Source organism: Myripristis murdjan, chromosome 24, assembly GCF_902150065.1.
Source record: "Myripristis murdjan chromosome 24, fMyrMur1.1, whole genome shotgun sequence".
Taxonomy (NCBI): Eukaryota; Metazoa; Chordata; class Actinopteri; order Holocentriformes; family Holocentridae; genus Myripristis; species Myripristis murdjan.
In genome coordinates this window covers 24,802,514-24,946,692 of record NC_044003.1, presented here as the reverse complement: position 1 = coordinate 24,946,692, position 144,179 = coordinate 24,802,514, and the positions used below count along the sequence as shown (strand labels likewise).

Below are 144,179 nucleotides of genomic sequence, written 5' to 3'. Positions count from 1 at the left end.
CATGATGATATGTTTTTAATGTCCTGCATACTTTTGTTACCCATCAGTGTTTCTCTGGACTCAGTTTGACCTCAGGCTCTTTTCGCTGTATAAAATATCAGCATTTTACACACATTAGTCTCAGCTGTTTTGGATGACACTAAGGAACTATAACATGTCATTGATAATCTATAATCTAATCACTTTGGAGCCCTCACCTAATGTATCCTTGGTTACTATGCACATTGTATTTTGGATTTTTCAGTTGAAGTTTACCATATTAACTGATGTTGCTTCTAAGCTTTGCAGTTGGAATAATTCATAATATTGTTTTGAAATAAGTTAATTATTTCATAAGACGGTAACACTTTACAATAAGAGTACAACAATTAACGTTAGTTAATGCCGTAATAAACATTAAGTAACAGGTAATAAACATTAAGTAACAGTTAACTAACCGTTAACTAATGTGTCTAAGAATCATGTACTAATGCTGTTCATGCTAAGGTATTAATTTATATGTTATTTAAGGGTTATTGTAGATATTATTAACATTAGTAAATGCCATAATAATCATTAACTAACAGTTAATTAACCATTACGGCATTAACTAACGTTAATTGTTGTACTCTTATTGTAAAGTGTTACGCATAAGATTGTTTCAATGTAATTTACAGCACTTTAACTTTTGTTTAATTCATATGTTTATGGTAAACATTTAAGTTAGTATTCACATCCCTTTCATAAGGACAAAGTCATTTCAGTTCCTACCTGTCTTTGTGTTCTGGGGGGACATGTTGGTGAGGGTACCATACAGTGGAGTTCAAGTCTGAGTTGAATCTGACCGTTGGGTGTCCTGTCCTGCCACAGTGGATTAATAAAAGAAAGACTTTGACAAAACTGCGGCGTGTTATCTACCCACGGCCCAAAGTGCACTAGACTTACACTAACATAAGCACACCAGCAGGAAGAACCACTGACAGTTAATGTGACAGGAAGGAAAAACAGGATGAAGGTTATAATGATTTTGTTTTATTCAAAAAGCCATTCAGGTCGTAAACAAGACACATGAAGTGCCTGACACATAAACTCTAGTAACAATTTTCATTATGATCATTTTCTGGAGGTTTAAATCACAGGGGTCACATTGACCCCAACTGATAAAAAAAAAATGTCAGTAAATGTGCAGAAAGCTGGAGGGTTAAAGGAAATCTACACGTATTTTGTATTCCGCAGCTCAGTCGCACCTCTCTGTGTGAATGTATGATTCACAAGTTCCACGAGCCAAGTCCGCAGCTCCTCAGGTCATATGCGGTGAGCACGGGGTCATGAGGGAGCAGCAGAGCGGTTTCTAAATTATGCAAAGAAACTTTGCTCTGCTCCGCTCTTTCAAGTAATTTATATGAGCTGTCAAAGTGCAAAGGTTTGCGACGGCACTAATAAACTAGGCAAGGTGCTGCTGGCTGCTAATTGACACGTTGTGGTCTTCACATGGCTGTTTACGGTGATGTTGTAAGGCGGGGGACAGATAAATCTGTGCGTTAAGCTGATACTGGCTGAGGTGAAACATGGACAAGTCGCTGTTCCAGGTCACATGCCAAGTTACAGTTTAGCCACAGAGCTGTGATCCGAGCAGTTTGAAGGATGAGGAGAAAAACTAGGGCTGGTTAGCTCTTTTTCCCCTCTCTCTTGTGAATTTCGGTGCGTTGATGTATCTGATTAATTTTAACATCAATAGAATGCTTAATGTCTTGGGTAAAAAAAAAACTAACATGTGTATGCTTTATATAGTTTCAAATGATTTCAGCAAGCATTTATTAACCATCAAAGGCACTCTGGTATAAGCCTGTTTTATACCTCTGTGTAGGAGCATGTCCAGGTGAATTTCCCAGCTCTTTTTTTGGTGAGTCAGACCATTTGGCCGAGCTCACCAATAAGAGCCGGCTATTTCAGTTCCTAAATAGGGCTTTGTTATATCACAACAGCATCTTTTTTTTTCAGCCAAAGTTGGAAATATGAGGACATGTAAATGGTGTTTCTGCACATTTAGCCTAAACTGTTCAGAGGAATCTCACACGAACTGATAATTACTGTCATGATGCTGCATCATTGCCAGGCAGCAAACTCTGTACGTGTTTTAGGGCGAGGTGATATATATTTGCAGCCGGATGAGAACAGTAAAGACCATGGGATTACACGGATGGATGTTTAGACGTTGACTCACCTATTTAAGGTGAGGGCAGGATTCTCAGCTTCACCGACTGTGTGTGGCGTCTCCTGTGTTCCCTAACCAACTGTGATGCATGACTGATTTATCTGTAAAAGGGTGAAAACACACAGCGTGGGTTTTGAGTCTGGCCCTCTCCTTTTTAAAATCATATAGACTAATTAGTGTTATCATCAGTGAGAATGTGGCCTAACTCCAGCTAGACTGCAGTTTTGCCAGAACGCTGCATTCACAAAGCAGCACAACAAACACAATTTATATTATTTTTACGGTCGAAAATCCGCCATATGTTGCAGGACAGGAATAGGAGAAGCCGAATGCTAACAAAACAAATGTATTTTGGCTCACTGCCGACAACTGGCAAGTGTGACATTGCAGAGTTTCTTCCAAGCTCCTCAGATAAGCGATTCAGCTCCCAACAATCATCTGAGAGAGTCAATGCAAAGGCAAACGATACAACCCAGTGTGCGCCTAATTGTCCCTTGAAGGTGAATAAAGTTTGTTGATTCGTGGTGTGGCTGGTGGTTTGTGCACGTGCCGCACTCCGAATGAGATCGGAACCACCCGAAATTCAAGCTGCTAACCTCACAGGCTCCCGGCTCCTCTGTCATCCAGCGGATTCGGTGGCTCCTGCAGCGGTTTTGTTCAGACAGACTGTTTCCCCTCGGTGGTTTCGATGTAATTTATGGACCTTGCTCACCGCCGCCATGTAAGGTACAATACTTAAAGTCTGATGACATGCTGTGAACGAGCCATCAAGGTAAACACCCACATGTCTGCACATGCTGCACACAATGTGAAGCACACAGATGTCACAGAGGCATGAGGTAATGCTACTACTAGCCTGACTGTGGGCCTGGTTTTCTCAAGCGGCGTGAAGGGTTTTAACGTTTTTCACATCGTTAAACACAAAAAAGAAAGAGAGAAATTTAAAAAAAATTAACTGAGAAGTTCTTGATACAAGAGACAAAAGCAGTCTTAACTTAATCCTTTGTCTGAGTTTCCCCTAAACCCCCCTTTAAGTGGGGTCATAGGTAGATAAAACATTTCCTCCATATTGTGTAATAATGTCATATATTTATTCTGTATCTGTTGGTTGCTTAATATTGGATGAAATCCCAAACCCAAAGATGCCATTGTTTTATGGCTGCAGCATTACATCAAATAACAAAAATGTCCACACGTCTTGTGCAACATTTTATGCACATTTCTCTGTGGTTGAGATATTTGGTGACTTTGGAAAGCCTGGGATCTTCACTAGAATTTAAAACAAAGTGTGAATTTGAAAAAAAGAAAGAAAAAGAACTCGTCCATGCAGCAATGACGAATCCACCTATGAGAGTGGGGCAGAGGTGAAGAGGCACTAAATCACACTGGATGGAAAAACGCTGCTCCCTGTCTTTCTGTAGGTTGATCTTGTGGTCACACCCAAATCAGTGATGCCATAAAAGATGTTCTCTGCCACCAATGAAGGGTGAAACACCTGCACCGACATTACTGAGTAGGGTGTGGCCGGACGTGCGAACACCCTTGAAGGTTTTAACCCATCGAAACCCATCGACAGCACTTTCACATTCAAGGCTTTTATACTTCCAGGCCTGTGGGATCTAAAGCTTCTCAAGAAAACAGCCAGGATCTGTCACGCTACACCTAGCCTGATGATTTCTGAGGTTGCGTGTGAATGTTTGGTGTGTATGTTTGCTTGGTATCCCCTTCATTCTCATTCCCAGGTCAGCCAGTGCGGCTTGGTTAAGGTCGGGAAAGGTCAGGTTGAGGCAACAACACAGAAACTGGACACAGTCGTGGTTACACATGATTGGTCTCGCTGAAAATGGGAATTGAACTCGGGTCTCATGCGTGAAGGTCCGCCATCCACCACAACCTCCTCCCTTTGCAGATTGTCTTGCTCTTTCTAGCGTGTCACCATCCCCCACGTCACACACTTACGCCAAGGCTGCCTTTGGCTTCTGATGCCTTCACGTCATCATCACATGCCAAGATCAAGCTGCGGTATATATGATGCCCCGGGAATGTGAATGGGCAGGTCGCAAGTAACTAAATACATTTGTTCAGGCAGTGTAACAGAACAGTGTAACAGGGATTTCTACTTTTGTGAGTGTTTTGTTAATGACAGAATTTTCACTTTCACCTAAATAAATGTTTTACTGAAGTATTGTACTTTGCTACATTTTAAATCCCATCCATTACAGAGCACAAGTTTTGTCATTTCTCTATTAGCATCAGAGCTTAAATTAACAGATTGTAGAGCCTTTTACTGTGAACAAAGTAGAAGTGAAAGAAATAATCTGGGTGTACTTTTTTTTTTTTTTTTTTTTTAATTTCCAAATTTCAAATGAAAAGAATCGAGTTTGAATTCTGCATGTTTGTCCTGTTAGCAAGGAACAATGCAAAGTTAAGAACTGAGACTAAACAGAAGAATTTCTTGAGCAATGGCAGAAGTAAAAAAAAAAAAAAAAAAAAGGTATGAGCAAAGGTGAGAACAGTTGGCAGAGAAGAAAGGTAGATGGGTGTAAAGTGTCGAGGAACAGAGCCGGGAGGAGACGCGTTTAAACCACATGGAATGATGGTGGCACGCTGCCACCAGGAGAGTAATGTAAACTGCAGACACTGCAGAGTGATATGCATATGATTACTTTTCATTAGTAATTATATGTCCATTAGTCTCTGCAGCCTCGCTTATAACGCACTAAACAGTGGCAGCATTCGTGGAGGAACTGATAAGAATAAATGTTTAAGCATCTCCAGTGTTCAGCATTTGTGAGACACACCACAGAAACAAGCTGCAGTGCAGATGCTGATGATTTTAATTGGTTGTAATCTTTACATATGGAAAAAAAATGATTGGTTGAGATTGGTTTGATAGGTGGTAGTCAGTAATGTTTCTTAGAGTAAGCACTGGGGAAAAAATAAAAAAAACAAATTAAATAAATAAATAAATGGCTATCCAGGGCACAGAACTGTGTCAGCAGGCAATTCTGTGCCAAGCCTCGAAGAGTTTGAAAACTGGCCAGGATATTATCACTATCTCCAACAAAATATTGACAATTTGGCACCGAAAGGGCGATCATCCGCATGATACTTTTCTGAATAAATCTCTTCTCTATAATCCAGTTATGAACTCACATCAAAACCGTCAGAAATGTAATTTATTTAGCACTGTTTTCCTCAAACATTCATTTTTTTGGGGGGGAAAAAAATGTTGGACTGCAATGTTTTTACTCAAACAGTTTAGCCGTTCCTATTTCATCCAATCAGCTGTAAAAGAGTCAAAGGGCGTGTGTGTGTGTGTGTGCCTGCGTGTGAGGATCCATGGTTTCACAATACAGCTAAAAAACCGAACTTCGTGGAATCTGTTTGTTCAGTCATAAAGCAAAGATGAAAGTCAGAGAATATTTATTTTACACTAAATTATATATAACGCCTGTGTGCTGTTCTCCAACCTTCACTGCCATCAATAACTCTGATATTCATCTTCCAAGGGGGCTTGCATGATTTATGAAACTCTGTGTTTTCTCAGAAAATGAGGTGGAAACACCTGTAATAGTATCGTTCACTGGCAATAACATGGAGGACTGGGTGTAATAATCTGAGATAGTCACACATGGCTACAAGGCTGTCCCATGTGTTAAATACGCACAGCAGCGATGATAAAACAGCCTGAGAGCGAGTCTCTGCACTCGAAGGTCTGCAGCAGCTGAAAGTCCCGCTGGTGAGTCAGCCTGATCCAGACTTTATAGGATTCAAGAGGAAATCCAGCAGTAAACTCTACACTCGTTCTGATGGCCTCAGTGTTTCCTCAGCCCGTCTTGATTTGATCAAGCACGTCACGGTGCAGAGTGGCTGAAGGAATTATGTCTCACCAAGCTCTTTAAATGCAAGCAAATAGACTTGTTACCTATAGCGAGGCCAAGTCCACCGGCTAATGGAGTGCATAAGCAGATTTACTGTACATAAATTAAGGGGATGGTTGACCCATTTTGGAAATTTTGATATTATTGCACATTATTGCACTCGTCCTCCTATCCTGTTATGTAGGACAGTGGCGGTGCTGTCTTCCTCTCATTGTTAATGTCTGATGGAAGAGAGCGAGGCTCTGGTCAGCTCTCAGACTGAAGGAGATCTCAGGAGACGGTGATGTCTGATGCGAAGGATGTTGATTGATGCTCAGCTGTGGAGAGGAGAGTGGGAGCGCTACGAGTGCAAACACAATTCTGAAGGCTGCTCAGTGGCGGGCCTTACTTTAAAGGAGATGTCTTACCTAAGTGTGTTAGAGGTCAACAGCTCTGTGTGTGTGAAGGGTGCCTATCTGCCTGGTGTTGTCTCCCTCTATCTGGCATGCCTCAGACTCGTGGCCTTGGTGGCATGGAGACAGTACATCTTATCAGTGCAGCTCAAAAGAACCCTAATGTGACCCACATCTGCAGAAAAAAAAACTCATAAATGAGTGCTGGATACTGGCTGGATGCTCCAAATGCTAACGTTAGCCTCCTGCCATTGAGGTGGACTTCCCCCCAGCTAACACTCTTATTAAAAATAAGTGCTTTAATCCACTCAAAGAAGGTTTAACATCACTTTCCTAGTGTCAGTGTTTCGCTAAAATCACTGTTTGTCGCATTTTTATCTGGAAAATCTGGAAAGATCCGCTAAATTCTGCGCTTCCCATGTCACTCCGTACCAGGAGGGGCAGTCGGCATCGCAGAGACGGAGGCAGATCGCTGGGATATTTGTTTGAACACATGTACGCATGCTGTAACGGCTTTCTTTGGAGCACTAAAAGATAGCTCGATTGAATCATTTGAGTGATTGATTTGCACTTAATAATCAGCCAGGGATGACACTGCAGCATCACCAGCAGCTCCGTTTGAGCAGCATGCAACAAAAGAGAAATTAGGGCAAGAAACAAAGATTTACATAACAGCACAAGCGCTGAGGACGATACTTAGTGCAGATATCAAGGAGCTTCAGGGGACACTTGATCTGGGCTTGCGCTGCTCATTTAACTTCAGGATTAAGTGGTGCACAAAGGAGCGCTTCAGCCTGACCCTGTTAAGACGCAGAACCCCGTATCTCCGCTCTGGTTGACATATTTCTCTGCTCCGAACATGGCCGGGGCTTCCAGGCGGTGTTATCGGCCAGCCTCGGCGTGTTGTCACGCTGCGCTGATTCATAAAGAGGCTGTCCTACAATCTCTGCACAGATTTTCATTTGGTGAGGCAATTTAGGTTTTAAAGAAGTGGTCAAAGTCTTGCGCCGCGTAGCATTACAACTGTGGAATCACAGAGGCAAAAAATAGTAGAGTAGAATTTCTTTACTAGCACTTTTACTAGATTTTTTTTTTTAATACTTTTTTTTTAACTACTGTCCTATACATAACAGCTGGGGGGAGTGAATTTTTTTTTTTTTTTTATAATGGGTGAACTATGCCTTCAGAGTCCATTTCAGTGGTAAGCTACTTGTGCTTTATTTATATTATTAGACTCTGAATGGAACAGAGGAATTATAAGATTATAGACTCTTAAATACTGCATTACACTTAATATTGATCTGATACAGTTATTTTATTAAAAATGCAAATTATGCTGTAACTTCATGAAAATGCTGTTGTTTTCAGCTACATCAGCGTGCACTGGGACCAGACATCAGAGTGAATATAAACTACTAACCCCGCTAACATAATGTGTGGAGGTTAATGCCTTAACAGCCTCGTTAAAGGAACAGTTCACTCAAAATATATGTAGAAAAAAAAAAAAGATATGTTCCCATTTAGCCCTACTGCAGTATATCCATCCGGATAGTTTCTGTCTGATCTGATGAGGTTTCCAGTCTGCTGTCACGTCCCCTGTCTCCCCTCACCCCGGTGCAACTGGGCTGGATGCGAGGAGCTCAAGCCGTCAAAAATTTATATGTGAAAAACTCAACTGCAACAGCTCTTTCCAAAAACAATGACACAGATATCCGGCATAATGCACAGCCCTCGAGGGAGTTTCGTTTGGAATTATTTTCTGCCGAGGAACACCAGTAAACTACATCTGTCCGCCTCCAACGAGAACAAATTAGAGGTGGATAGAAAGAGTTTGCCTGTGTTTTTTCGGCGAATCAGACAGAAACGACGATGTATGGACAGAATACACAAGGAGTGCGAGGGAAAACGTCTTTATTTGCCTTTTGGGTGACTGTTCCTTCAAGTCAGTTTAAAAGAAAACTTCTCATTTGCATACTGAATACTTTTACACCGGAATATTGAATGAAATCTTGTTGCAAGTGATATTCTAACAGGGTATTTCTACTTTTACTCATTTCTGGTAAGGGGACAGAGTTACGATTGCCAGCAATTATTGGCAGTCACTCAGTTGAGTAGATTTTTCTTTTATTGCTGGTTTTATACTCTTGGCAACGCGGCAGCCAAGGAATCTGCATTTTAGCTTTGTGTGTCAACACAGCCTGCCTTCAGTGATCATGTTTTTAAAAGCTACAAACCTCAAACATTTTCAATTTCTCACTTTCGAAATGACATAGAAAGTATCACAAATCACAAAACCAATATCACAGGATGATTCTACGGGGCCCGCGCCTCACACGGGCCCTCAGACAGTGTTAGAACATCACGCTTTTACTTTTTTATGGCTTTGGCCACTGAAGATCATAATGACCAAACCAGTGCTTAACAAAGTGCACATATCTAAAAACAAATTCAAAATGGTAGTAACTGTAGTTATGGTGATGTGATGTGATGATGAATGGTTTAACGCAGGATGCCGTGTGTGTACCCTGCAGGTTCAGGGCCCTCTTGAGCTTATGAAGTTGGATTTCAAAGATTTAACCAGCGTCTTTGCTGGAAGGAAGGCTCGGCGCTGGGCTCTCGGGACCCAGACCAGTGATAACTGTGTAGGGACAGGAACATTAGACGGAAACAGCCTGAAACTGTTAGAATTCATTCAGCCATGTCCCCCCATTTGAGGTGATGTTACCCTTTTTTTTATCCTGAAAGAAAAAAAGATAAGTGGTGAGGTTAAAAAATATAGTTGAAATAATCACTCACAGTTTTTTTTAATCAGTCTAGTTAATTGAATACGTGTGAATTTGAAGTATTTCGTATTTTACTGGGGGCCCCTGGAGGTCCCTGGATTACAAAATCACAGACTTAAATGTGTCAAAACAACACTGATACATTTAAGTCAGTGTGAAAGATTAGCACATTTCTAATAGAGGGTATCAGAGATGCATTTTTCATGCATGTCTTCATATTAGACATTTTAACGTAGCTCATTTTCAGTAAATGTTGGAGGGAGCTGCAAAGCTGCAGAGGCATTTAAAGCTCTGAAAAGGCTGACTGGGTTCTGGATGAGCGATGACAGGATTGGGGGTGGTGGGGCCTGAGGTGATATCCCTTCATGGGTCACAGGAAGGAACGTCGAGGTGGCGCCCCTGATGATGAGAACATGAGGAAAAGCAATGGTGAGAAAAGCCTACAAATGGACGGTGCGAACAGCAAATAAAGGATTCTTTACCGAGAGACGTTTAGACTGATACTTAAAATAAAAGGAAGTCTTTAAAAGCCTTTAAAAATAAAGGAAGTCAACGGGCTTGATCCATGTGAGCACAAATAACGGACAGGTGATCACGTAACACTTCCTGACGTGGCTTCATACGTTGTTCGTGGTGCGCGTACAGACACTTTGGAGAGGTTTAGGAGTCAAAATCTCCAGTGTTACCATGAAAACTGTGATTCAGTGGCTCGGTGCTGGGTGTGTGGGACTGTCCACCTGCTGCAAGTGCTCGCCTCTTGTTCTCTGGTGCTTTTTATTCAACAAAAGCCCACGGGGATCTATTTTTGTAAGAGTTATATTTGCTTTATTTATTGCTTTTTTTTTCTGTTCTTTTTTGAAAAAACATTTTAACTTCAACTTGAACACCTGACCTGTTGTTCTGTAGCACACGCTCTGTAGACAGGACCTGAACTGACACACTGAAACACGTTATGTCATACAAGTAAAGAGATTCAGCAGACTATTAACATGTGAATAACACTGTAAGCGTGGTCTAAATCGAGTGTGTACTGTCGGCTCGGCTACCACCAGCGCATCCGTGTCCTTAAATCCACGGTGAGCATCAGCGCTGTAGTCCCAGTGAACACAAACACGGTCAAAAATTCAAATTCAGTTCACAGATACAGGAAAATTTCAACCTAAACCACATGAACACTATTGGATTGACAATTTACATAGCTTTTTTGCTGGTATTTTGTTATTGTTGTTGTATGTTTTTGTTATTCTATAGCTAACTACCCAAAAGTTGAACCACTGACCTGCGAGATATTCTCAACACAGCTACAAAGGAGTTTTAACAGGAAAAATTATTTCACTGATCTAAAACCGAAACATGCACTGGCAGGTATAAAATGTTAACCCCTAAAAATAAATGAGCAAGGGTGTGTTTGTAGGCTTGCCAGTTCACAGCGATGGTAAATAAAGGGAGAAATCCAGAAAAGAGGGAGAGCAAACTCCTCTCTTCCATTCAGCTGCACTGTGGCTGCAGCTGCTCTCTGTGTGCATCACGACTGGTGATTTTACTGAGTTTTTAAAGTGTTATAAAGTGTCTTTACACTTTGAAACAAAATGGCTCCAGAAAGGTGATGCAAACCACCAACCCCTGTTTTTAAAGTGTGTTAATGTGCTCTGGGGTGGAATTTTCCTTGAATGCCTTGGCTGCATTTTGACTTGCTTTTGCCTACGGTCTTACTTCTAAGAACTGGCTTTCCAGGAGAAGCTTACAACTTCAGGGAATACTATTTAACCTTTTGAAACCTGGACCGACATCAGGTTTTTTGTGGTTAAGCGTTCAATTTATACTTTATACTTCATTTAATTTATTTTTCACTTGGAACACACCCCTCCACAAAAAAAAAAGAAAAACTGAGGCTGTGTTGTCATCAACATGTAAAATATGAAAGCGCTGCAAAGCCAGTGATTGGGAGGAGGCGGTAAAGGAGAGTCCACCTGGGGAGGGAAAGGGGTAGATTTTATTGCCAGAGAGTGAAGCTTATAAAAACTCAGCCACTCTGTGGAACCACAAAAGCCTCCTTTTGTTGTCTTTGCAGCTGTGATTTTACATTTTAATGACTGCACAGGTTTGTGCTGCTTATGTTTGCAAATATTGATACTGTTTAGTTTCCTCTCTGGTATCCGCAAATTAAAATAAAATTAGATGAAGGGAAATTTATTTATGTAGTGCAATATCATACAAGTCACTGTAGTTAAAAAGGTGCGTTAAAAAAAAAAAATCAGTCATTAAAATATATTTAGATAAAAGCAGAATAAGACAAAAATGCAATACAAAACAACTGATTTTCAAAAAAAATTAGAAACATTGGTAAACATGAATCATCACTGAATAATATTCTTATACCTAATATTGAAGTTTTCAAATCATTAACACCAGGATATAGCATAATCTTTTCAGAGTTGGTCTGGACAGCTTTCTAATCCTGCTCTGAGGAAATTTCCCTGAGATCTGAGATTTAGAAAAATAACTATAACTTGGGCCAATATGACATCACATTTTTAGAAAGTGTTCCAGCATGAGCATTCAAGATCAAAGGAATAACAGGCATTGGTGCAGATAAACTAAAAGAAACAGCATCCAGATGAAGAAAATGAACAAGGTCCCCAGTTCCTGTATAAAGAATGCTTCAATTTAGCACATTGATAAGGCAGCTTCATTCACAAATCTACTGCTTCTTCAAGTGTTTTTCCTTTCTTTCTTTCCTGTAATGTTGTCAAGGTGTTTTGAAGGCCATGCGGATTACGAGCTCTTTGGATATGAGCACAGCTTCTGAAAACTTTATGTTTTCGCTTTATTAGCTCTCAGTAAAGCCCCCAGTAAAAAAAAAAAAAAAAAAAACATACACATATAAACTCTGCATTTCTTTCGCCAAATGTACAGAAATATAGCTTCCAGATCTAAATATTCCGTGTTTAAATAAGTAGGGCTCTAAAATATCTGCATCTGTGATAACTCTATGTTTTATGACGCTATAAACACAACCTCTGGCTTTGTCCATGGGATCTTAAGGAAGGATATACTCTCAAGGCGGACATGGTAAATTGGATCAGAGTAAAATAAAGGAACACAGATGACAAGAAGTAAACAGAATGTGTGATTTTCAACACACCCATGTGTCTAATTTGGAATAACGCGCATTCGCTTTATTTTTAAACACAGCATATGGAAACGATAACTCGCACATACGCTGGCTTTGCACTCTTATAAAGGAACTTTCAACACGTCCACTGTTTGTGATTATGCACGTTTGTGTTACTTTTTAACACATTTCGTAACAGCAAGTGACACAAACAGACTACAAGACAGATGACAGAGGGCCTGGGCTTCATTCAAAAACCAGGACGCCGCAGGTACATGGAGCAAACAGAGCCACTGCATCAGTAGCAGGTATTTCTGCATTGCAATGCTATATAGAGGGAGCTATGCAAACTTGTGCTAATGAATTAACTATTACTTTATAATGCACCATTCATGAACATACTGTAATGAACATCTGGCTGTGAATGCATGGCACATGTGGATTGAACTGCCAGGGCAATAGGTGTAGCATGTGAATTGTGTTTGTGGGGGGGGGGGGGGGGTTCTCCTGTTAATAGTTGATTTTCTCCTTCTCTTTTTCATTCGAGTGGCCTAGATAAACAATCACTTCCAAGAAAGCCTATCCCAAGAAAGTCTCTTGTGTATTGCCTTGATAACAGACAGTGTCATAAACCCACTGAAGATTGTCTTGGGGAAGCGTAGGCAGATGAACACCACGAGCAAAACTGCTGGCCAAATCAAGATCACGTTAACAGCCTTGCTGGAATTCTGTCCTGGACAAGAAGTCTGCGCTTTGCCCTTTGAGAATAGTGTTTCATTTTCACAACAGTATCATATCAAACTGCAGCTGATGCAGTCTGTTCCAGTTTTCTCTTGTTCGTTTTAGTGACGTTTTGGCTGGAAAGTCACAGGAAACAGCACTTATTTATTTCTTGAGTAGACTTGATAACCACAGCGAGGACATAATGTAAAAAAATTACCTATCTCCCAAAGAGTGACTTTTTATCAACACACAGATTACTTATTTTCAGGGGCTAAATGACCGTGCTGTTTGATGCGATAAAGAAAAGCCACCTTCTCTGAAGATGTACAGTTTGGTGTATCAGTGCTGCTCTCGTGGACAAAGGACGCTGGTGATCCAAGGTGATGTATCAGTGTGCAGCGAAGGCTCCATGCAGCCACCGCCAGGCCTAGACGGATTAGCCTGAGAGGGACCTCATGACGGTTGCTTAGTAACCACAAACCTACTCAAATGCTTGACGAACATAAGGGACAGGGCTGTATTTTGACCATGAATAGTCAAAAGTGCTGCTCAATGCTACGTTAATCCAAAAAAACCTATAGACAGCACAACAAACTGGATGCAGATACACAATAAACGCCACTATAATCACCTGACGGTCCTAAAACTACAGCGCTGTGATGGAGTGTAAGTTTGCATATGTGTGTTTTGTGTGTGTGTAGGTGTGTGTGTGTGTATATGTGTGTGTGTGTATGTGTAGCCTACCATAGACATATATATTAAATGACTCTCCAGTGGCCAGTGTACTAGTAGTGGTTGTGGCTGGATCTCTGCCATTCTTAGTGCTCTGCTGCAGGCTCTGTCTGGGCTGTTTTTCCTATTCTGGGATGTCCTTGTATGACCCGTGCTCTCATGCCAAGATCCAAGCTGTGTCTAATGAAAATAAGGTTCCAGCAGTTTATTTCAGAAACAAAATTCCCTGGAAAAAAAAAAAGAGAGAGAATCGGGCCACCAATGTTTCATTAAGCCATACTTGTCAACCCGGCTGTTGAGAAAATGAAAAGTAGCAGTGGCTGTGGGATTGTGGTGGCAGACTGTGAGCCCTTTAAAAAAAAAAAAAAAAAAAAAAGTATGTATTTACACGTTGAGGAGGGATCTTTTGTGGTTTCGCAAGGAAAGTAGGCACTAGGGTTGACTGTGCGTGTCCTTAATGAAGGACATATTAAGGTAACAGCAGCCTGGAAAAACCTTTGAGTTACAATGATCACTTTTTGTTATATGTTATATTTTATAACAATATAATGTAAAGTATATGGACAAAAGTACCGGACCACCTGCACATTATACCTACAGGAGCTTTCATGACATCTCATTCTAAATCCATAGGCATTAATATGGAGTTGTCCCCCCCTTTGCAGCTGTAACAGCTTCCACTCTTCTGGGAAAGTTTTCTACAAGATTTTGGAGTGTGTCTGTGGGAATTTTTACCCGTTCATCCAGAAGAGCATTTGTGAGGTCAGACACTGATGTTGGACCAGAGGGTCTGGCTCGCAATCTCCATTCTAGTTCATCCCAAAGGTGTTGGATGGGGTTGAGGTCAGGGCTCTGTGCAGGCCACTCAGGTTCTTCCACACCAAACTCACCCAACCATGTCTTTATGGAGCTGCTTTGTGCACTGGGGCTCAGTCATGCTGGAACAGAAAAGGGCCTTATCCAAACTATTCCCACAGAGTTGGGAGCGGAGAATTGTCCAAAATGTCTTGGTAAGTTGGAAGTAAGGGGCCGAGGCCAACCCCAGAAAAACAAGCCCATAGCATTATCCCTCCTCCAGCAAACTTTACAGTCGGCACAGTGCAGTCAGGCAGGCAGGCCCGGACTGTACATCGGGAGAACTGGGAGAATTCCCAAAGCGCTGGCCTGTCACTGGCCTGGTGGCCTGCCTGTCTTCTTCTTCTTCGTTTTTTTTTTTTTTTTTTTAGACAGGTCGTTGGCCAGGCAAATCAGCTGTCAGGCCGGTCCGGTCCGGCTGGCCTCGCCAGTCTGACCTTTTATTTTTTTAAGTCAGAGAGACAGGCCAGGCCAATCAGAGGCCAGCTGTGAAGAGATAAAGACATGATTGGTTTGTTTTGATTAACACCCGCCCCAGCAGTCCGAGTCCATTGTAAACACAGGCAGCATGTTGAGGAGGGGGTGTGGAAAAGGAGAAAGGAAAGAAGGCACTCGAGAAAGACACGGTCCCGCAGTGCACCCAACTCGCCCCACACTTCAACTCCCAGCTCCCGGTGCTCAGTTTTTGTGCTGATGTTGATGTCAGCGGAGGTTTGGAGCTCTGCAGGTACTGAGTCAGCAGAGCGTTGGCCACTTTTACGCACTGTGAGCCTCAGCAGTCAGCGACCCCGCTCTGTAACTTTACATGGTCTGTCACCTGGTGGCTGAGTTGCTGTGGTTCCTAAAAACTTGCACTTTGCAATAATCCCACTTACAGCTAATGGTGGAATATCTAGGAGGGAAGAAACTTCACCAGCTGACTTGTTGAAGCGGTGGCTTCCTGTTACGTTACTATTACAGCAACACGCTGAAATTCATTGAGCTCTTTAGAACGAGCCATTCTTTCACAAATGTTCATAAAGGCAGACTGCATGGCCAGGTGTTGGATTTTATACACCTGTGGCAATGGGACTGAATGAAACACCTGAACTCAATGATTAAGACATGTGGCCCGATACTTTTGTCCATACTGTGTATGTTAAAATGCATTACATCCTACATACAGTATTTTATATCCTATATTGCTCATGTTTTCTTTGCTACATGCCATTTATGTGTTGTTGTATTATATTAATGTTGTATTATTTTATATTATATATGTGCTTTGGGAGTTTGATCTGTATTAATGAGCATTAACTAACATGAATGTTATTTGGGTGCAGTAATTGATGTTTTATGAGTCCTTGGTTCACTGGCCCCTCAGTTGACAATAGTGGCAGCAGATTTCCAAAAAAAAAAACAAACAAAAAAAAAAAACTAGTGGAACTAGTGGAATGTGGCAGTGGAAGGTGGCCTGTAATGAATCTAGGAAATAAGACTTGAAATGTTAAGCCAGTGTGCTGTTCATTTCAACACATTTGTAAAGATGAGCTTAAAAGGTATGCAGTGGCTATAGTGTGTGTGTGTGTGTGTGTGTGTGTGTGTGTGTGTGTGTGTGTGTGTGTGTGTGTGTGTGTGTGCGTGCGAGTGAGTGCGTGCGTGCGTGCGTGCGTGCGTCTCTCTGTGCATGTGCTCATGAAGAAACAAGCCATGGCCATAGGGACCCATCTCTTTATTTTTGTATTTAAACTAATGTGTTGCTGTCTGTCACAGAAAATATTTATCAGTCAACAAGGTTAAGAGATTTGGGATGCCTGTCACGGGCCGTAGGAGCCATCGGTCACATGTTGAGGCTAAACCCAAGCTGATCTAAGTAAGGGCTAATGATTCTAAGAAAATAAGACCCAGCCCAACAGAGGCTAGGCGGCGGTGCAGCACGCCAGCACACAATCTTTTTTTCTGCCTTTAGCCTGGTTGTAAACAGCTGAGAGACACCAATGTGTAATCCAGACCATAACACTGCAGTTTGACTGAGCAACTCCTGATTAAACATGCGCCAGACTGAATGGGTTTGACTGGTTTCTCTAACACAAACGAAGCCAAAAAGGCACTGTAGTCTCGATTACTTTTAAGGTAAATGTCATGCTTGGCAGCTGTCCTGTTATCTGTGTTGACAAATTACACAAGTTATCGAGTCCTGGGCTCTGTTGCGCACCACGTGCGTAATTACGCACGAGGCTCACGTCGGATGTCCAAAACCTCAATAAGGATTTCATTAATATTCTAATGTTATCTGATAATAAAGCAGCGCCATACCCGATAAGAAACTATCCTTGGTGCTTCGCGTTCTGCTGTGCTGCGTCGCGTTACTTCGGTTTTCAACCGTTCGCTCTGCGACTTCATAATATATTTATCTGTGAACGCCGTGTATCATGTACCGGCACAAACAACATTTTTACCTTGTGCTGTGCTAATCTATTCAGTGGTTATGCTCGCATATAACAATGACTATCCGCCGTAAAGCAAGTAGGTAATGTGTCGGCTTCTCAGCGCCGGCTCTGTACTAAATGATCGAAATTGATCAAATCACTTAAACATACACCAAGGAGCCGTCTGCAGTAAACACAGTGCACATACACAGAATGTTTTGCCAGCAGCCACGGGTCCACTCAGCGCCGGGATGAAATGAATGTAATCTGCATGCTTACGTACGTGCGACAGAGGGAGAAAAAAACAGTGTGACCTCAGTTGACCGGATTTCGGGATGCTGCCTGTAGGCTGTCGGTGTGCAGACCGGTATCTACAGTATGTATGGGTTGAGCGCCGTCTAGTGAGCTTCTGTGCGCCTCTACACCCGCTCTGCCACAGGCGCTGTAGTGAGATCATTGAGTTCAGAGGGGAAATGAAATAAGGTAAAATGTTTGATCACGACGCTCACGGACTGCCTTGCGTGCCACAACAATTAACAACAACGACATAGCCTCATGTCTGAAAACGGTAAGTGCTTCGTCGACATGTTTTGTTAAAACATAACGGTTAACGTTAGCCTATGTTTTAACTGAACATATGTTATGTTTTAGCCTATGTTTTAACAAAACATAAGCCTATGTTTTAACAAAACAGAAGGCTAATGTTACACGCACACACATAATTGAGGCTGTTTGGTTGAATGGTGGGAGATTTTAATTAATGTTCTATCCATCTTAATAATGATTATATATAGAAAGATAGATAGAATATAGATAGATAGATAGACAGCCAGACAGCAATAGATTTTAGATTTATTTTGAGGACTTACAGTATTGCAGAAACATAACTGATAAACAAGTTTCAATATGACTGAAGACACCAATCTCTCTCTCTCTCTCTCTCTCTCTCTCTCTCTCTCTCTCTCTCTCTCTCTCTCGCTCTCGCTCTCCCTCTGGATCTTTGAAGCCGAGAGTTGACGGGAGGTAATCCCCACCATGTGAGTGGGCGGTGCGGGATCCGGAGGCGTGTTTTTTTCTTTTTTTTTTCTTCATTATTCAAACGTTGCTGTACCTATAAAAAGAGCGGCTAAGAGCGTCAGATAGTTTTCTCCGATGGGGAAAGGTGACTAAATACTAGTTGTCTCTTTAGCCAGCCCAGCCGCATCCCATCGGCAGGGGAAAAGATGATGCACGACTCCGACGGTGTCCAAATGGCGAGGACGCTGAAGCATGCAGCCCTCTGCCTGATGCTGCTGCCCCGTTTCCTCCTGGCCGCTCTAATGCTGTGGCTCCTGGATTTCCTGTGGATTAGGAAAAAAGTGCTGCTGAAAATGGGCGAGCGGCAGGGAAGCCCGGACGACCCACCGGTGTGCGTCTCCGACACAAACAAGATGTTCACCCTGGAGTCTCTCAGGGCCGTGTGGTACGGCCAGAAATTAGACTTTTTCAAATCGGCACACCTTGGACACACTGCGCCTAACACCGAGGTGGTCCTGGTCCAGGAGCGGAGACGGGTCCGGATCCTGGACTGCATGAAAGGGAAGAGACCGCTCATTCTTAACTTTGGGAGCTGCTCCTGACCGCCATTCATGACGCGCTTGGCGGCGTTTCAGCGCGTCGTGAGCCAATACGCGGACATTGCAGACTCTTTACTTGTATATATTGAGGAAGCGCATCCGTCGGACGGCTGGGTGAGCTCGGACGCGCCGTATCAGATCCCTAAACACCGCTGCTTGGAGGACAGGCTGAACGCTGCTCAGCTGATGCTCTCCGAGGTGCCGGGGAGCAATGTTGTGGTGGATAATATGGACAACTCATCTAACGCTGCGTACGGAGCCTACTTCGAGCGACTTTACATTGTTAGGGATGAGAGGGTGGTTTATCAGGGGGGCAGGGGTCCAGAGGGATACCGGATTTCCGAGCTTAGAAATTGGCTGGAGCAATACAGGAACGATCTGATGAATTCCCAAACAGCGGTGCTCCATGTCTAGTTGGAGATGCTGAGCTGCCTGCTGCACGTCCCATTATGCTTAAGTGTCCAGTCACCGTGCAAAAATGTTCAGATGCTGCTATCAACTGTTAACACATGGCACATAATGTTGTTTTTTTTGTTTCGTTTCAAATGCATAAGATAAACAGGACTCTTCAATAATAGCCTACCAAGTCATGTTCAAGCCCGTTTAGGCTAGGCTGTTATTATTGTGCTTTGTCTTGTCCTTGCTTAGGGATATTCTTTGTTTTTATTTCTATTTCTATTTTTTTTTTTTTTTTCGTATGGAGAAGTCTTAAATCATTTGAAACTGTGCGGAATGTCACTTCTCCACCAGTGAAGCAGATTCAGTTAGTGATCACTTTATTTTCTACAGTATTCACGTTGTGTGTGTATGTGCGTGTGCGTGTGCGTGCGTGCGTGCGTGTGTGCGTGCAGGCTAATGTCTTACTCCAGTGATCCCATGAAGTTCGGTTTTTAAAAGGCGAAGCCAGAAAACCGATACTGATGTTATTTACACTAGAGTAGGACGGTATTAGCAGGATGCTCTCCCCAATGACCGATTGCCAAACGTCCTGTAAACAATGTATACATCATTGAATCATTGAACAAATGTTTTTTTTTTTTTTTGTTTGTTTGTTTGTTTTGTTTTTGTTTTTTTGTTTTTGTTTTGTTTTTTTTTTGTAATAAATGTGAAATCACATGTTGATTTACTTTTGACTGTGAAGATGGAAAAAACACCTCAAAGCTCTTCCCTTTTTCCCGTTTGAGATTTCGGTCAGGTTTCATAGTTTATTAATTAATTAATTAATGGGAAATATATGCGTTATTTTATGCTTAGTATGAACTCTCAGGATCATAGGAAATTGCTGTAGCTCCACCAGTAACCACTTACTGAACGTTTGTTTGTTCCTTGTTAGATTGCGACGAAAAAAAAAAGTGTTTCTGATTTCTCAAGTGTTTGCCTCAAAGGATCATGACATCATATTGCTAACTAATGATGCACCTTTATGCTCGCTGTCATCATGGATTGTTTCTTGTTTGTTTTACCTGCTAGAACTTATCTTTGCCTGATTGTTTATCCTCTTGTAACTAAATAGTTTTTTGCTGGGCAACAACATTGTAATAAGGTGACAGTATTGGCTGGCTGAGTGAAACCTGATGTGGAAATTCAACCCTTTATAACAGCTTTGACAGAAGTAAAACAACAGACTTACCTCCTCCTCTGATCTCCCCTGCCACAGTCCAGTCAGTCCTGGTCTGGGGCAACTGTGAGGGAGACGAGGTGAAAGACCCTTAGCACATGGCGAACTAGAGTGAACTGTTTGGCCGCAGTGATTAGCCGATTCATTTGTAATTAACCCAGTTTCAGTCATGAAACACAAAAGATGGTGCTGGGCAGCCCCCTTTTTATGTCAGGTTGAAAGAGAGAGAACACTGTTTAAACATCTTGTTATTGGCAGTTGCAGGATGGCTTGACCTGTCATGTTCAGCAAGTGATAGCGAAAGGTCAGAATTGTCAGAGTTACATTGTTTCACAGAAAGTGATACGAATCAATGCGGTACTGAGAAATCATATCCAATGTTGACATGATGGGAGTTTTATAACAGTTTCCATTTCATTTAATGTCATTACCTCCCATTGCAAGGCAGCTAATTTGAGAGATCAAGTCAATTACTGATGGATGTTTGTAATATGTAACTTGATTGTCTGATTCAGGGGGGAAACTGATCCCCATGAGTGATCACTATAGCCTCATAAACAAACTTGTATTCTGTTTTGGTGGAAATCATTCTCATCAATGATAGTTCAAGTAAATGTGCTTGTTACAAAACATTTGATTTGATAAAATGCCTTTCATTTCGTTAACTATCCAAGCCATGCTATTTTCTTTAGGTAGGTTGACAGCCATTCTGCAGAACTGAAGATGGCTGTGCTGCCTAAAGGTGCTGTGCACCAAGAGATGTGCTTCATATCTTTAATCCATCTATCTTTATCTCATTCTCACATTCTCATTATTTCTGGTATCTCTCTCCCTCTCTCATTTTCACCCTCTCTCTCTTTTTGCCCATCTACCCAACTCTTCCCATCTTTCCACACGCACGCACACACACACACACACACAGAGAAAGAGAGAGAGAGAGAGAGAGAGAGAGAGAGAGAGAGAGAGATACACACTGCCACATATAGTTAGGATTAGCGGGCAATGTGATTAGATCCCACGTGGCCCACAAGTCTCTACTGCGTGGTTTAATATATTCGGGTTTCTTCATATGTCAGTTGATTCTCATTATATCACCATATAACCTGCATGTATGTTTGGTGTGGGTCTGCCTAGAAATGTGTTTGTATGCATTCATTTTGTGTACTGTGGGGGTGAGTCAAGAGCAAAAGCATTGACTCGTCCTCCTCCAAACCCCTTTGCTCTTTCTGCTCTTAAGAGAAAGCCTGTCTCCCTTCAAACCTCCTTTTCAAATCAATTATAGCCCCTGGATAGCAAACACAGTGATAAAATGATAAAAGAGGGTCAGTCAATCAGTGATGTCTGACCAAAGAGCTTTTAAAATTATGGCGTGACCTGAGTGTCTGACTGATAACACTAACCTGGGGAGAAACAAAAGCAGATTCTTACAGCAGAGGAAGGTCAGACCTGGCCCATATCTTGCCCAGTTCATTCAAACCTGCTCGTTGATTTAGGCTGAATGCACTGCATAGGTTGTTTGTCAGAACACAGTGTTCACTGTGTGCAATATAACCAGAGATGTCATTGGGCTGGAGAGCATTGGAACCCCTTTCCGGAAATGAATATAACGACAGAACGTGCATTTTGTGTCTGTATTTTTTGCCCAGTCTCTGAAAATTACAAAGACAGAGCAGAGCTGGTGGTTTTACAGCACTGTGGCCGCTTAAACGACTGCTTCTGTTTGTTTTGAACACCAAAGCCTCACGGTGGGGCGGGGGTTCGCACACTCAGTGGAATTGCAATGCTTAAAAACAGAAAACTCCACCCAGCCGGGAAGCTGGGTGACAATTAACCAACTGCACCCTCGAACGACAAGCGTAGACAGTTAACGCAAGCCACTGAGTTGCAAGGATGTGCTGTGAAAATGTCAGGGAAGAAGTAACTAGATTCTGCCTTGTGTACTGTGCAGCATCAGTACTAAAACAGTGAGTTCATGTGACAGCTGAGTGAGGAAATGTACAGCTATCTATCGTTTGACTGACCACATATTAGTTACATATGTTGCAGTGGTGTATCATGTATTGTCTCTGAGTTCATACAGTCATTTAAAAAGTCTCCTGTACAGCCAGCATTCATATAACTTCCAAATGCTCAGTGCCAAATGAAGGCAGGGGTGTCAGTCTCAGATGAGAGGAGGCAGGCAGCAGAGAGATGATGTAGAAAGTCTAAATAAAGACAAAACTATTGTATTCTTGGGTTTGCTAAAGCTATCATTGGTGCAGTCATGTAAAAGTGGTGGCATTCTGTAATTGGTAGCCTGGTACACAATAATATCATTCTATTTGTGAGCAAGTTTTACGTGTTCCACTGATTTAAAACACTGATATGGACTATTATGTCATAGCCTTGTGATTATCTCAAATTAAGCAACACCCCTCCAGCCAATCAGAGTCCAGTATTCATCCAGGGCATTGTATAATAAAGATTAATGATGATGTTTTGAGAGCAGCCTTTGGTGTCATGTTTCCTCTAGCAGGAGGAGGGTGAACCAGGCCTGTCATCTTGCAAATAAAGACAAAAAAGGACAATCACCTTTTTATCTTTATTTACAGGTGTTAGTGCTAAGTGTGCTGGACATTTTCCATCAAACTAATAGGTAAATAACAATTAAAAAAAAAAAAAAAAAAATCCAGCCAACTATATCATAGAGGCAGACCTATGTTATAAGATTTTAATCAGTTTAAGTGCAGTGATATATGCAAGTGTTTTCTGTGAAATGCTCTATTTGGGGTTATAGGTTCAGTGGTCAAGTTGTCATTTGCCATTATGGACTTTTTGGTTTTAAGATTAATGATGAGAAAGCTCAAGCAGTTAAATTACTGAGATCCCTAATACATATTAAATACTAGATGGGCATTTTTACACATACTGGAAAAAAAATGCATAAAATGCACATTGTAGCAAAAACTTTCTAGAGTCCCAAGACCCTTGCCTTAAATGTCTGTGCCACTTAGAATTAGAAACACCCTTGTCAACAACAGTAATCAAGACTAAAGTGTTTTAGCAATCTGCTGTGCCGAGGATATTCTAGACCATCAGGGGGTTTCCTAGCCTTTACATCAAGTTAAAATTGAAAAATCCTAAAAAATAAATGTGTGCTGCATTTGGCGCTGTTTAGTTGGAAAGGTGCTCTATAAATATTATATTAGAGCACCTCTCAAGCTAAACAGCACAAAGTGCTTTACAAAAGACCCAGCATTAAATGGTAAACAATAACAGAGTGAAAGAATATAAGGATTAAAAACACAAGTCTAAAATAGAAATAAAACAATGTAGAAGATAAGGGCTAAAATGTACGAATGCAGAGAAGGTGAAAAACATGGCAGTGATACACAGTGTATGGGAAGACCAGCCTGTAGAAACAAATGATAAGATTTTAAAGCAGAGACTGATCCAGCAGCTCTGATGTGATCCGAGGCTGTTTCCAAGTCCAGGCGCCATCACATGAAAGCTGCCTATAGATTTCAACCCAAACACTGGGATAACCAGGTAACCTTGGTCAGATGATCCGAGTAGCTTTGCTGTGCCTTATGGGATCAGTAACTCAGCAATGTAACACTGGGCTAATCCATGCAGTGGTTCATATGCGATGAAAATAATTTTTAAAATCAATTCTGAGTTTTACAAGCACTCGCTGGGCAGGCACTGGGGTCATAAGAGACAGTTTTTGTTCAAGGCAAGAATGCAGACAGATTTTTGTGTGAGGCAAGCTAAAGTTTTCTGACTTAGACAAAAAAAAAAAAAAAAAAAGCATCGCAGAAGGGATTTGCAATATGGATAAGATCAAGTATCACAATATCTTTAACTGCATGCCATGAGAATGATACTGTGACAATACTCTCGAGATGACTCTTGGTGCTTTCATAAGACGTTTACACGCGAGAGACATTTGCTAAACAATCATTGGCAATGTGGATACGATGAGCAAGAAGGTAGAGTTAGACATCAGAGCGCCCACAGCAGTTTAAAAGGTTCATAAAATTACATCCCTTTACAGCGATGCAGCCTTTAAAACCAGAAAAACTAATATTACAACAACCAAAATTGCACACAACATCTAGCCTCATGCCAAGATATAGATATAATCCCAATATACTGCCCAGTTCTACATTGCAGTACTCTAGCTGGAAACATCTTAAAATCATTTAAAAGTCACTCTTTGTTCTCAAAAGACAATACTTTATTATCTTCACTGCACCAGCTGTTTGGTGTGATACTGAAAGTTTAGCTTAGGGTCAGTGAACACCCTTAAGCTCCTGGCAATTGATTTAAGGTAGACCCAGAGGACCAAGGCTTGACTAAGAAGCATGAGTCCATACCCCCCTGGGGAGGCGGGTTTCCCTGGTGAATTGTGCTACACCACCGAATATATCAGTTTTCTAAATTCCTTATGTAACGAAACCTGTGCGGCATCCCGTGTGGGTCCTCTTCTTGACCGAACACAATGATTCTGACATTCCTGCAGGTCATTTCTCCTGTTGTTCATTATGGCAGAAATGAAATTCTGATGTAGTCCCTCTTTGTTAATACACTGATTAGCCAGCGAACAGAAGGCTATGTTAAGACAGATCCCCAGTATTTCACAAAAAATATTCACTATGTTATTTGAAACATGGTATTTCTTGAAGGGACATAAAAAAAAATACCTTGTTAAAAGGATATCTCTCCATCTAGCCAATCCCATGACTTTCAATTTAGCTGCAAGCCCTTGGAAACATATGATGCTACAGGGCTAAAAGAAATATAAATCTAGAAAACAAGGTTCGTAACCATGTCACAGCATGTAGCATATGAACGAAGACACTTGCCACCCTCATCAGGTAACTTTTCAGTTTTATCAAGTGAGTTTCTGACTTGGTATGAGATGGTAGGGAGGGATTTGGTTGTTCCCCCAGAGGTTTGTGGTATTTGACAAGTACAGTCAATGTACAGGAATTTGTTTGGCTGGCAGTGGTGCAGGAATATGTTGACAGTTCATATAGCGAAAGGACAACCCAATGTAGTGCAAGAGGACAGAGCAGGGCACACAACAGACAGCAAACTATATCTCTATGTTGACCTTAAAAGAACTCTATCACTGTGTGCATTCAGGCAGCATGGCTTGCGGTGGGTTACAACTGGAAGCAGGAGTCCAGCGGTGCAATTGGACAACAGATCATGACCAACAAAAGAACTCCTGGACTAAATCCTGAGTCATGGAGAGCAGGGCTGCATGCGGCGTAGATTATATTGTGCAGACGATATCGAATGCAAGGTTGTGCAAGCAACAAATACTAACAATAAATGGGAAGGACTAAATAATAATGCAAGGATCACAGTCAGTTCCATAGTCTGTGCAAACAACACGAGCTAAAAGTGTGATGGAATGAAGTGTAGTGAGTACAGTCATTTCCCATAGAAAGGCGTGTGGGACGGGCCAGAGATTTTGTGGTGTTGGTGTTCATCCGTCAAGGCAAGGGTGTAAATTACATAGAGAAAGAGGAGCGTGACCTCACTCCTGGTGTTGTGTACTTGCAATCTATGGAGCTGATGGGGATAGACTTGTTGAAAATAAAAAAGAGAAAGCCGCTGATTGCTCCCCGTGTGCTGGAAGAAAAGCATCAATAGCCTGTACTAGACCAAGAATTTAGTAAACGTTCTACTTACCAGAGAAATGTGTGTCTCTCCAGGCACTGCTAACCTTAGCCCTCCAGCGCTTTACCTCATAGTAACAAATGTCACGTGGTTACTGAGGTAAAGTTTCCTGCCGGCCTCTTCAGATTTCTAGCAGCGGCTTGCAGTGTACAATTTTTAGTATATTGTTTAGTATTGTTGTTTTGAACCACATAAAAACTTGTTTAAAAGTCGCCAAACTGCCTCATTGCAGTCCAGTTTAGGATCAGCTGTCAATTAGGACCCTCAGCCACTCGAGCAGTGATTGGCCAAAGTTTTTTGCTTGACCACAGTAGCCGAGATATATTTGTAAGGATGAGGTAAGGCATCACAGGGCTATGCTGATGTATGCATATGGTGTGACGCAGCTAAACTTGATGCACACAGGGAATCGCCATACATGTGGTGTCCCAAATGTAAAGTGTATCCATTGAAGGCCTATTATTCCGAAACACCAATAGTCCAAAAAATGTCCCATTGGACCTAAAGCCCATTAGTGGAAAAAGCATCTACTCCGTAAAATGCCTCCGTAAAGTTTGGACAGGGTTTCCTCAGGTTACGTTTAGGGTAAACAGGTGAATGGATTTCTCAGCAGGGAGGCAAAACAACCCCAGAGTGTGTATTTTCACAGCAATGGGTGATTGTTTTTTGGGTTAACCGGTCCTCGGTCCAGTGGTCATTTTTCAGACTATTGGGGTTTTGAAATAATGGGCTATCGGACCAATGGCACCGCACCATGTTAACTGCATTGAAAAGCGTGTGATCAAAGCAGCTAGTGCGAGCAGAGCACAGCCAGAGAGATGGGGTGTCTAAATAAACCTAGCAAGCCAGCCATGAAAAGCAGCAAACAGTTTCAAGTTGTGGACTATTGGAGGTTCATGAAATGGTGCTAGCACTCAGGAGCCAACTGACTGAATGAAAGTCTTTCTTGCTGAGGTTCAAGTCTAGAAACGCCAAAATCAGATCACATTTACTGTGGCTAGCTGTGATTATCTTGCTTGTATGATGTAATTATTTGTGTAACACAAGAAATAGTTAACAAATCATAATTTAAGAATTAACTAGGGCTGTACCTGGCTAACAATTTCCACCGTTGACTCAGATGTTAATGTCGGATGTTAATATGGGGTGTGACAATTCACCAATGCATCTAGATCCTGCATGCTTAATTTGTAAGATGTGGTTACATTGATTCACACAGCCTGTGTGAAATGAATCGTGGAAAAAGCGTTGTGGCACTTTGCGTATCAATACATCTCGATGTGATGTGCATAGCCCACATTTTATTTTTGGCATCAACTAACTGTTGTTGTTGTTACTTGTTGTCCCATTGGGTGTGTTTGTTCGCTCTCTCTCTGTGAGTGACATGAAGCCAGCGCCCTTTGCTAAAACAAAACAAGCGCTCCCCCTTCCCTCTTTCCTCTTCATTTCCTCAAACATGTTGACAGACAGCGAAGAAATTGTCATTGCACCACCAAAAGTTCATAAAACGCAGGTGTGGGATAAGTTCGGAGATTCATAAGAAACCTGGGAGCATTGCTGCAAAGCATTTATGCAAAAAGTGCCGAACAGCAATTAAATACACAGAGCCACAAATCCCACATCCAGAGACGGCGTGGAATCACTTTGGGAGAGTGAGCGAAACCACCTGCAGCTTGGTCCCCTGCACCCCACTTCCTCTGCACAGTCAAATTCTATTACCAAAACTACAGCACTCGTCACGTGAGGCACGGTAGCCGATCTTATCAACTTACTGCAAAAATGCATTATAAACAGTTTTGAAGTATTGTGGACAGAGTCTCATTCACGGTGTCTCATTTGCAGATGAGATTCCTAAGATGTTAACAGCACTGCAATGTCGCCTTGTCTCTTTTTCTCTCCTGTCACTGAAGAGAAACAGGAGAGAAAACCATATATTTCAGGTTTCTTCATTAATAATCCATGATAAGTCGTGTCAAATGCCTTTTTTAAATCTAAGAATAACAGGAAAGTATATTCTACATTTTCTATGGCTGTGGATGTTTCCTCTGTCAGTTCCATCATAACCACTGCAGTGGATCAGTCAGATCTAAACCCACACTGATGGTCACTCACTAAGTTGTGTTTTTCTATTAAATGATCAAGTCTTTGAACAAAAAGTTTTTCTATTTTTGTGTGTGTGTGTGTGTTGTTGTTTTAGAACGGAGGAAGGAGAAAGACTGGACTATAGTTTGGGAAAAAAAGTGCCATTTTTGTACATAGGAATGACTTTTATTTTGTTGGGAAATATGCCTGCTTGAAGTGACTGGTAACAGATCTGTGTCAGTAGTTCGACTATTTACTCTATAATATATATTTTTTTACTAATGTCATGTCAGTGTCAGTGTAATCAGTGGATTGCTTATTTTTAAAATTGTATGATGTGTCAGTTGGTTCCTTCTCTTCAGTTCTCCTAAGAAAGATTCAGAAAATGTTGGAAAATATATCAATAATGTCGTCCTTTATGCTTGTTCATTAGTGGGTCCACAGTATCATTTGTTTAACTGTTGTCAACATTCACAAAGTAATCATCACACTCACTGGTAATCTGTTTTGTTTTGATTATGACTGGGTGATTATTTTTAATAAAGTAATTTGGATAATCTACTTTCCTGTAGCCTCTTTAATTATGCTATTAAGCACTTTCGATGTACCTTACGCATCACTTCTGTGCTGTTCCAATAATTTGTTGCAATAATCCGTCTTATTAAGTCTCATTCTTCTTGTCAGTTTATCTCTATATTTATATATATATTTTTTCTGCTTCCTTTATTTGTCATTTTAAAAACTGCTTAGACAGTGAATTTTTCCTTTTACAGGCATTTTCTAGTCCCTCAGTGATCCAGGGCTTGTCTTCATATTTGTGCTTCCTTTGTGTCCATGTAAGACAGTGGTTGTTATTTTATTCTTAGGTTTCTCAACGTTTATTCTTACAGTAACACATTCCATGATATTTCCTGTTGTTGGTGACATGCTTTCTACCACTTTAGCATTTGAAGTTGTTATTCACAAAGAGGGCAACTCCTCCTCCCCTTTCTGCTCCTTCTATTGATAGCATATGTCTCATTTCACATGGTGAAATGTCGCAAATAGTCCTTAGCTTTTGTAAAAGTCCTATCAATACCTCTGCTGAAGTGTATTATTGACAGAGTACCGTCCGTTGTCACATTGCTTTGGAATTGCTCGTCTTTACAATGCTCACAGTTGCAGGTGGTAGGAGTGATTCTCAGGATCAATTTCATTCTCAATGTCATATTTATTTATTTATTTAGAACATGGAAAAGGAAAGGGAACATAAAAACAAGCAGAGAGGAAATGAAATAGTTTCCAACAATGAACAGCTCAGTGCAAACTTCTCCATCGGATTACGATTGATAATTATTCAGCCTCATGTTATTTATACAGACTAGATATTCTTAATTTTGTTTAAATATTAGGTAACTGATCATATTTATCATAGCTATATTTAGTGCTTACTCTTTTCCACACATAAATAAATGATATCATGTAGAATACAATATATGTTTATACCTTATAAATACACCAATATCCAACTATTTACATATTTACAGTTTTTATTTACAGACAGAAATACAGAAATCCCTGTGAACACCTGGTGACTGTTAAAGCCCCTCTTCACCCCTGTACCTTGTCAATATCATGTGTTTGTGCCTCTTTTTAAACTGGGTCATGTTTGAACGTTGCTTTAACTCCATCGCTAATCTATTCCATAATTTCACACCACATATGGAAACACAAAAACCTCTCATGGTTGCACATTTTGTGTTCTGTAAAGTATCAATGAACTACTCAAGTATCCAGTATTTCAAGAAATAGTCTTGTTTCAGCCATTCAAATTATTCCTCACACGGTTCATGCCAGTTTCTGCTGTATATGTTTATCAGCATGAGTGTCTGCAGCAACAGCAACAAATTGTATGTCATCATCTGCGTGGATCCGGGTCTTTTAGCTGTCTTACCACAACCACTTTTGCGGTTTCAGGAGATGCATTCAGCCAAATGTCACTTTGCAATTTCTTGTCCAAGTGGCTTGAATTTTGTTTTGCCTCTGTAAAATGTGTGTGTGCCTGGGCGACGCTTTTGGCGAGGATTCAAAAACGGCATGAGTTGTTGCTCCAGTGTTCATAAGTTCTGAAGGAGCATCCTCACCTTTGTGACCAACGCCGCACCGGCATATGTTTGGTTTTTGGTTATAATCAAGTCTTCCATTCACGTGTCACTGATTCTTTTCTCCAGGTCTTCAGTCTTCTTATCCTCTTCCCTGATAAGCGTTTTAAGGTGTTTTATCTCATCCATTAGTTCAGTTTTTTTGGCTGGTTGTTTGGCGACTTATCTCCTCTGACGTACAGCTCAAGGAGTTCCTGATTTCCTTCATTTCTTCTTCCACCACAGCGCTGTTTTGTTGTTTCGCTGTTTCGTCTTTGGTGGCATGTTTCTTTTGTTTCAGTGCTTTAGACGTTATATTTCATCCATTTCTCAGAGCTTGTTTTCTGCTTGCTGACAGGGCTCCATTTCTTAACCGCTGACTCCGAGGATTCATACATAACCACAAATTAACCTACTTGTTTCATCACATTACATGGTTTGGCCCTCCCTGAGATTTCCCATGAGGCTTGTTAACAGCCGAACAGTAACCCATGTGTCATGTTTTCATGTTGATTATGGGCAGAGTGGCTGCAGCACTGTCCTCCATAATTCTCCAGTTAATTAATCCAATTAATTGGGCATCTACAAGTTCTAAAAAGGATATAAAATTTTAACATTTCTCCAGTCCCTTTTTTAATATATTAACAGTGTATTTTAAAGAGAATTTGTCTTTTTTTATTGTCGTATCGCAATGCCCAGAAACTTTCTGAAAAAAAAAAAAAAAAAGACTGTTAAACTCCACCTTCCAAGTCTATGACTGACAATCTGACTTCCATGGGGCAGCCCTGAAGTTCATGTTACCCACTGACTGCTAGTATGAGATATTAGAAATGTATATCATAACATAGTTCAAGTGCATTGTGATGTAGTTCATAATAAGATACTTATTGCTGTATTGCTTCCATGAGAAATGACAGTATTTTGTCACCTCCTTTGCCAGAGTTTTCTCCCACTCCTTCCAAGTTGCTGATGATGTTGCTTTATCTCCTATGTAAACTATGTGACAGCCAAGATGGTGTCTGCATTACATTTACATTTTTACAAATATATGAAAGACTGGGACAGTTTTTGTCATGTTTTTTTTCTCACCACGCTGCAGTTGAAGAGAGTCTATCTAATGTGAATGCACTACACCAGAGAGGGAGGCACAGGTGTGACCGGGTAATGAAGACAAAGAATTACAATGCTGCGGCAAACAAACACTGCTCAAAAAACTAATGTACAAGCAAGAGTTGTCCACAGAGGTGAGTGACAATTTTTTTTTTTTTTTTTTTTTTTTTTGTGGTGGTCTCCTCAAAGCGCGAGGCAGGGTGAGGTCAGCGGCCAGGCGGGCAGAGGCATTTAAGAAGAGCGGGTGAGAATGCTCGGGCAAAGAAACACGGCTGAAATACACCTTGAAAATGACTTTCTGATCTAGTTAGGCATGCACGCTTTGAGGTTATTGACATGCTATGACAAACACAGTACAGACAGAGACTGCTTTTTGCATGAATACATAATAATGAAGAGGAGGGGTAGGTGTGAAAGCTGCCAGGGTCCTGACAGCCAGTTATTATCATAGGATCGTAGGGAAGTTAAATTGTGGCATAATGTCTTACAGTGTATTCAGAAAATGATAAATATCCACTTTACTTAACTCGTACAAAACCAAATTTCCATTACATGCATCACTGTGTTTTTACAAAATTACAGTGATGCAGTCAGTGGAAATTGGGTGCTTTTGTTAGAGAAGGAGTGGCTTCATACTTTCCACTGCAGCAGCTGGGATATGTAGATACTGTAGATCAGGGTGTTTTGTTATCTCCTATGTCCTGAATTGCTTCGCGGTGACTGACAGTTTGATGAGGCCTGTAATAGTCTGGCTCATCTGATTCATCACAAGTTAAAGGTCTAGGAAACATGATTCAAATGAGCCTTTAAACCTTCAATGTGCTACATGAATGCCTCGGGCCTGTCCAGTTTTTAAGGCAGCCATCACCATTTGCATAAAATTACACATTTTCATGAGATACAAGCTGATGGGGACTGGCTGGGCACGTCATTCACTCAGCAGCATTCACAGCCTACCTGCAACGATATACCCTGATCACTGTAAGGTGGATACTGCAGCCACTGCTTCACTAAACAAACCTTCACTCGTCTAATAAGTCTGCCTTAATATAAGAGAGATGGAGAGAGAGAGAGAGAAAGAAAAGTCTGTGCCAAATTCACTCTGGAGAATACAGAATATAATGCCTCCTATATGACTTCAACATGGGTTGCATTTTAATTTGCGAATTACAGAACATTTCCATATTTTATGGGATGGCTGGGAATCCTAGTCCAATCAAACTAATCAGTTTTAACAGAAGGTTATTCACATTATCAGCACACCTCTGCCCTGCAACCTGGAGCTGGCTTGTTGGAAGCTGGCCATATTTTACCTAATTAAATACAACTGTAGAAACAATTTTACTGGTTATTGGGACTTAGGTACACGTGTCAGCCCCCATCAGAAGAACGTCTGGTAAAAACATGATGTTACTCACTGCTGTTTGTAGTAGGACTCATTGAAAAAAAATCTCCAGGGTCAACTGTGAGTGAAAATATGTGTTAAATTGCTGAAGAAGTCGTAGGTTTTGTTTCCCCAACCTTTTTATGATGGGGAGGTTGAGCAGAGGCTTTGGCCCTGTAGCTATTTTGAGGATGCAAAAACAACAAGCCCATTCATTTTTGGGCATACACACTGTCACATGACACCCCATTCTGAGTGTGCCAGAAGTTGAATGATCTGGAGCCACAACAGGGTTAAACATTAGCCCAAACGTATAGCAGCCCCGTCAAAAAAAACATAAATAGGAGAATAGGCTAGGGTACAAGGCTGTGTACATAGGGGCATTAGAGGCTAAATAAACTACGCATCCCAGAGAGGATTGGACCATCAAAGTCCAAAATCAAATACCTAACACTACAATGATAAGACAAGAAGAACAGGATGCGGTGATTTACTTATTTATTGATTCATTTATTCTAAAAAGGATCGTGATTTTGGCTCCACTTCTCCAGTTCTTATCACAGCAAATGCACAGCCGTCGCCTCCACAGCAGCTCAGTGTTATGCTGGGGGCTTGTTTGCATCTTTCTGGAAAACATGCATACGATCAATACGATCGATTCACGGACCTGTCACGTACCTGACACGCCCACTGAACCTCTAGTGATACCCAGTTTGTTGTGCTGTCACTACGGTCTCTTCAGGTCACAGATGTTTACAGTGTTTGGTGTCATTTCAAACATAGAAGTGACCTTAAAAGAAAGAAAAAAAAAAAAAAAAACGCAATCACACACTAACATAGCTTAAAGTTTTGCAGCTGAGGATCATTAGAGCAACCCTGATTGCCATTTAGAACACTTAAATATGTCCATGATTCTCTGTGGTATGGTGCGATCGCTTTCATTTAAATTAAACACCTGTGAGTTTGGCAGCTGGAGAATCAGTGTATAAAAAGGCGCCCAGAAACAGGCCCACCTAAACTTTGAGAGAGCTATTTTTTTCACCAAACCCTGGGGCATTTCTTTGATCTTGCATTATCATCATCTACAACTACCCTTGATCTGCAAGTGCTAAGCGGTTAAAAAAAAAAAAAAAAAAAAAAAAAAGTCAAACATGTGGCTTGAGGCAAGATAAGTCAGTTTACCTATTTACCTTTGCTATCAGAAATCATTGGGATTATAGTGCAAGTGTGTAATGTGTGGAAACTATCCATCCACCTGTTTTCCATACCAGCTTATTCCTATTCTGGGTGGTGGAGGCTTGGATCCTATCCCATTATGCACTGGGTGGAAGGCAGGGTTCATGGGGTAATTTGGAAGCTTGTACCTCAAGGTCTGGGAAAAAAAAAAAAAAAAAAAAAAAAACATTGCATACATGTGCTTTGTAACTGTTGTCATTGTCAGCTTAATAAGCCAATAACATGACAATAATAGATGATAATTAGAACTGTCCTTCTTTCTCCTTGTCAGGTACGTAATATGTCTCCTGTTATCAGTGTCTATTTTATTTATGAAATAATGTTACGTGGTTTTCCATGAGGAAGTCTCTGGCTTACATTAGTTGAACATAACATCCACATTATCCACGTTGCATCCTAAGCTGGACGGCAAAGCACAAAGTAACACACAAATCCGTGAGATTTTGTTTTATTCATTTGTTCTGTTGTCGTTTTTATTCAAAGTTGTATAGTAAAAGCTTTAGCAAGCTACACCGTATCTGTGTGTTTTTAAATGTGAGCAAACTTTTACCTCAATTTGCAGCCGTTATTCTTCTAGGTATGTGATTTTAGCTGATTTCAAAAAATTTGAACTTATGTCAATAATTGGGTAACAGGTATGGTTGTCAGCATGCGTATTTTCAATGGTTAAACAGGCCAAAAAGCTGATCAATCTACTTTGCTTGTGTATGTTTTCATTTCATTTCACACACAAATTAAAGAAATTATGTTCGGGTTCAGGTTTGGTCACACCGGTGTTATTTAATGAAAAATTATGGACCTCCTGTCTGTCCTGGTCAACTTCCCGTGAAGAGCTGGAGTTTACGTGATGACACTGAAGGTGGTAAATGTAACCAAGCGATGGAGGAGAAGCAAAAGCTCGGGTTGGGCTCTGTTACACTTTAATTTCCCCTACACTGGTCATGATCATACATGATGACAATATCCAAAACTGTCCGATCAGTGAGGTGCCTGACAGTATGCAAAAACAAATAAATAAATAAATAAAACAATTACATGCAAACATGAACCAGAGCCCAACTACAATACAACTATTGTTTTTTTCTTTTGGACGATAATTTCTGATCATATGTGATAGCTCCAATAGAAGTATACCTTGTGTATGGATCCTTTGCAGAGGCACAACACTGAAGTGCAGAAACAATGTGTCTATCTCAACCAGGACAGCAACACAAGTGTCAAGGAGGTCTCGGTTTGTAACAGCATTTTACTGTAAGCGCTCAGTATTAACATGCAATGTTGTCTTTATTTCATCATGATCTTTTTTTTCACCATTAGAGAGACAACAGTAAGGAGGCTAAGAGAGAGATCACACACACCACGATGGGGATTTATGTGATCCGCCAAGAAGGTGCTGATGAAGAAGACAAGCCCAAGGATGCTGGAGCGGGGATCGAGGGTGTGGAGTTGCTAAGCAGCCTGAGGAGCATCTCCTTTGGATTCGCCGTGCTGTTTGGACTCATTTACACACTCAGCTGGAGGAAAACAGCAGCAGGAGCTTTTTGCAGCTGTCTCCTTCGTCTTGCTTCGCTAATGAACTCTGACTGTTGTCTTCACTTTGTCTTAAGGTAAAACAAATCACTTCCTGTGCGCCAGTGCGGGAAGGTCCACGGACAACACTCGACTCAAAACACTGCCACAGACACAACTAACTGACTTTAAAGGACGACACAATATCATGTTGTTTTACTGTGTTTACACTGGACCCCGGCTCTTCTCTAGGTCCAAACAATATTCACTGACCCTCATTTGATGCTCATATGTTTTTTTTTTGTTTGTTTGTATTACCACTGCATCAATATTATAAATATTACATTGCTGAGACTGAAATTCTAACACAGTTGCACCTTTAAGATCAGTTTTACTCAATGTGCTGAAAAGCCTTTGGCCTTTACGTTCAGATCCTGCTGGGTTTACAACAAAGTTTGAACTTTTTCAGAGCTGTGCTTGCATGTGAGATGCTTGACTAAACACATCAGGTTCATGTAAAAGTTCCCCTTAATTTTATATGACATATTAAATAAACTCATGAAGTTTATGTAAAGGTTCAGCTTAACTTTATATGGGGTAAGTAAATGAACACATGAAGTTTATGTAAAAATTTGCATTACCTTCATTTAATCAAAAATGATGTTATTTAATTAACTATACATGATAGAAAAACATTGCATCTAATGTGACCTTTTAATCTGAACTTTTGCAATCAAATTACATGGAAAATTTACCTGTAATTAAATTACATAAAGTCAGCATTTTTGGCTTGATTATTTTTTTGAATGTGTTTCTTCTCGCTTGACAGACGCAATACACACCCATAATGAAGCTGCATGAGTGGGAAGGACACTTGTAGCTGAAAATGTGACAGAGATATAAGAGTTGAAAATGCTGCTGAATCACCTGAAAAAATACTGAAAATGAATAGAAAATTATATTTAATAGGGCTAAAAAATAAAAATAATAATTAAATTTAACTTGTTAAAAAACTAAAATCAGTCAATTAAAAATCAGAATACAAGCAGTTTCATTCAGAAACTGCTGAACATTTTAAAATTTGAACAGTAAAAAACTTAAATGAAGTAAAGCTGGATATATTTCAGTTTTACCTCATAAATATGTAATTCTAAATAAAATAAAGGAGCATCTGTTTCAGACTGAACACAGGTACTGGTTTGTAAATTCTTCCCAACTATAAGGAGCAGAAGTGTTTTTTGTGACGGTGAGGGGAAACGGTTGAACAGGTCTTTGTTGTCTTCATTGTACTTTGATTTACAAAATAATTTCTCAAAAAAATTAGACAAAGATTTCATGCTCACAATGACTCATTTGTAATAATCCCAAGTTTTCAGAAAATGAAAGTAATATAATAAATTTGATTATTATTTTGGCTTAAAAAATACCCAACATTTTGTTACATTTTTAAAGATTTAATAATTTTAAGATTTTAATACATATTTGACTACAATTTAAAATTTAAAACTCAGAAATCATAAATTGGCAAAAACTATTAGATTACTTGGACATTTCAAGTTTACTCCAATCAGTTAGCAGGTCCTGAAGGTTTTTTATTATTATTATTATTATTATTATTTCTATCCTTCCCCAACATTTTTTTTGTTTATTGTATTTGATTTTTGTAATATTTTATACTTAAGTATATTTGCTGAATTTTTTTATTGATGAAAAATGTATATAGTGTGTTCTTCATGAAACTTGCTTGCCTTGAATTTATTCAATAAAGAAGAAAACTAAACTAAATATTATATTTTTTATGATATTTTCAAAGTGAATATTTTTAAAGAAAAATTACATGCTCAGAGTTTTTTTTTCTCCCCCATATTATTTTTAAAAACATCACAACACATCACTGTGTGTGATGTTATCACAGCTTTCTGATTGCGACATCAATAACACAGATGGTGAAAATTCATAAATAGCAGCTTACTTAGTTCAGGGTTTTATTCTGCAGAGAGAGACTCTGTGGGTGTCAAATGGAGTCATGCAGCTTCATGCTAAGCAGGAACTTTTTAACCAGCGTCACCGACTGGAGGACAGCCCCCGGCCCTCGGCACACTGAGGCCCTGGAGGAACCAGCAGAGGCACCTTCAGCAACACACAGCGATTCGCTGACCCGCCCGGCTGCACAGGACACGAGAGACACAAAATTAGCGCTGACCAATGACGAGCTGGTCGCAACCTGCAGGTCATGCTGGTACGAAATTGAGGCTGTCAGATGAAAAAATAAGGCAGAACAGGGCTTTGTGCCGAGGCACTGCTGGACGGAGTCGAATCAACGAGCTCCAAGCCGACAGCCTGGCGACCTGTGAGCAGGAGAAGAAAGCCCTCATGAAGAAAATTGAGGACTTCAAAGTGAGGAGCTTGGACTTTGACTTGCAGACGGTAAACCTGAAGTCAACCATCAACGAGCAGGCTGCAAGGCTCAGGTTCTGCCAGGATGAAATGGAGGCTGTCATCCAAAAAAAATGGTGCTCTCCACAAAGAGAACCGGGCTTTGTGCCAAGACGTCATGGGGCAGCGTATAATCAACGAGCTCCAAGCTGAGAAAATGGTAAAATATGAGGAGGAGAACAGAGGCCTCATCCAAAAAATCAGCGACCTCAGTGAGCTGAACTCAGAGCAGGACATGACCATCCAGGACCTGGCCGCAAAACTAGAGGCCTGCCAGAGTGAGAGGGAGGCGCTGCGAGAAGAAATACATGCTCTCAGAGGAGATGGCAACACTCGCAACCAAAAGGACATGGACTCAAAAAAACAACCTGCTGAGCAAACAGTAGAACCAAAAAAAAAAAAATAAGGGGACCACTTGTTGGGTCCCGACCAAAGTATCCTTGGTCCAAAGCCGACCTCACGCCCTTTGCTTGCATGTCCTCCCCCCTCTCTCCCCTGTCCCACCTGTCTCTCTCTACTGTCACTGTCAAATGAAGCAGAAATCAGTACACCAAACTTAATTTCCGTCAGTATTAAACAGTATTTAAGCATTCTTTGTCTTCGGCAGACGAATGAACAAGTGGCAGCTGTTATCATCAGCGACTCATTTTAGAAGTCGATGAGCGCCTTCTTGTGCAAACAGCCTGGTGGACGCTCTGTCCCAGTTATGTCCCACTTTATCACCTGAAAATCTCATCTGGTTCAAGTCGCTAGTTCAACACACTGTCGCCTGTTGGATGTGCATTTTAAATCTAAAAGTTCACATTTAAAAGGATCTGCGTCCACACAAATGTTTTAGCACCGTATCAAGACACAGGCTGTGTTCGGCATTGCCCAATAACATGCTGTTCATACTAAATCTGAGTTTGTAGGGCATTCCAGCTGCATAGTCTATAGATTTTATGTACGTGAGAAATGTCTGGATGTCAATTAGATTTGTGAGATTTTGACAGCAACAAGAGCTTACTGGTGATACTCACGGCGGGCAGTTTCAGTGACTCAAATTAGCAAAATCTGCTTTTTCATATTTACTGTACACGATGTAGACAACATGAAGTCATAGTTATCTCAGTCAAAGGGCTTATGTTCGAAGTTTGAATATTGTGGTTTGCAGTATTTTGGTTTCAAAAATGAAGGAGCACTGTGCCATAGTGAAACAATGTGATCACAACACATGTTTTACAATCAGAAAAATAAGAAAAAATATTTTACCAATTTTTTTTTTTTTCTCACCAATTTGTGACTTTATGATCTGAGAACTTTCAGGGGGAAAAAAAGCTAATAAGCGAATGATAAAGCTGACAAACTTAGGTTTTTCACTGTTTTATTCCAACAACCACGGCAGAACACAAAACATTTGGTGCCTAAATTCACTGAACATGATGTTATGTTTGAAATTTTTAGCTGACTGCTTTAGCTCACTGAGGGAACAACATCACAGAAAACACCGTACAATGAGCTGCTATGACTTCCTAGTTGGAAACATGGACGCCTGAATATAATGACAATGAGACGGTTACTTCCGCATACTGCTATAACCAGAGTGAAATATAAACTTTTTCTACAATTGCATAAGTAGCCTACACTTCAAATAATACGTTAAAACATCAAATACTTTCATAACAATTCCACTCTTACCAGTAACGATGAAAGCCGCCGTGTTTGGTGTCACTGGCATCAAAAAATCAGAGCTCTGAAAGGTTGAGGTTTCAGCCTTGTGATGGAGTTGTCTCTCCATCGGCCCAGATGTGGCTGTAGTCACAATTTTTTCCCTCTACAATCTTCACGATGTGTTGCAGAACGTGTTGTATAAGTTGTATAACAATTGAATGTTTAGATTTGGCTCATTGAGTGCATGCATCGCCACTAAAAACGAGGCGTGCTAGGGAATCGTGCTCATTTGGTGTAGAAACTTAATTTCCTACAATGTCAGTCATGCATGTGGATGTGATTCACAAACTCAAAAACTCCTTTGTTCTGATGCTCCTTTTCCTGTAATGTGTTATGACATGTCTTTTTTTTTATTTCTGGGAATCTATATATTTTGCTATGACTTGTCTTATGAAAGGATTACTGAGATTTTGATGAGATGGTACTATTTTAGTGGTCAAAGGCTCATTAGTATTGGAAAAAAAAGTTTCATGTGTCATAAATGCCATCTAGTATGAAGGATTTAGAGGTGAGCGAGGCATTTTATACAGTTACTTTACATAAAAAAATTTCATTTTATGGTTCAATGCTTGTTTGGATATGAATGGTTAACAATTACATCATACATTCCCACATAGTTACCAGAGTAAATGCTTATAATGCCACAAGAAAATCCTGCATGTGAAGTATCTGTGGTCTAGTTGATACCGATGTCACATCTCAATGTTGCGATCACAGACCCCGACGATGATATCTTTTGCAAGCTCCGACATCCCTAACAAACGTTATACACCAGCGACCACAACCAGCGACCTGCCATCAGCCCGCTAAACTGATTTCAGTGCCTCCTTTAACTGTAAATTGCCTGCGTTCGCTGTCTGCCTCTGAATAAACACCTGCGGCGGCTTTCCCGGAGCTGGTTACCTCAGCCTCAGACTGGATGTCACTGCGAGGTAGACAGCTCATCAAGTGTCAGGCTGTGAACTCGACCAGCTGAGGAGGAGGACGGCACGACTAAAAGTACATGCCGCTGCCTCAAGATGAGTAGCTGCATATTGTCACTTTTTTTTTTTTACATAGATTATTTATTTATTTTGGCATTTCTGCTTTAGTTGATGGTGACATTAAAGAGAGAGAGACAGGGAAAAAGATGTGGGTCGGATTCAAACCCAGGCCTCCGCAGTGAGGACCAGGCCTTGACGTGCGCTACGTGCTCTACCAGGCTCTACAGCTGACTTCCTTTGACCTTTTGAAAACATCCTCTGCTCTATTACCATTCCCGGGACCTGCCAGCCGTCACCTTAAACAACTGTTGCCGTTCTCCTTTCTCCATGTTGAGGGGCTCTACCTGGCGCACCACACCCTTAACAAGCTGAAACCAAGATATATTCAAGGTGGTTTCATTCCACCAGACACAAGTGCGCGCATGCACCCGCAGACGCAATCCTAACCCCTAACACGGGAGTTTTGTTCCATTTTTACACACGGAGCCTTCTGACAACAGCTTGCCTTTGCACCCTTTGCATGAAACACACAGAGAAACACACACACACGACGGTAAAAGGTCATTAGTCACTGCACATCTAACGGTATAGCAGGAAAAAGAGGGGGCAGCATTTGCATGTGTCAGTACATTAAAAATCGTGTTATACCGTGTTGACAGAGGGAGAAAGAGCTGAAAGGAGCAATTTGCCTGGCATTCTAATCCCAGTGACTTCAAAAGATAACGTATCAACTTAATGACCTCTTTTTTTTCCCCCCATGATGACTTACAGCACAGTAGGCCTACAAGACAACTCGCTTTGTTCCTTACACAACTTGTGCATCAGTCGCATTTTAAAGCTTTTCGAGCTCAAGCCTCTAAACAGCTGAACCTGTACAACCATTTACAGCCTGAAGGATTACACCCCAAAAATGCAAAAATAAAGCAGCGACAAAGTTTTTAAATGGCTCTACCTGTACCACAGAGGCCTGATCAATCGTGGAGCGAGCAGATTGCTTTAAAGACATGCGACAAAGTAAGTAGAGCGAAGGACAGGATACAGTGGGAGGCTGATAATGAAGACTAATTTTGGGATGGAAACTAGATGAATCATTCAGTTTTGTTTTGTTTTGTTTTTCTGTTGGAAAAAAATGTCAGGCTGGCAGCCAGTCACTCTACATATCACCTCAGCATGGCATCTGTACCCCGGTTACCATGGCAATGCGGTTGCTATGAGATCAATTTATCTGGAGATCTCGCAGTTGCAGATGTCACTGGGTGCTGCTCTCAATAACAAAGCTTGGTCAAATTACAGACAGGGTTCAAGCTCATTTCAAATTCTGACCCTGACTGACAGGAAAGATTTTAATAAAGAAAGAGAATGTCACTGAAGTATCTGATTATTTTGATGTGTGTGAATGCTGCACAGTTTATGCACTCACTGTTGGAATGATATCATTCAACTTCTGACTAATCTGACCAAAACTGAGAGCCATATGTCAAATGAATAGCGCAACATGCCCACCATGATCACAATCCGTCTCTCCCCCTCCTGCCTCACTCCTCTCCCCCATCCTCCCTCACTTCCCTTCCTCGCTGTAGGGCTGCGCTGCGCAGTGCTGTCCCTGCATGACGCATGTCCCTGCACTTCTGATGCGTGGATCCGTACAGAAGTGGGAATACCACCTACTTGCTTTCCAGTAGTTAAAACCTCCAAATGGCCTATGAAAAGACGCTTATTTCTCCTCTGACCTGTGAGCAAACTCCACAGTGATACTTACACAACAAGTGTCTGCTGTGTGTGTGTGTGTGTGTGTATGTGGACTGCTGCTGCACAGTCTCAGGTAGAGTACCAAATTCAAAGACACCTTCCCCAGCGAGTGTGTGTATATGTCTGTGTGTGTGTGTGTGTGTGTGTGTGTGTGTGTGTGTATGTAAGATATGTTGGAGGCAGCTTGTCTATGGCTAGCATGGCATACATATATATTTTATATACATATAGCTGAACATGTATACATATGTTCAGCTTTAATTTAAGGGGTTGGATAAAAATATGACATTAACCATTTAGTACAGCCAGTTTTATAGCCAGTTCTATAAAATTCAGAAGTCATGCTGCTACCTCCATCAGCTGTCACATCATCAGTAAACACCAGTGACCCGGTTCCACTGGCAGCCCTAAATGTCCATGCCACAACACTGCCTCCACCATGCTGGACTGATGATGTGCTCTGTCTTTGGGTCATGAGCTGCTCCCATCACTCATTTCATTCTCATTCTTTTCTCTTCCCATCATTCTGGTGTAAGTTCATCTTTGTTTCATCTGTCCAGAGAACCTTGTTCCAGAGTCAGGCGGGCTTTTTTTAGACGTTTTTCTGCCAAGTCTAATCTGGCCTTGCTGTTGCTGAGTGACACCGGTGGTTTGCACCTTGATGTACACCCTCTGTATTTATTTTCTCACAAACGGCTCTTGACTGTAGATTTGGACCATGATTCACCTTCCTCCTTGAGAGTGTTTTTGTCTTCCCTAGACTTTTTTTTCCCTCACCAGGGACAGAATTCTTGTATTTTATTTGCTTTTTGAGCCCAATGATGGCCTCCTTCGCCTGCATAGACACTTCCTTGGATCGCATTTTGGGGGTTCTGATAAACAGCTAACAAATGCAAATGCAAACACTTGGAATGAATGAAGTCCAGACCTTTTATTTTCTGAATTTGTCATGTGAATTTGTCATAATGAGGGAATAGGCCAGCACTGCCCATGAAACTGCTTTTCAGTGAAGTGTCCAATTACTTTTTAGCCTCTGAAAATGGGGTGACAATAATTTCTAAACAGTTGTCATATTTTTGTTCAGCCCCTTAAATTAAAGCTGAAAGTCGCGTCTTGATTACTCCTTTTCAAATCCACTGTCACTGTCCAAACACTTATGGACCAAACTGTATATAAGATCATTTTTAACAATACTTTGCTTCATTTGATAGTGACAGTAGAGAGAGACAGTAGAGAGAGAGATGGGATGACATGCAGCAAAGGGCCGCTGCGGTAAGCTTAGCCTTGATAAGCGGTACGTGCTCTACCAGCTGAGTGCCACTGGGGCGACCCCATTTTAGCTTTAAAGTCATCCTCCGCAGATACCCTAACTTCAGAGCTACTCAATTTGATTTTGCAAAATGAAAAATGAAATAATCCACATTGCATCAGCTGCCTCAGATGAATCCAGGCCTTCAAAAGTCTTTTACTAGATATCAATAATACAGTACGGCCCCATTCTAATCCTATCTGGCAGAAAACAGTTGGCCCTCAGCTGGCCTGATTCTTACAGCAAAGCCCGCTGGACAGCCACCGAGCTCAGGACGAGGCCTCATGCTAGCAAGGATTGGCCTAATAATCTCATAAAGACAATAAAATATACAATTGATTCACTTTCTTTTCTTTCCTTTTTCCTTTCTGACAAAATAGACCCACATACCTGCGGTCTACTGAGACTTTACCTGCAGCCTCTAGTGAATATAGATCTTGGGACTCTGCAGGCTACTGATCATGTCACTATCATGGCCCTATAACCATCATGAGCTGCTGCATGCAGCATGTAATAATGTCCCATTGGTACAAAGGTGCCCAAGGTTTCCCAAGCAAACATTTTCCCTACCTTTACACCACCAGCCTCAGACTGGCAGGATGGATCCACAGCTTCTAACTGCACCGTGCGCAACTGAGATCCACCAGGCCAGGCAACATCTTGCCACTTCATTTTGGTGATAATGTGCCCGGTTTAACCTCATGATCTTGTTCTTAGCTGGCAGGAGTGGAAAGAGGAAGACAGCAAAGATTTTCACCAGCGTGTTTGCATGTTGCATGTTTAGTGTAATATTTACAAAATGTGTAAACTTCATGCCTCTGCTAAACTATTCCCAAGGTGAGCAGTCGTATTTTAGGACATGGATATGATTTTCCCTTCCTTTTTATCCAGATATTAGCTTCCATTTATTCCACTATGATGTGAAAATGAACTTTTAGAGACTTTAAGCTTTCTTCACACCACTGTAATAAAGTGGTCCACATTAGTTTTCCTAAAAGCAGCAGCACTGTTGTGTGAAACGGTCTTTCTGGCTGAAAATAGTGCCTAGACACACATTTCGTTTACACAGCCAGTTTTCAGTTTTGTGATTTATGAATGATTTTGTACAAAATTATAAGGTGGGTGTTTCAACCAAAAGAAAATCAGATTTGAATGTAAAATGCTTTTGATTATATGTTGTACAATCTTATAACCCCCACATGATTTTCAGAATGTGATGCTGCAATGTAAAATGGGGGCAAATTGTGGTAAACAGACCAAACACTGAAAATCACGGGTTTGGTCCTTTAAGAGAAGACATTTTGGGGTCTTCTGGGGTTTTCCTCCTCCAGCAAATCACCAGCATTTTCAATGCTGCATTTGCAATGTTTGCCATGGCCAAATCAAAGTGATTTGGAGAGTGGCATGTAATAAACAGGCCAACTAATACCATAATTAATAATATAAATTAGTCCTTTGCTATATTATTAGTATTAGTGTTTTATAAATCCTCATTTCCAAGGACAGTATTAAAGACTCATCTAAGTTTAGGTCTGGTTCTTATCAATAGTCATGATTTTAGTAATACCCAACCTGAATTCATCTGTGAACTGAACTCGAACTGGAATTACTGTCTAACAAAAGGTAGTGTTTTTTTTTTTTTTTTTTTTTTTTTTCCGCAGCAGTGTGCTTTTATGAATCGCTTACGGGACATGCAAATGAGCAGACAGAGTGCCAAAACAGTGTGATTTTCTGTAATTTACTGAGCGAGCCTACAGTCATGGGAAATGTAAATCTGGCAGCTTGCTTTTTCCCTTACTCCCTCTTCTGGGTTTTTACAGTGTGAGAGTTTAAAACAACAGGCGTACAAAAGTTTTTTTTGTTTTTTTTTCTTAATGAATACAAAAAAAATATGTGCAATTTCTTCCGTTAGCCATCTGGTTTAGTCAAACAGTCCCTGCATCCAGATAGCGTGCTGAATCCTTGCCTCCTTTGATGTACTCCTCCTAAGTCTAAGGTGCCACCAGCTGTTTGCAGCTAGCTGCCAGTGTTTAGACAGCTGATGACAGCCTCTGTCAAACGATTACACCGAGGACATGGCTGTCACTGAGAGAGCTACCAAGATCTTTGCTTCTAGTTGGGTTAGTTAGCACATGACACATCATATTAGACGAGATAACTTATCATAAGAGATGGTAAACTAAAAAATCTGCACTTTTTCACTAAGTTTTTTTTTTTTTTTTATGTCATCTCTGGGAGTCTTCAAGAATCTGAAGCCCCTTCTAGAGAGGGGACTTTAGGTTGATTTTGGGATCAAAAGCAACTTTCACATGTAAGAGTCGGGGTGATGCAGTCAAAATAGGACTGATTTTTTATTCCCTCTGCCGCAGTTTGATTGACTCCTCATCTGCACCTGTTACCCAGCACTTAGCTCAACAAACAGGAGGCTGACTGTTAATTCAGCCAGAGAACATGAGAGGCTGCAGGTGAAGAGTAACTGTTGTTTTCATCTCAAATTAAAATCTGAAATAAAGTTGAGATTACTGTAGCCTCTATACAATGTTACATCTTGTTGCTTTCAAGTGAAGAGTTAAAAAAGTCAAGGGCTCAAACTGTCATGTAGCACCTCATTCCTCATGTCTGACTCTGATTCTGATTCTGACTCTGTTTGATTGAAGCTGCTGGCGGAGTTTCAAGAGCAGAGCCACACCTCAACCACACCTCTTCCGGCATTCCCTCTCCCACTGCTCTGCTCTCATGTTCTGCAACCCTCCCTCCCGCCGCATTTCTCCTCTCCTCTTCCTCCTCTCTCCTCTTGCTCCTTCCTCCGTGGTGAACTCGGCGAACTCATGCTACGGCGAACTCCCTGCTGAAGCCTCACCACACGCAGTCAGCCATCCGAAGAACTCCAGTTCAAGTTCAAGCCTCAAACACGCATCATCTTAGCAATAAATCATTTAAATGCCTCTTGTTGATGGTGTGGTCCTTGCGAGTGAATCACTAACTTTATGAATAGTTACATATTCCTTTAATTTTGTTTTGTTCTTCAGACACGCAATGCAGCTCCTCTGATGTTAACACACGTCTCTTGACCAATCAGATTGCTTGAACAGAAATGTCTCTTGTGTAAGGTGCAGTCACATCTGAATTCAGTCCATGGATGTTTTCCACACATCACACCAAATCTGGATGTGACATCACATGCAGGCGAAAGGGAACATCAGGGTCGCCAACTCTCACACTTCTGGCGTGTGACACACACTTTCACCTTCAGTCTCGCGCTCTCACACTGCTCATACAATTCTCACAGCGAAAACACTGCAACAGCAACAGAGATGAGCAGACAAATTTGTTATATTGTATAGTAATGGTTAAGCCAAGTGCACTGTAAGCCCATGCGTTTCTATGGGCACCAACACGGCCGTCTAAAAGCTGCATTCCACCAGCCGTGTTGGGGAATCATAAAAATAACACGCCACGCAGTGTGAGAAACATGCTGGAAGTTGTTTGGTGCCGGGTGAAATAGCGGCCTGTAGCCCACCTGGCTCAGTGTTATCTGCCAAAGCGGTGCCTCCCTCCTGATCTGGCACCGCTCCAGCAATGACAACTTGTGTGATTATTGATCCTGACGTGAGTTGAGCTCCGCTGTCCCGGCCGCACACTGACACCGACACTGAGACCGTGCCCAGTCAGGCTCTACCTCTTGGCATCTTTGTTTATGTCTCACCACTTCCTATTTATTTCTGTCAGGGTCATCACATCTTTCACTGCTGCACCTAACTCAAGCGGAGGGCGTCTATGTTTGCATAAGTTTTACATGAGTAAAACCAAATAAATAGATACATAAAATACCAAGTTGCCTTTGTTTTTTAGACAAGAGGACAGTGTTCTGTAAAGTTTAGAAATTGCAAAATATAATGCACACATAATCTTTTATAAAGGGGAACTGCGTGCACAGTTTTATATATTGGAATATTTTTTGGCGTACGTACTTTTCCTGTTTTATGCTTACATAACCTGTTGATGTGGAACCTGTGCATGGTTTTCTAAATGAGGCCCTCTGACTCTAGAACATAGATGAGTGTCCAAAAACCTGGGGCCAGATGTAAATTCATGACTAAAATTGTGTGTACGCACAAAGCCAGAGATATTCATTCACATTCTTTTTGTCAGATTTAAAAAGCCATGTGTACATATTGGTCTGTTTTATAAATCTCAGTCTTTGTGTTATTTTTGGCATGTGCACGAGCCTCATGCCCGCCCCCGCGATCTGCCACAAATGGAGGTTGACACGCCCCTAATTAGCTCATTTCCATATAAATACCTGTTGCAGCTCACTCATTTTTTCGGACATGACAACTAAATGGGCAACGAGGTCCTTTGACAGCGCCGAAGCCGCCGCCGCTGCATGGCTAAACAGCTAAATCACCATCAAACGGTAGCCAATGGGTTCTGAGATTGCCCTGTTATTAACAGAAGCTGGGGTTATTCTGGGGTTTATTGATTTATTTATTTTTTTAATTTAGGCATAATACAGGCATTTTATAAAGATCAAGACTCACTGAATACAGTTTACTTTGCAGATGTTCTTACAGATCTGGTTATAGCAAATAGTGCCAAATATTTTATGTTTACATTTTATTTTATGTTTAAATGCTTAATGTTTATGTTTATAGATAGATAGATAGACAGATAAGATATAGTTTTGGTTGCTCTCCATCCAAGCATATCCCTATGGTTGCCAACTTTTGTCAGCTGGCTGCGGTGAGATTATCATGTCCCGAACAGAAAACATTTGCACTTCTACATCCTCACCATAAATCAATGTTTGTTTAGGAAAAAGCATTCAGGACATTCACCACTGTCACGGCACAACATACCGCTAGTGTACAATCATTTAAATGTTTTGCCTGAGCTGCCTGGAATTACAACAGCAAACCCCCAGAGCTTATTGGGAACTTTTGCATTTTAAACGTCAGACTGACAATGCCGTTTTCAATGGCAGGGCACACAACTTGGGTTACTAATGTTAAGGACGAGCCCGAGGAAGGAGAAAACCCCTCCGCTTCACGCCAAGACTAATAACCCATTGAATTGATGTATCACTTTTAAATGCCTTGAATCCAGTGCTTTGATGTCAAATGTTCACAAAAACAGCGAGCGATTGGGTGGAATGCTCTTATATTTTGGGTTATGATGGAGTAAAAGACTTGTCCTGAAGTGAGCGCTATTCTTTTGACAGTGGAGTAGCATTCATCGTTGTTTACCACATCATAACAAGGTGGGGTGTCCTCGCTTTTGAAACCTAACCCTAACTCTAAGACAGTTCTCATCAGTTCATTTGAGGTTGAAAATGCATGTAGTGACAAGCTCGTGCACACCTACCTTTGAGAAATTATTCATTATCAGTAGAAACAGAGGGCTCCCACACACTGTCGACTTATTTGCAAGATGACACTTTAGTCAGCAGACAGCAAACAATGTTTCGGTCCTCAGACCTTCATCAGAATCATATTTATTCATTTATTTATACATTTATTTGTCATTTCATTCATTCATTCCAACCCCTCCTCCTAGTTAGGGCCGCGGGGGTGCTGGAGCCTATCCCAGTGCTCACTGGGCGTAATGTAATGAATTCAGGAGGTTATTTATTTCAATATGCAACATAAACAATAACTTCAACACAACATTTTGTGATTGAGCAGTTTCCATTATTATTCCTTACTGCATTGTTTCTCTTTGCATCCTTGAATACAGAACAAATGCCAGTCACGCTGCCTTGTTCAGGGAACACAGCGCCTTGTTTTTCCTTGAGTAATGATAGGCTACAGGTCGGGTGACAGTGACATAACTCCAGCCTGGATCCCAGGTAACAGGCACACCGGGTGCTGGGTCCTAACGTTACCTGTGGCCTGCTGCTGTCAGCTCGCTCCGTGCTCTCACAAAGTGCCGAGGACAAAGAGCAACACAGCAGTGCTGCCGGAGACAAGGAGCCAAATGATGTTATCATGTGGCGAAATAATAGTGTGCAAGCCGACGTGCTCACAATAGCCAGCTCACTTTGCTCACACTGAGAACTGCTGCTTTTTATTGTCCTTTATTCATAGAGATTATTTCTTTGCATTTCGGCTTTATTTGGTAGTGACAGTAGAGAGAGACAGGGAAGGAAGCTGCAGTAAAGACTCATGATGCATGGTATGCTCTCTACCAGCTGAACAGGCAGGGTGCCCCAAAAATTGCTATATTTGAAGTTTGATCTTACACACCTGCCATATTTTAAACTGAACATCTCAGATGAGAACTGGCCTCTCTGAATATTGTGCCTCATTTCATGTTTGCACATATTCAAACTCAACTTTGTTTGTGACAGTCAAACATGCTGGATTTCAAAAAGCTACAGTAAAATTTTGTGGAGATTTGATCAGCCATGCAGGAGAAGTAGCGGAAGAAAATACGTTTTACATAAAACCCAAAATGACTGGGGCGTCCCGGTGGCTCGCCATGTAGAGTGTGTACCACCCATCCCACTGCTGAGGTTCATTTAGCCAATGAAATGCCCCCAAAAAAACAATCTTTTAAAAAAACAGCAGAAATGCAAACCAGTGTGTCAGACAATTTGTCTTTGCCGAAGAATCTGATGGAGGAAATTAGATTTGCACAGTTATTGGGAGCTGTTGGGTAAAATATTCAGCTTTACCTGTTTTTGCAATGAAATGAAATTTTTGAAAATATTCGTATTTAGGCAACTGGAGAACCACAATGTGGAAATGCAGCAGCTGGACGAGGACGGAGCAAAGAGAGAGAGGCAGAGGGGAATAGAGGAGGCACAACCTGGGGCAGCAAGGCTAAATGCACCCAAAGTGAACATTTTCAATCCATAGAGGCCATTCATTGGTGGCTCTGTTGCCCCATTCAGTTCAATTAGAGTCTGACGTTCAGCTCCAAGTTTTTCAATACTTAACGCAATCAGCAAAATTGGTGCATTTACGACTAGTAGAGGATTCAGAAAAACAACCTAACTTCAAAAATGCTGAAAATGTCAATTCTCAATCTCCTACCTCCCCCTCTAGGTCTCATCAGCACAAAATTACTCAATGATTTCTCCTCCTGCCTTAGAGGAGCGCTTCACACCAAATTAAAATTTCAGCCGTTAACTCCTCATCCCCGTGTCAGCTGAAACTCCACGAAAGCTTCTAGGACCACGTGTGTCCGTCGCAGCCCTTTCCCGGTATATTTCACCAATTTACATCAAATTCTACTTAATGCTGTTAATGACTCTCTTTGTTGGGTTATTGTTGCATAGTCAGAGCAGCGGTTATCAGCAGCCAGAAAAAAAAACAGCTTGACCCTGAAATGTTAAAAAATTTCTGACCATATCCCAATCATTCCCTCATAAGTTCCAGATTAAAGCGGCAGGCATAAAGCAGTGTGCCTAATTTCTGAATTAGGCTTACACCCTCTGGTCTGGCTTTAAACCAAAGGGCAACGTAGCCCTTTGGTTTGGTTTGGCCTCCCACCAGCCAAAAATCTCTGCTCTCGATCACTTTGCTTTACTTAATTTGAACTGGAGCCTTTGATAACTTAGATGACATTTTCATGGCGCTGCTAGAAAATCTTGTTAGCCTGTTTAACAACGCTCTTATTGAGCTACAGTGTCCTCAGTATGCCCGGATAATTCAACATGGGACAAAAACATCCCATAGTACCAGTGCTCTGTCCCATCCAGTAGCCACCCATTAGAGATGCATGGGGAAAATGATGCAAAACACTCTCAGTGTACAGGTTTTTAAGTAATCGAGAACACCGATCGACAATTAATTTGCAAATTCATTGACAGTACATGCAAACGTGGGGCTTTAAGGTCCTAAGGCACTGAGTCACTAATCCGGTGTGGCTTTAAGTTAAACCCCCTGGCTTCTGTCTGTGCATCTTTAAGACTGTAACAAAATCAGCAGGGAGGTCAAATGCAGTCAGATCTGTTTGTGTTCTGGACACTGTGCGTGCGTGATACACTCCGGAGGGTTTAACCGATACCCCGTCAGCTGGGCACAAGGCTGGCTCCAAACTGGCCAACATGTCATTCAGATCCAACATCATGCCGTGTAAAACGATAAAGTGTGACTTCATGCTCTCTGTGGCACGAGCCATGCAAATTACACAACATACAGTATTCACTAAATTATCCTTTCAAATGCGGTGCACCTGCGGGGTGTTTCCGTGAAATGATGGGTCACCGTTTTTTTTTGTATGTCTGATACTGTGACACTAGTTATGATGAGCAGCTATCTCTTTATGGTACAATTATACAACTGTGAGTAATAAATTACACTCCTCCGACTCAAATTGGATTATGAGACGTCAGCACGAAATGGGCAAAGGGATTTCCAGTTTGTCATGTGAAAAGCTTGGCTAAGGGTTAAGTTGAGGTAAAGTGAGTCATCTTTAGGGAAAATAGACAATGTAATAATTTGGTTAAAGGGATAGTTCAACCATTTTGAAAATTTTGGCATTAGCTGTAGTGGTGATACCTTCATCTTGGCTGAGTGCTGGATACTGGCTGGATGCTAACTGTCAGCCTCCTGCCACTGAGGTGGACTCCCCCAAGCTAAACTCAAACTTATTTATTTAACAATTTGGGAGTGTTAAGCATATTAGCTGGGGGGAAGTCTACTTCAATGGCAGGAGGCTAACAGTTAGCATTTGGAGCATCCAGCCAGTATCCAGCACTCAGTAACAATGAGAGGAAGATAGCACCACGTTATATACATACACATTATGTCCTACATAACAGCAAGGGGGGGAAGTGAAATTGTATCACATTTTTCAAGATGGGTGAACTATCCCTTTAAAGTCTAATTCAGGTTATTTTCAACCTTATTTTCCTAGTTTGTGCCACCATGAGCTTTTCTTGTGTGCTGATGGTTACTGGATTGTTCTGGCTGGCTCAACATGTTTGTATTTGAGTTCCTGCAGACGCTCTTGTTTGGCCACATGTTACACCGTGTCCACACTAAGCTGGGTACATTTGAAAACACAGTTTTGGCGTGCCAGCCACACTACTGCACATTTGTGTTTTCAGGCCCTTAAACCTTCCCACAACATCTCAAACCCCCAACTCCCCCCACACCATGAGCATGAACAGCCCATGCACACGGCCTGCACGCGCTCAGCGCTAAAGGCCCGATCATGACAATGTGTGACCTCCACAATGCAATGCCACACAGTTTACAATTTTAACACTTTTCAAAGTTTTTGAAAAGCCCTGTTGTCACGGGTGTACAATGCCGGCTTTGTGTGGATGGAAGGCTAAAATAGAGAAAAAAACGGTGCATTTTCAAATTTGCCCACCTTCGTGTGGCCTGAGGTGGTTTGTTATAAACATGGCTCTTAAATACACACTCAAACCCTCAAACCGTACACACTCTAACACCGTGCCCCGTCAACACAATGACACAGTTACATGTTATTGTTATGTAAAATGCTGACGTGCGTTACTTGTCCGACTGCCACCATCAGTAAACATATACAGTCAATACATATTGACCACAATAAGTTATGTTCTCTGCAGCTTCCTCTTCAGGCAGTTTTTTTTTTTTTTTATTAGAATAATTGCAACACAGTGACAAGTTTTTTCAGGTTGTGTTTGCCCAGGGATTAACAGTTTGCTTATGCATGGCTTCACCTTGGCTGCACCCGCTGCCTCCTCCTGGCTGTTCTGGCTCCAGAAAATGACAGCATGGCAGTTATCCTAAACACATCCCCCCTGGCTTCCAGTCGACCTGTAGCAACTGGGTGACGTCACACCGACTTCACCCGGCGATGCTTTCAGTTTATGATCTGATCGATAGGGGTGGAGGGACGCGCAACCCAGCTCGGGTAACCACAGTTTGTGAGCACAGCTAAGCAAATTATCTACTTACCTGTGACAAAGTGTTCCTCACAGTAACCATTTGGTGGCTGCTTTCCCAAACCCAGTCATCCTCTTCATCAAACTTAGCAGCCAGCAGCAGCACTTCATTATTCTGGATGCAAGAGGTGCAATGGCCTATTTTGCTTGATTTATTTATTTATTTATTAACAAACTTGTCAGTTTCCCACATAGGAAAAAAAAAAAAAGACAGGAAAAACATGTGTGCTGTGATTTAAGTAAGCATGACTGATGACTTCAGTGCACTTTGTGATGTGCTATTATGCAATGTAACTTTGAAAAATTTAAATCCGCTCATGCAACCTTTATGAGGAAACAGTATAAAGGATATCAGCTAACGCACATCTATAATAACCATCCTCTTAAGTCTAGCAGCAATATCAGGTTAAGCGTAGCGCCATATAGCAATCTGCTTCCGCGCTATGGTTTTCGGAAAATGTGCATCTGGGCGATTTACCTGCTTGCCCTTCTCCTTGTTACCTACACGGCCCCATCCATGCATGTACACATTAAATCAGTCACCCATGCTGTTTAGATGAGGCCTCTCATCCACACATCCCTCTTTGTGTTATTCTGTCTCCATCTCTGTCTGCACATCCTGCTCCTGCTCACCCAAGTGGAAAAAAAGGGCATGGGTGTGAAATACCTTTCTCTCTTTCTGTTTGTTGCTGTTGTTCTCCTTCTTACCGTTTCCCTCTCCTTCTCCCACCCACCTTCCCTTGTCTTCATTTCAAATAAAAGCCACTACTCAGCCCCCAGTGTTTTCTGTCCTCCACGTCTCTCAAGACTGACCTCATAAACTAAGAGCAACGAGGCTCCAGACAGTCAGGTGAGGCTGCGTTGTCTACACTTCTCTGGTTCATCTGCCCCACATATAGTCAGACAGTTACATGTGGCCCTCACACAGGCTGCCTGCCTCTGCGTCCGCGTGGCTTTAGCACACAATGGGGATGTCCCGAGGTGCCCCAGATATCAGAAGGTAATAAAGGTTTTGTGTGTGTATGTTCCAGACAGTCACAAGAGAAGATTGTCCTGGTATAGCTCTGTCGTGCCAAGCCAGACAGGCAGTCGGATTAATGCTGAAGAGGTTGCCACAGCTTTATCCCCCCCGAATGCACACACAACACACGTGGACATACACACACATGTACATATGCGCGTGGCCTTGCGCGCAAACACACACACACAGACTAGACGTGTCATTACCGTTAGTGGTGGAGTGCTTATCGCCCTTGGTTTTGTAAGGTGATGGAGTTGATAACTAATTGGCTGAATGTATACTTAGACAAATTTATGGAGAGCAGATGCTGGATCAGCCCGTCTATTGTCAATGAGAATGAGAGTGAATCTCGTTTGACCTGATACACTTCTTTAGTCTTTCAAGTGAATTGTTTTTTTTTTTTTTTTTTTTTTTTTTGGATCTTCTCTCGACTGAAATCCCATTTTTGCTGAGGTAAAAGCACCACTGCGTGTGAGCTCTATCCACCTCTCTTATCCCCCTCGCACAGGCGCAAATCAGGGGCCACGTTCTTTAGCGCACCTCACGTTAAGTTACCTTTCAAAAAGCAACATTTTTCCACTTTTATCGCTTTCTTCCATGCAGCACATTATTTGTCCTCCCCCCCCTGTAAGGAAGTTGGCCTTCGTCAAGCTGGATAAACCCAAAGGGGAGAAGGCTCTGGATGCGATACTGCCGCTGGGCCTGATCCCAAGTCCCTTTGCTTTGATGCTGAAGACTTTGATGCCGAGTGTCAAGCATCAAAGAAAGGGACTCGGTTGTATTCTTGCACTCTTTACGAGAAAAGCCCCAACCTTCTGTTCTCAGGGCGAAACACTCAAAACCACAAGGTGTGATTAGTTGCTTTGCTCAAGAGGAGTTGGGTGAGGGTAGATGCTTTCGTATTGATCTGTGAGCCGACAATCTTTCCACACGGAGCTTAGGGCTGATAATCACTTGGAAAGAGAGCTAAACAGAGCGAGAGAGAGGGGGGAGAGGAAAAGGAGAAAATTGGTGGAGAGGAGGCTGTGCAGCAGGGTCGTATTCCTGCTGCTCTGCATCCCAGACCCCCAGGGTGGTGTGATGAGTCAGTTTCTGGCTCCTAATCCTCCCCATGGTAGCTGGTCCTTTTCTCTAAACCATTCATCCACAAGCTGTTGAGAGCTGCTGCTGCTGCTGAGTCATAAAGAGGAGGGGGCGGCACACACAAGCAGGCACGCACACCCCTCCCCCTCCCCTCCACATCACCATACACACACACACACACACACAAAATCCACCTACTTAGACCCACCCAAAATCGGACAGGCACACAATCAAATTTGCACACCAAGACAACGCACAGAGGCGCACGCACGTCTACACACACCTAACGTTCACACAGGGCACCCGAGTAAAGTCATGCGGCGCTGAAAGCTATTCCTAAAATCTGATTGGACGGAGTCACAATGGGGTCGACGCTCAAAAACTTTTGAGCCCTGTTTCCATGGCGATAGGTTCTGACATCTCCTGTCGTGACGAGATGTTTTTTGGTTTGCGAGGACCCGGGGGTTGCGCAGCAAGATGCTAACGCTGACAGTCAAAGGAGGCTGTCAGACCATCACAATCAGGAAAAAGCAACACGCCGGATTTCAAGTGGAAACAGCACAGTACTTTGACTGCAGGCAAAAACAATGAACCCAGATGACCTCATCTCTGAGAGCAGGAAAATGATAGAGAAGGGGTGGGGGTGAGGGAGTGAGTGAGAGAGAGGGAGAGCGAGAGAGAGATACACAGAATCATTTAACCACCCACAAGCCTCTGACGTATATCGAGATTGTCAGTGACGCATCAGGCCCATCAGAGGAATATTTTCTCTTAGATAATTGGGATGCAATGTGTTGATAATGAGGCAAATTGGGTTATTTGTGAGGGACAATTTGCATGCTCATTAGAGCATCATTTGGCAGAAACAAAGGGTATGGGAACTTTTATTAATTTCAATACTGATGTTTATCTCGGCCCTTAAACAGTGGATTGTGTGGAATGCAATAAGATTAAATCTGCCAAACAAAACGTATCCTGATAGATTAACAACACAACCAACGAGTAGAAACGGAGAGGCTTATTCAGCCAAATTGATCCCCTCTTTTGGAATGTATCATCACTGTCATGGTAGGCCAAATTTATTTTTAAAAAAAGAAAAGAAAAAAAAAAAAAAAAGAATAAGAGCCCATTTGTTTTCTTGTCCCTGTGCAGCATTTCGGTTCAGCGCAGATCCCAGCAGGGGTGCTCGACACAAGAGGGTGGGCGGGTGCCAGCTTCAACTGCTTTCTCCAAATGAATGGGGAACCAAGTGACCTCAGACAAGCCAATTAGACAGTTTGAGGGCAACTGTGAAGGGCTAATGGTAGCGCCTAGCAACATCTAATAGCAAACAATGAAATCTGTTTTGCAAAACTTAATGCAACATCGGGTTGATATACATTCACACGGCTGGCGCTAATTTGGCCGGTAATGTTAAGTAACACTAATGCATCCTCTCTCGGCATCACAGCATATTTGATTTCAGACGCAAGCATCTGCATATAACCATATATAACATGGGCAATGGAGCTCCATTTCTAATCATTTGGAGAAAAAGTAACAATTACAAGAAGAAAGTGTTGCCGAATGAGGCTTGTCAGCTGATAATGATGCTTTTTTCCCCCTCAAGTTTATGCAAGTGTTTCCATGAACTATATTATGTAAAATGCCAGAGGGAAAAAAGAAAAAATCTTTCTCACGAGGCCACTTTAATTCCAGGACACTGCTAAATGCCATGGATGAAAAAAAAAAAAAAAAAAAAAAAAAAAAATCAGTGATGTTGAGGACAATCTGTAACTTAGGTGATACATAGAAACAGCACATTGAATCAAATAATCTTTGACTATATGAACTTTTTTTTTTTTTTTTTTTAAGTGTAAGGTTGGGAAGCTTATCGGTTCTTTTTTTATTCTATTTTGGGGAATTTAGGGCATCAAGTCAGCTGACCTCAGTCTCATTCAAGCAGACTTGTGTTAACTGTGTTGTGTAGTTTCATTTTTCCGCTTGCTTTTATAATCATGAAACTGTATCAAAGTCTTATTCTAAACTCAGACAAAACCACAATGGCCAGAAATGCTCACTGTTTCCCCATTTCCTCCAGAGGGTGGCATCAAAGGACTGCATTTTGGTTTGTCATATGAGGGAAAGTTCAAGAAAGGGGGATTGCGCTGAAATTGGCTTTCAGGTTGTTATACCTCAGGAGTAATCATTCTCCTTAAATTTCAAAAGCTCTTTTGTATTTCATGAAAATTGAGGGGAGCGCTAGATCAAAGAAAACACAATTAACTGAAAATGCAATCATATGATAAAGTTCATGACTGTATACGTTGGAAGAAAATGTACTGTACCTGTGTGACGTGTGTACTTCTCCGTCCAAGAATGTTTAATGTTTAATAAAGGGGGGAAAGAAACGTCTTTCATCCCAAAATCAGTGCACTCCGAGGAACGGCTTAAAACAAATCACAATCTCTTTTAGCACAGCATGCTCAAGGCTGCATCTTTTAAGTCCAATGTTTTTTTGGGGTTTTTTTTAAACTTCTTTCCTATACTACCTCCTCCTCTTCTCCGCTGAGATCCACAATCTGTTCATGCCATGATGTTGAGTAACATCTCCTACAAGTCTCCTTCGCCACAATCCCCTGGGAGTCAAGTATGATTGTTTGCTGTTCTGCTTCTAAGATTAGAAATGATTGTCCAACCAATTAGCAAAAAAGAACACCCTCAACATACTCAACTTCTGCAACTTCTTTCACGTCTGTTTTAGAGGCATAAGGTAACCAACTGGCAGGAACTGTCGAGATTCACCCCACATCTCTTTTCCTCCTTCACTTCACGTCACTTCCTCATTCATGATTTGCATAAATACAGGGAATAAACAAGTCAGGTTTTTTTTTTCCTTTTGGAATGTATCCATGTTTCCTTGAAACCTTCCCTTGAGCTCCTTGTCAGAAGCCACCAAGTGAAGTGAAAGAAAACTTTCAAAGAAAGGGAACGCTCAGTCATTTTTTCCCCCCAGAACCTTTCAAGACTGACAGCTGTTTGAACCAGACATCAGTGCTTTTCCAAGGTACAGATGGGTTCCCAATAAAAGGAAACACCCACATCAAGTGTGTTAGTGAGGTGTCGGGACACCACGAGCCACCAGAACAGCTTCAGCACTTTGGCATAGATTATCTGAGTCTCAGGAACTCTACTGGAGGGATGAAGCTCCATTCTTCCAAAAGACCCTCCACATAGAGAGGAATATTACAGTAAAGCTGTACCGCATATAGCCCTCCTCACAGAGACAAATGCACATTTGAGAGCTGAGTGGTGCAAAAACCATCAGCACTGGTCTACAGAGATGTGGAAAAAAGTGATGGGGTCAGATGAGTCATCCTTCATTATTCTTCATATTCTGGACAAGTGGGCGAGTGTATGTGTGGCATCCACCAAGAGAACATTACAGGCCTGAAAGCTGGACCCCTACAGTGATGGGGTCCAGTGGCTCTGTTATGCTGTGGGGGGACATTTTCCTCTTGTCCCTTTAGAGAGAGGGCTTACTGCAACGAGTGAGGACCTTCATCCTGTGATGAAACATTTCTATCCTGATGGGAGAGGTCTCTTCCAGGAGGACCATGCCCCCCCCCCCCGCCCATACACAGGGCACGAGGGCTCACTGAATGGTTTGATGAGGATGAAAATGATGTAAATCATATGCTATGACCTTCACACTCACCACTTCTCAACCTAGTTGGGAAATTTTGTAGCGACATATTAGACAGCACTGTCCATCATCATCGCCATCATCAAAACACCAAATGGGTTCCAGAGACTTGGAGAATCTATACCCAGGTGCACTGAAGCTTTTCTGGTGGCTTATGGTGTCCCAACACCTTACTAAGACACTTGATGGTGGTTTTTCCTTTAATTTGTCACCTGCTGTATGTGTTGATGCTTTGGGGACAGCATGTACTCTGCATGTTGGATGCTACATCAAAAACCCTACAATGCTCTGATTCAGGGCAGCTCCTGAATCCCTAGTGGGCCTGTGTCCTGCATGGCAGAAAGAAAAACACATTGTTTGAACTCATTGGCTAATAATGACAAACACATGTTTTTTTAGGATGAAAATATAAAACTCACATGTTCTCTTTATTTGCCGTATATAGATAGATGTACACCACTGGAGATTTGGATAAAAGCACACACAAAAAGCTAATGTATGTAGGATCTCAACACATGTCCGAAGGTGGAAACAAAACGGAAAAGATGTAGGATTACAAATCGATAAAAAACTATCCAAATTCTATACGGTTTCTAAATGTAAATAGTCACATGTGTTGAAGTCTGTGCCACATACCAACTGTCTGCAGTTGCTAATAACCTCTGTATTCTGTACACGGGGTTTTTTGTGCAAAATATGAAATCTACCATTTAATAATAGTTAAAACATAAAATAAAAGTACATTATATGTACAATATTAGATGAAGCCATTTAGTACAAGACGTATACTAAAGGACACTTGCAATAATCATTCTTTTCAAAGAAAAAGAAAAAACAAAGCTTATGTAAAATGAAGAAAGCTCCAAAGAAGCCATTGTTAAAGCCATTTTATGAAGAACAACAGTCACCAACGGGACACTCCTCTAGGAGCACTAGATGACAACCAGCTTGTAATGTGCTACTAGGGCAGCCTACCAACAATCCCAGAGTATGGGGAATACTGAAGGGGTGTAACAATTTTCCTTTTATCAAATCCACGGCAAGTCTTGTGCTAGGGGAAGGGGGTTTTGGTGAAAGCATAAAATCATTGGTGAATGTTATTCTTTAAGACAAACAAGGAGAAAACGCAACAATGTGATCGTGGTTATTATTTACAATTTGCACATTCAGTCAAAACACTGACAGGAGGTTCTGCAGGTAAAGGAAAAATAAAAACGCAACAAAAACAAAAACAAAAAAAACAACAACTTGCAAGCATCCCGGAGCAGATCGAATAGATGTCCAAATAAAGTAGTCATAGGCTATTACTGGGGAAGTACAGCCAGTGTGCAGGTTTGGGGAGGAGGGGGTCAAACAATGGTACTGGCGAACGAGACCATGAATTAAAGTGGAATGGGGTAGAGGGGGGTACATAATGGAAGTTACAATGGGAGGTGATTTCCTCTCCTGTGTAGGCTAGCTCTTAGCAATAGGCACACAGGAGAGCCAACCCAACACACCAAGACAGACAGCATCACGGATTTCAATTAATTACTAGTTTTTCAGTTATGTATCTATTATCTTTTCTTCAAGTTTCATCAGGAAGTGCTTCTTTGTTGAAGTGGTTCGGGGCTACTCCTCTGCTTCTCCTCTTGAGCTTTACCCACTACAGGTCTGCTTTGTAGATAAAACAAGGCTTGTGCTGTAGTCAAAGCAGCTCAGATGCACTTTGCTGTTAACAAGGTCTACGAAATACGGTCTTCTTTGCATCTTTTTTTTTTTTTTTTTTAAACTAACAATTACAATTTTTAAATGGTTTGGCATTTAGAAAACGCTACTACTCTGTTCTCAGCCAATATCCCCTTAGACTATAAAAGGCACTGTGAAAAGAAAGGCTTGTGTTTGACCTCTTCAAACCAAACATACCTTATGAATGAAGCAGTCTAATCTCTAACCAGCTTTGTTTAAAGAAAGGGGTTTTACTTGAGAAGAGTAGAAAAAGCAAGCAATCAGCACAGTTACCGCAGAATCTGCCTCCTTTGATTCCTCTTGCAACCCACTACGATACTGTGCCGGTATCAAAGTGGGAATTTGTAAACTCTAGACTAGCAACTACATCTCTCTGGCCTCTCGTTAGCCTCATAATGAATGACAGTGACATCTAGTGACCGCTGATGACTGTGTTAAACAACTTACTTAAATGACTGGATGTGAAGGGGCAACCTAAAATAGATCCACAGGGATTCAGAAGCACATGTGTCCCTTAACAAAATCCCCTCTCATGTTACTGATGCAGCAAACCAGGCTGGAGCTGGACCCATTCTCTACCAATCAAATGGAACTAAACATGCAATTATAATGAACCGTTTGACCATTGTTTGAGCCACCAACACACACCGCAACCTGTATTAACTTACGGCCTACAGATTAGAAAATTCTGTTTAGAAAAAAAAAAAACAACAAAAAAACAAAACACTAAGTTAAGTGAAGTTGGCACCAAACTAGACTTCTACATAGGAACAGAGATCCACTGGATGGAAAAACCTGGAACTTGGACCTCTGTCAGGCCAGCACTTTTGGATGAACACAACTGTGTTACAACGCTTTTAATCCAGACACAGATGCACTCTATTGGCGAGTCCCAGATGACCCTGTCCTGATTAACAACAACATCCATAAATCGTCACAGGATGCGGACAGTGACTGGGAGTAACAGCTACACAGATGGGAAATGTGTTTTAGGCTCCTTGCTAAGGTGCGGAGAGCTCATAATATTCATACTATGTAGGAAAAAATATAAACAGCTGTCTAGTTTAAATATTATGAGAAAAATAGCTAATGTTAAATATAAACAATTGACATTTTTATTATCAACTGATTTTTTCAATTAAAGACATCCTCTGTTGAGGTTACAGCTGGGGGCTCATATTATTTGTACAAGCACCTGACATCTATAAAGAGGAGGCAAGAAAAAAGACAGCTCACACACAGAAGAACAGAACACCTGAGAGAAATGACCAGAGGGGGGCAACACAGCACCCCTAAAACATTAACGAGTTGACAGGAAAGGAAGAGAGGAAAAGAGGGAGGGAGGAGAGAGTCAAAAACACTATGTCGGGTGAGGTTCAGGGCACGGTGCATGTTCTAGTCATGCGGGACTGTCCAGCACCACTGACATCTCTGCTGGACCACAGCTAGGGGGGCAGGGGGGAATCGGTCAGGGCCGAGCACCACTTGTCCCGAAAGAATTACAGCTGCACCAGACTGGGATGTCTGGCTAAAGGTATTTTCAGTGTCAGGTGGAGCTGGGACTCTCGAGTTCAGTTCTGTGTTGTGCTGGGCTGGATTGAGATACCGTAGTTGTGTTGTTGTGCTGGCCTGGGCCGCCGCGGGCCTGTGGTTCCTCTGTGGATGCTGCTGCTGGTTTACGGTGATCTAAGGTGGTCTCTTAGTGGCCGTCATGTGTCGTCAACATGTCCTCGGCTCTCCGGTGCGTCTCCAGGGCTTTAACGGTGGAGATGTCCTGGGGAAGTTCTGATTTCCTCCGCATCAGTGGACGGTCCTTGCGCTGATCCTTCTGGAGCTGAAGATGATGGAAGGAGGGGGACAGGGAGGAAGAGAGGCAAAAAGCAAGGGGTCAGTGACATTCAGCACAAAGACAAACTGCAGAGGTGGAAACATAAACCCTCAACATTTTTGGTTTTTAGGTTATTATCATTTATCTATTATTATTCACTGGTCCTGGGAGACACTTGTCACTCTTCCGTGTTTTTTAACATGTTTGAATGACATTAAAGTATATCTGAATCTGTACATGCAAGCACCACACACACACACAGACACACACACACACACACACACACACACACACACACACACACACACACACACACACACACACACACACACACACACACACAATTGTGTTAGTGTTAATAGTGTTAATAGTGTTAACAATTCACAGTGGAGACCCCATTGATACATTTTTTTCTTCAAAATGCTGCAGTGAATAATGTGCTCGACAGAACAATGCAATAATCATCACTGTCACTGTCCCACCTTTGAAAACATATCCTGACCATAAAATAGACGTGGATTGAATCAGCAAGGCCTTCACAGCAAATTGGAGTATTTCAGAGCGGCTGCCCTTGCCAGGGCAACAGCTGCGCACATTCAGTGATGTCACCACAAGACCTTGTTCATGTTGGTGAAGGCCTGATGCACAGCTAAATAAAAACTTTTCTGTTGCCACAGGACCTATTTATGTTTTTTTGATATCCAGGTACTTACAGGTGCTGGTTACGTTGAGCTAGCATGGAAGATCCTGGTGTCTTTGCTGCAGTTTTGGTTAAGTAACAGGATCTCACAAGTGCCATGTAACTACAGTTTTATGACAAGCCACAGTGACATCTTGTGGCCAACATCAAATGTTTTGTATTTATATTCAAATCACCAATGTAGATATCACCCATTACCATTATTTTTAATTATGATTTGTTTTGTTACAAAGCCTTTTGCACGACTGGACTCTCACAAGCACAATGTGCATTCATATTGACAACCCAACATCAGGTCCCTTACCTGTGTGGCTTCCTCCTCTACTGTTTTCTTTAGCATTTGGACATCATCTAGCAGTGGGCCATCTGTCTCCATGTCCACTGGACTACCCAAACCTGTCGAATCAATGTACAACAGGAACTGCAAAAGGACAAAACAGGAGGAGAAACTATGAGCCGCCACATCATAGGCTGTGAGACCAAACCATGGGAAAGTCATTTCGATGAAATGACAGGTTCAATAATCAGTATCACTGAATTATGCCTTTACAATATAGGGTGCAGTTCTTGGTATTCGTGGCTGTTGCAGCAGATGAGCACTTGTATAGGTCTGAAAGTGTGGTAGAGTGGAGGAACAGGCGTCAACAGCCTCCCGCCCACAGTCACACTAATGACCTTTTGTGCTTGCTCCTGCTTGCCTATTATCTACAGCCACCCCCTGGCATCAGCTGAGTTTACATCAGGCTCTCTCAGTACACCTAAGGACTTCTGGCACCAGTACTTCATTTGTCATTTGTCTTTTCAAAGCTGACAGAGGCTTTCAAAGCAGCTGGCAAGGATTCATTATGTTCAACTTATAAATATGCAACTATGCCACAACGTTCTCACAAAAAATGTGTTACATTTGAAAATTATTAAACCAATAAACGTTTAATTCATTTTCCACAAAAGACATCAGAGGAAATATACTGATTGTACCAATGGGCAGGACAGAACTAAAATCACATCAGATGGTAAAAAACATGCATTTTGTCAACATATGGCAAGACAATCTTAAGTTATCCAGAGCATCAACATCTAGCCAAATGTAGTTTTCCTGTCATGAGGTGCATTTCAGAGAAGTATTTTTTGGCAATTTGCAGGCAGAAAGACTGACACGACAATCAGGTCTGAAAAACATTCCCTCTTAAAATGAGGGATGGGGCACTATAATAGGTACATAACGTACCCTGCATCGCCCAAGTGTACCTTGAAACAAAAAAGATATGGCCTCACTTCTGCAGTATAACAGTTTTCTTGATTCAGTGCAGTGTTTCTTGGAATAGCAGTAACTACAAATCTTGTTATCAACTCTTACTGTCTTACTGGAGTCTGTAAGTTAAACAAGGGAAAACTCTGACTTTGTTACTCTGAAGTGCAGCTACAGCCTGAAGGTGAAGAGAATATGTACACAACTGTCATTGTGATTTAAAACCAAGGTATCTCAAGGTGTTCACTGACAGAAGGGGACTTTTTCTCCCATGTTAGGGCAATTTGTTTCCACTTTCTTTGTCATTACATTTTACAGAAATGGTGTATTATAAGGTTTCTTGACCTGCTTCTCTATTCAAACGTGTTTTGGTTACACGGAGGCAAGCTGCATATTCAAATGTTGTGACAGGTCACGTGTGAGTAAGTGCTTAATAACTCACGAGAACTTTCAAGGGGAACTGAAAATTAACACTTCAGTAATCGCCAAATAACCAAATTATTACTCATGGACATATAACACTGCACTATATAATCATCTACAATTAACTGTGCAATCCTGACACCTAGTGTGAGCCAGTGAGATGTCTGTGGCATCAATAAACCTGCAGGGTTAAAAGCTGTCTTCTCACCTGTGGGTTTGACTTTGCCAGATTCTCGATTTTCAGCCACGCTTCTTCTCTCTCTTTCCACTTGGCTTTCTCTCTGAGGCACAGAACAAAACACAGGCGAACTCGTTAGAAACCACCTCAAAAGAACATCCACTTTCAGACACTTTTACACCATTATATCTTATCAATCTGTGATGCTCAGTGCATCCCAGAAGTTTGTGTTGCAATTTAATTGTTTGGCGTTCCTAATGTCTTTTGTTAGTGCTTCGCTACGCTTTCTTGAATGACTTTTGACAACCGCCAGAGAACAGGCATGAGCTTGTTCCAGTCAGCTGTGTGCAGGTAGTCAGATTTGAAAAGCATCATGAATATGAGTCTGACCCTGCCCATCAAATGCATCAAAAACTTCAGCTAATTAAACTGTGAATAGATCCCTGGCTCCTTGTATACAAATCCTCACACTGATTTTGTTACATTCCTCTACAACCCTGAGAATTTGTTTTTAGCACTCACACACACTTTCTTGCAGCACTGTGGAAATCGACATGCAGCCTAATGAGCTTAATACTACTAACTTCTCCTCAAAGTGATGTTTGGAGGATATTTAGATTCCCCCAGTAAAAGACATGATGTCACAGAACATTAATTCATATCTTTCAAACTAATAACATATTGTCTGTTCACTGTGCCCTGTTTTCATGCATCAGTAATCACTGTTACTCGAGTTTTATCCTTTATTGTTGCCTTCACGTGAAATTATACTTATTTTACTCAACTGATATCCAAATTTAATTTTACAGGAAACTGAGAACAAAAAGTACGGTTTGTGTTCTTGTGACAATTTAGTAGTTTTCTCCCTGACTTATCATGGCTCTCTCCCGGTGCGTTCAAACTGGCTACCTGTCCGTGGTATTTCACTGCCTTTCACCAAAAATCAGCCCTGATGCTTTCTGTCAGACATTTTGATCAGGAAACCAGGTTATGGTTAGAATTAGGATTAGGGATGGGCTCTCTCTCAGACAGCCTCCAGTATTCTCTGACAGAAAATGTCATGGGTTGACACAAGCCTTTTCACCTAATGCATGCTGGGATATGCTTCAATACCCCTGTAACCCTGAATAGGAATAAGGAAAATGTATGACTTTTGAAGGTCAGTGCAAAATGGTGAGTCTGGACAGAACTCCTTGCTCTGTAACTGTCAATGACTGACACTGTTTTATGACTTAAACTGAATACTAAGTGGAATACTGAACAATTTTATTCCTTTGGTTTGTAGAGACTAGTGTTGGAAATTAGCTTTGGCTATAAAGACATGTACACGCACTTCATGAATGCAACTGCTAAGGTTTTCTGTACTAGTCCCATACAAATTAATAAAGGAAACCACTATCAAATATTACATTGTGAATATATGGCCAGCTATACACAGAAATAAGAAGAATATAACTACAAAACGCATCCAGTAATGCAAGGAACATCGCCAGTGGCTGTTAGCTTTTAACTGCCAAAATTGGATTTTCACCTTCAAGCTGTAATGATAAACTAACCCTGTAACATATTTTAAGGCCACAAATTTGTGCGTGATAAACTGCTCTGACACCATGCGACAAATTAATAAATGAATGTATACATTTTAAACACATCATTTCACATTTAATTTTAAACTAATGGAAACAAATGAAATGATAGATTATTATGACAAAGCAGCTGGTTATTCATGTAATGGCTCTTGCTTGTGTTGACAGTGTCAAAATTTATTATAAATTAGACAGTGCATTCCAACTCTACCAAACTGGAAAGAGCTGTGATCAGTCTTTGTATCTGTCTAGGACAAGTGGCAGGCTTGGGTCTTACTTGCTTTTCTCTGCTCTGAACTGCTGGGTGCAGTCGTCAAACAACTTCTGGTTCATCTCCATAAAGAGTTTCAGAGCATTGTAGATCAACCCGTGGATTGTCCTGAAAACACACACAAATACAGAATTATGGAGTGCCACTTGATTCATATACTTACACCAACACCACATCTCATCCCCACAGAGAAAGGCAGAAAAACGCAGATCTAAACAGACAGCAGCGAGCCAGTGTTGTGACTCACTTGTTCCAGTGGGTCTTGGAGTTGCGGTAAAGGGCTGGAAACATGATGGGCAGAATCCTGGCGGCATTGTCACTGATCAGACTCATGATGTACTCATTGTTCCAGTAGTACAGAGCTCGCTCTGCCACCTAACAAATTTACACCAGAGTTGCGCCACATTTATGTGTATGTACATAGAAAAAAACATTTGAGGGGAAAAACCAATGGTACTAATAGTTCATAAGATAAGTTCAAGCACTAAAAACTGGCAGAGAAACATACATATGCATGTGCAATACATGTACAACAGACATGCATACAAATCACAAACACTGTGATGAATGTCAGACCTGAAAGTGTGGGCTGGACACACACTTGGCCAGCTGTCTGAAGAGGGGCTCCATGACCTTCACAAATTCAGAGGGTTCAATGACATCCAGGATCTCCTCCAGCTCATTGAGGAACATCACCTCCTTTGGACTATGGGTCTTTGGCCAGTACTTCAACAATGCCATCACCGTCTGCACACACAGAGCAACAAGCAGATCACAGGAATGAGGATCACTCCTGAACACGTGCTTTGCACAAGAGAGCGTGATTAAACAAGGATGCACAGAATCATAGATGCAAAGCACCACTCTTTACGTGCACCATGTTCTCAAAAGCAAAACAAAATGCAGCCTCTCTGCTCATTACAGCACGTCGAGGCAGACCTCCAGGGAGCACCAACTAGTGATGCTGGCGTCTGTGGAGATGCATTTACTTTAAATGTCAGAAAAATAAGCAGAGACATAAATAAATAACTGAACAGATAACTGATAGAAGAACCGAACACCTGTGCATGCTTATACTTAAAAGCACGATTTTACTGTAGATGCATGATGGACTAAACTTGCTTCCTGTATGACTGGGTGCATTCCTTAACTCGACTGGCACAACAGGTTTTGCCAACCTGCAAAACGAATCTGACCAGATGGCACATACAGCTGATTCATGGTGAGATGCCACTGGATTACCATCATAATACTTGTGGAAGGACAGAGATGATTTTTTAGCTTGGTTTTGATGAAGAGCCAATAAAGGTTGCATCTCCTCATTTTGGGAATGTATTATGCCTTTGGATTTCTCCCCTTTGACCCACTTTCCCTGTGCTTGCTCTGCACCCACCTGACTTTGAATTATCCACAGAGAATCCTACACCTCCTCTAGTGTGACACTATATACATGGGTGTCCTCCTTGATTCTGATAAAGATACCATAGTACTGAAACGTTACTCGTGTCCAACCAAATTCTCTTTATTTGGACAATCACTGGTGTTACTATTCTAAGCAGCAACATGCATCATCACAGTGGAGTTTCACTACAGTTAAAATAAGTGCTTTGCCTTGAAAAATGCATAAAAATGTAACAGAAATTGAGATGCATTTTTTTTCTGGCAGACCTTCAGCTTGGCCAGAAGGCAGATTAAAAAACACTGGCACTTGAAGTCTGAGTATGAACAATTGTCCTCATACATCTTAATCTTTTGTGAAAAACATGCCTTATAGAAACCAACTCAAAACCAGTGTAGTAACTAGTGTAGTAACTAATTTTGGGACAGACACAGGGAGGCACATTACATGGGAAAAGATGTTTTGATCAGTACGAGGAGGACCAGCAAGTGGTGGACTAAGCACATGATGACTGAGCATGCTAATGAACAGGCAGGAGACTGAAGCAAGGGACTCGTGTTGATAAAAGCATTAACTAAATTTAACTTTGGCACACAAGCTAATGAAGTGCAGGGCCATCAATAATATGTAACTCAGTTCATTAATCAGATCTTACCGGTTCTGTTAGGGTGCTATCCTTCTCTAGGAACTGCACCACACAGTAGGCCAGCTGATGTGGAAAGACAGGAAAAAATATTCTTAATTCTGACAAAATGACACTATGCTAAACAATGGTTTTATAAGGTTCTGTTTCAAAAGAAAAGTACAAAAGTGAACGACAAAATCTTTACCTGTGGGTGATAAACACTAAGAGACTTGACTTTGTGTAAAGGCAGCAGAACCTTCAACAAGAATATCTTGTGCTCCTCTTTCAATGGCAATGCAAATCCATTGATTATGCTGTAAGGATCAAAGCGGAAGAGATGGTCATCAGGGAAACACAATGCTATAGTTGTGTTTAAGGTGGGTGTAAGCAAAGTTCTTTACCAACGGCTTTTTTTTTTTTTTGCCTTTTTGCCATTTTGTCTGACTATTCCCACGCAATAGAATCAATAGTACTGCACTGCTGAAGACAGTACCAGTTGAAGACATGCTAAAATTAGCTTTATTTTACGCAATCAAAGATTATGACTCAACTGGATTCTGTAAGACTGTAGACACAAGCTACATGTGGATGTGAGAAAGCCCATTTGCCCATTGTTTTTTTTTTTTTTTTTTTTTTTTACTTCTTCAAACAATTATTTGAGTGGTTTTGGTGCCCCACGCTTACAAAATCTCTTACCTGCCTAATATCTCCAGTAATTCTGCTATTCCGTTATGGTGTTCAGTTTCATAAATGAATCTGGAAAATAACAACAACACAAGCTGAAAACATTGAATCATACAGACGTGATACATTTATCAAAATAAAGCCCATAATTGTTCACAAAAATTAGCATCGGTGCATTTCAGACAAGTACCACTCACCTATAAAATATGTTATTAATCTGTTTCCTGATGTATGCTCGCAGACCCAAGAACTTCCCGTAGATGCGATGTAGAGTGGTCTTTAGGAAGTCTCTTTCCCTAGGATCTTCACTGTCAAATAGTTCTAACAGCTGTGCAACAAGCAAAAAAAAAAAAAACATCACTTCACAACATACAGCAGATACCGATGCAAAATCTAACAAACCACTAAATGCATTTGAAATACAAAGTTCTGAGAGAGAAAAATATGCTTAAACTTGGGCCTCTGTATCACACTTTTTTAATGTGCACAGATGCTCTCTTGTTATTAAGCACTCACCTGCATTACAAACCTCTGGTCAATATACTTCTTGGCTATATTTGGTTGAAAGTCTGGTGACTCTAAGAACCGAAGGAAGAATTCATAGACAAGCTGTGGAAAGAAGGGCAAAGCTCAGCTGAAAGTAACACAGCAGGCTTAAGTTCTTCAACTCAAACTGACCAACAAAGGTGCTGAGTCGGTGTGTGCATGTGTATGTTGTGTACCTGTAGGTGCGGCCATGCAGCCTCTAGCGTGGGCTCATCTTCCTCTGGGTCAAACTCAGCTCCTGTGGGGTTCGATGATGGTGGCAATGTCCTAAACATATTCACAGCAAACTGGGAAACAGAAAAAGAAAGGAAGGTCAACCCAACAACACACAAAAATCCAAGTTGCTCTTGGTATGCCGTTTAAGTACGGCATTTGCCTAGCATCCAATAACAGCATCAGTGCATCCCTACGTACTGTGAAGCTGTTATTTTTAAGCTGATCTGCATTGTTGTTGTTAGCATTGGTCTTGTGCTATGTTCATTGTGCTGAGTGGGCCTCAATGGATTCAGCAGTGGGACTCTGATTCATTACAGCAGATAATTTCTTTTTTTGTTGTTGTTGCTCTTTCTATTTGAAAGCATTTTAACTTCAGAAAACATTAGAGCCTAATTATCGCTTCTATCACTGTTTTGTTTTTCACTCAATTCTTGTGTTGTTAAAGTAACAAAAGTACAACGAGGTGATGTGTTTTTAATGTGTTTTTCATTGCTGCAACTTTGGCACTTCCACTGGACGCTGAATTGTTACTGAACACGGCTTTTTGTTTATTCAGTGTGGGAATGAGCAAGTGAGATACATTTATTTAAAAACAAACAAAAAAAAAACAAGTGCAAGGAAGAATAATGCATTGCCTGCTGAAGGAAAAAAGGAAAGACTTTTAGCTACACTCAGTTTTGAATTTCACAATGGATCATTTTCTCTAACAAAGGTTGTATTGCCACAGTATGTTATGCTTACAAAATGTTCACACTATGCATTGCAATATGTACCTCATAATGATGCACAAAAAAGAATAAACTTTTCAATGTCTGCCTTTGATTTAGTTTCAACATTCTGGCAGCATGAAAATATTTTACACTGAATGCATATAGTAACTTGAGCCTGGAATGTTATCTTACCCTCGAAGATTAGCACACTTATTATTTAGCTGGATTGATGCATTTAATTCCCAGGATCTTTCCAGTCGAGTCACGAGAGAAATAGTGGCTTGAATACCAGTAGCAAGTGGTGTCTGAAAACCAGCTTTGCAAACTAGCCATAGTGCGCATGCAGGGGCATGACAGATTGCCAAAACCTTTAAGAGAGGCATTTCGTTTTTCTCCTTTAATGCAATTCTTTCTCCTTCCTACGAGCTTGTCTTGAGAATGTGGCTGTTACATTTAGCAGTGCTCAGGTTATGATACAGCCACCATTTATGGTATCACTGCAGGCAGAAAACCTATCTTAAAACCTGACTTGGATTTTAGATCCATTATGCCCAGAAGATGCTCAACAGGTGACTGTGCCACTTACAAACCCACTCTGTGTTGATGAAACCTTCACTAACCTTCTCTAGACTGCAATTAAGTCTACAAGTTTACTGCTATCACAAAAACCCAACAACAGAAAAAATAGTGAATATCAAATGTATTTTGAAATAAGCTAGTTTGTATGTTGGGCAACAAAGATAGCTTACTATCCTTCATTTATTGCACAACATTACAACCAGTTAGTTAATTGGTAAGATATGGGACAAGTAACATGAAGCTCTAACCAGAGGGGGAAAAAAATCCCCTTTGCCGCTCACCTAGAGCTGTTCTCCCATACAAAAATGTAACACTTTAATATGATTTTGGCAGTATTTCATTACATAAATCTCAAATGTTAAAACAGCCGTTAGTACAACGTTCTATATTTTTTGCTTTTTAGGCATAGCGCAGAAATCTACCAAAAAGATGTCACAGAAATCGTACTCCTTATTGTCCCAAACTGTATCAAGAGGCTGTTGACAGTGTTACAGTGACAGTCATCCCCCGCCCCCATCACCAAGGGCAAGTTCATTAGAAATATCCAAACTGGGAAACATCCATCCATTTTCCCTCTCAGTCTATTGTGACTCTTCTGAGAATTTACTCAGACACTTCCTCCAGACTCCCACTGACTGGAGGTCAAGGCATAACCACTCATGATCATGGTTATATTCTTACTGGAAGCCACCCCCAGCTCTCTCACCACCAAGAATGGGACTAATGGAAAAAAAAAAAGACTGTCAGGCTGTCCAATGGTCAACCAAAATGCTGTGCTGAAGCTTGCAAAGTGTGGCATCATTCATGCTCTGATCGAACAAAGACTTGGTTGATAAAATAATGTGTAGACCCTTACCATAAGAATACACTCTCTACGGCTATAAAGGAGTTTGTCGTGTCAATCTCCACACTTTGATGATGAAAGCCATCAGTGGACTTCAAAGTGTCCTTGTCGTTAAAGGGGCAGGGGAAGGGGGCTGCCAGGAATAAGAGTATATTTTCATGCTGATTTGGCAGTGCCCTTGCATTTTTTGCTGCATTGATCAAATACAGCCAGGACAAGGAGAATGGGGTAAATTTGCACCTTGATCATCTGCAGTTTACCATGTGGCATTGAGGCAGTGCTTTGATTAAGATCAAAGGCTTTTTAATTTGGCTGGGGAAAGCGAAACTGGCACCAAAACACATCTAGGCCACAACCTCAGTGGAACCCGTTTCACTGCAATAAAGATGCGATAGCAGCTCCATGTCAGCAAGACAGTGATTGAGTGTAGCCAGAGCAAAAGGAATGGGATTAGATCTGCAGAGCTGGCAGCTACAGATGATCCCACATATACCAAGCTCATATGGGATGATCCACTGCACACACAACTGAGTGACCACTAGAGGACAAACATGTATCACTTTAGACCAGTCATATCCAATAAAATGGCATCTGAGAAACTGCAGGACTTGTATTGTATTGGGTGCAATGCCACAATTTAGTTCCATTAATACAGAATGGGTTACTTAAGACTAACAGGATAACAGTAGAGTCATATTTATAGAACACAGGGTTCTCCTTGGGTTCAACCTGAGGTCAGTGATGCTCATGTGAGTTTCCTATGACTCAGTCAGGAGAAAAAAAAAAATACACTAAATGGGTCTGAAATAACCAGCAAGTATTCCTGCCAATGGCAACCACAGCAGTTCCTCTACCCATGGTGACAAAAAAAAAAAAAAAAAAAAAAAACAGAATAATTCCCAGATGAAAAAAGTATATTATAAATGGGAGATTATTATACAGAGCTCAAGGGAATGTTAAATTACAATCACATTCTATATGATGATTTGCAAGGCTCTTTCTGTGCTCACATCTTAGTGAGAGCTGGGAACTCATGATCATGCAACTGAAATGTTAACAGAAGTAATCATTCCTATACCAAACAGTATGCTTTTACCACCCACTTGAGTAATTTGAGGCAAACGGACACAACCACCAAGAATACATAAATGATGCTCCTGGTTTTTGCCATGCTGATATCACAGGTGGCGAAAGCCGAGGTTAAATATGATGGGACCCTTTGGCTGTTAACCAACGCAGGTCTTCAAGAAAAGGCTGCAATTAGATAGGTGGTGTTTCAACCATCCTGGTGTTAATCCGAATTAAAAAAAAAAAAAAAAAAAAAAAAAAACACTCAATAGCAGGACCATAATAAAAGTAACCATGACCAATTCACACAGGTGGCCATTTTAACCGCTATAATCACCTTTACACTTGCTGTGGTTACCATGACAGTTGCTCAAGCTATTCTGTGGCTTCCATTTGCACAAAGCACATGCTGAGTGAGGTCCAGCTTGGTAGGCCAGAACCATTTTAGTTTAGCCCAGCTCCACCTTTTCTCCAGGTTAGCTGCTCTGGGTAAAGGAAGCTTCAGGTGCCAAATAGGCAGAATTGGCAACATAGGACAATACACAGCATCCAAAAAAAAAAACCCAAAAAAAAACACTTATCTGACACCAAGCCATGATGATGTAGTCAAATCTATCAATCTGGTATTCTTTGTAGACTGAAAAAGATACTATGAATGACTAATGGCAAATGCCATTTTGTCTGGTTTCAACAAGTTTCATCTTCATGACCATGCTAAAGCCAAGTGTATCGCTAGCCCATTCTGTTTCAGCACTGACCATGTGGACCACCTCTGGGTAGATGGGCTCTGTGATGACATTCCTGTTGTGCGTGATGTACTCCACCATCTCGCTCAGCGCTGCCCGTTTCACTTCCTTCCATTTCAGGTCACTCAGAGGGTCTGAGACAAAATCGAAGAGGACGCAGCACTGCCGCAGCTTCTGGATGAACAGTTTCTCCTGCTCTGCAGGGGGAACATCTACAACACAGAAGGAAAAGGGAGGAGGAAGGAGTCAGACTTGTCATCTCCACATTTGAAGCTCCTGCATCAGCTTCATCAAAGGAGACCAAAGTTCCATGATGGTTTTTACAAGACTGAATGACAATCCAATTTACTACCAGAAATCTATTGCACACATTTTGGACACTTATACCTTTTGTGGGAAAACAATGCAAAGAAATTTAATAACTGAAATCAAGTTTAAAAAAATAAAGAGAGAAAACACAAACAAACAAACAAAAAACTCCCTAACTGCCACGTTTGGCAATTCATGTAACTGACACCTGCTGATTTATAGGCTGTCAAATGTATGACAAATGGGATAATACAGGGTTCATAAAAAAACAGGACATTTGAGTCAATATGATATTCTCACAATATTTTGAACAAAAGTTGAATTTGAAAAAAATATTAATGACAAAGATTATTTTTATTCTAAGGCAGGGGTGTCAAACTGGTGCCATTAAGGGCCAAGAGGCTGCAGGTTTTCATTCCAACCAAAAACTCCACCAGGTGATTTCACTGATTACCTCACCTTCAAGCAGAGAGGAGGAACCAATCAGTGAAATCACCTGGTGGAGTTTTTGGTTGGAAAGAAAACCTGCAGCCTCTCGGCCCTTCATTGCGCCAGTTTGACACCCCTGTTGTAAGGCATAATGAATGCAAAACAATGTGTTTTCTCCATGTCATCAAACAATTTTAAATAAATCTATCTTTAGATCCCTGCCTTAGAGAGCTGAACACTTGAACAGAAGTCTGAAATTGTAAACAAAATGTATTGTAGAAGTTTTACCACAGCTAAAACAATAAAAAAATAAATTCATTAATTCATAAATGAAAAATAAACAAGATAATATAAAAATAATAAATAAATGAAATAAAACAAATGTCTTGAATCACAAACATTTCAAAATCATGAGGACAGGGCATCCTCAATCTCCAAGTGCTCCAGGTTTAATCTTTTTTTTTTGTCTTACTTTTTTTTTTTTTTCCCCCCAGAGTTTGGCTTGCAATTGATGCCATGCTCTCCAAAATGCAGTGAATTTTTTAAAACTTTTTTTTTTTCATTTCTAACCACTGTTCTGTAATATTTTATTAGAGATCAATAATATTTTTTATTAGAGATAAGAGTTTCTAACAGCTGAGTGGAGATCCCACTGAATACTGTAAAAATTCAATTAAAAGCCAAGTCAATCACAGTTATGCTTCAGGCTATTTAATTAACCCTTTTTAACCCCTGCATGTTGACAGATTATATCAGCCTCTGACACTTTCACAGTGTTTTCCTCCGCAGCTCAGCCATGCTCTGCCTGTGGGTGAAACACAGCCTCCTCTGGCTGCTTCTGTGTCTGTGAGGAGACAGTTTTCCCGTCACAACATGCTTGCTTCACCAGGATAGTTGTTTATTAAACTGTACACCATCAGGCATTCACACTTTACTTTGCCCAAATGCTGATCAGGGTTTGCTCCCCTCCATCCAACTTGCAGTTTTGTTAGATGGTTTAATAAATTGAATGGAGCTCTCCACAATGGGCATCATAACATTTAATAATGCACATCGCCACATTTTTGCATTGCTACGTATCGTGACATCATATATTTTTTTACTTCCCGACTCGACAACCTTTAACGTTAATAACAAGGTCATTATGACTCGTCGTAAATCTGCAAATGCACTACTAAAGGTAATATAAAAGCTAGGCACAAGATGCAGATACAAGAAAAAGTAAACATTTTGCGTAACAAATTGGGTTAGAAGAATATGGCGGTCAAAAAATAAACCAAATATCTCAGGTATAATATGTAGGGAAACAAATATTTGCTAACAACCAACATTGTTTAATTGCTGCAACATCGTTGCAGCAATTATACACTTATCACTGCCAAAGAGCCCGGGAGCTCTTGGTGCCTATGTGCATGCAATATCGACCACACAAAAGCAATCTCAAACCAATCAACGATTATTACAAGCAGCCAAAGTATTCTCACTTGTCACATTATGACACAATCTGAAGTGATGGATGCTCTGCTTTACTCGGGTTTTCCTATGGGAATGAATGTGTTACATCTAGAAAGCCCACCTCAAATAAGGAAAAACAATTCCTAATTTTTTATTTATTTATTTTTACACCACTTTCTACTAGCTCAGCATGCGTTGTACTGGAATGGTGGTGACAACAGACTGTTCTGGTATTAGGGGTGTGCAATATGACGATATTAGATTGTGGATAATTGAAATGTCTCCACGATTTGCCTTTACTGAGAGATCGGGAGCATAGCACTACTGACGCTGCTCACACAAACATTCAAAGTTGTTTAAATCAAACTTCAAATCACACCATTCACTAGTCCATTTTGCATCTTCCCTTACAGACACCAAAAAACTGATACTAGGTAGAGCCTTGGATTTCTATCCCTCCGCTTATTTGGCAATATTGCGGGGAAGATTGCCCCTAAAATAAATTCACTGTAATATGGGACTAATGTGGATTTTTCAAAACTGACGCGGTGCAAGTAACATTTATTTGATAAGACACAGCTTGTGTGGTGGATGGAAGTATGACAAACTTTTCTGACCAACTCAAAAGAAAGCATCCTGAAAAGCATGCCTGGGATCTCATGTGAGCGCATCAGCCTCAGCCACACAGCCAAAGGCCAAAACAAATATCTTTTACAAAGACATTTGTGAAAGGCACTCCGTATGACAAGACAAGTAAGCAAAGGAAAGAGGTAAGCGGCGCAGAGACATGGTACCTGCCCACGGATATGATTTCCATAAAAACTGTAGAAAATGAGTCTCAAAAGACTTCTCAGAATAGTTGACCCATGCTATGAGTTAGAGCAAGTAGTTTTTGAACACCACTATTCCACAGCTGTACTTGGACTGCTGTCACAAGATTGGAGACAAAATTCTGAAAGTCCAGTTTTTAAAAAGAGGAAAACATGACCTGTGTGACCAGTGGGTCTAACATGGTGTGGGCCTTGCAGCTGAACAACTAGACTGTGCTTTGGGCACAGACTTCATGGTGAGTGAAACCAAATAAAATAAAATAAAATGAATGTAGTCTGTTAATCTTTTTCTTTTATGTTTTGTCTCCTTGTGAGGCTATATTTTCTTAAACAGGGAAATTAGTTTGCTTGTACTTTTCAGTAACCCGCAAAATATCACCATGCAAAAGAATTGTGACCATATCGTGTACTGTGGTCTTACTCGATAGGGGTGTGCGGAGGCACCACTATTTGTGTTTGTATTTGTTCTGAGGCAAAATAATTCGGATTTGGAAAAAAAAGTGGGTGTCGATAAAACCAGAGGTGATTTTTTTTTTTTTTTTTTTTAAATCTTTGGATTTTAACTACAAATAAATATAAAATGACTGAAAATCCTGCTTGTTAAAACTACATAGGGTTGGGAAACCCACTCTAGCATCTATATATTCTGAAAATCAAAAGAAATATATTATTCACATTTTATTGTGCACTGTGACTGTTATTGTCTACTCTTTTGGTTTATTTCCATCCGCTATGCAAGATAAGATAAGATGTTCACTTGGGTAATTTATTCTGCAGAAGGCTGTTATTCGTTATTTGCCGAATATGGATTCGGATTAGGGGGCATCCCTACTGCCTGGAAAAAAATCATGATGTGATTGTTTTTGCCATATTGCCCATCCCTAAGTGGAACTGAGTTTTGGAGTTTCTATCTATTTCTATCTGTTGTGTTTTGTCTTGTTTATGTTTACCTGCTAAGGGGCTACAGATGGAAAGTACCAAGTAGCTAAATTTGATACAAAGCATCCCCTCTTACTAGTTGAGATTAATCTATTTTGTACATGGTCACTGCCAAAAGTAAAGTGAAACTGAACTTTACCCTGAAGCCAAACAGCAAAGTAATAGAACTATCAAAATGACTGAGTTATTACTTCTGACATGTTACCTTATTCAGTCAACATGGGGGTGAATTAAAACAAAACGTCAACTTGTAAGGCCTAGCTAAGGTGTCTTCCTCAAAGTCTCTGGTTTCTGAGTCAGTCTCCTCTCCCTGCGACCAACCTGCATGTGTACATCACCATGGTGACCATTGCCAGGGATAGGACTTTGGACCAGGCGCTGACCTCTGCTGCTGTTGCTGTTACTACAGTGAGTTTGAACGCAGATTTGCTGAGCCTGTCAGCTGTGGTCAAGAGTCGTGTCAGCCTTATTGACAGAAATGAATCTGACTCTGACTATATAAAACACGGCTAATCAACAATGTGAATATCCTGAGAAAATAACTCCGGTCAATTATCCATCTCTTGTGGGATATTCCCACAACAAGCAGTCTTTTATCACAACATATGCAAAAAAAGAAACATGGGTCCCTTACAGTGCCATCCCAATACCAATATGACTGATGAAGGTATCACAAAGCATTTTTTGTACCAATAATATTGTATAAATAACTAGTACTGACATAGAATAAGACCCATCAGACAAAGTGTGCCAAGTCAAACTAACTTCACCTCACAAATTTATGCCCACAGTCAGCATAGAAGCATATTTCAAGCTGTTATGATAACTACAGTCACAGTAACTAAAACATTAAATTGCACTCAAGTGTAACTAAACAGGCACCAAAATAAGATGAACTCTGATCCCAGAGAATGAAGACTCTCAAATTTGTTTTTAAGGGAGCATTCAGGGTATTTTGCTTTTTGTAGCAAACACACTGCCTCTATCATATTTTCTGCTGACAAAAAGCAGGTCATGCGATGCACACTTTGTTTCAATATACAAAACCTGCTGTATCTGCCAGTGCCAGTTAACTGTACTCAGGCACAACTCAGAGACGCTAACCACAAACTCCCACTACACAGCCAAAAACGCTAATACTGACTATAATCTGAGCAATTGACAACTTTTCTACTGGTAGTTTCTCACATTCTATACTGGTTGTCGTTGTAATGAAGTGTCAGCTGCCACCACAGAACGAAACCCTTCCACTGCATCACTGTGTATGCACAGCTCACACAAGTCCTTTTCTAAACCTCAGAAAGTGCTTTGCTCTGTACGAAAAGCAGCTCACCACAATTTTTTTCTTAAGCAACAAACATTTATGTAATGACGAGCTGGGAGTTAGAAGTCAAAGTGTGGAACACAGCCTACTACACAACAGTGATGACACACTCATCACTGGCAAATATATCACTGCTGTTTGACAAACATCCTTGTGGCCATCGTTTCTGACATTTGGCTTTTAGGTCACATTACATTAATCTGAGTTTTGTCTTTCACAGACGAGGAAATAGGGTGGGACACTGTCCCATCATATTTTCTGAATGTTTCTAAAACATTCAGTTTAAATTCAAACTGACAAACTTGTGATGTACCACTGATTCTGCAAACACCAGAATATCTTGTTTAGAGGGCTGTCAGAACATACTTCTCTCTACAAAAAAAAATCAGCCTCTTGCAATGAGAACTGCAAAATGAAATACTGCAATTTTAACTGTTCTTTCACCTATTTATTAATTGTGCAGCCATTTTAGAAATACTGCACATAAAAATGTTTGGCACTAAGAAACAGCTCCAGTTGTCAACCAACTTTATTGCCAACCTTTTCTAAGAAAACAGTCAAGAACATTGTGACGTCTGTCAGTGGCTTTATAATAACATCATATTCACTCTATCATCCAAGTGCTAGCTTAGAAAAAGGGTTTACCCAAGTGTGTGACAGGCCAGGCAAGACACCTGATGTGCTTCCCCAATGGGCTCTGGCTGTCACATCACATGGAAAAACTTCATTTAGGACTCTGTGGAATATCTTTTTGATTCTCTCTTACCACATCATCCTGTCATTTCTTACTGTGTGGGTCAGTTGCTATTGGGCCATACCACTGTTATAGGGAAAAAAAAAACCTGCTCCCGCGTTCCCTCTCTTTCGGGCCCTCTCATCACTCTCTGGCACATGCCTCTTACTAACAAGTCAAAGCATGTGTCCACCCTTTCACCAAGAGTGTCTCATCTCATCTACCCAGTGCCAAGAGGTGTCTACCTCAACCCTGCTCCTGTTACACAACAGCACTAGGGTTTCTGAACAGGCCTAAAATATTAAAAAAGGGGCATGCTGTGCAACTGCAGACTTCACATGCAGGCCTCCCTGCATGGCTGGGCTTCTAACCTTTACTCATCTACAGGCTCCAGTTTGTAGCCAGGGGAACAGGTTGTGGTCACAAACTGCTCTCAGGTAATCATGTCAAAGCGACCACCATGGAAGAACATGTAAAGTGCCAAAAGACTGGGACAAATTTGTACTGTGCCTCAGTGTAGATCTATCAATATAAATTTCGAGAGTTGACTACATTCTAATATTTCACTCTTATGCTCATTTGGCTTTTTGCCATACTGCATAAGTGTGCTGGCTGGAATGGACTAAGTGACTGATTCCATCTTCTTGAAAAAGGTGCAGTAAGTGTACAAGTCCGGGGCCTTCAACAACTTGAAATGCATGTTTGTTAGCCTTCTAACACATTGCTCACTGCTGCACAAGACCAGCATCAGTCTGGCTGTGTGTGTGTGTGTGTGTGTGTGTGTGTGTGTGTGTGTGTTTAAGAGTGGGAAGAAGGGGATTTACTGCAGAACTGGTATAAATCAGCACAACCCCAGTGCTAAGTTATGGTCATTTGCACATTTGAACGTGGAAATTATTATTAAACTGACATTTTGCACCCAATTCTGGGCAGCATAGCTTGCACTAGGTTCATCTAGTCTTGTTTCTTCAAAACCAACATGCTGCGCTTAAGGCGTACTATTACAGGACCAACACAAGTCACAACAGCAAAACAAATATCCTGGTGCTTGCAGCACTAGTAAATACATGCTACAAACTTTTATGGGGTAAGCATGGCACTTCCACAGGTGTTTTTAAGAGATGATTACAAGGGAAATGACAATTTTTAGCCTTGAAATTGTCCTTCACAAACATTCATTCACAAGAGGCATGTGTGCATACATTCAATAACATCTTCTATTTTAAATGAACAGAATACATTTCAAATACTTTGTTGTGGATCCCAGCTTCAGGCTTATCTAATTTAACCGTGATTACAAAGCCTGTTCTGAGAGTAATCACAATCAAGCCTGGCTTTCCCAGTTACAGAGTATAGATCTGTCAAGTGACACCACACACCCATATACAATACGGGCACGCGCACACACACTGACAACAGACTCTGACCTCACTTCCTTTGACATTAGCAGTCTTGATGGGGGATGGGAGACTCAAAACTAGCCCTCCTCCTTCTCACTCACTCTCTCCCTCCCTCGCTGAAGCTAAGCTATGCAATGCCCTGGCAAAAGCCTTCCTCATTGACATACAATCACAATCTCACGCTTCCTCCTCCAAAAATACATGTCACTAAGACAAAGAGGATAAAAACCCTCAGTCACTCTTAACAGCTTCTACAAAACTCTTCTGAGATAAGTTTTTTTGACAACAAGATCCCATTTAGCAGCTATAGTTGCTAAACGGCAACAACATTCTTACCCACCTCCCCTCAATACACATACACAGAGCAGCAAAGGAAGCAGATCTCTTATTCTCACCTCTAAAATGCATGAGGGCCACAGGCTGGAAAGGCCCATTGGAGCTTGGTGCATCCAGAACCATCCCGCTGGCAGTTCTAGTACATGCCAACATCAGTGAGCTGAGGCAGGAGAGAGGAGAGCAGAGGGCAGCCCAGGCTAAGGCGAGGAGCCAGCCTCCATTTTAGCACAAACACTCGGAGCAGAAAATGAAGCTCCCCTGCTGCTGGAGGGAACCAGCTAGTTAGTGATGTCATTCCTCACAGTAGCCGCCTGGTTGGCTGGCGACGATCACATGGGCTGGCTGTCAGAATAAATAAACATGAGGGAAGGGATTGGCTGGTAGGTTGAGGGGGGAGGGGTGGGACCTTTACTGTGATTGGAGCAAGAGCAGCTAGACTGTCAGAGTAAAGAGCATGCCAAACACTACGGATCTCACATCAGTTCACCCTGATATTGAAACAAATACTAGGACAAAACCAGGAAAAAATACCATGTAACATGCAGGCTGCAGCAAATCAGCAGAGAGGAAAGATGATTTCCATTTCTTTTACTAATCATCTCTCGCTCACAGCCACACACACAGTTCAACCCACAACAAACCTCAACACCACAAGTGATGTAACAAATTATAATACTAGAGTTTAACATTAAAAAATGCCACATAAAAAATAAATAAATAAATAAATAAATAATATAAAAATAAAACCACAAGTTGCAGGCATGGAAGCCACAGACCAACTGAAGATGTGCTAGTTGCATAATACAACCACAACATAACCTGCAAAACAGACCTCAACAATTACCTGAAGTTTGTTCAAAGCAAGAGACTAGCTAGCAGTGCCTGTCCGGTGACCGGGTCACCGGACAGGCCTTTCTCTCTCTCTCTCTCTCCCCCATCTCTGTGTGTGCATGTGTGTGTGTGTGCTTATTTGCTTGACAGATGGCTCTCCAGGAGCACAGTCCAAGCCCAGGTGTATGTGACAGAGAAACAGGAAGGCAGGAAGTCTCTATGTGAGCAACACAGGATGTGTCGATGCAGTGAGCAACACTGTCTGCCTCAGCAGCACCGAGTACGAAATCATTCACTGTTTGCTACACAAAGGTCATGTCTATACCGACTGTTAAATCCAGAAAGATCATACTAACCGAGCTATGTGCAATTAAAATGAGTGCTTTGATAAAAGTGTATCAATAAATGAACGGTGGCATGAATCTATAAATGAATCTATAAAAGTCTATATAAAGATTTGGTAGGATATAAGAGTCATTTTTGAGTGTCATTTATCAGTACAATTTCTACATAATATCTAAAAAAGCTGCAGATTTATTAACTCCACTGAAATTCACTACTGTTGACCATCTGGCAAATCAGTCAACCCACTGTGGGCTGAATTTTCACTTCCTTCATCTGGGTTGATTACCATTTTAGAGAAAAAAGTTATTTTTCAAACCAGCAAATAAAGTAAATAATTCTCCCTAGTTACTGGTAATTAACTCTTAAACCCTGGCTGAACCCTACCTAGAATTGCAGAAAAGGTGCATCTGGCTCAACCTCAGACATTGAAGTCTGTCTGGCTTTAATATACAGCAGCAGAAATGCAACTCTGCCCCCTTGTATAATGAAAACATTTGATGCCGCTCTAATTATGAGAGTAACCAATGTTACTGGAGCCACTGCTACATGGTATTCATTGGGATTCAAATCAATTGTCTTTAGGTTCCATAAATAATTAGTGGTTGACGGATTGTGAAGATGGGAGCTCTAGTCTAAATGAATAATGAGCTCTTACTTAATATTTTGTTCCCCTGTCATGGGGCAAGTACCCATCAGAAGATCTGTTGTTACAATTATCCTCCAAATGCTCCTTTGGCACATGTTGCCACCAGGCTACATTTTTCCCTGTGTCCTGGCTATTCCCAGCAGTGGAAATGGAATGACCTTGTGAGGCATCATGAGTCTGTCCCAGATGGGACAGAGAGCTTTTTTGGTTTATGTTTTAGCATAGATTTCTCAGAGTTCTGTGTTAATGGCATCAGACCAGCCTAAATATAAACAGCTGAGTGGTTCATTCATGGGTCTGCTGATCCCTCCATCACAATGCTTTGGTCCTCTGTAGTAAGTGCTTAGAGCTTAAGTCTATTTGGAGAAACAGGCCAAGCAACACAGTTCAGGACACAAGCGCTTTTAAGAGCAGCAGCACTTAATTTCTGCCTAAAGGAGCTCCCAAACATAGAAACACATCTTTATCTGTATCCTGGATCAATATTACACAAAGGCTGTAGCAGTGGGCGGCGTATGGTCTTTGAGCCAAGCCTCAAATTGGGAACACCATTAATATGTAATTAAAAAAAAAAAAAAAAAAAAAAAAGCACAATTTCAGAGTTTTCATGTTCAGGCTAGGCTTCTGAATGATTAAACCATACACTAACAACATACCACATGCATACAAAAACAAATGTATATAGTTTCTCTTGTTTTGTTAGCGATCCAAAGTTTTGCCACAGAGTGAGTGTCCAATGCATCGCAATATTATAATATTATGACCGTTAGCATACATTAAGCATACAAAGGACTGAGGGGCAGTTGTGTGCTTCACTGGTCTGTCAATGTGCCTGTCAACATGCTGGCTCATGCACTGCCATTCTTCTACTTTTCCCTGTTGTGTGATTATTGTCTTGTGAGTAGGAATCATAGTGGGAAATTAGCACCAGTCAAAAGCTAGTAAAATATTAAAGTGGCTGGTAGATCTTCACTTTAAAAAAAAAAAAAAAAAAAAAAAAAAAAGTTAATTTCTCATCTTGGTTGGTATGTTTTAGGGATGCTCCATAATATCTCATCTTGATATTTAAAATCAAATATGTGTATCGGCCCAAAAAGAAAATGTCTGCCGATATGTGAAATAGGTCAAGTTTAACCTGGTTGTGGCTATTGCTGGGATTGTCTCAGAGAGAGCATCAACCAAGCCTGTTCAAGCAGGATGAATCTTTGTTTGAAAATAAATAAATAAATAAATAAAATGTTACATCAAAATAAATATGGCATGTTTTACATAACCTAAGTTGAAGCAGTTTTCTTATTTTGCCCAGGGAGTGTGTACATTATGAAAAGCATTGTATTTTATATCTGCATCTGCCACCGGGCCATCATGATAATCAAAGGCATTTTATTCACATTAACATTAAGATATGTTCATCCCGCAACAGGTGAGACTTGATGTTCTCTGCAAGCAGGTGGAAAAAAAACATATGTGCATCTATCGTATCGGCCAAGACTTGGACAATATCAGCATATCAGAAATTGTCCAATATAGAGCCCAATATCGTGCATCTCAAGTATATTTGGCTGTCTTAGTATTTCACTCTGCCCTATGACTGTATAAGTCTGTTATGTAGTTGGACCTCAGTGTGAATATCTTTAACAGTGACCAGCAGGTTTCATAGTGACCTTGGTTTATGTGTGTGTGTGTTTGTGTGTATGGGAAGGTGGGGGAATCTTAGAAGTTGGCTGTCTAGTGTATGAGTAGGATGGCTCCAGTTTTGGTTTGTTTCATATTGTGCTTGTACTTGGTGTGTATTGTGCAGAGTGTGTTTTTTATGGCTTGCAATGTGTCAAATGTACTGACTGCGCAAGAGCTGAAACAATTCCTCAAGGAACTTAAATAATTTGATTGCTAAAAATCCTCAGTTCAAAGTCTGCCTCAAGGCTTTGTTTCATGTACAGAGCTCTATAGAGCAGGGGCTGTGGAGCCAACAGACGATAATTACCGTGACACGAACATGTGATTTGAGTGTGTGAGTTGCAAACTATGGTGGCAAGATGGGGGGAGCGAGAGAATACATAAGTGAAGAATGAGGAGAGGCAGGATCACCTAGAACACAGCAGAAACTGTGTAAACCTTGAGGCCTACAGTGGCTACAACCAGTGTTTTCCACTACAGGGGCTGACAACAGCTGAGTGTCTATTCTCTTGCTGCTAGGGCTGTCTACTTTGTTGACTGAGGTGCAAGACTCCTGAAAAGTATAATACTTCTGAAAAGTACCCATGATACCAACCATTTCCCTGGTGAAGTGAGGCGAACATGTTGTGCTATTTGACGAGAGGCACTGCCAAATATGGCACACAAACCTCTACCAACACAAGAGAACTGCATCTTACCCGAGTCGGCCTTCAAGTCCCAAGTCAGGACAGAGCAGAGATGAGAATCATAAGCAGCGACAATCTCTCGATACCCAGGTCTCACTGAGCTGCTGTCAGCTCCTTGCTATCATTACACTGCATTGAGCTGCATCAAGCTTTACTCAGTAAAAATAAGTATTGGGCGATGGGAAGTTACTATGTTATCATGATCTGTTAAAATGTAATCTTGTCAAATTTAGTTTTTGGTGAGAAACTTAAATTGTAACTTTCTAACACTAATTCTAACATATGGCTTATGATACATAGATATAATATAGCACTTTATACATTAAACAGGTTTTGTTTGGAAAGATAATGATTTATATGGTTAAATATGCAATAAAAAAAAATAGATTTGTCTGAAAGAAAACAGTAATTTTCATTTTAAGAAACCTGACCTACTTTTTTTTTTTTTTTAAATATTGCTATTGCTGTTTAAAAATAGGATAATCAATAGAATACTTGTTTACTAAAATTATCAATAGCTGCCGCCCTATATTGTATAGGAGATCTTGTTTTGTGGTAATACAATTTATTACTATATGCTGTGTTTTATGAAATGTGTGTAGACACTTGTTGCACTTAAGCTATAGGCTAATTACTGCCTGAATTTGCTCTTTTAGGTGAAGCCTTTTAAAAGCCTTTTTCTTGGCCAGGGACTCCAGATGAAAATTAGTCAACCATAACTAGTTATGGCACATTTACATTTGACAATGTTGATCATGTGTTCCCATGTTTAATAGCCAAAGACCTGCTTGTTTGCACATCACAGCTGTGACTCTGGGTTTGATAGTGCATAGACCGACATCTATGGGAGAAAGATGATATAACCAATACGACTGAGACTGAGGAAAAAAACATGACTGGCATAAAATTGCACTACTGTGACAAAACTATTTCATACACATACCTTTATTTACTTATATTCAGAACTTATGCTAAGTGATAAAGTTAGATCAGAGATGTCTTATTTGTCATGCGAGATCAGACAAAAAATGAAATATTTAAAATTGGTTTTCCATTTATGAAAACACTGTTATTTCCATTTTATAAAAGCAATAAGCCACATAAGGTCAATCTTGAGTCATGACTTGCACCTCTCTTTGCTATCCTAAAGCCACTGCAATTGGCTTACCAGTTGAACATTTGCAGACTGAAGGAGGAAACAAAGGTGAGAATCATACACCAATCTGTTATATATAGGGCCAATAATCGCCTTTTATTTATAATAATGGGATATCAATCAGTCCATGTTGTTCACTTATGATATGGAGGTTCCTCTGGGATCACGATTAGTAACTGATTTTATTATTAATTTATTTAGTTTAGAGACGTCTGATCACAGTCATCACTCCAGTACATCTATTTTTTTTTTTTTTTTTTTTATTATTATTACACCAACCTCAGAGGCAGCAATTTGTAAATTTAAACTAAAATTGAGTCTGAAAGCCTGCTATTAAACCTGCCTTGTCCTGCCTTATGTTTGCCTCATACTAAGTTTTTTTTTTTTTTTTTTTTTTTCAGGAATTTCAGAGAAATCAGTCCCATGAACACTGCAGTGTGATGCATTTTCAGAGCGACTGATATCTAGGTTCATTTTCAATCAGATTTGATTGCTGTCCAGACAGGGTTTATTGTGCCAGACATAAATTAGGAGTGAACCAATGTCAGCTCTACAAATTAGATGATGTGTACCTGCAAACTGCCATGCACACAGGTGCTTAAGCTATTACTATTATTACCAGTAACAGCAGAATGTTTTATTTATTTTTAAGTATTATTATTGATGAATACATACAAAATAAGTCATGATACAACCAAAAACACCCAAAATGCCTGAGAGAATAAGTGTTTAGTAATTGATTGCAATGCAAACTGGAAACTGCTTCCTGCTGAAAACTTTGGTATCCCTATTAAACCTCAACCTCTAAGTGCTCTCCATCGCATATCAAGGTTGTTATAAACAGGCATTAGGAAAACAGTGGCAAAATCTACATGTTTCTCATCAGGCTTTGTTGTCACATTGCAGGATCATATTGACACCTGATGATACTTAAGTATTGTGGTACTTTATGGGTGATGTGTCAAATTTCTATGAATAACAAAGTTCATCCCTCTCAACATGAGAGACCAGAAATGCACACTGTTACTCTTAGTGAAAACTAAGATCTAGGCACAGTCAGACGTATAACTGCCCTCTGCCCCATGTATGCACTTGCTACTGTCTCAGAATTATCTTTTGATTAATTACTGGCAAATAATCAAAGAGACATTTCCCTGATGTTCTTGACAGCATAGAACCATTTCTGTAATATGAGCTCAGTGATATCTTTCTGGGTAACTGGAATCAACAGCAGTAAATTAGCTGTCGATCAAGAGCAGCCTGTATAGAGCAAAACAAACTAATAAACACATAAAACAACAAAGTGATAAATGAAAACAATAAAAAATACAACAACATACTGGGATACTGTTAAAATGTGCAATAATTGATCACATAGATTTTTGCTGAGGTAGCCTGATTATTGTGAGGTGTAGCCTTAAAGCACAGCATTATTCCAAAACTGTGGTTTCCTTAATAGTAATGCAAAAATTGCCCAAGGGTTATTTGATAAACAAGGTGATATTTTGAGTCGTTCAGCGCACAATATTTTGCACACTGATGAAAAAAATGTTTAATCTTTCCTTTTATCTAGAGTTTCACAGAAGTCAGCACAGACAGGCTATGCTAATTGCAATGCACTGCCAGAACCTATTACATGGTTCAATGATTTTAAAACTTTGCAGGTATATCATGGTGTTTGATAGGTTGGTGAGGGTGTAAACACTTGTGAGCACAGACTCATTGCTAATACAGGAGAAAAAATAAAAGCGTAGCTTGCCTAATTTTGAACCCGCTGCCTTCAATATATACAGTATATAAACACACACAATGGAGCCTTGTTCCTTACAACCTTGTTTATCCAAAGCCTTCACAAACACATCTCCTTCAAGAATCTGAAACAGTGAAATGTTCCAAAATTATGCAGAATTGCTAAGGCTGCGCAAATATTAAACTTTTATTGAAAAACCTCAAGCAATACCATGCACAGACTAATCTGCAGTTTAAATGATTTACATGCACAAACCAGCAATGAAACCCCAACAGTTATACAAAATAAATGGAATCAATTATACATTTTAAAGGGTTTTGTTTACTGTGCATAGCTAAAAGGTCAGGGGCAGGTTACATCACATGTGTTTTCACAGGGAAAGGTTTGCCCTAGTTCGCTAATACTTCTCAATTAAGTAGTACACTCTCTCACCAGAAGATGGAGACAAACCCTGCAGGACATTTAGTTTCAGCTGTTGGGCTTCTCGTTTGAAAGGGAACACATACAGAGGCAACAACTGTTGTCTGTGCCTTTTGGCAAATACGCCTGCCCTTCAAACAGACCAAAATGAAAACAGGCACCTGTTTGAAGTGTTAACTGTACTGTTTTTTCCCCTCAAGGTGCATTTGTTTCCCTGTTTACATTCTACATTTAGAAAGATATCCAGCATATATACTGAATCCATTATTCCAAAATGCACAAACATCTAATAAAGCCAAAATGAAACACTTGTAGCTTATAAACAACACATTACCTAAACATGCAAGCACAAGCAGAGGTCAGTTTCTCATTAGGTCTACTGGAGGAAGCAACGAAACCAACATTAAACTTAAGGTAGCTCAACTATACACTGAGTTACAAGAGCACTGCATTTAGTGGTGAGTTCATGGGGAGGGCCTACTTCTGGTCAAGGTATTTGGTTTAGCCTCAACCTTGTAACTCTCCATGAAAGCCTCATGGACAAGTGTCTCTGTCAGGAGGAGGTGAGCATGCCTGGAATGAAAACAAGCCTAGCAAGGTGCCTGTTTAGACAGGACTAACTGATAACATCTACCGGACCACTGTGGGACAGTGTTTGTAGAAAGTTATCAAAGTTCTCACTAGGGTGTGGGACGTGAACAGTCTATCAGAAATTAAGTTATCCTTTTCTGACAGTGAGTTTAATAGCAAACCAGGCTAAAGAATATACACGTATAAATCATAGTGGGAACAACTTCCTAGTCTGTCCAGTAAGTCTCAAGGAAGTGACTGAGTGGCGAAAGGTCACATTTGCACAGATAGTAGCTGAAACTTTATCCCATTACTAGCATCCTACAACGGGAAAAATGAGGTTTGCTTTGTCTACCACATGTACTGATCCAGCATCTTACGCCTGTATAACATCATTGTATTACACACTAATGAGCAACCAATCATGGCACTCCAAGTTATTGACTCTTTTGCTTTCAGTCTCATTACCATTATCTCTTACAATCTTACAACTAGTTTAAAATTGTTCGTTTGAATATTTATATTGTCAGATGTGTTGAGTGAACTGTAACTGAGTTTAATTTTTATGTTTTGTTTTGGGCAACCACTTAGGTAAGACAGTTTTATTTTAAAGTGCTTGAAAAAAGTAGAAAGTGCTGTTTTTTGTGTTTGTGTCATACTCCTACAAAAAGCATGATGACACTGTCCACTCTTTGCTTCTTAATCTAGTACTATGCTGGTGCCAGGCTTCATTGTACAGCTGCACAGACGTGCCAAAGTTTTCTACGAGAGCAGGAAGAGTGAGAAAGTGGAGGAATAGTAGTATAGCTGCCAGACACTGCTTATCTGGGCACAGGCAACATCCTGAAACGCAAGGACCATGGCATTAAAGCCTTATCTCTGGATTACCCCTAAATATAGAAGCTTGGGTTAAATCCAGCACAAAGTCTGTGCCATGTATGTCCTCTGTTTGTGTCCATGTCTTGCATAATGCCACCAATGCAGTGGGGATATTCAGAGATATTTGAACAAAGTAAGACTGAATGGATGACTGTAGGTGTACTTGTACATTTACATGTCTGTAGTGGGTGCGTTTGTGTCAAGTTTATAGTGCTTCACCTACATATTAAACCACCTGAAGGGAAATTTGGCTTTATATATGGTTTCTGGATGAGTGTCAAGAATCTTGTATGCAGGCTTCAAAACGTTTCTCAGTTACTTTTGCAATCTTATTTCAGATCTTTGAGTATCTACAATTCCTCATCCTTGTACAAATCCTACAACCGTAAAAGTCCTGGAATTCTGTGGCTCACATCTTCATCCAATTTTGCAAATAAAACATCAAGCGTAGGAGACAGTATGTGCTGAAAAGTCAATGTAGAGCTCTGACTAGGTCATTATGTGATTAGGTGAAGTAAGGTTGTGTACTTGTGCAGTTAAATACCTTTGAAAGCCGGTAGCTTTTGTAGCTCCCTGTTGTTGCTCAGGCTGAAGCGAGAGGAGCTCTGCCTCTTGTCTTTTTTGACAGGTGTCTGGGAACCTGACTGCTTCCCCTTTAGCAATTGAGTGGTAGGAGGAAGACTGTTGCTGCCCTTCCTGTTGGAGCCCTGCTGAATGGAGAGAGTGAGCAATGAAATAGAGCAGAACACAGGCTAAAGAGGCCTAGACTGGCGCACAAACAGGGAGAGAGAAGGTAATCAGTGAGTGTGAGACCTTGCTTCATTACCTTCTTCGAGATCTGGAAAATTCAGGCATATGAAGCCAGTTTAAAGGGTTTTTGCACCCATAGTTTGCTTGCTCTGGTCCCATTCAAGTGTGATTTGTTAAGAAATGATACATGGTTTTTCCTCTATTGGACAGAAATTTTTGGAAAGAGACACATGAATCATGAAAAGTCGTCAGCCCATATTTTTCAAAGACCCTTCACCTAATTGTTAATCCATGTTAATCCCCAACTCATTTTGGCATACACTCACAGGTCTGTATCCGTCTATTTGTCAACATCCGATTTCAATGCACAATGAAATGTATTTTGTTCATTTCTTACACTAAGGTCAGTTCAGTTAGATTTTTAGTGTCCTTTAAGGTAAATTTGGCTTGCAGTATGGTTCATCATTCACAACTCCACAATCGCATTAAATTAAGGTCCATCTATAGTTCTGCAGCAAAATATCACTATAGCTATACCATAGTGGCCTATGCTGGGATGAGCATCTATAGCCGTTTTCAACAGTCTCTGCACATACTTTGAACCAATCACTGAACTACTGGATGACAGTGTCATGATTTTATTAATTATGTGGTCAAAGAAGCACAGATAAACACAGAAGCAATGCATTCTCTGACACAGAGAGATAAATTTCAGACACACTGGCTGTGTCACATCGCTGTTCTGGGATATTTCTTACTATGAATTTAGTGGATGAGTTGGCAACATCAGAACAGATTGCAAACTTCCTCAGTTTAAGCTGAGTAAAGAGAGACGACAACGAGCATCATGCTGTCTTCACTCAGTGGAAATCAACTTGCAGAATACAAAAGCAGTACATGACTGTCTAGCAGATCAATCACAGACCTTGTGGTCTTACATCACCCTACGCAGTTACATTTCTGGAGAGGTGCATAGCTATGGCAGCAGTCTCTGCGTGTTACGCAGGCACCACAGAAACCTACAGCTTAGCTACGGCAGCATTTTAAAATAGACCTATAAATTGACCTTTAGTCTAGACAGTAGACAATCAACAGATAGGAAAAAGTTAAACCAAATATATAAAAAGTCAGATTACATTCTCCCTTGAACAATCTGTACTGTGGTTCATCTGGAACTAGACCTAGTCCAGACTTTTCAGGCCGACCATGGTTCACCTGTATGAGTTGCACCAGAGTTTGAATGTGTGTTCCTGCACCTCCAAGCAAACCAAACTAGCAGTGTAAATACATCATGGTTCAAGTGAAACGGACCAAACAGGATAAGTGTGAAAGCCCCTTAAGACAAACAGTCACACTGCCAGACTTTAGATGGATACTAATCCAGAGAAGTTTTAATCCATAGGACAACCTATAGCATAGTGATGTAACTAAGGTCATAAACCACACTAACTCAGTGCAAAGAGATACAGCTTGACCTTATTTAAAATCCTAAGAATGTCTCAAAGATCCTAGTAACACCACCTATCAAAGATCATTATCCCACCACTAAAGTACCCAGCTGTGAAGCACAAGACTTGACAAAACTTATATTATCCCTGAATCCACTGATCCAAAACCCCACAGAGGTTGGATAATGTCTTGATGTGCAATCTACTGAATGTGGGAAATTTCTCACGGCTGGTCCCACCTGCCTGCTGGGATCCATTCATCAACACACACCTGACAACACAGGGCTCATTTCACCAAACACAGCTGGGGTGTTGCATCAGCTTGGGTCAATGGGGATTTATCAAATTCACTTAAAACCTGCTGTCTGCAGCAGTACAAGATATGGGTTTAGGAGTGGGGCTTGCTTGGGAAATAAAGCTGAGCTAGCCCCCATTATGGGCTAGATTTCATATTCATGCAGTGTTTTCCCTAGATTCATTCTGCCAAATTATCAACACCGCTGCTAAAAAATTCACATGATCAGTAATATCAATGGGCTACAAATGAGTTTCACTGATGAGTTTCACTGTGTTTTGCTGTCATTTACAGTCGCACTAGAGTCTCTCCTCTCCTCTGTATCACTGAGGGCAGGGCTTAGCCACAGACACGCGTAGTGGAGTAGAGAGAAGAGAAAGGTGACGTGTTAGGGTTGTAGTTTATTGCATTTCAGTCAACAAAAGTACAATAAAAATTTCCCAACAAGAACAATTTATTAGTGGCGCACCTCGGTGGCTCTTCATGTACAGCATGTACCATGTAAATCTAAGGCTTAGCCGCAGCCGCCTGGGTCTGAATCTGGCCAGGACCTTTGCTACATGTCATCCCCCTCCTCTTTCCCGTCTCTCTCCACTGTGACTGAGCAGAATGCCTCAAAAACAATCTTAGAAAAAAAAATTAAGAGTAATTTGCTAATGCAATTTGAATATGGACAGACATCGGCCCCAAACGTCTGAAATTCAAGACAGAATTTGTTCTGGTCTCTCCAGCAAAAAAATAGTAGGGAACCAATCAACAAGAAGGACGACATCAAACAGCATTCTGCAATAAAACAGCAAGCTCACTCAAACAGTACATCTAGATACCCCCCACCCACCCTGCCACACCGCAGCCCAGCCACAGACCCTAAGCAGTCAACACAGGGAAAACATAGAGTTGTGTCATGTGACACAACCTAAAGGCTTCTCCAATTTCCTTGCCAATTCATTATCCCAAAGTGAGAGAGTCTGTCATTCAACAGAATATGCATTCATGCTATGAATGTACAGACCCTCAGACAGATTTGTTAAGAAGAGAGTAGGTATCGGTGTGTGCACTGAGGCAGAACTAGTTCATAACAGAGAAATGCACAAATTGCTACCGAAGAGAAATACAATCTCTGTCTTGATTCAGGAAAATGAATAATGACCTGTTAGAAAAGGCCATGGCAAAAATAGAAAAAGTAAAGCTAACTGTCCTAAGCAGATTTAAAAGCCTATATACCTCCAAGCAAGCCAGCTGTTCACAACTTCTCCTCAAGCAAACACAAGCATGGCATTGAAATGAAGTAAAAGCTATATAAGTGAAGTCATTACCTGCATGTGGACAGTATGACCAGATATTTTTGTTGTTTCCGAATCCTGAATCACACATTCAAAACCTGACAGCTCCAGTAACCAGAAGTGTCTGAGACTGAAGGAGGGGCTTAGAGATGGTAATACAGCAACAGCTTGCTGCCCAGCGATTTCAATTTGACACAATGTTGGCGCATTAGCAGATCTGCTGCATGGCTGGTGACACACAACAGAAAGCAGATAATCAAGGATTACCACCTAGTGAGGAGGGCAGGGGCAGTCGCCACAGCCTTAAGAAACTGAATAAAAGGAGGTTAACGGGGACGACCAACACGTGAACGATACAAGCAGCAGTACACCATATTTGGCTTGGGGAATCCAGTACAGCAATAGTTAAATTACACACAGACTGCTTCGTTATCTAAATGGGTTTCAACCCAGGCACTTCACTTTGCCCTGATTTTCACTGAGGTGCTGTTGATTGTTTTCAGCACTGGGTATGAGGACATACTGTGATATGTGAACATCATCAGGGAACAGTGTTGGGATGAAAGTGTCCCTTGCTTTTCTCCAAATAGAATTCCCGCCAGATGTGAGAGGAAGGATGAAAGAGAGCTCAGACTATGTTACTATTTTTTCCATAACTCAGGGAACAGGTTTTATGCTGTTTACACCAGGTTAGGCAGCTTTGCTTAGTCATTTCCGGTTGACGGCCCACTGACAAATATCAGCCTTGGGAAGCCCACAACGTAACAGTTATATTAAAATTGCCAAAGAGGTGTTAATTCAAATAGACCTGGTGCAGGCTTGCATGCATGATCAGGCTCAGAGTGCAGCTGAAAAAAATACCCCTCCCACCCCCACCCCCCTCATGTTTTAAACCAGAGGAAATGGCATGTGTCTATAAAAACAGACTGCTACTTCTCATTGGTCAGCGTGTAGATGATGCTGTTTAAATAATCCACTCTAGAAAAAACTTAATATCTCCATCTCCGGTACTGTTCAAACTCATCTGTAAATAAGAATTTCTTCCAGTCTTCAGCAGTGACGTTTTGGTATTGTTAAACCCATGCTCAGTGTTTCCACTTGTTTTGGCGTCATCTTTTGACTGTACTTTTACTACCTGGAGTACGGTGTGCATTGTTCATCTGGCTTTGTATAGTGGATGCAAATGCGGTTCATAATAATATGATGATAAAGACATTAGCTTCATATAACCTACTGATCTCTATATGACGTGGTCACTGAAGATCTCCTTATCTTGTTCTGGATGAAAATGACAATCCCTGTGTCCTAAGAACTAATACTAAACAGCAGCTACAGCTCAAAATTAAATACAAAGAATATGTATCACAACTGATATGCCACTTTATTTTTGTTTTTCATTAAATTCTCTTTTACTGTTGTCCCTTGAGTAGCTCCTGCCTTTCCACAACGCACTGAGGAAAGTGTTCACACTCAAAATACTAAACAACTGAGAATGTATACCAACATTCTTGAGCATACTGCATTTTTATACTTTTAAAGTTTGAACACACTACACACCCATAACTTAGTTAGGATTGAGTATGCTTTTGGGACAAAGATTTGGTGTGTTATCTCTCCAGCATAAACTGCACTGCCTCCTAGAGATTCTCAGTTTAGCTGCAGTCTGCTGCTGGGCTAGTGTTTTTAGCAATCCAAAGAATAATTTGGTCCCTGCTTCATTGAGCTCTTTTGACACCATTATTTAACTTCAAAATATGCTTCTATGGAAGCCCTTTGTCAAAGTTTACACTGGCAGCGTAATGAATAATGCATAGAGGACCATTTGACCAATTGCTCAACATCTGTTTTTACTGATTAAAAGACCAAAATAGGTCACATAATATATTAGGATAATACATTTGTTAATATTTGAAAGAGACATTGTATATGGTGTGACAACAATTTGAGAGTGCCTTACTTAATGGTGTGCGAACATTATGGTCTTCCTAGTTTAAATCTGACCATGGTCATAGTCATGATTTTTGAGGATGTCCTTACAACACTGAACATCTTCATAATTTTGGTGACCAGCGCACTTACAATTAAGGCATTAACTTCTAAGCCTCTTTGAAATATTACATCTAAAAGTTACAAATGAAAGTGGTGACTGTCAGGGCTCTCAGACCTAACACATACTGTCATTCATATTAATGAATCACTCCTATATCTTCCTTTTGTAATACTATTTTATTTGGCTTGCATTCTTGCACTTTTTAATTTGCCTAGCAGTCTTGATTTAAAGATATGCAGGTAACACTCTCACCCACTGAAGCTGAATGTGGCCTTACCTCAGTACAGCATCAAGTACAGTCTTTCATCATTGCATCACAAAAAAACTGAGCCAAAGACAGATAACAAATTCCGTTTTCAAACTGTACCCAGTGCCAATCTGAAAGTCAATGTCATTTGAACTTTTGTCAGGCAAAGTCCTGCTGACTTCCAGGGAGTGCCGGGCAGTTGTCCTGAACTAGCCTACCTCATGCTCTGAATTCTCTTGTCCTCCACTCTTGCCCACTTTTCCAGACTTAGGGGACTCCTGAAATAGAAGATGAAAACACTAGACATTAGCGGATGAGATTGTGGAGAACAATGTCTCACAGTATGTTGCCATGCACAAATGCTAGCCAAATATAGCCAGCCTGACCACACAACCACACACACATATTTGAACACACTGGCAACTCTGCTACTGGCTAACTAGCTAGTTAGCCCACATAAGCCAGTTTCACTTTTAAAGGCACAGAGGGCGTAAAATCTCACAAACGCACACACATTATCTGAGAGAACATATGTAGATATACACCGCTTCATTAATGGTAAAAGGTGGCATATTTAAAAAGAAAGGCTGTCCAATGTTGCAAGTGCTAACGCGTTTGCAAGCTAGCCGCTAGCTGGTGGTGACTGCTGGTTTCCTCGCTCTATAGGTGATGGGACGCTGCATTGGTAAATGTTTTGTGGTAATACCTCTTTATCCACAAATGAAGTGGTATATACATATGGGTAAACTTTATTCGCCACAGTGATAGTCCTCTCCGGTGTCAACTCACCTTCTCTTTTTTCGTTTTATTCGGCATTGCACAAACGTAGCCGCCCTTGCTCCCCTTCGGATCCTCCAGCAGCAGCTCCTTGACAAGCGGGGCACCACACTGTGGCGGTTAGCCTGAGCTCGCTGCCGGGATAGGCTGCTGCCTGTCAGCTGACTCCCAGCGTCTAGTTTGAACCACACAGCTCTGACGGGTGAGAGCTCTCTGCCGGTAGGAGAAATTACAGCCACCACTGTCACGCAGCTCTCATATTTGCTCGGGGCTTGGTAGGAAGGCATTAAACACGCAGGGTTTGCTTTGGATTGCCTCCAGACATCCCTTTACTAATTTATCGGTTCCGTGCAGCCCCCCTACCTCAGCCGGGTTTCCACTAGCCCACAGTACGATAAAGGACAACCTAAACAACGACTGACTGTGTTTCACTTGGCGAGGCACGCCACCTGGTGTTACTATCACAACCACCCCATTCAGTGCTGGTTGAGTGGAGATCTCATAAATTTACCACTGAAAAAAACTCTTTATTCAAGCCTTTTAATAATAAATGTCCCCAAATGAAGCAAAGATGTAATATTTCATACTCACTTTAAAATACAACTATTGCCTGCCCGACTCGTGCGCAGCTGGAGCCACTGTAGAAGCTCCATGCAATAATTTATTACAATATTCAAAAGGAATATATTGACCCCCTTGAGTCACCTTTGCTAACCAAGTGATAACCAGTTATTTACTTACAGAAACTGCCTTTTGGTCATTATGAAACCTCAGTTATATAATTACTTATAAAAATGCACTTCTTCTAGTGTATTTTTATAAGCAGCAAATTTTAAAACCTAGACATCCTCATCACAAAAGATATATCCACACAAGAGAGTGTAACAGGTTAACATGGTAAACTTTATTGTGGGTCCCACCGTTTTCATTAACGGGATGAATATTTTTTTGATTAGATATTTACAGTAATAGCCAGAACACACAAAGAATGTTGGAATGTCAATAAATACAAAAAAAATCATTGATACAACTCAAGATACAAAAAGTGATGACTTTAAACAACAACAACAAAAAAAAAGGTTTAAGGAATGAATTTGAACTGCATATGGTCAATGCAAAGGGGAGGCTGAGTGAGATGTAATTACAGGGTTGGGGGGGGGGCATTCCTGGTTCATTAACAACATCAAACTTGTCTTTGTAAAACACTACTGCTGAATGCTAGCAGGCAGATGAACACCATCAGCCTAGTCCACCTCCTCCATCCTGGATGTGTCATCGTCCCCTTCCAGAGGGGGCATGTCCTCGGCTGGGGCAGAAGTGGGCTCATCTGATGCCAGGTCATCTTCATCGATACCTGAGAGAGGAAGCAAATTTATGAAGCTGAAAAACTGCCATTATGTTGTAGTCTGCCTGTGTTGCACAGTAAGGGCCAGTGAGTAAATGTACAATAATCAAACTTACATTCATAGCATGTATACTTAAATATACACAAGAGGCATAAAACAAATGTCATGAAGTACAACATGAACATGTAGGTACTCACCCAGTCCCAACTTGATCATTCTGTAGATACGGTTGGAGTGGGTCTGTGGGTCATCCAAGGTGAAACCTGAGGACAGCAGGGCAGTCTCGAACAGCAGGATGACCAGATCTTTCACAGACTTGTCATTTTTGTCTGCCTCTGCCTTCTGCCTCAGGGTCTCCACAATAGGATGGTCAGGATTGATCTCTAGGTGCTTTTTAGCAGCCATGTAGCCCATGGTGGAGTTATCCCTCAGTGCCTGGGCCTTCATGATCCTCTCCATATTAGCCGTCCAGCCATATGTGCTGGTCACAATGCAGCAAGGGGAAGAGACCAGGCGGTTGGAGACAGTAACCTGTGGAGGCAAACAAGATTTAAAGCCATTTCCCTAATTCTGGGACATTCACCTGACAGGGCATTAGTGTGAACAAATTGATTTGGTTTAAAATGGGATGTCATGGCTTTTATTTTTCATGGGTCACAGAACACATGATGTATGAATTGGTGGCTCGTTCCCATACCTTCTCCACCTTCTTCTCCAGAATGTCCTTCATGATCTTGCACAGATTTTCAAACTGTGATTTCTTTTCCTCCTGCCTCTTCTTCTCATCCTCGTCCTCAGGCAGCTCCAGACCCTCCTTGGTCACTGAAACCAGATTCTTGCCCTCGAATTCCTTCAGCTGCTGGACACAGTATTCATCAATGGGCTCAATCATGTAGATGACCTCAAGGCCAGCTTTGCGAAGGCGCTCCACAAAGGCGGAGTTAGCAACCTGATCTTTGGTCTCACCTGAAATACAGCCATGACAGTTTTGTCAAAAAATATTTAAAAATTTGAAATTAATCATGTACTGAATCATGGATTCTCTTACATCAAAATGTTAAAATGCTATTCTTTAAATATGCATTTACGCTCTACAGACTAGACGTCACACAGCATCCTCACCAGTGATGTAGTAGATGTGCTTCTGGGAGTCCTTCATGCGTGTGACATAGTCCTTAAGAGAAACCATTTCATCTCCAGAGGCTGAGGTGTAATACCGCAGCAGCTCAGACAGCTTCTTCCTGTTCTGGGAGTCCTCATGGATGCCCAGCTAGAAAAATATGTTCAATTAATTACATTCTAAGTGTCTGTAACATGTGGTGGGAAACAATGAAGGGTTGTAGTACACCAAGTATAATACCAATGAATGTGGCTACTAACACAGTAATGCTAATATCTCTAAAATGGATTTATTACACAACCTGAGCAGAGGTTCATGTAATTGTAAAAATGACACAGAAAGTCTCCACTTAAGACAGGAGATGGCAGCAAGGAGCTCTGTATAGCACTAAAAGCAGCTTACAGCTACAGTATGTTAAGAGGATCAGACAGGTGGCTGCTGCATGAAAGGTCAGTGGGATAATCAGTAACCACTAACTACAATTCAATTGTTTCTTGGACAAATAGGAGGCTGATCAATTTTATTTGTACATATTGCCACCTTTCAAATCAATTTATAATCCCAGTAACACTACAATTTAATTTCTGTCATCTTGACTAGTGAGATCATGACAAATTGTATAGAAACACAAGACCATGAAGTTAAAAAACTCATAAGGTGGTTGTAATAGTTTTGACCTGAGTTGGTCTGATTTCAGCATGGGGAATACAAAGTGAGGCAACTGACCTTGATGTTCTTTGAGAACTGCTCGTAGTACTTCTTGTAGTTGTCCTTGTCCTCAGCCAGTTCAGTGAAAAGCTCCAGGCACTTCTTGACCAGGTTCTTGCGGATGACCTTCAGGATTTTGCTCTGCTGCAGCATCTCTCTGGAGATGTTCAGGGGCAGATCCTCAGAGTCCACCACACCCTTGATGAAGTCTGATGAGGAACAATGAAGATAAAATTTCGACCCATTAGTCAAAAAGTATTTCTCAAGACAGCGTTACACTGATGTAAATAGATGGCACAAACTATAAATAATTTTAAGTGAGGAAAAAAACTACCTTAACCTAAGCCTTGCAAACTCACCAATCTACTGAAAAGGTCTGATAAACAAATAAGGAAAATGTGGCAGGCAGTGAATCATATACTTTATACTTATTGGAACGTCCTTATTTATGTATACAGTTACTAACCTGACCAAGTCCCCCCACCGCAGAAAAATAAGGTTTTGTGCAATAAATTAAAACTCATTAAGAGAGTGAACCATTTCTTTCATTAATAGGTGCTACTTTCAATATAGAAATCACAGGCATGCAAAAAGTTCAACACTTTTCTGTCTCCAAGCTTTAGCCATTGCAGATGTGGTTGTTACTCACTGAGGTACTCAGGAATGAGTTCATCACAGTTGTCCATAATGAAGACCCTGCGCACGTATAACTTAATGTTGTTCTTCTTCTTCTTGTTCTCAAAGAGGTCAAAGGGAGCACGACGAGGTACGAATAGCAGGGCACGGAACTCCAGCTGGCCCTCTACTGAGAAGTGCTGTGGGAAAACAAGTTGATTGGATCATTTTTGCAGATGGTTCTCAAGTTAACATCACATGTAAATACATACCTAATGTAAAAAGTATATTTCCACATTTAAACGTTGAGAAGGAAACACTGAAATGTCAGTGATGGCACCTGATACTGAACACAACATGAACTGAATTCCTCACCTTAACAGCCAGATGGTCCTCCCAGTCATTGGTGAGACTCTTGTAAAATTCTCCGTACTCTTCATTGGTGATGTCATCAGGGTTACGGGTCCACAGGGGCTTCGTCTTGTTCAGCTCTTCCTGGTCAATGTACTTCTCCTTGATCTTCTTCTTCTTCTTCTTTTTGTCTGAAGATTTGTCATGGTCGTGGTCATGGTCGTGCTCCTCATCAGAGCCAACATCCTCAATCTCTGGCTTGTCCTCATCCTTATCCTCATCGTCCTCATCCTTTTCTTTCTCCTTCTCCTCCTCCTCTGCCTCATCATCGCTCACTTCTTTGTCACGCTCTTTCTCCACCTAAATAAGAAAAAGTCATTACTCACTAAACATTTCATAATAAAGTTTTTGGACAATGACCCATTGCTACTATTTATTAAGTGATGATTTACTGGCAACACAAGGATGATCTGCCAAAACCTTAGCATCACCTGTCAAGTGTATATAATTAGCATTATCCCAAGTACAAAGCTTAGTCTTTAGGAAATAAAAATTTCTTAGTGTTTTTTTTATGGTCTGTAGATCCACCCATTTAAGCTCTGGTTTCCCCTCTGTCATATCACTATCCTGGCAGCTCACCCAGCATATCTACCTTATGCTCCTAGCCTCAACATTAGCAGGAAAACTAGATCAATGCATCTACATTTCACTGACATTCCTCTGTTCAAATATGAACAGCGAAGGGACTTTGTTCAGTGATGTTACGAAGAGAGATATCATCAAGTGTCAGTAATAGTACAGCCCAATTACAAGTGACACGTTTAGAAGGTCTAACATGCCGCATGCTGCTGTGCCTTTTGGGTTGAAGCCTACAAAGCTGAGCTGCCTGCTGCATTTTTCTATTATCACTAGGCAGCCAGAGGATCCGCTGACTCAACCAGACATCCTTTGTGCTGGCTAGAATCAACCTGATTTAGCTAAATTACAATAGTAACTAACAAAAAAGGAGGTTAAAGACATTGATTACAGCTCTAATGTGACAGTAGTCTTAGCATTTTCTATTTGAATCATGGAAATAAACAAGGTTTATGAAGCTGTAAAGCTCTGGGAAATCCACCATTTTCAGAGTCAGCGGTCTACTGTAAAAAAAAAAAAAAATGAAATACTTTGGGGTCAGAGTTTAGCTTCTTTATAGATGTCAAATGATGAAGGCTAGCATATATTTGCATTTTCTATCATACTGAAATAGGTAACAAACAGCTCTGATGTGATCAAGTTTTTAAAAAATAAAGACCACAGCTCTTGCACTCCACAACTGAAACATCTGCTAAAAGTCTAGCCAGTGCTGGAAGGCCTCCGTCAAACTGAACACCCATGTCTGATTTTTATTTCTAGCAGGAGTCCTCCTCACTTATTGGCTACAGTGACACGTCCCTTCCAGTAAAGATTTATTTACTATTGTTTTAGTGAAAGTGCATTTGCTTAGGGAATACTGAATATACAAATGGAGAGTCAAGACTTTGATTACACTGTATGAAGAATTTTCACATCTTGTTGCTCTTGGTGGAAGTTGTTGATCAACTGCATGCGAACAGAAATAGCTACAATTTGAGACCTTTGCTCTGTGACACATGCAATTAAATGTTTTTTTTTGGACATTCAAGACAAATGGGGGTGCGTAAATGATACAAGATGCTTTTTGAGTCCAATCATGAATTATTTAAGTATTATTATTAAGATAATTAAGTATTATCCGAGTTCAAATCTTACATTTAATGGTACTAAGAGGGACTACGTGTATTGATTTGAGTGCTTACAAAAAGCGTGATGGGGTAGCCAATGAACTGTGAATGCTTCTTCACAATCTCTTTGACCCTTCGCTCCTCAATGTACTCTGTCTGGTCATCCTTCAGGTGCAGGATCACCTTGGTTCCACGCCCAATGGGCTCAGCTATACGGGGGGAAAAATAAAGTTAAAATGAGCTACACAAAACAGAAACCAGACAGAAGCCATTGTAATTAAATGACAAGGCATCACCCAATTCAGCTTTCACATCACTTACAGTTATCAACTTTAACGGTGAAAGAGCCTCCAGCAGAAGATTCCCAGGCATACTGTTCGTCATCATTGTGCTTGGTGATGACTGTCACCTTTTCTGCTACCAGGTAGGCGGAGTAGAAACCTACACCAAACTGGCCAATCATGGAGATGTCAGCTCCAGCCTGCAGGGCCTCCATGAAAGCCTTGGTGCCAGACTTAGCGATGGTTCCCAGGTTGTTGATCAAGTCAGCTTTGGTCATGCCAATGCCTGTGTCAATCAGGGTCAAGGTGCGCTCCTCTTTGTTGGGAATGATTTCAATCTTGAGGTCCTTGCCAGAGTCCAGCTTGGAAGGGTCAGTGAGACTCTCATAGCGAATTTTGTCCAGGGCCTAAAGAATTAACCATTGAAAACAGGTTTTATGGATTCTTCATTAGTCTACAGAATATTATTTTGTGATTTTCAGTCTGATAGTAGTTCTGCAACATATGGCAAATTTATGTTAAGACAATATTAGCATCATCTGTTGTACAAGTTCTATGAATGTTTACCTACAACACAACATACTAGACTGATAATACACTTGGACCAATATTGTCATTAGCTTACATCTGAGGAGTTGGAGATAAGCTCCCTAAGGAAGATCTCTTTGTTGGAATAGAAAGTGTTAATGATCAGGGACATCAGCTGAGCAATCTCAGCCTGGAAGGCAAAGGTCTCAGCCTCCTCCTCCATTGGCTGGTCGTGTGATTCAGGCATCTGGGCAGAAGAGACAAATTTACATTTATCATAAGTCATGATAAATGAAAAATTCTCATTATGGTATACATTGTTGGGGTTATACTAAGGACAGTTCTATATATAGTATCATTTCTCATCATTTGGAACTATTTTTCCCTTAGGCATAGTATTGCCAACATGTCTTTACAGCTGAGTTGATCAAGACTAAAAAATGATTAACCTGCATCATGACATTACACTCTCATAACGCCATGAATTGCCACTTAAGCTTGCTTCATTTTTACAGTTGCACAGGCTTGCTGTGACCGTGTGCTAGGCTGTTATGTTCAATGATCTATAGATTAATTAACCCACTATTGAGTCCCTAAATGATGTAACTGGAATAGCTTTTAAGTGCACTATCACATCATCCTGGTATTGTGATTTTGCAACATTTATGGAAAAACATGGATCAGTAAACCGTTATCAATTGTCTGTCACATATTTCAATGTATACAATGATGTTAAAGCAAAGGGCATTCACAATCAGGCCATGGGGCGATGAGGTGTGCATCAATAATGATGGTTCATGTGCACAGGCTTATGGCTTATACATGCAGGCTGTCCACTCCTCACTGAGCGCCATTCCTATAATTCATCTTTGGCAAACTAGACTACATTCACTTGCTTCTGCTATTAGACAAGTTACAGCATGGTGATCTTACTAGTGATGCAACTGGACTAAAATACACCCATGGACAGTGCAGTAATTTAACAACTGAGAAGAATTTGATCACTTGCAGGGTTTCTCAACCAATTTACAATAAGGTAATCAACCTCGATGAGAACCAAGAGCACAATGTAAAGGGTTACTTTAAGGTAACTACAAAGAGAAATACCTCACAGCCGATATTTAGGTCGTGTACCCTAATCTCAGATTTGAACTAGGTGTTTGGATATTAACGTCTGAGAAGCACATGGTTGTAAGTGCATCCCTGTATCGGGGGAAAAAAACACTCCACCTGCCGGCTCACCCGACAAAATGCATGATTCTAGAAGCTACCAGGACTCTCCAGCAGTTTCTATAGGAATAGAAAGCGACTCCGTCTTCTGACATAATTTGGAAAAAACATTTCCCGCTCTTTGTTATGGTAAATAAGTTTTTAATTATTGCAAAGTCCATCACCTGAAAACTTAGGCGCATTTTTTTCCGCAGACAAATCAGATAAACGTCAGTTGGATTGAGCGCCTGCCTATCATAATTCCTGCTTGGCAAGTGTCCTGGCTGCACCATGTGGTGCGTGTGGCTGCCGTGGCTTCTTGCTTGAGTAACAAAGGGAAAATGTGGTTTTGAAAATTTAACGCGAAGATCTGGGGGAAAGTTTTAGAATGGTTTAAAAAACTCATCGCAAATAAGCCAATTAAAAACCAGCCGGTCACTAACGTTACATCAACCACTAACGTTAACATAGTGAGATGGCTGTACCACAGTCATTAAGTAAGATGGATAATACTGTATTTCCACAAATGACACCATTATCATTATCAACAATGCATGCTGTAGCATCTTATCGTCATGTCAGGAGCGGATCAACTTCGAATGAAAACGGTAAACGCTATCATTAGCAATCTAATAGTTAAGCTAACAGTTAATGGTGGCTAGCCATATTAACACTGTAATAAGTGATAAGTACTATATAAAAAAAATACATTAAGCGTTATTTTAATACTCCTGAAATGCAGTGACAATGCTGTTTCATTTATTTACCTTGCTCTTCCGTGTACCGAACAGTCAGCTATGAAATTGATGGGTAGCCTCGACCGTACAGCCTAGCAGGGTTCAGACTGAGAGAAGGAAGCGGAGCGGCTTTTCTAAGCCTTCAGAGTGTTCGAGAAATCCTGAGCTTCCAGAACCATCTGGAATCTTCCTAGCTAAAGCTTGCAGGTGGCCGCTGACAGGCTGGGCGATCTGTCAATCATATTGTCTCTACACGCCCCGTTCCCATTCAACTCAATGAAGAGGGCGGGATTTAGGGTAAGTAGCTGTGGGAACTGAGTGAGGTTGAGCTGAAACAGGAGTTCAGCAGAAATGAGTGATGCTCACCGCATCATTCCACAGAAATGAATGAAAGAAAAGAAAAAACTTAAAAAAAAAAAAAAAAAAAGCCTAAAGTGAAGAATTATGTCCCTTCCCAGTGTATCCCCTTTTGACCTGAGTTCCTTTAAAGCAAGATGAAAAAAATTAGAAATGCATTACACAGACTCAATAACAGACAATGCAGCTCATATTTCTAAATACATTTTATTACAAATATGTATTCTTTTCATAAAAAATATTTAACAGTTACAAAATGAGAGCGGAGTCAAATTCCCATTAACTTGTGAATTTCCACTTGTTGAAAATAAGCCACTGTGCGGTGGTGGATTAGGGTACATTAATTGCATGAAATAACTTGTGGTGATCTTTAAATATTACTAGTTAAGGAATAAGGCAGCTGTGTAAAAACAAAAAAGTCTGTTTGGAAGAGGTACTATAACTTAGAAAAATAATAAAGTTAAAGATGAAAGCAAGGAATTGTGTACTTTGACAATGTCTTAGTCAACTTCCTCCATTCTGGATGTGTCATCATCTCCTTCCAAAACAGGCATATCATCTTCACTAGGCTGAATGAGGTCCTCAACTGTAGAGTCATCATCATCAATGCCTAGAGAAAAAAAAGGGGGTACATCAGAACAGAAGTTCCTTGATATTGACTACTAATCAGTTTACAACAACCAGTTCTTATTGTCGCTATTGTCTGGAGTCAAGGGGAAACAACTTACCCAGACCAAGCTTGATCATTCTGTAAATGCGGTTGGCATGTGTCTGAGGGTCCTCCAGTGTGAAACCTGAGGACAGCAGGGCAGTCTCGAACAGCAGGATGACAAGATCCTTTACAGCCTTGTCATTCTTGTCTGCCTCCGCCTTTTCCCTCAGTGTCTCAACAATGGGATGCTGGGGGTTGATCTCCAGGTGCTTCTTGGCTGTCATGTAGCCCATGGTGGAGTTGTCCCTGAGTGCTTGAGACTTCATGATCCTCTCCATATTAGCTGTCCAGCCGTAGGTGCTGGTCACAATGCAGCAAGGGGAAGAGACCAGGCGGTTGGAGACTACAACCTGTTGATAAGAAGATTCTACATTATAGTCATGATCAAACACAACATGGACCAATATATAAATCCAATATAAAATATGAAAATAGTAAACATATTAAGTGCAGAAAATATGACCTTTTCAATCTTCTTGTCAAGGATGTCCTTCATGATCTTGCAAAGGTTCTCAAATTTAGTTTTGAGTTCTTCCTGCCTCTTCTTCTCATCGTCGTCCTCAGGCAGCTCCAGGCCCTCCTTGGTCACTGAAACCAGGTTCTTGCCATCATACTCCTTCAGCTGCTGGACACAGTATTCATCAATGGGCTCAATCATGTAGATGACCTCAAGGCCAGCCTTGCGAAGGCGCTCCACAAAGGCGGAGTTGGCAACCTGCTCCTTGGTTTCACCTGTCACAGAAAATGAAAGGGAATCAGAATGCAATCTAATAATCCCATATTTTCCCTCAAGAAAGTAGAATAAAAGGAATGTAAATAGAAATGACTAACCAGTGATGTAGTAGATATGTTTCTGGTTGTCCTTCATGCGTGAAACATAATCCTTCAGTGAAACCATCTCATCAGCTGAATTTGAAGTGTAATAACGCAGCAGCTCAGACAGCTTCTTCCTGTTCTGGGAGTCCTCATGGATGCCCAGCTACAATACAAAAAAGAAATATTGTAATGACTAAACTGCAGCTTGAATACAAATAAGTTTAAATATTCCAAATGAAGGAGAATTGAACAAACAAGACAGATCTACTGACCTTGATGTTCTTTGAGAACTGCTCATAGAACTTCTTGTAGTTGTCCTTGTCCTCAGCCAGTTCAGTGAAAAGCTCCAGGCACTTCTTGACCAGGTTCTTGCGGATGACCTTCAGGATTTTGCTCTGCTGCAGCATCTCTCTGGAGATGTTCAGGGGCAGATCCTCAGAGTCCACCACACCCTTGATGAAGTCTGATGAGGAAGGACACAGACAAATTGGTCAGTGTTAAAATTAATTTCTTCAATGTAGTAATACAGTAATGTTAGTGAGGAGTGCTGCTAAGATTTCAAAAGATAGTGTAATTACACTTAATACATTTACGGCCATTAGGTCGTGACTAAATACCACATAGAACATTGTCACTAATACTAATAAGTTTGTCCATTTCTTAGTGGGATACTCACTGAGGTACTCTGGCATTAGCTCCTCACAGTTGTCCATGATGAAAACCCTGCGCACATACAGCTTGATGTTGTTTCTCCTTTTCTTGTTTTCAAAGAGGTCAAATGAAGCCCTCCTAGGCACAAAGAGCAAGGCGCGGAACTCCAGCTGGCCCTCAACTGAGAAGTGCTGCCAAGACCAGAAAGAGGTATGAGTATGAGGAAGAATGAACAAGAACACTACCTGACGTGGTGCTAGGAGAGATTTTAGGTGGGTGGTTTGTGCTTATTGCTTTGTTTCACATCAATAGATTTACCTTGACAGCCAGATGGTCCTCCCAGTCGTTGGTCAGACTCTTGTAAAACTCTCCGTACTCTTCATTGGTGATGTCGTCAGGGTTACGGGTCCAGATGGGCTTAGTCTTGTTCAGCTCCTGAGCATCAATGTACTTCTCCTTGACCTTCTTCTTCCTCTTGTTCTTGCCCTCCTTTGTGTCCTCATCCTCATCAGAGCCAACATCTTCAATCTTAGGTTTGTCCTTGTCCTCAGCAGCATCCTTCTCAACCTCCTCCTCCTTTTCTCCCTCATCAAGGTCCACTTCCTTTTCCCTAGACTTCTCCACCTTGAATACATAACAAGAACAGTAGTTTAGGATTTTTTCTTTTTTATTACAAGTCAGCATCTTTAAGACATTCTTTTAAGCTTTATTATATCATTTATTACTATAGATGTCAGTCCTCTACAGTAACTTACATAAAGTGTAATGGGGTAGCCAATGAACTGTGAATGCTTCTTCACAACTTCTTTGATGCGCTTCTCCTCGCAGTACTCTGACTGGTCTTCTTTGAGGTGTAGGATCACTTTGGTTCCACGGCCGATCGACTCACCTAAAATTAGTGTTACAATTGAGGATGAGAGCAGAGTCAGGTAATGTTTCAAACCATGGTCCCTATATAAATTATTTATAAGAGTGCCACAGTAGTAAAAAAAAATCCTTACCTGTGTCAGGTCTGACTGTGAATGAACCTCCAGCTGCAGACTCCCACACATACTGTTCGTCATCATTGTGCTTGGTGATGACTGTGACTTTCTCTGCTACCAGGTAGGCGGAGTAGAAACCCACACCAAACTGACCGATCATGGAGATGTCAGCTCCAGCCTGCAGGGCCTCCATGAAAGCCTTGGTGCCAGACTTAGCGATGGTTCCCAGGTTGTTGATCAAGTCAGCTTTGGTCATGCCAATGCCTGTGTCAATCAGGGTCAAGGTGCGGGCATGCAGATCAGGCCTGATTTCAATCTTCAGCTCTTTGCAGGACTCAAGTCTGCTGGGGTCTGTTAAACTTTCATATCTGATTTTGTCCAAAGCCTGCAGGAATGAGATAGAGAAGTCAACCAGTGATGTTTGGCACACAAGAGAGTAAGCGCAAATTATGGATCATTCCTGTGTGTGATCCATTTATTGTGTATTACATACTATGGCAGTTTACATTTGGAAAATTTATTATTGAAAGAAAGTAGGTATTCGACTTACATCTGAAGAGTTGGAGATGAGTTCCCTAAGGAAGATCTCTTTGTTTGAGTAGAAGGTGTTGATGATCAGGGACATCAGCTGAGCAATCTCAGCCTGGAAAGCAAAGGTCTCCACTTCCTCCTCCATTGCGTGTCCAGCTTTCTCTGGCATCTGAATAAAGGAAAGCAAACAGTAGTTATGAGAGGATACCAATTTTAATCCTGATAAATGTGCCTGTTTTCCAGGAAGCTGCTGAAACAGTGGTTCTCATATATCTGTCTCAAAGAAATTAAGTGTAACTTTTTGCTTATAAAAGTTTAATTTATGTTCTTCTCTGCTACTATCATTGAAATCGCCTCAGCCACGTGGCTAGTAGAGGCAGAAGCAGGAGAGGTGGCAGCTGCTACTGCTGATGCTACATCACCGGCTCCTGTTGCACATGTTGCATCTGTCAATCAGCAATTTGCCATTTGAAAAAAGGGTGGAGTTTCGGATGGTGTTCCCACCCCACAGCCAACAGCTGCGACGTGTGTCATGTAACACCTTTCTTTGAAGGGAAGAAACTGCAGGCAACAAAGATAGCAGAGAATACTTAATCTGTTGTTTGTATTCATTTATCAAAATGTAATGTTGTAATAATCTAATAGTCTGTTTTTGAACAAAATATATATATATATATATTTGCTTTGTGGTGGTAACATTTCCACAAAGCTTCCATTAAGCAAATTCGCCATTAAAAGTTTTTTTTTCATTTTCATCACTAAATTCAAACATTACAGTTTTAGGGATGGACCCATCCTCTTTGATAATTTTCTATTCCACAATATGACTCAGTTGTAGCTGTTCTTAGTGTCAACCGGTCTTTCTGCTCATCCGCCATTACTCTCACATTCAGGGTCACCCTCTTTGCCATGTGCTCCTTGCATGCTGTGCCCACACATAGATTTGACGCTGACAAAATTTTCGTGAGAGGTAATTTGGGTTTAAATTAATTGTGTTCTTTCATTGTTTATTGTTTAATATTTATGCTGAATATAAGCTTAATGCTTCCTCTGTCATCATTTTACAAACCAATAATCTTTTCATCATTGTCTTTGCAATTAGGCTACTTTCCTCCAGATAACAGAGACAGACACAATGTTGTTCTTGATTTGGGGTGTCCAGTCTTACCTTGAATAAAATCCCTGTTGTCAGTTATTTCTTGAAGGTAGTTGTTGAATGAATCACTGCTGCTTGTCTGGTCTTCTTGCAGATTTCCAGATCTGTGCTACCCTGCTGCTCCTGTAGGCAGTAAGTCTTGATGTGTGATAAAGTGAGTGACTTTTCACTCTGTGCTGACCTGGTGGAATGCCTCAGTCTTTTTATACTCAAGGGGCGGTTTCTCGAAGCTCCCATTCAGAAGCTTCCAGAAGAATCGTCACCCCCCCATACACCAGTACTACAGTGTTGGTGTAAGAGGTAGTGGTGGTGGAGGGGATAGATTGGGTAGGGGGTGGCAGCAGAGTCCAGAGCCCAGAGTTCATGTGCCCTTATAGGGCTGCAGAGTCACAAGGGGTGCCTGTCACTCAGAGCGAGGGCTTTCCTGATAGCAGCAGGTCTGGCCACCAGCCCCCCCACCAGCGTCACAGCTGTGCATTGCCTTTGCTATCATGTGCTGTCACGGCACCACTTGACAGACACAAGCCATGAGGCATCCCAGAGACAGCAGGCCTGTGTCTTTTTTTTTCTTTCTTTTTCTTTTTTTGGCCAGCAAGATTAATATGAAATTTGCAAGTTTCCCACGTCTGACACAGCTGAACAAACCACTGCAGCACATGTCAGAATTAAGATGCTCTCATTTGTGGTACATGCGTACACTGGGAAAATGAACCCTTGGGTTTCTCCGTGTCTATCAAGACTTTCAATAACTGATCACTCAAGATCATTATCCTTAAACATGTTTAAACATTGTTATGACTAAGATATGCTTAAAACATGGGTTCCAGAAACGAGAACTGTGCTGAGAGGCTGGTATTAGGAAAAGTTAGAGTATATATGTGAGTACAAGGACAGATCTACCCCTCATTCATCACATAACTCACTATAAATGCTAAAGAGGCCTACATAAAGGAATTTTTTTTAAAAAGCAATCACTGATTACACAGTAAATACTATATGTGAGATAGAACACACCAGAAAGTCAAGAATTCCCTGGTCTGGTGGGAATGTTTTTAGCTGACCAGAGGATGGCAGTGTTTTGCACTTGCTCCACCTCAGTTACATAATCCAAATGTTCCCATTTGATAGCAGACATTACTAGAAGCTGACTGTCTCCCTGTAACCCTAGAATAGTGGAGAACTGTCGCAACATTGTGAGATGATATCCTCTAAGGCTGGCATTCACTATTAGGGTGTCAGTATTAATACCCATCTAAATCAGGGGATGTATTCATACCATATTTGAGGATAAGATGGTCTAAGAAATTAAATGCTAGTGTGGCCAGACCTGTTATATGTTGGACTTTATGAATATGGACAAGGCGTCCATGTCCTGAGATGTCCCTGGAAATTTTCAGTGCTGCCTGGAGAAAAAAGAGGCACTATATGAATGATCAGGAACATGCTTTTCCGGATTGGAGCGATCAAAATCATCACCATCTCTCCCCTACTTGTGCCATCTTCTGTATAATGCCTATGAAACCGTCTAATAACTAATTGTGATGGGCAAAAACACTGTATTCGGCAAATGTTTGACTATTCATTTTATTTTTTTATAAAGGATAGGCAGACTGTGTTTATCTGAGATTCAGACAGAATGGCAATTCCATTTTCAGCTTCATGATGAATGGAGCCTGAGTGATCCAGGAGGTACCAGGTAACTGTTACCTGTGCTGTGTAAAAAATCTCATCTAGCTGTAACTTTGATAGGTTTGTGATTCTCCAGGGGAAAGAGAAGGTAAAATTCAGTAAATATAAAAAACATATCAGAACTGCGTGTACTTATGCCTTCCACCTATAGTAAGAGCGTCTATTCAAATATTAGTTTATAGGGATCTTATCCAAGTTCATGGTATCTGTTTTCGTCTGCTTCAACAGTTTTGATACAGTCCAGCTTTTTTTCAGGAGAAATGGCAGCTGTTAACACCGATAGTCCACAGGGTTAATGCTTGTTGTCTAATATAACATAACTCTTTGGCTGTCTCTCACATGGCTGGAGGGGTGCACCCATGGGTGCTGTATGCATCACATCTGAACGCATGGCTGCTGGACCCCGGCGGAGAAACGCATGCGCTGTCGGTAACATCCGGGGTTTGGACAGGATGAACGCCAATTTCCAAGATGGCGGCGGAGGGAGGAGGGAAGGAGATGAACGAAATTAAAACTCAATTCACTACACGAGAAGGCGTCTATAAACTCCTCACTCACTCCGAATACAGCCGCCCAAACAGGGTGCCTTTTAACTCGCAGGGCTCCAACCCCGTAAAAGTCTCCTTCGTCAACGTGAACGACCAGTCCGGTAACGGCGACAGAATCTGTTTCAATGTGGGCCGGGAACTGTACTTTTATATCTACAAAGGCGTGAGAAAGGTAAACAGCGTCAAGTCCGGCAACAAAAGCCTGCCTCGTCCATGGGCAGCTCATGGACACCGTGAGACGTGCTGCATTGTGGCTGTCAGTCTCTTTGCTTGTGTTATTGAAGTGCGCAGATTTCCAGACAAGGCCATGTAGCGTTAGCTGACCTGGCTAACTTAGTTATTAGCATCCCAAGCTAGCATCGCCACTGTTTCTTTTCTGCTCGGATGGAGATGTGTGCACCTCAAATTCCAGCAGTCACTCGATTTAAACTGTCAGTCAGTGCTAACCTGGCCGCTGGGATATGAATTACTCTGGAGAAATGATGAATGAGTTGCTCGTGGGAAAAGTGCAATCTTTAACCTTGGACGTGTGAGAAATGGCTTGTCATGAGTTGTGTCATGATGTTGACGTCCCGTGTCTTAGAGGTGAAACTGCTGACATGAATTATTGCACGCATGGCAACTTGGCTAATAAAGGTAATCCTTGTTCATTACTTTATGCTGGTCTCTTTGGCAAGTTACCAGAGCGCTCTCCAGCATTGCCTCTTTGAGTTTTGTCACAGAGGTAAAGATATTTAGCGTCTGTTGATGTTGTTGTGGAGATGAGGCGTGTTTGTTGTTGGTGATGTAATGATGAGTGCACTCCTATGGCCTGCTTTGAGTGTGATGTAATGTGGAAGCAGTGGTTGGTTGTACACACTGTCAGTGTCATTGCAGCAAGCCACTTGGGTCTACACAGTGGTGGTGATAATAACATTGATGATGATGATGATGATGATGTAGTTGTCCCTAGAACAGCTGCAGCTGGTGTAATCCAGCAATAACAGACTAGCTACCTAATGACAGTTAAGATGAGGGGTGTAGTAGGGCTGCATGGTATGGGCAAAATTTCACACCTTGATATTTATACCAAATATCTTGATAGCAATAACATATGACTATGGGTTCACATGTAGCAACAGTGAAATTTGAGCATTCTTCAAAAAAAACAGTAAAACAACACCAAATGGACATAGATAATGCAGATACTCCACAATATATATATATGTATATATATATTTTTTTTTTTTGACCAAAACAGACCAATCTCTGTCTTAGGTTGACTCTAACCCTAAATTTGATATTGTCCATATTGCTGCCTTTTGAGATATTCATATTTAGATAACAAGTTTTTAACAATATATCGCTGAGCCCTAGTGTGTAGTCCCATTATTCCCCACCTATTCCCCACTACTCCATTCCTATGCAAGATATCATTTGTAATTTCTCAGAATCACGCAAAAGGGTATGAGTGATTAGAGGGAGTTTAGCAGTTATACTACTTGTAGATTTCCTCTTTAAAGTTGGTGTCAAACCAGTCAAAGAACAGGAAAAACAGAGGATTGTAATTTTAGAAAGGAGATAGCAATTCTTTTGGAAAGAAGTCCTGCACTGCTACATTGGTGGTTGATACAGCCAAGCCACATTCCTGGGCAGTGATGACTGGACTGAAGGTTTTATTCATGGTCTGTAATTCAGTGAAGCAGCAGAGCAGAAGAGAGCACATCAAAAAGCTTAAGAGAACTGGAGGTCCACTGGATCATTTTATGAGAAATGGTCTCGACAAGGATTGTCACATGATCGCGCTCTGTCATTCTCCTTTGATCTGACTCTAACACATTCCACTAAAGAGGGAACAGTCTTGCATTTTTTAGTGAGTAGGAAGCTCTCTATTGTGTCTCACAGGCCTCAGTGGCACGTGGAATCAAAACTTCAACCTCCAGACAGTGAATGGTAACAGGCTGGTAAAGCAGAAACTATACAGATCACAGCCAGAAGTTACACATAGCGTGTGTGCTGAAGTGAAGAATTGGGTCTGATTTCACTGTTTCCAGTTTCCAGAGTTTCCCACAGATTGCTGGGTTATTTGTGGTGGTTGCAGGCAGTGGTGGGAAGATGCACGGTTAGGTAGATAGATAGATTCTGTAACACTGGGGAAACTGCAATTTAAAATGCCATATACTGTTTGAGTTTGGAAAATGTCAGCTGTTTGTGGTTGGATTGTTTGGGTTGTTATGGGCTGGCAATAACACTGAATGATATGGTTAAAAAGATAATTTTGTGATTGATTTTACAGATGGTGCATTTGTGATATAATTCACAATTTTAGTAGGAGTGATAATTTGTGCATTATCTGTTTCATTTTCACTGAAAAAGTTATTAAAATGTTAGTGTGGTTTTTGCTAGTGTCTACCCAACAAACATGTTTTCTTACATCTGGAAAATAATTTGTAGGCCAGGGCATCTCTGTAGCACTGTACTAACACAATACTATGTTTTGTCTCATTTTAAATTGCTCCAAAAATTGCAGCCCCCGTGATATCAGTGAATATAACTGATAATATTTTGATTATTTGTGCAGCCCAGCTGGCACTAATATGGTCTGGTCTGCATGTTGGGAACAAAAGTGTTCAGACAGAATATGGATCTTCATGGATAACTGTAACATTTGTCTAAACTCATGCTCATTTTTTATGGCATAGATCAGTATGAGCACATTAGCTTTGCACATGGTCTGTTATGGAAAGGATATTTGTTGGAAAAAACAGTTGCAGGGTCAGGGTATATAACTAATTAATTTGCAGTGGGAGTTAGTCAACTTTTTGAGGGACATGGCCAGTCTTGATATGTATTAGCAGAAGAGTACTCATGGACTCACACTGGTCAAGTTGCGTGACTATAAAATTCAGTTTGAGTCAAGACGAAAAACATCCCCAGGCTGGCCAGTCTGTTCTTCGATTTGTATGATTGTGTCCTTTGCCACTGATTCTGTTATTGGACTGTCAACCAGTGAGTTGACCTACAAACTTAAACTGTCCCCACAGCAAGCAGTCCAGACACAGCATGTATTTGTGGTAATCACTGTCATGAGGCTTTTCATTTCCTGGCTAAACTGGGTTGGCAATGTACCATTCATGTCCAACACATCTGAACAAGAAAAAGAAATACAAGAAAAAGAATACCTAGCCCATCTTGGCTTGTTTTCCCCTGCAGTGGTTAAAGATTCTGCTTGCCTCTGCTTTAGAGAATTTTTTGTCACAGTTTGAGGTTTTTCTAAAAGGCTCTTGTCACAAATGGGACAGACTTAACAACAACATGGCACTTGGAACATCAAAGTCTGCCAAAGTTCCCAATTTCATTTAGAGCTGCCTCACTCTGACACATCCGTCAGCATTATAGTTGCATCCCTTCATGAGCTCTCTCCTTTCCGCCTATGATGCACCCAATTAGACCACAAGAGACCGGGAGGGATTTGCAGCAATAAAGCATCAAACTTTCATTTACATGTAACCCATCAGCATTGGTCTAATGCCATATACATGCATTTACTATATACGTATAGTGTTGTATTTGTTTGTTTTTTTGCCTGGATTTATGTTCTTACAGCACCACTTATAGCAGTAGCACCACATATGTGCCGGTGATAAATAGGGCCATAAACAGGAATTGAAAAGAAAGAAAATGAATTGTGGTCATTATGATGCTCATTCTGTAAGTTCAGTGCTCTCACTTGTGTGACATGCTGCAGCAAACCGGTTGACACCTTACCAAATGCTTTTTGATAGGCTCAACACAACCACGTTTTAATCTTGTAACAACTCAACAGAAATTTTGTTTTAATCAAGTTTTCTCATTGTATATTCCATGTGCCCTTAACCACCTGTTGGTAGACATAAGCACTGCAGGTTAACCTACATTTCCTTGTGGGGTTGCTCTTCCTCTCGCTTTGAGTAAATGACTTCCCATTTTCAGAACTCATCAGTGTCATACACCAAGAACAGTGTCTTTTGCCTCTTTTGAGACACCAACTATTAGTTGATAGCAGCCAACCATGCACTCGTAAAACTTGTCCTCTGGCAAATCCTCAGAGACTTGGTTGAGTTTAACTTTCAGAGGTGATTGTCTTTTCCTGTTGACTAAAGTTATTTTACTTTTCTCTTTGTATTTGTTATTGTTATAGGCCGCTGACCTTAGTAAGCCCATAGACAAGAGGATATACAAAGGAACGCAGCCCACGTGTCATGATTTCAACCCCCTCACAGCCACAGCGGAGAGCGTCTCCTTGCTTGTGGGCTTCTCAGCTGGCCAGGTGCAGCTCATCGACCCAATTAAGAAAGAAACCAGCAAGCTCTTCAACGAGGAGGTGGGTTCTCTTGACAAATAGCAAAAGATAGCACAGATAACTTGGAAGTTCATAAAATGGACTAGATATTTAATCATACATCAACATTAACATCAACAGCTGTGCATGTGAACATTTGCCAGTATTAAGCCATTTAATCCACCATCAGTAATATAGTGGATTTACTCTGACCAGTCTCTCTCTCATTCTGTATCCCCTCCAGAGACTGATAGACAAGTCACGGGTAACATGTGTGCGATGGGTTCCTGGCTCAGAGAGCCTGTTTCTGGTGGCTCACTCCAGCGGCAGCATGTACCTGTACAACGTGGAACATACCTGCGGCACAACACCCCCCCACTACCAGCTCCTGAAGCAAGGTGATAACTATGCTGTGCACACTTGCAAAAGCAAGTCAGCCCGCAACCCCTTACTCCGCTGGACGGTGGGTGAGGGAGCACTCAACGAGTTTGCTTTTTCCCCGGACGGCAAGTTTCTGGCTTGTGCCAGCCAGGATGGCTTCCTGCGGGTGTTTGGCTTTGATGCCGCTGAGCTCCATGGAACCATGAAGAGCTACTTTGGTGGCTTATTGTGCGTGTGCTGGAGCCCCGATGGACGATATATTGTGGCAGGAGGGGAGGACGACCTGGTGACAGTGTGGTCATTTTCAGACTGCAGGGTGATCGCACGGGGGCACGGCCACAAGTCGTGGGTGAGTGTGGTGGCATTTGACCACTGCACTACCAGTGTGGAGGATGGTGACCCCCCTGCTGAGTTCAGTGGTAGTGATGAGGACTTCCATGAGCAGATTCACTTTGGAGGGGGCAGAGACAGAGCCAACAGCGCTCACTCTCGGCTTTCTAAGAGGAACTCTACAGATGGTAGGCCTGTTAGTGTGACCTACCGCTTTGGTTCAGTGGGCCAGGATACCCAGCTGTGTCTGTGGGACCTTACAGAGGACATTCTTTTCCCACACCTTCCTCTCTCCCGCACCAGGACTCACACTAATGTTATGAGTGCCACAAGCCCTCCTGTCACTGGGCAAGCTACTACTGCTATCACCACCACCTCCAATCCCAGTGGCACCAATGGCAACAGTAGTGTAAGCAGTAGTAGCAGTAGTGGCAACCCAGCTAACTCCCTCCCCAGCACCCTGCCTCGGTCTAACAGCTTGCCACACTCCTCCAACCCAGCAGGGGGCAGCACCCCAAACAGTCACACTGGCAGCAGCAGCAACAGCAGTGCCAAGGGCAGCAGCATCATAGACAGTGCTTTCATCGCCACTGGCGTCAGCAAGTTTGCCACGTTGTCACTACATGACTCACGCAAAGAGCGACACGAAAAGGACCACAAGCGCAACCACAGTATGGGTCACATCAGCAGCAAGAGCAGCGACAAGCTTAACCAGCTGAGCTCTTCACGGACAGCAAAAGCCGACGCAGCTAAGACTCTGGGCACTACGCTGTGCCCACGCATGGAGGACGTGCCCCTGCTTGAGCCACTAGTGTGCAAGAAGATCGCTCACGAGAGACTCACTGTGTTAATCTTCCTGGAGGACTGTCTGGTCACAGCCTGTCAGGAGGGTTTCATTTGCACATGGGCTAGGCCAGGGAAAGTGGTGAGTGACAGACCTCTCACAGATTCTGTCGTTTGACACCACAAAACTAGCAAATGGTCTCAAATACAGGCCTGTGTTCCCTACATTCAGAAACTCTTATTGTCTGTGTGCAACTAGAGGTTGTTGTGATTCATACAGCACCCTCAGCATTTGGTTGGTTAATGCAACATCTCTTCTGACGATAAACTTCACAACCCATCTATATTGCCGCTTTTATGTTATTCAAATTACTGTCTTGTTATCAATGTGTCTCTGCCTGTCTGTCTTTCCGCAGGGATTACTATCATCTCAAACAACCCGGCCAACTCTCCCAGTGGAACAGTAGTATAGCCTCGGTGCTGGTGCTGCTAACAACAGCTCCATGCCACAGAGACAGGGATGACCAAGGCCAAGGCCCTGCAGCGCTGCACCTCACACCATCATCACTACCGTGTCATCTTCATTCCTATCACTACAGCCAATCGGACACTCTTTTTTGTTACCACTCATCCTGAGAAAACTGATGATGGCCAAGCCAGGGTAGAAACTAAACCCCATTGTGTAGGGGGGGAAACGGGGTGCTGTGGAAGTAAGAGGGCAAGCTTGAAATTGTCCAGGAGGTTTAGAGGAGAAGTTGGCTGGCTCTTTACTGTGTCCCATCTGTGGCCATATCAAGGCTTCATCTAGTCTGAAAATAAACACTAGTACCCTTTCCTTTGTGCCTGTAGATCTCAGAAGACCAGACAAGGTGTAAGCAGTATGGTCACAGCTCTACCTAACCTTTTGATGTGTGTGGGGACAATTTAGACATATTTGCTACACCTGCAATATCTTCTCCAGCTGTATTTGCAGAGAATAAAGGGAATAGGATGAGGGATCGTTTGGGAGTTGGTGCATCTCCCCACTGTGGCAACTTGTTCCATTTTCCCTCCTGGGCAGTCCCTTGTGCATCCACAGTCTCCCCCCTCATTCACAGCAAAGGAAGAGTGGAGCGTTTAGCTCCCTTCACAAAGTAAAGCTTTTAAACCTAATTGGAGGTATCACAGATTGAGTATTTTTGCACAGATTTTTGTTTTTCTTTCATTCGCTCTGTCTTGTTTTCTTGTTTTCCCATTCATTTTGTATTCATGATGACGGTGGAACACGAGGATTTTTTCAAAGACAGCTTTGGAAGCACTTGGGAAACAGCTTGTCATTACCCTCTGTCTCAACGCTGGATGCTGCAATCATAGTTTTTTTTTTTTTTTTTTTTTTTTTTTTTTAAATAAAAAAAAGAAAGTTGTTTGCACTTAATAGTTTGTTAGAGGAGAATGGCTTTACAATTTTGGAGTGTGTAAGGACTCCCTGACAAGGTTGTTGAAATATAAATAGAATTAAAAAACCTTTGTATCTATTGAACATTTATTTTAATATTGTTTCAGATTAAATGGGCTGTGTATTATATGTAAATATTGTACTTCAATGATTTATGGGTGAAATGATCATTATTACATTAGTTCAAAGATCCTCATTTCAGAAAATAGTGATATTTCTAATACAGAAAATATATACATAATATTAAATTGAATCTTGAATATGCAGGTTAAATGTTTCTTTTCTGTTGTACATAAAGAGAATTCAGGTGTATTTTTATTAATGAAATGTTTGGTATAGGAAACGTCTATGAAATCCTCTTATCTAACAGGTAGTGCTGAATGCTAGCAAGCCTGTCGCTGCAGATTTCCTTTACGACACAGGCAGGTAGGCGCAGACGCAGCGGTCTAATTCAGCCATCACTCAGAGCTCAGGTAAACCACAGGAAGACTAACGCTGGCATAGCTCCCTCACCCATTAGCACCAGGCCCATCCATCACCATCTGTGTGAATTCACTTTAACTAACGAACAAGACTGATCCAGTGTTGTTAACACGGCCGGGGCGTGGAATCTGTGACCCCTGTTATTAGTGAGTAATAACGACTGGACTAATGCTCAACTTGTGAACAGACAATAGACACTGTGTTGATTACAAATTCATAAATGTAAGTGCTTGATGATGGTATGAGTGCTTGAGGTGAGGGTGTTCTTGAAGCACCCACAAGGAAGATTGAGGATTTTATCAGTGGGAGCCTTTTTCCTCCATGTGACACCTATTAAAACAGCTTTGACAGACTTTACGTCTTTGACCTCAGCTCATTTGTTCACCACCCACAGCTGAACTGATGCATTATATTAAGGTAATTACAAGGCAAGTGAAATGTTAATTATGCAGTGGCTTTGGTATTTCACACACAAATATGTTGCCATGCTTGTATGCACAAACATGATTTCAGAAATCACTTACGTTGAGCCATCATTTCTCTGGCTGCTGAGATCCTCCTTGACCCAGAGGAGCAGGAATAGACTAGAATAGAATATAAATGCAGAGTGTATCTATGAATATGGTACAGAATAATGTTAGAAGAGAAATACTACCATTCACACCATTTTCAAAGAGCCCACTCTCCAAGCCATTTGGCCCGGCTATATACACTTGTCAATGACCAACTCAAAAAAAGCAGCTGGATTCCTGTCTTGTGGAGGAATCTCAGTTCATTCAGTGCTCACTATGATCATTACCATGATTTTAACATAATTCCATGTCTTTGGGGGTTGCATGAATTTTCTGTTACCCACAGGAAATCAAAAATCCAGCTCTGCAATTACTGATAAGATACTGATCTCAGACTGTATCACATCAGTGACATTTATCTGCATCAGCTCCCATGCCAAAGTGACTGGCCCTGAGGTTGTGTCACTTAAGGGGGAAATGAGGTTTCAGAGGCTTATCAGAGAACACTAATCAGGAAGCCAAACTGGAGCAACACAGGACTCAGTAGCCTGAATAAAAGTTAATTTGAAGACTCATGAATCAAGAGAAGCCTCATGTCAGGATGGAATTAAAGTGTAAACAATGGTTAATATAATCATAAGATGACAGACTGTGTCTGTGGTTCTGGGACAAGAGCGAATGTACACTGCATGTGGGCTAAATAAGGGAAGACACCGTGAATAAGGGCTGTGTGTGTGGGTCGGTGTGTATATGAGTGTGTGCATGTGCTTGAGTTATGTGGCTGTGATTAGGGCTTGTGAATGACAAGGAGGGTTGGGGAAAGCATACAGCTCACAGGGAGAGGAATGATCTGGAAGAATTGAATGTGAGGAACAATTCATCGAGGCTGTGTTAAAATAATAATAACTTTAAAAAATGACTAATTCAGAATTTGTGACAGATTGGGTCAACAAGACTGTTTGACTGCACCCACTAAGGAATAATCATAGCAGATTTATAATCTGTCTGGCCCCTAATATGTAACATTATCAATCACATTCTAAACCACTGCATCAAAAACCATTAGAGAACAAGGATCAAATGTAGATTTATGAATAAAGCAAAGACAGTGCCATAACATTGCTATTGGTAACATTGCTATTAATTATTTAAACATTGCCCACTAAGTCTTGTTGGTTTTTCTTCTCATCAGTAGGAGGCAGCAGTGGAACTACTAAAGCATACTAAAAGGTGGGCCATGTCTGATAAACCAGGATAATACTAGGACATATTATATCAAATACCTTAAAGTTGAAACAATAATGATGAAAAATACAAAACTATTTTACCTCTGGCAGACTTGAACGTTGCAGATTTGGCAGTAAATTAAAACAATTATACATGATCTGAATTTCAATCTTACTGAACACATAATAGTTTCTTGTGAATATGAAGATGAAAAAGATGAATATAAACTGTGAAAAGATTCACTTTGTTGTCAGTAAATACATAATTGGTGCTCTTACTACAAGGATGACTGCCAACCAGAACTACAACTAGTTGGATTTTTTTTTTTTAATAATTTGTATTTTATTTTATTTTGAGATGATAAATCATAAATAAACTCCATCATAAATTTAGTGAGTTAACTAGAAAGCAGTGCGTACAGATCTAAGCCAGATATATTCAGTGTTATTAACGCTGTGAACCTTTTTACGTAATGTTTTATAAGATGTATGACAGCAGACTGACTTGATGGATGACTGATTTCATCTGATCATATGAAACTGCGATGAAAAACAATTAAGCTACACAAGAAAAAAATCAAAGCTGAGGGGCATCAGAGGGAAACTTCATAAAAGCAGCTACTAAATGCAACGGTAAGATCTATATTTAATTAACTTTTGCTTTTTGCCATTCTTAATTTGACCTTGTTTTTAATTCATATGGACATGGATTCTTTTTTTTATTGCTTTTTGATTTTAGTTGTGTCTGCATTTAAAGTATGTAACATGATGATGATGAGGTTGAAAATTCCTTATTAGCTGTTTCCAGATTATTTTTTGTCCAAGATCTAATTGGCAATTCGATGATAATTACTTTAGGGGATCTTACATCATTATGAGAATTTGAGTACGTTTAACTTGTAACTGTCTGATTATCATTCACAAATGTAGTCAAAAAGAGGAATTTCTAGATGCTAATAAATGTTTTCTTTTCTGCTGTCAGTCTGATATAATAATATAATGAAGGTTCCTGTATTCTCCACCTTAACCAGGCAGGGAATCAGCAAAACCAGCTGGAGCCTGATACATCTTATAAGTACTGACCTCTGACCAACTTTGAAAGCAGATACTGTTTTGAATATCTATGTAACAGTTATTTAAAACCAACTGAGTCTGTAAAGGGCATTTCTGCTTTATTTGACAGTCACAGTAGAGAGAGACGGGAAAAGCAGGGGACAGAGAGGAGACGACATGCGGCAAAAAGGACCCGTGCCGGATTCAAACCCCAGGCTGCTGCGGCACAGATGCCCCAGATGCCCATTTCCGATACTCGCACATCCTAATCATTGTTATGAATGGCCTGGAGTGTATCCCAGCATGCTTGGGTGGAAGACGGGTTTGTGGGACTGAAAAGTATGACATCATGTTATTCAGTTGTTGGTGAAAACACTAACAGTGGGAGTTTCTTCTCCATGTATTTATGTAAAACATGTCAGTCAACCTCTCATTTTACATGTCTATCTCAGTAAATTCTTGTGTTCACACATTTGGTCAGCTGTTGTACACCACTGACTGATTTATTAAATCCATATCTATATATTTGTGTCTTAATAACTTATGTGGAAGCCTGGGTAGTGTGGCAGACACCAAGAGTCATAGACTTTTTCTCAACCCACAGAAGAGAATATGATCTTTCATCTGCACTTGAAACTAAAAAAAGAAGATCAAGCTGTAGTGTTGAGGTTTTCACGTCAACACTGATATGTGGGCTGTGTGTTGGAGAGCAAAACTATATATATGCAGCAGGCCAATGGTCGTCAGACTGCAGGTGAGCTGGTCTAGAGTGGGCTTGGTGACTTCCACAGCGAGGGGGCTGAGCTGAGGGCACGATGATGATGATGATGATGATGATGATGATGATGATGATGATGATGATGATGATGACTTTGCTAGTCTGTAAGGAAATTCTTTTTGCGTCAAGCCCTTCAACACTTTTGGGACAACCTCCATCAGCACCTCCTGGTGGCCGAGGAGGCGGGAGCCGGCCGCTGGATCAGAGGCTCACTGGAGGATACACACATCCAAAATAAACTGAAATACATTTCATTTCATCACACAGGCATCTCTACATGCTGTCACTGTGTAGTTTGAGTGATAACCTATTGCTGATCAATGTGACTTGCTGATCGCAGGCACTGTCAGACTTCAAATTTAGTGTCCCTCATCTTGCCACGCCTGAAACAAGAAAAGATGTTGATTTCAGATTTTTGTATATTTACAGGATAAATCTCATGTTATGTGTTTATTTACTCCAAGCTAAGTCTTTTCATGATAATGGTCTTACCAGCATGAGGACAGGCTGGACAATATCTTCCTCCTGCTCCTCAAGCGAGAACCTCCACAAGCTTCACATAGAAACAGAAACAACCAGAAAGGAAAGGTTTTCTTTAATTTTGCCCCAAAGCCTGCTCATTAAAAACAGATTAACCTTCCATTGGCAGAGTTAATGACAGGCTGAGTGGTGGCTTGTCTGTGTGGCTCACGTCTCCCCGAGAGTTGTCTTGCCCTCTCGGGCTCATTTATGCATAAACATGAGAGACACTTGACCAGAATTCATCAGGTGTTTTATTTTGCCGTGAGCCTGTAAGTGTTTATTACCTGCGGAAGATAATATTTCTTGTCCCATGCCGTCAACATTTCCGACGGCACTTGAAAGCAGCATGTTTACTTTGCATTTTGACTTTCATTTCCCCTTTAAAAACTAATTACTCATTAGACATTAGACATGTTTCCTGCCACTCTTCTACCATGCTCCTGTGGAGGAGCAGACCTGTCAAAAATAAATAAATGAATAATCACTTAGTTAATTAAACAAATAATTAAATTAAATATGCATTTAGTGTAATTAGTTGGAGACAGCCCCTACTGTGTTGAGACCCAAGTACTTCCACTCTTACAGCAGGCAAATTAGCCAACAGGGGGCAGTGTTGCTCTGACAAAATGGGAATTGTGTTCCAGCCAGCACTCCTCTATATTAAACTGGCTCGTGTTTGAATAACAGCAATCTCTTCATAAATGTGGGATGAAATAAAGGCTTTCCCTCTACATCATGTTATGTTGTTGTTGTTTTCTACACAAAGATATCTACTATTCAAAGAGGGAAATAAAAAAGCCCCTCCATCATTAGTGACTGTCTTAAAAGACAGCCAGCCACTGATTATATGGATAATGCTTTCACACTAAGAGCCTGTGGGGTCAGTGAGTATCCGCTGATGGAAAGCGTCACAGGCAGGCTGGAGGAGCCTGTGCATCCTGTCAGGGAGTCGCTCACCAGCTCTGACTGCCTCCCTGATGTCCCCTGGGCTGCACAAATCAATGCTGAATTAACACTGAGCGAGTATCAATCAGAATTTGTGTTTTGTAGCTGTCTCAGAGGGACGGCATAGATAAGTAAATCCAGGTAAGTGAAATATCACAGGTCAAGTCTCAGATGTGAAAATGAACACTTTTTTCTGCACAAAAGCTCCTATTGCTGTTTTGCTCCTGTTTTTTTAATCTCTATATTGATTACTGCAAAGTGTAATCTTCAAGTCAAATGCAGTAAATATTTCACAATCAGGCACATTAATTCATTATTTGCAAATCTTAGCATCTTCTCCAGCCAATCAAAACACTGTAGCTCAAGTAAATTCAGAGCCAGACCTGGAAAACAGTTGCGTTTATCTTGCGTCCTCGGGGAAATATGTCCCATTTGATAGGAATCCAATAGACTGAGAGAGAACCCCATTGCTTTTGTAAGGTCCTGCATTGCTCATCTTCTCCAAGTGAAGCAATTCCCCCGTGTGCATGCCTCTGTATTGACCCAGAGTTTTGTTTACCAAGCAATGTGTGCAGTGGCAGTGAAAGATTAATATACTGTGTCAGAGCTGAGAAATCTGAAAATGACATCCTTGTGTATACAACTGCCTTAGGTGAGGTTACGCTTGCAAGATTTATAAGCGAAATAATGACAAAATCTAACAGGAATGTTAATGGTCGGACCAAAGTGATTACATTCCCTAAAATAAAATTGCACTTTGAGCTTGTAAGATGAATTGCACTCAGGATACTACTCTCGATGAGGGATGTCCACTGAAAAGACAGGTCTAGAGTAGTTATGGAAATGAACCATTAATTAAAAGTCCAAAGGTACATTTATTTAACCTTTTGTTGAGACCAACAGTAAGTTGAGAAATATGTTGGGTCATGCTGGGAATTGGTGATAAATGCATGTCCCGGTACAGGGACTATACTTCGATGTGTTTGGTATTCAGTATAGAGTGTGGTGAATCTGGGATGCTGGACCACACTGTTGTGCCTTGTAGGGGTGCTGACACCCCCAGTGACATACCCACATTCACAATCAACCTTGTAGCATTTAGATTATGTGGCCGGTCAGCGTGCTGGCCCTGTAGATTTATAACACTGCAGCCTGATGTCCTCTATAATCACCATTTGTGTAGTGAAATTGCTCTTTTGACATCTGGATTGGGCCTCTGTATGCATGTTCAACCTCGTTTACAGCACACAGGATTGTTAAATCACATTGTGTCTTTTGGTATCTTGCAAAAGAATTATATCTAATGTCAAAACATATTTTATCTTGAGCAGTTACACAGCCTTTGAAGCTCCTCTCTCGGTCTGGATAATCTCAAACATTTATTCCTACTTTATCTGAGTAGATTTAGACGTCAGCAGATCATGATTCTTGCTTCATATAGAATAATTAAAGGACAGGACCGAAAATAAGGGAAATAAAAGGATGCTGAGGGAAGGGTTTGGGATGCACATCTTATTAACAATGCTTTTTGGCTGCAGCTCTAGGTTATACTCTTGGAATGTGGGAGCGCAGAGAAGCCTGTAAAGAGCAAACAATACAGACATAGTGTCTACTCTTGCACTTATTAATGTCGAGCAAGGATTAGGCCTGGGACTGTCTCAAGGCACATCACAAGCTCATAAGGGGAATATGGAAATATATGATAACTTTTTTGGTGATTTCAGCTAAAACCCCTGGCTGTTTAAAATCTCTAGTGTACAACAAAATCATTCTCGTCCTTACGCACAGGACATATAGTTGAAAATAAAAGTCCCTGTCCAAAATATCGCTTCCAAAAATGATTTTGTGTAATGGAGGGCAGTGTGTGGGTGCCTTCATTCTTGTGTCTCCAGATCTGAAAGTCAGTAAAGATCTCTCCCAAGTGAGCATTCCAGTTTCAAAGGCTCCGGCATCAGTAAACCATTAGTCACCAGGAATCATGAGCGCGGAGCCACTTCCTTCTCCTATTTTCTATTCTGAGCTGCCTTCCCCCTTGAGGTGCAGGTCCAATTATTGGGCCTTCACCGAGGGGGAAGCTACGCTCCTCACATGACATTAGCGCAGCAGCCCAGAGTCACATGTCTTCACGCTAGGCCACACTGCATTACGAATTTAAGTTCATAGCGAGGGAACTAAATGTGACTTTTAACCCTGCAGGAATTGAGGTCTGTGGTGCAGGAGATGTTTGTCCCAGATGAAGCTTTGTTGGGCCTCATCTTTAGTAACTGGTCAGCCCAGAACATTTTCAGGTTGTAAGTAAGCACTTAAGTGAGGATAAAACTTAACACCAAGTGTGTCACCTTAAATTCATGCAGTATTTAGGAACTCTGTTTTAAGACCAAAGTCTGCAAAAGGCCTACAGCACAGTGCGCCAGAGGAAGTATTTAATATGTATGGAGAGCCCAGTCAGCGATAGGTATGCAGTTATTCCAGATTTTCAACAGTGAGCAGGATTTGTTGTAAAACACTGCCTGAAGGGGCGGGGGAAATCAATGCAGCCTCTGAGAAGCCACCGAGCTTGGCCCTTAGCGGAAACCATCAATACTGAGCTGAACTCTAAACACTTAAAATGTAAATGCACCCTCTACGGCAACAACAAGAAGGAGACCGTTGTTTCAGTGTCTTGCAATCTCTGCAGGGGCCTCCTGTGCATGTACCTGTGAAATCAAAATCTCCTCATAAAGATGCAATAGACTGAAATGCTGGGCTCTGTCAAAGTGTAAGGATGGACAATGCTTCCCAACATCAAATAAAAAAACATCTGCACTGCACTTATTATATACACTTTGTCTCATTAAGCTTGCCTTATGGGACCATACCAGTGATTTTGAATGTTTCATCCCTTTACTAGAATTTCCCAATGTTTTACACAGCAACAAACCATTCTGCAAGTCATGCAGGGGAGCTAAAGATTTCATGTAATATAATCAAAGTTCTTTGATTTCCAAATTCGAATTTTTGTTTGAAACACCCACCTTATAATGCTCTGCTTCTGTCGCTAACAGAGTCGTAATCATTCATACACCTCAGGACTAGTAATTTGCTGTGCAAAGCAAAACTTCCCTGGGGACTATTTTGCGGTGGAGGGATTGTTTCATTCGACCCAATTTCAATTTACGTCATCAAAACCCAACAGTGCTGCTGCTTTTAGGAAAACTAATATGGACGACTTTATTACGTTGATGGAATACTGGTGTGAAGAAAGTTTGAAATCTCTGAAAGTTCATTTTCATATCGTACTGGAATGAATGGAAACCAATGGCTGGATAAAAGGGAGGGTCTGAAATGTGCCTGCTTACTTTGGGAAAAGATAAGCAGACACATTAATAAGATACATTTTGTGGATGAGGCTGACAGAGCAAAATCACTGGTATGGTTCTTTAAACATGATGAAATACCCTGTTTCCTCTATGTGGTCTAATTATAAGCAGCTTGTTTATTAATGATGTAGTCTTTTTAATGCAGTGTACCTTAAGCGACATCCTTTTGCAGTCAAGAAGTAATGAGACCCTGGCTGTGCTCTAGAAACCTGTTGAGGATCAGCTAAGTGGGAGATTATTTAAATGGAACAAGGTGTCTCGAAGGATCTCCTTTGATCTCAGCAAATTTATGTGATATAAATATCTTCAAATTAATTATGCATGCACAGAGGGACTGCTAGGTCCACAGATTCACCAAATTTATGACTGCCCTTCCCTGCTCTTTCCAATTTACAACTATTTAGAGATGTTCTACATTTTCAGTGTAACTTTAGGAGTATTTTAATCTAAATGATCAAGCCTCTGCATAAAAAATACTCCACTATGTTGTCTAGGAGAGCGATAAATGGACTTGTCATGAATCAGTCATAAATAATTCAATAGAAAGACATAGTAGTGTTAAAGAGGCCCAAACCCAACATTCTTATTTATTTGGAACAGTCCAATAAAACAGGCAATATGAAGAATAGTCCATAAAGATTTACTTTTTAAAAGGCTTTCTTTTCTTTAAAGAGGATGCAAAAGACATAGTAATATATAATAGTAGCAATAAGGTCACTGTAATCGAAGGTAACTCTTGCAGAGTTCATGGTCCCTGATGTCTCCCCAGCCACCATTTTTAACGTGTGGGGCCACCCCTCCAGCCCCGTTGGCTGGCAGTCTCTTTGTTATCAGGAGGTTCTTTGGGAACAGCTGGTTCCCACTGCTCTGTAGGATGTTTTCTATCTTGGTTTTCTGGCTGACCGGCATGCAGGTGGACTTCTTGTGGTGCATGCCACAGTCCCCAGCATGAAAGATCCTCGGTGCCTCACTAACCATGACCTTCCAGTAGGAGGGCAGGCAGGTCACGGTCAGGTGCTGTAAGGACCAGTCCCAGTTGTAGTCGTCATAAGTGCAGAAGGCGTCGGTGCATTGGATGAGCTTTTGGTACGTCTCCCTACTCAGAGCCATTCCCATGTTGTGCTCGGTGGACTTCCAGGCTTTCACCTCCACCTTGTTTGCTTTGCTAGAATAGCCGATGTGGCTGTAGCTCCCCAGTGAAAGGATGTCACAGTCTGTGCACTGTTCCCTTTTGAGAGCCGACATCAGCTTTAAGAGATGGAGGAAGTCTGGGGACAGATAGTGGTCCTCCTCAATCAGCAGGACCAGACCCCTGTGGTCCTTCAGAGCCCGGACTCTGTCCCATACAAAGTGCAGCTTCCACCACCAATGGTGTTTGGTTTGGGAGAACTTAGCTTCGCGGTAGTGGCCAAACGAGTCGGGGTACTCTGCGTTGATGCAGCCCAGCTTTAAGGCGTCTTTCTTGGGAATGTCTCGGGGACAGTCCCGGGGATCGTTGCCAGGGAACTCCTGGGGGTACAGCTGGATGCTGAAGGGGAAAAAGATCTGGAGGACCTGGCAGAAATCAACAGAGGACACCACCTGATTGATCTCAGGGGACCAGAAGTCATGGCTGAATATCAGCAGTATGCTCTCCACCCCCCTGGCCTTCCGCAAACTGTCCACCAGCAGCTTAAGGTAGTCTGGCCGGTTATGGACCTGAACCACCACAACCAGGTCGTCCTTTTGCCGCGCTGCCTTAAACTTCTCCTCGTTTCTTATCGTCTGGTCAAAGTTGAGCTGGAAGACGATGCCACGATAAACTAAAGTGGTGTTGTCTACCTCCGGCTTGGCTACTTTTTCCTTATCCTTCTCTTTTTCTGTGTGAGTCTCATTAGCTTGTATGATCGGTGGTGGCACAGGTGCCCGGCTCACAGCAGGTGTGGCTTGCACCTGGTTATTGTTGTTGTTGCTGCTGCTGCTGCTACTGCTGCTGCTAATGCTGCTGCTTCTCCTCACAGTCTCCACTTCCTTTGGAAAAGCTCCACTGCTGTTCTTTTTCTGCCTCCCACTGCTCCAGAAAGCTAGGCCACAGACAACAATAACCAGAGTCAGTATCACCACCTTCCTCTTGTAGATTCGGAATCTCATGATAGGTAGTCAGTGACGTGCAAAAGGAGAGAAGCTGATTGTTGGGGTACAGGTCTGCAAACCGGATGATGTGTGGAGCAGGCCTGATTAAAAAAGAGGTCGTGAGACACTAATTGTCGGCAATGTGAACTGCTGGAATGTAAACATGGATCCCTCTGGAATGTCAGTGGCGCCGGATGAATATTCCATAAGGCATGACGGTCGCTGGGAGGCAGCAGGGCAGCAGTGTGCATGAACCCACTGGATGAAAAACACATAAATAAAGTTAGAGTATATCACGGCGGCACACCTGAAAACAGTAATAACAGATGCATTCCAGACAGAAGGACACTGGCCTCAGGAAAGTGCATCACTGAAAACACAAGCATTATAATTAAAATATACTTTGCTGCTAATTAGCTCTTCCTGGTCCATTCTTCTTGCACAAAACAAAATTTTGCCTTTGGCTGTATAACCAGTGATGGCTTCCGATTTGATCCCTCACCTCTTTCCTACATGCCGAGGCGCTCTGTCACATTCAGTACACACTCTGTAAATGAAGACATGAGGAAAATCGACAGAGCTGTAGTGTTATGTGAGCAATAGCCTCTATAAGGCACTGTGTAACTTAATGGTTGCAGTGTAGCTCTATCTGACAGGATTAGGGATTTGAGTCCTACTGCAGTCGTAGTAGTCATAATAAAAATGTGTGCAGCCCTGGTGCTATGAGGCACTTTGAATTAAACAGCAAACCGAATGGCACTTGTATTATGGGTGGGGGAAAATTGATTCGCTTAAGTATTGCAATTCTTGGTACAACTTTTATCGATTTATTTAAATTACTGAAATTTAAAGTAAAGATGTTGCTATTATATGAAACTAGCCCACTAATTGAATCTGTTGGTTCCAAGTATGTCATGCTAGGTTGTCAGTAAGTAACTAAATATCGCTCCAAAATTAGGCTAAATTATGGCGAAGGAAAATACTGGCATGGCCAGACCCGTGACCCCAAGATATCTGAATGAAAAAGGGCTCTATGGGTACCCACGGGTCTCCCCTTTGCAGACATGCCCACCTTATGCTCATCCCATGCAGTGTGATTCATGATGTTAGCCCCAATAGTGGCCATTCCATTGTAGTGACACCATGTTTTGAAACTTGTATAAACCTATTGTGATTTTACATCCACAAACTATAGAATAATTCAAAAAAACAAACATCACAATAAACTCTAATGTCGAATCACAATACTTAAGAAACACAATACATATCAAATCGGCACCCAAGTATCATTGTAGCACTGAACTGGGAGACAAACATATCGGCCCAACCCTAACATCTATGCATGTACTTTACGTGACATTACATTGGTTTATTTCTTTCAGGAGGCACAATAATCACAGCTCATTAGTTGGCATGATACACTAGAGCGAATTTACTTTCTAAACTTGCAATATGCATGCCCTTACACGTCCTGTCATGTTGCTTTCCACTGAGTCGTTTCTTGCACTGCGCCTTGCCACAAGCCGAGTGAGTAACCCATTTGTTTTGCACAGGAAGCCTCTTCTGGCTTTTCTCTCTGCATTAGTTTACCATTACGACCACTACTTTGTCCAGGCCGTGTTATCTTCACATTCCCCACAAATAACGTCACGTTTGAATGATACGCTACTAGTTTCCAGTCCTAAACTAGCTGCTGTGGAGCCTAGCGGACACACGACTCCCCGGCTCGACTCGGAAACGGTTTTAAATCTGATTTAAACCCGGTGTGTTTGTCGGCCAGGTGACGCTAAACACACTCGCAGCCACCAAAAACAACAGCTGGCGTTGCAGCAGCTCGTACTGACAGCTATATACACATGCTAACGCTGTAGCTGCGCTCCGCTAGCGACTAGCAGCCCGTCCAGATGAACCCCCGTCGACAGCAGCGTCCATTATGAACCAGTGAAACCATTTTTTTTTTTTTTTTTTTTTTTTTTTAGCGCTAGTTACCTAAAACTGGAGCAGCCGTGCGGTCCTTTCAGCTGAACACATCAGTACGGTGGCGTGAGGCTCTTCTCCTTCTCCTCCATTCCTACCATCCGGCTGCCGATGTCTGCGTTAAAAACCAACTACTCTGCTAGCTAGAAATACACCAAATACCACTGCCTCCCTCTGTCCCACAATGCACTGGTCCAGCGGGGGGCACCCCAGATACCATATATGATGCTCCAGTCTCTCTAATGCTGCTGCTGCACACACACTCACAGACACACACCGTCCCAGACACACACAGACACACACAACCACTAATACATCTTTATACCATCCTCTCAGTGCAAGCTCATCATAGGCTGAGGGTTTTAATATGTAGCTGCTTTCATGATGCAGAGGGTTATTTACCAGGCCCACGCCGATTTTCAGCTGTTCAACTTACTGAGCATGTCACACTTGTGGTTATTGTTGGGATTATTGAGTGGCAGGTGCCTTTACATACTTTCTTTTTCACGTTAGTCAGGGCTTTCATCGCCGTTTTAGTCACCAGCATTCAGCAAAAACAAACAAACAAAGTGTCATCATGCCTTGAGATATTTTATAGGATTATTATAGGAAATTAGTGTATCAGAGAATGTAATCATTAGCCAAACCAATGTTAAGCTCAAGTTAAACATGTGGAGGCACTCTATAAAGCATAAAAAAGCATTTATTTTGAAAGTGTTCAAGTTCCATAAAGGCACTTTATGCCATGTAGAGCTTATACATGTTGTTTTATTGTTATTCAATGCATGTATGTTCATGTATTCTATGTCTCTGTGTGTTTATTTATGTTGACCTATATGGACTTAAAATCTGAAATAAAGCTTGAAATGGATTGCGCAGGAAAACTGATTTAAAACCGGTAATTATCACAAGGCAAGCACAATTATGAATTCAAAGGCGCTGTGTTTTAATAAAAGTATTCATCTGTGTCTATTTTTTTCTCAGAAGATATCTGTGCATTAACTAGTTATTGTTGCCGTGTCTACTGATGCCACCTGGAGTCTCCGATGCTCCACTATCAGGTCGACCACCATAGAGATATCTATGTCGACCACCACACAATGGTGTAGCGCTTCCGGGCACCAGGGGGCGCCACGCCCATGTTCACAGCCGGAAGGACAGGCCGTGGGAGATTCATTTGCGCATGCGCGTCCCTTTTCCTTCCTTTCCGACGCTCGAGCGAAAGAGACAAGATGGGCCATCAGCAGCTCTATTGGAGTCACCCCAGAAAATTCGGACAGGGATCCAGATCCTGGTCAGTCCTCTTTAAATCATATCAACTAGTGATTATATATCACAGAGAGAAGCAGTTTGACGTTTTGTACCGCTCCCTGTGCTCGAAAAATTATTACCAAAATTGCACCGCATGGAGACGGCGGTTGAGCCAATATGGCGGCGGATGCAGTGGCGGCTAGCTACAGTGCCGCTGCTGCTGTAAATTGACTTAAGCTCCATTGTGCGTGCGACAACAGTGTGTATCGTCACTAATATTCAAAACATGTCCATGTAACTTGTACGTGTTTTAGTGAAATCTCACTCGAGCTAAGACTCAGTCGCAGAAAGCTCATCAGCTGATTTAGCTTAGCCCCAATGCAAATACAGAGGGATGTGCGCCGGAGCTAACATTAACAGCCAGCAGTCAATATTGTTATCCAGTCGCTTAATTTTGTTGTCTGCTGTTGGCAGCCAGTAGTAACATTCACCATTTTCTTGTTTCAGCCGGGTATGCTCGAACAGACACGGGCTGATCCGTAAATACGGACTCAACATGTGCCGCCAGTGTTTCAGGCAATACGCTAAAGACATCGGCTTTGTCAAGGCAAGTACTACTGCGGTTTCATCTCACATTCAGCAAATATGTGCTAATTATCTTTGACGTGTAAGGGATCTGAACATAAAGGCAACTTCGGTATTTTACGCCCATGTATTCTTAAGTTTCAGTTTTGTCAGTCATGTTGTCATCCATCATCTATGTGTTTCACTGAGCTTCAAATGTTATGCAGTGTCATAGTAATAACTACCTTCATGTGTTATTTTCACACAGCTGGACTAGATGCACTGCACTGAAGTCTCCTCACCTGGGTGAAGCAGTCTCTAGAGGCAAGGCGGGCCAAGATGGGATAATTCAGTACTGCAAATAAATCTGCTTTTTTGTCCAAGCTCACTCTCCTGTTTGTCCTTTCATTACGAATGTTGTTTCAGCAAATTGTGTAGCTTCATTACAGCCAGCCATGTAGAAAACATAATGCTGAGTGGAAGTCCTTGACATATCAAATTTCACTTGTGAGATGTTTTCAGGGAAGATGAGGATGGATAAAAGGTTGCAGCTGTACCTAACTGATAAATAGTCTTTGTTAAATGATCAAAACATATTTTCAGAGTTCCTCTTCGGGAGATGTTTGCAAAGAAAGTCTTACAAATATGGAGCCAAACTAAGTGTTGGACACAATCTTACCTAGTTAAATTGCTCATTGCTTAGCCTTGCCTGGGTGAAGAAATTTTCATCATGTAAAATGCCTCAGTATATAATTTATCCTGTTAGATGTACTGCACAAAAAGCTGCCATTTGGAAGAATATTTCCATAGTAACGCATTTTAACTGTTTGCATAGTTGAGTCCCGTGGGTGCTGGCTTGATGTTTAGCCAATATGGGTAGACCACATAATATGCAAATATATAATTAGGTGATTGGTATCCTTTTAAAGTAGCAAGTCGGCTACTTCACCAAGGGGGATTAGCATCTTAGTATGGTTGAGGATTTAAATATTGAAGGGCGGTGGGCTAAAAGAAAAAGCAAGGAATACTAACTGTACCAAATTGATAAGGGGATTACAGCCCTCTGCTTAAAAGGGTTGGGCCACATGGTTCTCTGGTCTGGACAGCTGTGAAGTTGTGCTTTGTGATGAGGTAGTCATTTCCCCAGCAATGATGCTTTACCAGAGAAGTTTTCCCAGAATTGGTCAAGAAAGTGATTTGTGCATCCATAAATTGCTGCTTTTGGGTGGTGCTGGCCAGTGCTCCCACCATCCTGATTTGAGATTGTGCTGAAAGCAGTACAGAGAGTAATTGATGTTCTTTGGCATTTGCTAAGATTAATTTGGCAAATTAAGGCAGCATGCATTCACTTGAAATGACACATCTCCCTTGGATCAGAGGACTGGCTACGTGCTGACAGATTGGTCTTGTGTAAAGCTGATGAAACCCGGTGAGTGTTTAATGCACAGCACGAGGCTCTCTGTCCTCATTCAGGTGGTTTATGGGCTTGGTGCGTTCTGACTCTGGCACCCAAACTTGGCTGGCTCAGAAAGCTCAGCGCAGGCAGTATCCATAGACGTTGGCAAAGACAATTCAGTGCTGAGCCATATATAGACTTTGGCCAGGATGGAATATATTAATTTATTCTTTTTTGTCCTTTGTCTTTAAAACATGAGGTAAGATATGAAGCACTAGATGGCAGCAATACTTCACACTGCAATTCAAGGACAGCGTGCCTATGCAAAATGACAATGAAGCATTGCCCAATAGCTCAGACAAGCAGAAAGGCTGTTTGTGCATTCAGATATTCTTAAGCATCCATCTAGTAGATGTGTAGCCCTTTGTACCTTTCTATCATGCAGATTAGGAAGCTTAATTTAAGGTTTTGCAGCTCACAGAGAAGGTCTGATAGAAGGTTCCAGACTACAGTGCTGAAAATATTTTACTCAAGCAGAGGTACTGTGACTGTCATCATGATGAAGGCTGAAACGCACAGATGTGGTTTTTAATTTTTAACCTTTGCCCAGCCGCCTACTCAAAATCTTAATCAGAGTGCCCTGGATAGGCCTGTTTTTTTAGAGAGACACTCTAAAGTAAGCCTCTTTCTTGAGAGCGAAACAGTGAAACAAATCTTGATTGTTAGGTTTAAGAATACGATTCAGTCATGAATACTAATCCATTCATCCATCCATTTTCTATACTGGCCTATAATACGGGTCACAGGAGGGTTGCAGCCTGAAGGCAGGGAAACACCCTGGACAGGGCACCACTCCATTGCATGGCTATGATTATTATTAATAGACAAAATTACAGAATAATTTATGTCTTGTAACACTTTCTAAAGTTATTTGGCCAACTTGCTAATCCTGCTTTGCAAAATAACCCCAGATCATGTTTGTCCAGTGGAAATGCGAACCCCCCCTGCAGCGCTCTTTCTCTTGTGTTAGAAAATCTGTTGCTTTGATGGTTGATTTTTTTTTCTTGCCTCTTTTCAAAGCCTTGGCTTTGATTCCTACTCGTGCTGGATCTTGAAGATATGTTTAGATGACATTTTCTACTTCAGTGGTTCATTATCAGCCAGAGGCTTGGGATTGGTCCATTTCAATCCTAGCAATAAATAAATTATGGGAACCAAAATCCTTTTTATTGTAAATAAAAGATCTCTTTGTACTCAGTACTACTGAGATGAAACTTATGATTTCCATATAGAAACTGGGCCATTTGTACCAGCTAATAGCAATAGGATGTAACAAGGACAAACAGGAGCATAGCAAAATGATGGTCATATAAGTGTATGAAAGTATGAAAAAGTATGGATTGCAACATTGTCAAACAGCAGCAGAACTGAGAGAGACAAACAGCTAAGAGAAACAAATGGGAAAAAAGGCATAGTAAGAGAAGATATCAAAATAGAATCAAAGATGTGAAGTACGACAGGGTGAAAAATAGTAAAAATGAAAATATAAATATTGCTGTATTTGTGTATCAAGTGCTTAGGTGTGTGGAAGAGCATTGGAAGGAAAACTACAGCGCATATCAAATATATTCACACAACAGATGCAGAAAACGTGCAGAACATGCAGATTTAGACATGCATATTGCTCACTGTCAATCTTATCAAAAATTCCAGATGGAGACATGATACACAGCGAAAAGTGACAATTTGCCAGGCACATGTTCATTGTTAGACGGAGGTTGCATGACAAGTGTCTGGAGATATGCTCCGATTCATATGCAGAGAAGTTCGACATGACTCCTGAAAACTGCAGGCCCCCGCCTCAGCTCCCCTCACACCGGCTGCTGTTTGGATAGACAGCAGCAGCTCCTCCAGTGCTGTAACCATGGCAGTTGTGATCACTTTATAGCTCTAAAGGTGACATTATGTTGTGCACAATGCCAGGATGAAGCCACAAGAATGTGTTTGTGTGCAGGTCTGGCACAACGCAGCTGTGCAATGGAACAAAATACTTCCACTCAAGCTGTACCTGTAGATGCAGAAGTGGGTCAAAAATGACCAGTATTGTTGTTGTTGTTGTTGTTGTTGTTGTTTTTAAAGCAAAATCTTTGCAATTTCATCTTTTCAGGCTTTCCACAAAAACTTTTGTTGCCATTCCATTCAAATTTGTTACTTAGTTTTTGTATTTTTTAAGAAAATACATGTTTTGCATCACTACCCCATGTTTCCACAAGTGGGTCAAAAACGGCCTTTTTCTTTTCCTAGTGAATCTCATGAGAACATGTGATCCTTATTAAGCACACAGCCTGTTTGTTATTGAGCACACTTCAAATATCAGCAATGTAACCACTTATTAAGACTATTTTGCACATTACTTTTAATATTATGTCATATTAGATCATATGTTATCAATGTTATATACATGTTTTTTACTGCTGGAAGTCTTTCATGACACTAAATTGATATGATATATATTTGCATAACATTTCAAATTTGTTACCACAGGTTGTAGAAGTTTTTTTTTTTTTTTTTTTTTTTTTTTTTTTCAATCAAACGAGTCTTTCTATATAGCCACTTAACACCATGTAGGTAAGTCAGCTAATTAGTGATAGTAATGGTAGTAGCTTTATTTGTGTGGTGTTATTCAAAGCAGCTTGCAGACATTATTATAGTCTGGGTGGGAGAGCAACAAGACACAGGCAGATGCCGAGGCTGCTGGCCCAGGACATTTGTCTTAGCAGCTTACCCATTACGATATAAAGTGGTTAAAATGAGCTCCACCTTCACCAGTTGCAACATTAAAGTGATGAACACATGAATGCATCAATGATTGTGGCCCAAAAACAGGGTATATATGATTCTGAAATGGGCCATTCTGCATAATAGGTACTTTGACTTTTGCTATTTTGAGTATATTTTGATGTTAATACTTTTGTACTTTTACTTAAGTGATATTTTAAATGCAGTATTTGTGACAATGCAGTACTTTTTTTTTTTTTTTTTTTTTTTAACTATGTGAAGAAGCCTGCTGCTATTCTTGAGAATGCAACTACAATGGCGGTTCAAGCAGAATCAGCTGATTGCTGTTGTGAAAAATAGCATGGCCTTCAGTGGGTCTTCACCTACACTGCTTATGGCGTACCTGTATGCTTTTTTGTTTACAGTCATAACTTCACAATCAGAGAAAACCTGAGGAAGCAGCAGACCGAGTGAACCAGGAGGAACGCGTGCACGATGGCTTGGAGAGCAAATTGTCAGTGTTGCTGTTTGACTGACTGCCAGGCACATTACACAAGTCTCCTATCCATCTCCTAGATTACAGGGGAAAATAAGCGAATTGAAAATGTTACGCTGCACTGTTGGCATGGAAACATTCCACTGGGTTTTCCTGCTTTCAACTGTTAGCAGACCAAGAGGCACTTCTCACTGAAAGGTTCCTCAAAAGGGCTGTGAACAAACACACTGCTCATTCATGCTCTCCCTCTATTTTGACTGAGTGGGATCTGTGCAGCTTGGGTGAAGGCAACTAAAATAAAAAAGATGCAACCAGGGACTGAGGGAGGAAATAGAAAGGTTAATTGAAGGAAAAAAATAAATAAATAAACCGAAGTATGAAAATGTCCAACAATGGTGTTTTGCTCTTACTGTGGGATGATGCACAGGCGAACGCACAAACTGTTTTCTTTAATTTGTGGGTGTTAGAGCTGTGAATGGTTAAAGTAAGAGAGTTAGAGGACATTTTGTCTATAATTCTCACATTTTAATTAAGAATATGAATGCAGAATGACCTCTGGACATCTACAACCCATTAACATCACAGAGTCTACCTTGTTTTGAGGCTCTTTTCCTCGTCCTTTTTGCATTTCAGTGTATTCCTATGAGATCTGAGCTGTGGACTTTAAATTATTACAGTCCCGTATGGAGCACATGACTGACTAAATGTATTCAAGTCAACCGGGGCCTGAGTATTCAAAGCTCCCTGGAATAACCATGCTCCTACTGAAAAAGCTTATTTTAGTGAACATTCCTTTCTCCATGGATTTCAAATGGAGAAATGAATTGCTAAAGTAATATTTTCCAGTCTTGTATCTCCCAGTACCACTTGAATTAAGGGCCGGTTTGCTGATCATGAAACTTTTTCCCCTTACAGTAAATTATGAGCTTCATACCACACCGGACTTATCTAGAAGCCCACATTCTTCAGAGCAAACGCAAAACTAACATGTCAACAAGGCAATGATAATAGATTGCCGAATTGTGCCCGTCTCAAAAAGGAGAAGCCTGTGGAAATGGTGCAGTAATTCATCATGGTCTCACATACCTGCAAAATGAGGCAGACGATCTGAACTTAAACCTCCTCGTGACTGTGTAATTTCACAGCTGAGGTAATAAGACCGCAGAAAAGACTGCAAAAATGTGTTGCTGAACAAATATGACACAGAGGAAAAGTAAACAGCATGATGCTTTTGCAATGCAGAATGGATCGGCAGATCACGAGGCTGAATCTCATAAATTACGCCGCGGAGTGCTGCGTATGCAAATGAGCACGTTAGATATTACATATGAATCTGTGCTCGGCAGGTCTGTTCTGGGGCCTTGTGAGAACGGTTTGTCAGTTATTTCCCTCAAGGCTGTGCACATGCAGTTTTTAGATGGATACCCTATCCCAGAATGAGTATTTTTTCCAGAGAAGAGTCATAAGCTATCTAAGACCCACTTTTATTTCCTCAAAAAAAAAAGCCTAAGTCCTGTCAAGCATGGACCGCACACAGGACACAAATCCTAATTCTAACTCTAGTTTGTTGCACAGTGTATAAAGAACTACCTTAAGCTGATGGGATTTAACATCTCCCGTTAACCGATCGCAGTTCTAAATATGACATCAATCCCAAGCAAAACGGTGTGGCTAAGACTGCAAATCACTGCTCTCTGTACCAGCCAGTGAAGAGATGCAACCAAAACAAAGCGTGCCTGTGGGGGCAGCAGTGCACCGCAGCTACAACGCGGAGACAAACGAGAGGCGTGGAGCATGGAAAGGTGAGTTGACAAGAGATGTGTGCCGCTCCCTGGGGAGGAGCTCTCCAGCCACAGTTGAAAAAGAGATGCAGAATGGAAAGAGCCGGCCTCGATCAGCCTGTCAGCTGGGGCAAATCTAATTGAATACGCCATGCCATTTGAAGTGGAGAGCACATTTGGAGCAGAAAGAGAAGCCAGCGTGGGGCAAGCACAGTAGGGGAGAGCGGCCTTGACCAAACAAAACAGAGATGAATCAAAAAGTGAACATATAAAATGATCAAACAGTTATTCCCTGATCTGTGCTCTGTCTGACATCTACCACCCTCTCTGTGCAAGTCTGGCTGGACTGAATGTGAGGGAAAAGAAAGGTGGTGAATCTGTTAAATAACACATAAAACTGGAAGGACGGTTTGTGGATAAAAAAAAAAAAAAAAAAAAAAAATACAGGCGATGAGCAGAAGAGAGCATTTGCTTTTAATAGCGAGTGGGTGCCAATGAAACGGCCACAGACAGTGTCTTGGTGGCAGGAACATAATACGGATGGTGGAGGTCAGCTCGCTTTTTCACTGTTTGACTTACCTGCCATATGCGCTGTAGCCTAGCCCGGTACAGTGCTGGGGGGCAGCAGAAAAAAAATATTACTCATAAACGGTAAAGATCAAATAGTGGCATTCAACAATCCGCAGAAAAATGGTGTCACAGAGGACCTCGATCGCTCAGTTCTCCCCGGGCTAAGAGGATGTAATGTTCTGTCAGCATTGTAATTTATTTCTTACACAGGTCACAGCTGGGAAATCACACCATATACTTTACCTCACTGGGTGGTCCCCAGCTATAATCCCCCATAAAAGCGAGCCGCACATATATGCATTAAGGTGCGGGCATGAATATGTAAGTGTTCGGATATACATATGCAGGCCTACTCCAGCGATTCATCTTGCCTCTAAGAGACCAGACAGAACCCATAACCTCTCCCGCAATATGGAAATGTCTGTCCATACCCGTGGCTGGGAATCTCTGTTGCGCATTGGTTTGCATGTTAACCTTTTAATTCACAATGCTTGGCCTGAGTTTGACCCGTGCTAACATTTTTCATTCCCCACATTTATGAATCTTTAAGACAACCAGAGTGGAGGTGAATATTTAATATGATTTACATATGACTGTTAACGTTACATTGAGGATACTCAGGAAGGATTGGAAAAGGTGAGTCGCTTGCCGTCGGTCAAAGGGGCAAGATGACAGGAAGAAAGAAAGAAAGAGCAATATCTAAACTTTTATGACTTAAACGGATGGCGATTTAGAAGTGTTCTTGAGTGCTATCTTATTCATCCAAGAAGATTTGAGAGTTCCTAAATGCCAGTAACTGTAATCCCACCACACGCCAGGCGTCATT

General features: G+C 41.2%; 6 protein-coding genes across 12 annotated transcripts; 3 read left to right on the top strand and 3 right to left on the bottom strand.

Moving 5' to 3' along the window:
* The first annotated feature begins 18,249 nt into the window (after positions 1–18,249).
* On the top strand, positions 18,250–20,952 carry LOC115356650 (thyroxine 5-deiodinase-like). The gene has a single exon (XM_030047867.1). The coding sequence runs from the start codon at positions 18,310–18,312 to the stop codon at positions 19,114–19,116; it is 807 nt and encodes a 268-aa protein (XP_029903727.1). The 5' UTR covers positions 18,250–18,309; the 3' UTR covers positions 19,117–20,952.
* A 40,026-nt stretch (positions 20,953–60,978) lies between these two features.
* Positions 60,979–98,405, bottom strand: ppp2r5cb (protein phosphatase 2, regulatory subunit B', gamma b). 5 transcript variants are annotated; one of them, XM_030047942.1, is made up of 16 exons: positions 98,254–98,405; positions 97,683–97,742; positions 91,936–92,101; positions 74,689–74,888; positions 70,690–70,800; positions 70,484–70,576; positions 70,165–70,295; positions 69,980–70,039; positions 69,489–69,597; positions 69,314–69,367; positions 67,836–68,006; positions 67,507–67,634; positions 67,266–67,367; positions 65,433–65,505; positions 63,857–63,973; positions 60,979–62,858 (listed from the first exon to the last, which is right to left on the bottom strand). In XM_030047942.1, exons 1-16 carry the CDS (start codon positions 98,278–98,280, stop codon positions 62,724–62,726), a joined length of 1,737 nt encoding a protein of 578 aa, XP_029903802.1. In that variant the 5' UTR covers positions 98,281–98,405; the 3' UTR covers positions 60,979–62,723. The 5 variants fall into 5 exon arrangements, with proteins under 5 accessions (XP_029903802.1, XP_029903803.1, XP_029903804.1 ...); XM_030047943.1 differs by having other exon boundaries at positions 91,936–92,098; XM_030047944.1 differs by lacking the exons at positions 97,683–97,742; positions 98,254–98,405 and adding an exon at positions 95,201–95,341.
* Positions 98,406–99,123: 718 nt separating this feature from the next.
* On the bottom strand, positions 99,124–111,097 carry hsp90aa1.2 (heat shock protein 90, alpha (cytosolic), class A member 1, tandem duplicate 2). 2 transcript variants are annotated; one of them, XM_030047540.1, is made up of 11 exons: positions 106,909–107,053; positions 105,030–105,179; positions 104,445–104,811; positions 104,199–104,332; positions 102,406–102,741; positions 102,065–102,230; positions 101,434–101,624; positions 100,710–100,857; positions 100,285–100,553; positions 99,785–100,118; positions 99,124–99,595 (listed from the first exon to the last, which is right to left on the bottom strand). In XM_030047540.1, exons 2-11 carry the CDS (start codon positions 105,177–105,179, stop codon positions 99,486–99,488), a joined length of 2,205 nt encoding a protein of 734 aa, XP_029903400.1. In that variant the 5' UTR covers positions 106,909–107,053; the 3' UTR covers positions 99,124–99,485. The 2 variants fall into 2 exon arrangements, with proteins under 2 accessions (XP_029903400.1, XP_029903401.1); XM_030047541.1 differs by lacking the exons at positions 99,124–99,595; positions 99,785–100,118; positions 100,285–100,553; ... (6 more) ...; positions 105,030–105,179; positions 106,909–107,053 and adding exons at positions 107,701–107,845; positions 107,964–108,297; positions 108,411–108,679; ... (5 more) ...; positions 110,416–110,782; positions 110,948–111,097.
* Positions 111,098–114,199: 3,102 nt separating this feature from the next.
* wdr20b (WD repeat domain 20b) lies at positions 114,200–122,387 on the top strand. The gene is made up of 4 exons (XM_030047175.1): positions 114,200–114,493; positions 118,481–118,663; positions 118,866–120,257; positions 120,532–122,387. Exons 1-4 carry the CDS (start codon positions 114,245–114,247, stop codon positions 120,580–120,582), a joined length of 1,875 nt encoding a protein of 624 aa, XP_029903035.1. The 5' UTR covers positions 114,200–114,244; the 3' UTR covers positions 120,583–122,387.
* An 8,594-nt stretch (positions 122,388–130,981) lies between these two features.
* mgat2 (alpha-1,6-mannosyl-glycoprotein 2-beta-N-acetylglucosaminyltransferase) lies at positions 130,982–134,735 on the bottom strand. 2 transcript variants are annotated; one of them, XM_030047529.1, is made up of 2 exons: positions 134,530–134,735; positions 130,982–132,798 (listed from the first exon to the last, which is right to left on the bottom strand). In XM_030047529.1, the coding sequence occupies exon 2, from the start codon at positions 132,556–132,558 to the stop codon at positions 131,143–131,145; it is 1,416 nt and encodes a 471-aa protein (XP_029903389.1). In that variant the 5' UTR covers positions 132,559–132,798; positions 134,530–134,735; the 3' UTR covers positions 130,982–131,142. The 2 variants fall into 2 exon arrangements, with proteins under 2 accessions (XP_029903389.1, XP_029903390.1); XM_030047530.1 differs by lacking the exon at positions 134,530–134,735 and adding an exon at positions 134,007–134,310.
* A 918-nt stretch (positions 134,736–135,653) lies between these two features.
* On the top strand, positions 135,654–136,720 carry rps29 (ribosomal protein S29). The gene is made up of 3 exons (XM_030047531.1): positions 135,654–135,811; positions 136,276–136,375; positions 136,601–136,720. The coding sequence occupies exons 1-3, from the start codon at positions 135,657–135,659 to the stop codon at positions 136,607–136,609; spliced, it is 264 nt and encodes an 87-aa protein (XP_029903391.1). The 5' UTR covers positions 135,654–135,656; the 3' UTR covers positions 136,610–136,720.
* Positions 136,721–144,179: the final 7,459 nt, after the last annotated feature.

Excerpts from the sequence above, each read along its gene's own strand:
- ppp2r5cb (XM_030047942.1), bottom strand. The coding sequence starts at position 98,280 with ATGCCGAATAAAACGAAAAAAGAGAAG. Across the intron at positions 70,040-70,164 it reads ATTAATAACATATTTTATAG|ATTCATTTATGAAACTGAAC; the intron begins GTGAGTGGTACT and ends GTTATTTTCCAG. Across the intron at positions 67,368-67,506 it reads TCCAAGACCCACTGGAACAA|GACAATCCACGGGTTGATCT; the intron begins GTGAGTCACAAC and ends GTGTGTTTTCAG.
- hsp90aa1.2 (XM_030047540.1), bottom strand. The coding sequence starts at position 105,179 with ATGCCTGAATCACACGACCAGCCAATGGAGGAGGAGGCTGAGACCTTT. Across the intron at positions 102,742-104,198 it reads GCTACCCCATCACGCTTTTT|GTGGAGAAAGAGCGTGACAA; the intron begins GTAAGCACTCAA and ends TTTCTTATTTAG. Across the intron at positions 99,596-99,784 it reads AATGATCAAGTTGGGACTGG|GTATCGATGAAGATGACCTG; the intron begins GTGAGTACCTAC and ends TTCCTCTCTCAG.
- wdr20b (XM_030047175.1), top strand. The coding sequence starts at position 114,245 with ATGGCGGCGGAGGGAGGAGGGAAGGAGATGAACGAAATTAAAACTCAA. Across the intron at positions 118,664-118,865 it reads GCAAGCTCTTCAACGAGGAG|AGACTGATAGACAAGTCACG; the intron begins GTGGGTTCTCTT and ends TATCCCCTCCAG. Across the intron at positions 120,258-120,531 it reads GGGCTAGGCCAGGGAAAGTG|GGATTACTATCATCTCAAAC; the intron begins GTGAGTGACAGA and ends GTCTTTCCGCAG.
- mgat2 (XM_030047529.1), bottom strand. The coding sequence starts at position 132,558 with ATGAGATTCCGAATCTACAAGAGGAAGGTGGTGATACTGACTCTGGTT.
- rps29 (XM_030047531.1), top strand. The coding sequence starts at position 135,657 with ATGTTCACAGCCGGAAGGACAGGCCGTGGGAGATTCATTTGCGCATGC. Across the intron at positions 135,812-136,275 it reads GGACAGGGATCCAGATCCTG|CCGGGTATGCTCGAACAGAC; the intron begins GTCAGTCCTCTT and ends TTCTTGTTTCAG.